Source organism: Pomacea canaliculata, linkage group LG10, assembly GCF_003073045.1.
Source record: "Pomacea canaliculata isolate SZHN2017 linkage group LG10, ASM307304v1, whole genome shotgun sequence".
Lineage (NCBI taxonomy): Eukaryota > Metazoa > Mollusca > Gastropoda > Architaenioglossa > Ampullariidae > Pomacea > Pomacea canaliculata.
The window spans coordinates 20,609,297-20,737,535 of record NC_037599.1 but is presented as its reverse complement, the minus strand read 5'-3'; the positions used below and the strand labels follow the sequence as shown (position 1 = coordinate 20,737,535).

At 41.0% G+C, this 128,239-nt stretch overlaps 5 protein-coding genes across 15 annotated transcripts; 2 read left to right on the top strand and 3 right to left on the bottom strand.

Moving 5' to 3' along the window:
- The first annotated feature begins 10,737 nt into the window (after nucleotides 1-10,737).
- Nucleotides 10,738-29,459, top strand: LOC112573439 (DNA-binding protein RFX2-like). 9 transcript variants are annotated; one of them, XM_025253818.1, is made up of 17 exons: nucleotides 10,738-10,817; nucleotides 14,325-14,391; nucleotides 14,853-14,882; nucleotides 16,992-17,115; nucleotides 17,580-17,706; nucleotides 19,755-19,836; nucleotides 20,291-20,455; nucleotides 21,665-21,846; nucleotides 22,873-22,989; nucleotides 24,255-24,486; nucleotides 24,644-24,735; nucleotides 25,304-25,470; nucleotides 25,767-25,864; nucleotides 26,178-26,327; nucleotides 26,512-26,720; nucleotides 27,362-27,524; nucleotides 27,847-29,459. In XM_025253818.1, the coding sequence occupies exons 2-17, from the start codon at nucleotides 14,335-14,337 to the stop codon at nucleotides 28,306-28,308; spliced, it is 2,457 nt and encodes an 818-aa protein (XP_025109603.1). In that variant the 5' UTR covers nucleotides 10,738-10,817; nucleotides 14,325-14,334; the 3' UTR covers nucleotides 28,309-29,459. The 9 variants fall into 9 exon arrangements, with proteins under 9 accessions (XP_025109603.1, XP_025109604.1, XP_025109607.1 ...); XM_025253819.1 differs by having other exon boundaries at nucleotides 14,832-14,882; nucleotides 17,580-17,661; XM_025253822.1 differs by having other exon boundaries at nucleotides 14,832-14,882; nucleotides 20,291-20,446; nucleotides 25,319-25,470.
- A 927-nt stretch (nucleotides 29,460-30,386) lies between these two features.
- LOC112573441 (nucleoporin NDC1-like) lies at nucleotides 30,387-42,863 on the bottom strand. Its single transcript, XM_025253823.1, has 15 exons — nucleotides 42,746-42,863; nucleotides 42,493-42,613; nucleotides 42,025-42,120; nucleotides 41,473-41,647; nucleotides 40,093-40,216; nucleotides 38,092-38,200; nucleotides 37,519-37,567; nucleotides 37,092-37,227; nucleotides 36,585-36,674; nucleotides 36,127-36,355; nucleotides 35,621-35,688; nucleotides 34,489-34,603; nucleotides 33,965-34,065; nucleotides 33,558-33,712; nucleotides 30,387-33,173 (listed from the first exon to the last, which is right to left on the bottom strand). Exons 1-15 carry the CDS (start codon nucleotides 42,776-42,778, stop codon nucleotides 33,110-33,112), a joined length of 1,665 nt encoding a protein of 554 aa, XP_025109608.1. The 5' UTR covers nucleotides 42,779-42,863; the 3' UTR covers nucleotides 30,387-33,109.
- Nucleotides 42,864-43,021: 158 nt separating this feature from the next.
- On the top strand, nucleotides 43,022-53,863 carry LOC112573262 (uncharacterized protein C45G9.7-like). The gene is given in 5 exon segments (XM_025253466.1): nucleotides 43,022-43,072; nucleotides 43,739-43,891; nucleotides 44,543-44,558; nucleotides 44,561-44,619; nucleotides 44,993-53,863. Coding segments are annotated over 5 exon segments (465 nt in total). The 5' UTR covers nucleotides 43,022-43,030; the 3' UTR covers nucleotides 45,188-53,863.
- Nucleotides 53,864-54,408: 545 nt separating this feature from the next.
- On the bottom strand, nucleotides 54,409-110,714 carry LOC112573261. 3 transcript variants are annotated; one of them, XM_025253462.1, is made up of 10 exons: nucleotides 109,812-110,714; nucleotides 78,053-78,435; nucleotides 70,861-72,656; nucleotides 67,999-68,160; nucleotides 65,763-65,870; nucleotides 62,241-62,403; nucleotides 60,793-60,937; nucleotides 60,351-60,496; nucleotides 59,939-60,130; nucleotides 54,409-59,582 (listed from the first exon to the last, which is right to left on the bottom strand). In XM_025253462.1, exons 1-10 carry the CDS (start codon nucleotides 109,874-109,876, stop codon nucleotides 59,443-59,445), a joined length of 3,300 nt encoding a protein of 1,099 aa, XP_025109247.1. In that variant the 5' UTR covers nucleotides 109,877-110,714; the 3' UTR covers nucleotides 54,409-59,442. The 3 variants fall into 3 exon arrangements, with proteins under 3 accessions (XP_025109247.1, XP_025109248.1, XP_025109250.1); XM_025253463.1 differs by lacking the exon at nucleotides 109,812-110,714 and adding an exon at nucleotides 93,075-93,231; XM_025253465.1 differs by lacking the exon at nucleotides 109,812-110,714 and adding an exon at nucleotides 88,695-89,533.
- Nucleotides 110,715-115,988: 5,274 nt separating this feature from the next.
- Nucleotides 115,989-119,111, bottom strand: LOC112574404 (intraflagellar transport protein 25 homolog). Its single transcript, XM_025255458.1, has 4 exons — nucleotides 118,953-119,111; nucleotides 118,708-118,814; nucleotides 118,069-118,137; nucleotides 115,989-117,027 (listed from the first exon to the last, which is right to left on the bottom strand). Exons 1-4 carry the CDS (start codon nucleotides 119,042-119,044, stop codon nucleotides 116,882-116,884), a joined length of 414 nt encoding a protein of 137 aa, XP_025111243.1. The 5' UTR covers nucleotides 119,045-119,111; the 3' UTR covers nucleotides 115,989-116,881.
- Nucleotides 119,112-128,239: the final 9,128 nt, after the last annotated feature.

Sequence of the window (128,239 nt, the reverse complement as noted above, 5' to 3'; positions counted from 1 at the left end):
TTCGTTGCCAAAGAAGTTCATCTTATATAGACCACCACCCAGCACCATAAACAAATTGACTGACAACATGTTTCTGTCAGAACTTCATGATCTGTTTGATCGCTGCAACACGCTCAGTGTCGTACCTGTAATCGTAGGTGAATTTAATGTCTTTTTGATGTATACAAAAAGGATTACGGACCAGCTGCTTTGATATCTTCCAGCTCACCCAGTCACCGAGCCCACTCACGTAAAAAATCTTATGTTCGATTGGGTGGTGCACAGACCTATTGATCATGTCATACGTATGGTTACTGTCTCAAATGTGCTGTCTTCAGATCATTATTGTTTGCGGTTGGATCTGTCAGCCACTGGCGCAGCACTGACACCAGTGTTGCGCACTCTGCGCCGTCTTCGTGACATGGACACGTCTATGTTTCGTGATGACTTGGAAACGGAACTGGCCATCTGCCTCTCAACCTCTGCTTACAGGCTTACTGCTGTTCTCCGCTCCATACTGGAAGCCCATGTTCCTTCTGTGTGTACCCAAGTTCATCACGCGCCATGGTACCCCAGCATTCGCGTTGAGCTGCGGAGAGCTAAGGCGAAGCGTCGACGAGCTGAGAGGTTGTGGTGTAGTAGGTCTGGGTTGACTGTCCATAAACAGATGCTAATAAAGGCTGCCAAGCCTGAAGTCATCCACCTTGTTTATTTGGCCAAAACTGAAATTCCTCCGTGCTCACATTAGCACTTGTTTGTCGAGTAGGAGCCTATATTTAGGACATGCAACCACCTATTGGACCTCACGATCAGGCCGCAAACTGTCTGCGGTCATTGCACCTGCTTTACTGCCTGAGGACTTCAGCCAGTTTTTTTTTCCCACAAAATGTTTTACAACCAGGCTAAACTTGATCAACTGCTTGTGCACACTTCAGCTCTTGCTAACCACGTCGACGATCTGGCAATGCCAAAGTGCTCCTTTGGTTCCTTTCAGCCGATCTCGGAAAGTGAGCTTAGGACCATCTTACTTCAGTCAAAACTCACAACTTGACTACTGGACCCAATTCCCACCCCATTACTGGTAAACTGTCTCGACATCCTACTCCCTGCTCTCACAGAAATAATAAATGATAACTTGTCCTCTGGCATCTTCCCCACTACATTCCAAACAGCCTATAAGTGAAACTGCTGTTAAAAAACCTTACCCTTGACATCAACGTGCTAAACAGTTACCGCCCAGTCTCAAACTTGCCATTTCTTTCCCAAATCCTTGAGAATGTAGTTCTCAAACAACTTCTGTCCTATCTTAACTCTGAAAATTTGATTTCTCCATCACAGTCTGCTTATCGCCCTTTTTCACAGCACTGAGACCATCCTGATGAAGATGACAAACGACATTGTTCGCTCTGGATATAGGTGACATCTCATTTCTTTCCATGTTAGACCTGTCTGATGCTGTTGATATTATAGAGTATAGACCAAACTAATCACATTCATAGACTCAGTACTCTCTATGGCATCTCGACAGGCCTCCCCCTTCACTTGTTTCACTCATATTTCTCAGGCAGGATTCAGTTATAGTGGATGCTGTGTGTCTCCACCAGTCTTTATTTGGCGTCCCCGAAGGTTCTGTACTTGGTTCTATCCTCTTGATCGTCAGAGGATACTGCATTTTAAATGCATTGACTTTCATTCTCCCATCCATGCTTCTATCCTTTGTCCCGTAAGTCCACGGGGGCTGCAGTCTCGCGTGGTCACCGGTCACTTCGGCCCACAAACACAATCGACCCAGCCATATCGACCTCGAACCAAGAGTCACATCAAACTCGGCCAAGACCGAATTGAACAACTCGCATGTTTCTTTTGACAATATTTGATGTGAATAGCTACTAATGTCATCAACGATCAAATCTTAGGAAGTCTTAGTTCGACGACTTTCGGCGTTAGTTGTTTTTTTTTTCTCTTATTCCTAATCACCCCATTGGAGCATAGGGCCGCAAGTCGTTAGTTTTACATAGGTCGATTTGGTCTTGGCGAGGGTCGATATAGTTTTGTGGTCTCTCTTGTTTGAAGAGCAGACCAGGCAGTGGTCTCTAAGCGGATAGGACTAACAGAGGTGCATGGTGCTATTCGCTTCTCCACATGGGCTGAGTTCTTTAGGGCGATCTTCTTGATGCGGCTATCGACACTGCAAGGACCCCGGTCCTCAGGCGAAAGATCGACGTAGCAACTGCTGTGTCTTTCATTTTGGTGCAAAACTGGATCTTCATTTGTGATTATAACAATGAGATATAATCTTGTTGAGACTCAGAAAACGAAAAACCACTTATTCAGTCACATTATGAACAGCGCTCTCTCTCTCACACACACTCACACACACTGATTAAAGAGCGCACAGCAAACGATCGATTTGGAAATGAAGACATGTTGGGATGTTACGGTAATAATTGCCTTGTGGAAATACAAAACCCTTCCCCTACTCCAAATACAAACCTTGACAGACGACACAGGACAAAAGACAGGCTGAAGGAAGACAATTGTAGGAAGGAAACATTTCATGGTTGCACTCCATTAATGGCAAAAAGCTCTGTAAGCAGACTCCAACCTCACTCAATGTAGACGTCATCAGAGACATCCCTGGCGCTTTCTTCGGTGCTACCTTAGAAACAATAGGTCACGACGACGTACAACGATGACGTTATAGGCGGTAGACGCGCACCTGTTGGCGTGCCATCGGTCGAGCCAACCCCCCATCCCACACACACACACCTTTCAGGCAAAAAAAAAAAAATTGAGTTGGACTGGTTTTCCCACACAGACTGCAAAGCCCTAACGACGCTATCAGCATTGTTGTGTGGTCAAGGCCAGCTCCCTGTGGTCGTCAAGGGAGCGAAAGGAACTCACGCTGACTTCAGTTTGAGAAAGGCAACAAAACCGCAGTACGACTCGACCAAAGCGACTCGACTGTTGTTATCACTGACAAGAGGTGATTCGATGGTCACCGCTCCATTGGACCAAGTTGATTGGTCCACTCACTATAGTCGATTTGACCACGACCCTGAGTCGATTCGATCACATCCCTGAGTCAATTCAATCACAGAGTACAGACGTTATTATTCAATGTAATGACGCATTCATTCCTCTTTGTGTGTAAAGACTATGTTGTAAACACAACACGATATTTTTTCTAGATAAATTATTCTCGAGATAATAGGTCAGCCACTATTGTTATCACAGGAAAAATAGACACTGAAGTAATGTGGTGCATGGATATATACCTGTGTCTGTTCTTCCTCTAATCTGTATTCTCCACATCCTGATCCTCCCCTAATGCAAACTCGTCTTTCGATGGAAGCACATTCTCAACAGCAACTTGGTCTGTGTGTCCTCTCTCCTAGGGTGTTGCGTGAACCCGACTTATAAGTCTTAAGGAGAAAATATTTTATCACTGATGATGTTGTCGGTAGATTCGTGTAGTAACTTTAAGTGCTACAAGCAAATCTCTCACAGATTAGACTATAGAGACAACGCGTCTGCAGCCTGGAGAGGGCTTGAGTCATTAAAAGCCATTGTGTACAAATTTTAGAGGGACAGAGAAAAGTCAAAGCGAGAACACCGGCGATGAAACCGCCGGAATGGCGCCTGGCGCTAGAGGACAGGTGTGAACGTTAGCTGGAAGCCCCACCACCTTCAGGCACAGAGAAAGAGAGAGGGATAAAGCCAAGACGTTTGGAGTATAACGCAAATGGCTGATAAACATTTGATCCAAATACGTGCAGTCATATTTTATAAGAACCACCTAGAGAAATAATAATAATAGCACTTTAGACAGCTGACAGCTAGATTAGTGCTTAGCGCCGTACTATGGCTCATGGACTTAAGCCTCTTAATTGCTGTACAGTGCGAAAGTTCCTGGCACTTTGCTGATGAAATACTGAAAGTTAAGATTAAGGAAGCAGACATTTAGCATAACATCACCGCAACCAAGAACTAGCACTTAGACGCCAAAATTCTCGACGTGACCCACGCGAGACTTGGCGAGGAAGTGTCACAAACCGCTGAAGGACAAGCGAGGCGATACCAGGGTGCATGTGCGAGAGGGGTGGGGAGTAGAGAGGGGAAGAAGGAAGAGTTGTCAGTACTCGCTAGTCTTCTCTAACGAGCCCTTTCACATCTGAAGGGAGCAGCGACCCTTCTCCCACACCTCCCCTCTCCCTATACTTGCCCCTCCCATCCTCCGCTCCCTCAGACCCCCCACCCCATTTTACACACACAGTACGAAATTCCTTTAATTTATTTTTTCTTTCCCTCTCAAAATAAACATCTGGCAGTCCATTGGTCGTTGCTGAGGGTGAACCTAACCACTACCCTTTTTTTTACCCCACCCGCCAAAAACTCAAGCAAAATGAACAAACTCAACAATTACATATTCTAAACATTAAATTAAAGATTAAAATTTTTTATTCTTTGCTTCTTGCTATGGGGAGAAATCTCATTTGGGTCTGTCCATTCCACTACCCCTTGCGCCACAGACAACTGCCTCGTTCGCCTCATGGTAGAACGACCCCATATCTTCTTGCAAAAAGATGTTTGTAATTTTGTACTTCTTTCAAACAAATGTATCACAAGGAAACTAATTACAAGGAATAAAACTATTTTTTTACGTGAATCGTGAATTTGCGCGTAATTGTTTTCAAAGATTTCATTCGAGACAATAATTTCTTCCTGACACTTATACCGTTCATGGCACCTTTCTTAACACATTCCCTCTAAGCACACAGAAAAAGCAAAGAAAGAGGAACAATTAAAATACGCGGAAAAGGTGAGAGAAACAAACGAAAAAAAAAAAAAAAAAAAAAAAGGCGAGAAACGAAGAGTTTCCATCTTTGATGACATCAGCTGTCTTTATCGCAGTATTTCAAAAGGAGATATAGATGAAGACAGGAGTTCTCATCGCTAATGGCACGATCTGTCTTTATAGCCGTAGTTCACTATAGTCCGAGAAGCAATGATCGACTAATTGCTCATTGTGTATCTTTCCTGGTAAAGGCCCCATCAGTGACATCTAAGTGACACCTGTGGCTGAACTAGATCATCGTGATATCATCTCAGCAGGGACATTGTCTTGTCTGTGGCTTCAGGTGTTCATTCGCAGTGTAGTGTAAAAAGGCCGACAGTCGTGTAGTCTCCGCTCAAGTTTATAGAGATATAGCGTGCTGTATGTATATTTTGGCGGTGATCTTGAAGGGCAAGGGTTGCCATCTGACGATCACATCATACTTTGTCACCGCAGGTTGGCCGATGGTACTCTGAAGATCATCTTTATCCCTTCTCATCCTTCCCTTTTCCATCTCATCCGCTCAATGATAAGGTGCTGGATAACCTGCATAAGATTTTTGAAAAAAAAAAAAAAAGTAGAACGAGTTCAGCACTACACTGAAACTAAGTGAACACCCCCTATCTCCTGCCCTCCTTCATTTCCGAGACATAAGGTTTCAAACGGCGGAGACAGGCATCACAAGCCCGTGGATATAATTATCTGAGCAGTCATATACGGCAAGCTATTTACCGTGTTTTGTACAGTCATTTGTCGTTTCCCTCTCGTAGGTCTTTATGATGGCATGGTAATAAAAACCTTTACCACCACTACTGACCTCGATTTCTCATGAAACCGCTGTTTCACGCCTGGTACATTTCTAAAGGTAAAGGTCTTAAAAATAATTTTAAAAAACCAACTCTGTTTGGGGTCATTGGAGAGTGAGGTATTAGAGATACTTTTCTCGGGACCAGCTTCCAGGTTTTTAGTGCCTCTCGTTGCTTTATTTCCCCAACCATCTAGGAGCTAGGTACCCATTCCCGACATCTTGGTCCACTGGGGCAAACACGCTAATTAGCGTAAAGATCATCTATGACTGGCTACCACGTGGGTATCGAACCTGCTAACCTCCGGGTTTGGATGTTCTAACCACTCGGCTATCCACTTTTCAATTCTTAATAAAAGAACAGCCTCAATTAACTAGGTAGCAGCACTTTAAGAAGGCACTGATGATGTAATGTTTCTTTTTCAATTAAAAAAAACAACCTGAGTAGACCCGAGAACGGCGGAGAAAGAGAGAGGGAGCACTTCTTCAAGTCACAGTGGCCATCTCTGACCACACAGCTGACACATTATTGACTCTGCATGAGTTTTCCCCAATGTCTGCCTTTCTTTCTTTTCTCTTCATCTCCACTTTCTTTTTATGACAAAGCTCAGACTACAAAACGTTTGGTACATATGCACTCGCTGTCCACTTGATCGGCAGACGTAGGTTTTTTTTTTATTGCATGTAACAAAAGGCCATTGTTAGAGGATTTGAGAAATGGAGGAAATCGATGAGGGCAGACAATCCTAGCGCGTGAGCTTAAGTGCAGGTGAGTTCAGATGCAGAGATGGCTGGCCAGGATAAGCAGCATATGGTAGACTGCCCGTTAAACTCTCTCTCTTTCTGCGTGCACGAGATCATCGATCTCCTAGTTTAACTAACACCGGAAGTGGGATACAAATGAGATGAGTTGAGCTCATTGCGAGCTTCGCGAGTGTGAACGCTGTAACAGTTATTAAACCAGTCAGCTATATACAGTGATCCCTATCGCCGGGGTTACTCTTTTTCTCTCTCTTTTTATTTCAATTTAATATTCTTTTAATTTGCTTGAATTAACTTTTGTTATGTTTTAAAATTTGAAGGCAAAAATAATCAAAATTATAAATACTTTAAGTTTATAAATACCGATATACCGCAGTACTCCGCAATACAGAGTTAGGTGAGGTAAAGGTCATCCCCTAACCTTTTCAGGTCGCTGCTGCTGCTGCGGCTGAGAGCACGGCAGTGTCCTCGCGACTAGCTACCCCTCGACAACCAGTGGTGGACAGTCTCAGAATTGCCTTGGCACTCTACTGCCACTGCTGGCGGAGATCCATGGGTCGCACACCGTTGCCGCAGGCAAAGGAACAAGGGCGACGATGAGGACGATCTCAGGCGACAGTGGTCTGGCATCTGCTCCAGACGACCAAGACCCCAGTGACACCCAGGCACAGTATTGCTACCCCGGCGGTGTTCCCAGGAAGCAGGTGGCAGAGTTGCTGTTGCCGGTTCGTCGGTGTATCCCCTTCTCATTGTCTGCGAGAACGGAGACCCCTTCCTCACTCTTCACGGTCCCAGACTGCAAGTGCCAACAAGTAGAGCTATGCGTTCACGTAGAACAGGCCTCCCTCAGACTTGCTGGCTAACAGATAGGACGATGCTCAGAGACGTTAGTCCCTGCTGAATGTATTGGGAAAAGGCCTCGACTACAACTCTGTCCTAGCCTATATACTATCAGATCACGTGACCCCTTTCAACTACATCTAACTTGCCCTGAAGCTACATGTATCGACCTTTGACAAAAGTGACCACATCCCCTTGCGCTATACTCGACCCCTATATCTATCGTTCATCTTTCCCACGGTCGGCCACATCAACCTCTAGCTCCCTCATTCAGCTACATTGTACTGTGCCCAGTCGGTGGGAACGAGAACAAACTCGATCTGTTGTCCGGGGCTATACCACTGAAGCGATGATTGTGGCGCCCCTTACGTAATCGGCCGCGATTACCAGGCTCAGTTAATGCAGGAGGAGATAAACATTCTTACCCCTTTTGTCCAACTCACAGTCGGGTATCGCCCCAGGGCGACCGCTGCCCTCACCAGAGTTTTATCACCGGCTTCGGCCTTGAACCAGGCTGGTTCATGACACACCCCTTGCTGGTCAAATAAAAATTGTCAGCCAAGATATATACCCCGTTTCCAGCTTCTGACCAACGCACAATATCAGTGTTCTTATAATTATTCTCTTTAATCCTCATCACAGGCAACAGAACTTCCCTCGAATCATAGAAGTCTTCAGGAATTCCCATTGATTTTAGTTTTTTTCTGCGGCTCACAGTTTAAGTTTTTTAAAGTCTATATTTAGTAGAGCCTTTTGTTTTCGAGTCCAGGTTGTACTAGTTTAGTATGATTATGAGTTATAACGACTCAGTACAAATCTTTCACGCACTGAGCAAGCTTGGCAACGTTCATTTTCATTTCCTAGACATAAGAGTTCTTTAACGCCGAACAAACTTCTTGTAGCTGCAACTGTTTGAGATCGCTGACAAATATCTTCCTGCTAGGTCCAGCGTAGGATTTGTACTCGCGGTTATTCAGTGCAGTGCTCTCCGACTGAGGTCCCCGAGGCTTAAGTTGTCAGGCAGAACAGCAGAAAGTTCCTCTATGTACACCACTTGTGTTAGCAAGTGACCTCAATGCTTAGCAACTTGTAAGAGTTATCACCAGGAGACCATCGCTGCACTCCCTTGGCAGCTGAATCAAGTAGTTTATCCACCAACTAATATCCTAAGTCCATGGTTTATCTACATCGAACATTTGAGTCTAAATCGTGAACATGTAACACTCAGCTAATGCAATTTATTCAAAGAACACATTTAATGAAACACGTTTTGTTTTGTTGCTCTTGCTTAAACAATAACACTTTTTTTTCACATTATTAGTATTCATTTTATTTTGACCGATCATGCTTCATTTTTTGTGATTTGTGATCATTGACATGTGGATTTCACAACAGATTATTTGACTGATTGGATTCATGTATCTCTCCCCCAACCCGCCCCTCTCAAATCTTTGGGTAACATTTTTCGATACAGAATTAATTACATCACAGTCAATTTTGTTAATACTTTCCACTGCAGTTCATAAGCAATTGGACATTTAAAAATGTGTTGCAGTTAAGGATTTAGTTTTCAAGAACATATCCGGTCAGCAATGGTCTTTCACCAAGATGACAACTGGCTTTCACATAATTTCATATTGATTTTTTGCTTACTCTTTGTAAGCCTTTACATTTTAACGTTTGTGAATTTCATTTCTAAGCTATATTACATTTTTTTTAACTAGAGCAAACAATGTTTTAAATTCTTGAGTATTGTGCCGTTGTTTGCTGTTAAATGTCAAAGCAATAGAGGGCGATAGGCGAGTCTCTTCCGCCAGTTACTGGCAGGATTGAAGCTCATTTTTTTCTTAGTGTTTATGTTTATACTTAAATTATAATGTTTAAAAAATTCCACCATTTTGCTTCAGTTTCCTGGCTGTTTTGTTCTTGTCCTCCCTTATGTGGGTTATCAAGGAAGCTCATGTCCAATAAGTCTAGAATGACAGATGTCTGCACATAAAGAGCGGAAATCTCATAAAGCAGTATAGCAGTTTTTAAAAAGCCATTACAATATGTCCAGTCTGCTACAGAAAAGAACTCAAAAAACAAGTCTTTAGCGAGGGGATTTTATAGGAAATTAAATACACAGTATTGTTGTTTTATTTAAATTATATCAGAATTATTATGAATACATGAAACTATAGATGCTTTTGAATTAGATTTAAAGCATATTCTGAGATGGATAGAACTGTATGCCAGATCATTATCTGATACTTTGAGTCTGTGCTCTCAATCATACATACAGATGTACACTTACTGACAATTTGATTATCATCAGAAAATATCCAGTTGTCCAATAATAATCTTCTAAATTGGAAGCAGGTTATTTATAAAACAGATATACAAGAAAGCAGAAATCTTTTTTAACGTCGTGATGAAGCACAATAAATAACTAGCCATATGCTGGGATTCAGAAGCCAGCTGCTTGGGATCATAAATACACACAAGATAATGGGTGCTAGATTTGTAAGCATCTTTAAAAAAAACAACTGAGTCAATATGTTGTACACCATTAAGGATTTGCATTTGTTTAAGCACCTGTAGAATTCAATCTGTTGAGAAATGTCTAAAAATACAATTACGTAAAAAAAATGAATGGCTTTCTTTTATTATATTGTATTAAATTACGAATGCTTTTAATTGGCAATATAAAGTCACCAACGCAGAAGTAGTAAAATACCTGTCATGCCACAAAGCCACACGAATAATGCATTCGATTGTGTTAATCCATTAACGTGGACCACAGTTTTTTTTTTTCATATGTGCTTACATTATATACCTGGTTATCTCGATACTTGACGATACCTATCTTCCAACTACTACGTATTATTTTAAGAGTCGCGCACCCAAGGTTAACAATATTTAATTGTTTGTACTTTCTGCCTTTATGCTTTCTGTGTGCGCGCAAAAATGTCGGACAGGCCTCGACAGATTGGTGCTGTGCCCAGACGAGATCGCGTGCCTCCTTTCTTGCAAACCTCTATGCACGTTGCTCGGTGACCGAATCGCATTTCCAGCTTTCTTCAAGCGTAACGCTCCATATGCTTAGCCGGATATTAATTTTTTATGAAACAGAAGAAATCAAACAAAATCATCTAATTTAAACGTTAAATTTGCATGGTGCACGAATATTATTCTCTGATCATTTGCTGCATATCAATGTACTTCGAGAGTTGTCAAGCACGCTGCCTAGAAAATCGAGGTCGCCATCTTGAACTTATCGAGCACGAGCTGACGTCGTTACTCACTTCCTTACATGTCAACGCGCATTCCGCTCAAAAAGTAGTACCAAAATAAAATAAAAGTTTCTTTAAATAAGCAATAAAATCAACAACAAAATAAACAGTGTTTAATTTTTAGACGTTTTAAAAGGTTGCACAAACCAGAAAGGCTTAAAAGTATGCAATATTTTAAACATAAGACCTCAAAAACGTCCCGGATGGGAGCGTATGTAGATAGCTTGTGCTGACGCGAAGAGTCTGGCAACTGTTGCCCTAGGAATAAACGCCATAGCCACGGTAGCTGTGACGACTGTTACCCACCAACAAATCTAAGGTGATATTTCTGTATCTTCTGACTACCTGTCCATGTTGTTTACGTAACAAGTTTTCTTTTGCAGTCAATGGTATATTTTTAAAAGATGAAAAAGAAAACATTCTACTTATTTGATCGTTTTTATTATCGTGCATGTTGATGGTCGTTGTGTAAAAATGGCGAATGAGTGGAAAGCGTTGATGTTGAATACTGTGCATATGAAAAAGGCGGCATTTTCAAACTTGAACGGTTGTACATTTGTTGAATGACACTTTGTAAAGGGCATAATTCCATTTTGTGGAACTCAGAATAACTTTAAATTCATCGTACTTTTTGATCACGAAATTACTTGAAGTGGGTCATGTGATGGCGGCGTGCTGGGATACAAGGGCAGGTGGAAACACGCGTTTCTGGACTGCCACTATGGCCACATTCAAGTTGCTTAGTAACATTGAAGCGCGGGTTCCCCTTCAGAGGGGGACAAAGATAAGACTAACCCAAATAAATGTTGATAGCATACAAGCAATCCTTCACTCTTTTATTTCGTTTAAATAAAGTTGTGCGTTTATTTGTTGTATTTACGCTACATAAAATGTACGTTTAAGTATGTGTCAATTGTAACAGAGACTGTTGAAGCTCATAAAGCTCATGTTAATTTTTACACAGCAATAGTTAGCAGATTTTATGTGGTACATTTTATTTAAAATGTTAAACACGCAACATTTATATCTGAATTTGTTAAATTAAGATTTTGTTCCACAATTGGAAACACAATTTTAAAACATTGTATATTTGGTATTTGGCAGCATGACTAGGACTGTGTACAGAAATTCCTCACCTGTTGTGGTGGTTATGTTTCAGAGACCCCCCATCAATAGGTAAAAATCCATGAAGTAGCAGCATTATATTTATTTCATTATTTATATGTATTTTAAGGTTTAAAAACCCAACCCCCACTCCTATAAACCTTTCTCAATCTCTTATGAGCACTTTATATGCTCTTAAATACTTCTTATATAAATACCTTTATACTGCATAATCCCACAATATAACATAATTTCTGCAATATAGAATTAGATATATTTATAAAAAACAACATGCAATACAGTGTAGCCACAATTAGTAATAAATAAAGTAATCAGTAAAGTGAGGGATTATCGTAATACAGGCAGTCCTTGACTTACGACATTGTTCTGTTCCTACGTCGCGTCGTAAGCCGATTTTCATTGTAAGTTGGAACATACGTACATACTGTATGTAAATAACATACTGTAAGCACTTATCCTATTCTAACACAGTAATTATTAAAAAACATATAAAATACATTAATTTTTCACCGCGCACAGCAAGCACGAAGTTCGCATTATGAAGTTTACGACCAAAACCAATTAAGTCGAAACAAGGCTCTATACAGTAAATAGGAGATGTGTCGTAACCACGAAACATCGTAACTCGAGGCTGACCTAACCCGAGGACCGCCTGTATAATAATTTTGTATAAAGTTTGTCGTAACTAGCTCTTGCCTTGCCATAATTTGTTTGTATAAATATTTTGTTTAGTGTTTATAACTTTAAGTGCGGTTTGCTTCTAAGCCAGAACATTGAGATTTGGCATCTGCATTTCAGGAAAGCCATCATTTAGTTAAGATATTTTGTTTGTTTGTTTTTTCTTTTTTTTTTAAAATTTGCTGATTTTTTTTCAGTTAATTTTAAGTCATATTTAAGACCAGACTGACAGATACTGAGAAGGTTGGTGAGGTGGGAAAGAAAAGAATTAATAACCGCATTGAGTAAATAAAGAATTTCACTTTGAATGATGTTTAATTGTGTAATAGAACCTGATGGCCAGAGATTTTTTTCTAGATATCTATATGACTGTTTGATAGTTATATCACCTTTGTAAAAACTTTAAAAGGAGTGTTCCCATCTCCCCCAAGCGTTTTTCTCTTTAAAGAAATAACTGTAACTGTCACTTTTCTCTGTTTGCATAACTGTTGTTCTTGTTTATTTGAATTTATCATTGAAGGGATTTGGTAGGATTCAAAGAAAGAAATATAAATCTGTCTCCTATAATATCTTTTTCCGTAGAAGATTTCAGCAGTATTTCAACAAATCATAAAACACAAGTCTTCATATGCAGGAAGCCCTGATTGGATTATCGTCACAAAAGCTTGTGCTAATTCGGATGCAGGGCCTCCTGATAGCTGGGTATCGTGCAATACATTGCTTCAATGGTGGGGGGTGGGGCCTCTGCATCTGAATTATCACTCATTATCATGACGATAGTCTGCCTCGGGCATTCTGCATGTAAGGCCTGAATAAAACAATATGGAAGCAAATGGAGGATAATGAAAAATTGAATGTCTTAAAAATAATATATGGTGGAATTGCGCTTTTTCTCCTCTGATGGCTTTTAGCTGTATGATCCATTTTTGATTATAACAGTGGTGTGGATAGGGACATTTATAGTTTTAATTAACATTTACATTTTTTTGAATGAATTGAGCATGCTGGGAGCAACTGCTGGGTACTTATCTTTTATCTTCCCATATGGCATTCCTTAGACCCGCGGTTCTCAAACGCTGTTATATGTACCCCTAGGTATTATGCAGGGGTACGTAGTGACATAAATAAGCACACACCATTATGAAAATAATTTTATGTGTAAACTTATGCGCAAGAGGTACCCCTGGATATTCTTTCAACCTTTGGGAGTACAGTTGCGAAAAAGGTTGCAAATCTCAGCCTTAGACAACATGTTTGCACGTTATGTTACATGCACCCATGTGCGCATGCTGAGTGCCTGTGGATGTTCTTTCACCCTTTGGGAGTACAGTTGCAAAAAAAAATTGCAAATCTCAGCCTTAGACAACATGTTTGCACGTTATGTTACATGCACCCATGTGCGCGCACGTGTCATTTTTTGTAAAGCGCCATGAGTTTGTCTATAGAGCTGGGATATGGCACTAAGTTAACGTTATTATTTTTAAATTCTATATCACACCATAATTGGGTGCATGTTTGTTCAAAATAAATTTATTTTAGCAGATTTACAGAAATAGCTGAATTTTGTCTTAGAGGAGCTTCTAAAAGTAGAGAGATATCTAAATAAACAAGCCGACCATTGTATGGTTATTTTTGGGGTGGTTTAGTTTTATTTAGGGAACCGTTTAAACCCTAGAAATGTGATGTAGTCACCGAGAGTTCAGGTTGAATTCTTTCTGGTAGAGATAATCCAGCAGGCATTTTGTGTATAACCTTTCTGTATTGGTTCAGCCCACAACGAGAAGGTAATTTGTATTAAAATAGTTGAAATCCAAATGTACCAGCATCATGGTTATGAAATCTGTAACAGCATTAACCATCATGACTGTATTTTAGCACATATAACAGAATTTTTTTTACATGCTTTTGCCTCTTGTTAAGCGAGATTAGTTGTGCAATACGGGCAGTATTATTAGTGTATATATATTACTGCCATAGCCTGATTCAAGTTTTTAACTTTCTATTTTTCCTTTTTTTTTTCAAGGCAACATCCGATGGCAACCCAAACTTATGTAACAGATCTTCAGGCAATGAATCCAAATGCTGTACAGGTGAGTAGATGATTTTCCACTATATTCAGGTATCTTCAAGACTTAAAGAGGGAAAGAGTAATAAAGACAGTTTTGCTAGAAGGTAGAACCAAAAAGATCAATATACATGGTAGAAGACAAACAGCATCAGGTGTGTTATGAGGCTGCTTTTATTTGACTTGTTTTAACTCCCAGAGTTGAAAATAATGATAAAACTGGGCTCATTGGCATATAGAGCAACTGCAACAGGTGAGCATGTCTTCACTCACACTGATTGCACTTTCAGATTCCATACATAACCTAGGTGTGTATTTAGATTCCAACGAAATCCTGCCATCATCTTCCAAAAACAAACTAATAAAGCAAGCAAATATAGATGTATTTGAAGATAGTTAACATGCAAATGAAAAGTGCTGAGCATAACACGAGGGATGAGAGGGGTAGAATCTTGTGTAACACAGATGATGACCTTTCCTTGCCAGGCTTTTGGATTAGATCTTACTGCTGATGGGGTAAGTGTTCATGTTGGTTTGGTGTGGCTTTATTTACCAGCTCATATTTGACAACATTTTTCCTGCTTTATTCGTTGATTCTTTATTAGAATTTTTGTTCTCATTCTAAAAAACCCAATTATTTTGCATTTCTTAAATAGAATTAATGTCCCTTAAGGAGATGTTTGATGCTGATTTTAAAAGTTCTTGTAAAAAAGAGCAACACTAACCTAGGATCAGGTGCACTGTAACCTTTGGAATGCTTATATACTTTATACAGAATTGTTTTGAACAGAAACATGTTTTATTAATTTTTTGTTAGTTCTCTGTCTTGTATACAGATGCCGACAACACTGAACAAAACAAAAGCATTTCCAATATCAAAACAAGATATAACTGTGGTTCATACTAAAAGTTTTCTTTGGATGTGTTAGTAAATTACAACAGTCAGTCTTCCAATTTTCTAAGATTTTACAGGCATGGTGGACCATTTGCACCATTCAGATTTAATGGCTTAGGGACCTCTTTAAATTTTAGTATCTATTAGCTGTTAAGCTCCTTTATAACCCAGGAAATAATGTAATATATAGCTTTGATAACAACTTTTAATTTATATATTGAAAGATAGGAATAGTGTACACCTTACATTAAATTTTGGATCTCGTGTCCATATTTGCAGATATTAAATGTTTCATAACATTGGGTAATTTAGATAGTAAGAGGGCATAAAGAAGAGGATGTAAGAGTTATTAAAGGTTTCACTTTGTATGATGTTGAAACCAGTATTTATAAAAATTGTATTAGCTATAGGTCAAACTCATGTTTTCATAGTTCAACAAAACTAATAAACCATTCTTATTATTATTTTTGTAGAACTTAGTAAGTTGGACATCAGATGTCATGTAGGTCATGCCATTCTAAGCCCAATTTCATGAAATTAAAGAAAAAAATGCAGAAACATGTCGCTGTGTGGGTTTTGATGATAAGTGAGCAGAAATCTCTTGACTTTTATGTTGAGCTCAAGCGAGTGCACATTTTGTGGACACAGTATCATATGTAATGTTCTAGCACTTTTGCAGTGAAGCTTGCTACAGCATTTTGATGCTTCATTTGTCTTACCATTGTATATGGTCACTGGATTTGCTTTTTGTTTACTAGCATTGCCATCAAAGATTATTGGTCAATTAGTGATTGATTCATATTGAAAAGTAATGTTTTATAATTAAAATGTCAGAGAACCTAGAAATTAATAACATAATACCAACAAAACTAGGAGTCTGACAGGTACGTTTTTTTTTTTTAACCTGAAAAAAATAAGAAATGCTAGAGGTCATCATGCTACGGCAGATATTTAACGATCAACATTAGTTTGAAGTTGGATATGCTTGATACAGCTCTGCTTACGGGTTAGACATACCTATATTTAGTTATCATGATAATAAATATAAAGAACCAGGTTTCACATGACATTCCGGCGCATTGAGCGTTTCTCAAGGATTCGGATTTTGCGCGTTATAAGACTCCTTCATTCATTCATTCTGGAAACCAGATTTGATTTGATATGGTGTATTTCAGTTTAATCAGAACATGCTGCTTGTGTTGATTTTTGTTGATCTATGTTAATTGTTAAAGATTATGTTCACAGATCTTGTTATTCACAGCACAACTGCATTGCAATCTTTGTAGATTGAAATGATTTTTTTGTGTGGAAAAAGTACAATGTAATGTTAATGCATACTTGTGAGATGAATTGAAGGCATGCAATGGAGATATGATGAGCAAGTTTTTCTTTTGTAAGTTATAAACAGTTAAAAATGGTGAATTTTTATTCAAGATTAGCCAGGTCAAACCAAATTATTTGTGTACATGAAAATGTATGTAACAGTTAAATAAATGGCATCTAGACACTGACAACAGGGCAGTTGGATGACAGACTTTCATATTTTAATGGTTTTGAAAAGTTTTTGTATAACTTTAAAATTATGTACACTTTCTGTAGATTGGAGGGGAGAGAGAAAGTACTTAGCTTAAAAAACAAATACAGGTGAACCAATAAGTTTTCATGCTTGCCTTTTTAGCAGCACCATGGGAATCTGAGAATCACCGGTAACACCTTTTTGCCCATTGCAGAATGGCTCTGTGGTGAAAACTACCACCAACCAAGGTACAGTAGGTAGCGCCCAAAAGATTGGCCAGACAACAACCATCATTCAGCCAGCTCAGGCCCACACTGGACAGCAGTTTATTGTGGCCTGTAAGTATATCTGTCGGTGGCTTGAAAGGAGTCCTAATTGAAATATGTCATAACTAGCATCTCCCATGCCATCGTTCGTTATGTGCCTTTTTTTCACTTTCTTTCATCTCATAACCCACTTTTACTATTGCTAAATTATTGTGAATAGGACATAAAAAAACCCCACTTAAAATAGATCAGTTTGTGTGTAAATTTAGGTTGCTCATTTATTTTATGATAAAGAATCATGCGTATTAACATTTTTCTGCTAGTGTTTAAATGAAAGCAGATTAATTCAATCCTGACACGTTTGATGACCAGCAGATTCAATTTAAATTTAGGTAATAAATTCATTAATGTAGACGTTTAGAGGCTGTCTTATAATGTAAGAACAGGGATTTTCACAAAAACATGAAAGATATATTTAAAAGTTGATAACAGCCTACTTGGTGCTTGTGCTGACTTACACATTGCCATCTGTGCAGCATCAACAGTGGAGCAGCTGGAGACTGGGGCAGGAGACACTATCACTCTTCAGGCAGGAGGTCAGACCGTCTACCCTGTTCAGTACGTAGAGAGCAATGATGCCGCTATCTACGCCAATGGGCAAATGTACGCCACGTGAGATCCGACAAATTTAGATGTGCCTGTGTTCCTGTTCTTTCTCACTTTGCCTGCATGCAGTTGTTATGCTGATGGCATTCTCAGCCCCCTTCTTTTCGTGTGTGCAGAACTTACACATTGTGTTTTATTGTTGATTTGGGTTGCGTCTGCATTGCTTGGAAGTTGCTCTTTGCTTTCATGTTCCATTTGCGTCACAAAGACAAAATATTAAGTTCGCTGGTGTTTTGCTGGTATCTGGAGAGGGGAAACGGAACAATAAAAGATTGATTCCTTCCCAAAGTCCACTGCACATTTGTGGTCCTATGACAGTGCTTGGGTTAGGCATATATTGTCTTAATGCACTGGTTCAGCTAGATATTTTAGCATCTGTAGGGATCATTGTGTGATAAAAGCTTTTGTAGTGCAGGCCAGGATGGCACACTAACACTTGCACTAACACTTTCTTCAAGACAAAATTGAGCAGTGTTTGGAAGTGGTTTGTCTCAAATAGAGGATTCATAATTCTTTTTTAAACTTCAGAAATGTCAGTAATTTTTATTGATTTCTTTAAAAAAATACTTTTGAAAATGTCGTCTTGCTCATGTTATTTTGCGATATCATCTTTATTTTTATATTTATTGGGTGAGTGGCAGTAGGCTGTTTTTCATGCAGTAAGAATACTTGGTGTGTATTAGTAGGCAGTAGATGTGGATAATGTATGATATATCCACAGTCCCATGTACATGCACACATAAAGGTGTTAAGCAGATGATGTGAAAATAATTTTCTTTTTCCACATTTGCTTCTGGTTTTGCATCAGCTGATGGCTTGTATTTCCTGACTAGCCAAATAAAATCTGCATGTGTGTGCAACAACTATAATTTTTTTTGTGCTCAGATAATTTAATTCATTTAAGATTAATGGTACATTTTTTTATGTACTGGTTTAGTATTTAGGATTTATTTATGGATACAAATTTGAGCCTTAATTTAGTAATATAACATTAATATAACATTATTATGACTAGATTGCAAAAATACTGCTGTTGTTGCTTTGAGTTGTTTTTTTCAACATAACCTATGTTTAAAAAATGTTTGGTCATAATCGAGGACACCGCAGCTCACAATTAAAGTTAAGAAGATAGGTTGCTCTAAATATGTCTTTAAACTTTCCTTATCTGATGAGCAGACAAAACTGTGGTTTTTATTGGCATCAACATCTTTTCGTTATATACTGCATCAGTCTCAATAGGTTTCCATGGCTGGTGATTGTTTTGTTTGAAAAAGGACTGGACCTCATCTTTTAAGTTGTCTGTAGTGTTCTTATCCCAGACTTTTCTTGCCAGGGTTCTACTTCTTTAAAGAATTCTTTGTAAACCTACAATCATTTACATTACATTTCATTTTGCCTGTCTTGTGTTTTGCACTTGTCTGCACCATTTTCAGTCATGTATGGAAAGAGAAATTGTACAGTTTTGTTTTTGAAAGTAGAATTTATCAGAAAAATGATAAGGATTTAGTTAAGCTTACTAATTGCTCTTGGTAGGCAGAACTGCTAGGTCTTGAAAGTAGTTTTAGTTCTTTGTTAAAAAATTACAAGGGTTATTCTTAATTGTCAAAATCTTGCACAAATTTTGCAGTACAAAGGATTTAGGTGAGGTTTTAGCAGTTGTAGAATTTACACTCTTCAAAGCACAACAGATTAAAAAAACTGAATTATGCCATCATTTTCATGATTGAACAACTTTTTTTTCTTCTCTTTTTTCAGCTTTGACTCGGATTTGGTTTTTGCATTGCACATATTTTTTTGTAAAAGGAAAAAAAACCCCGAATCTCCAAGTTCATGTTTGTGCATTGTAACAGTTTTTGTTCCTGAGTTCTTGACATCATTTCCATTGCTTTATTTTTATTTCTATGTTGTCATTTACTTAACACTTATCATGTACAGTGGTTGTTGTCCCATATTAGTGGTTCTGCAATGTATAAATGTATTATTACATTGGTAGTTTGTCCCAGGTTAGAGGCTAAACTGACAAGAGGGGCAATTGTATCTTGCAGGCAGAACTACCAGGAGTATGGGCAGAGCACAATGTACACTCCTGTGTCTGGAACGTATTACCAGACTGCAGGTGGCACTCAAGTAAGCTGCCTTTGGTTTGAGAAGTTTTGAGAAGTTTAATTTCTAGGGTGCTGAGAAAACAAAAGACTTACTGGGCTAATGCCAAAATGTCAAACGTCTAAAGTCTAAAGAAGTCCCATTGTGTTGGCAAATACACTGGCAATGTGTCATCAAACACATTTAGATTTAGCATGTTGACCAAAGTTCCAGTGTCCTGAACATTTGTCCCAAGACCATTGGTTTCTTGTGACCATCACATGCAGCTTTACCCAAATTGGTAAAGTGTTCAGCGCTGTTTGCCAGTTAAGAAGATCCTTTAGGAAGAATGTAAGCTCCTCACATTTAATACAGACTTGCAAAACTGATTGCAATTGGTTAGATTTGGAGAAGTGACCCATCCTGGTTAAGCTAATTTTTTAATGTTTAGTTTTCTTTGGTGTCAAAAACTTGTCACAGATCCTGAATGTTTGTGTAGGTCACAACAGGCTTGGTCCCAGTGGGAAGTTCAGTGCAGACAATTCAAGGGCAGCTCATTCAGCAGCCTGGGGGAGGCACCTACTTGATACAAGGGGGTACAATGGATGGTGAGGGGACACCACTGACACATACAACACGTGCCTCCCCGGCCACAGTAAGAGAGGTTTATCAGCATTTTCAAAACTCTGAATGTTTTCAGTTTTGTGGTATTTCTGTAGAGTGCTTTGTATTTGTGACTTATTTGCAAAAATGTAGCAGTTTGTCATCTTTTACCTGTCGTCTTAAAACTACAAAGAAAAAGTCCAAATTTAAGGAGAGTGCTAGGAAAGATGAAGGGGAAATGCTTACTTGTGATTGTAAACAAACTCTAGATATCTGTGGGATAGATGCATATATTTTTTCAACAGTATTTTATTCAAAATAAAATTTCTGTTGAAAATAGATGTCCATATTGAGCCAATGCTTTACATGGGCATTGTGTATGCGGGGAAAATTTTTTAATGTTTTTTTAGCATTTGCCACATGCTTAAGATGCGACTATTTTTTTCCTACTCATTTTTGCCATGCATGTGTATACCATCTTTTAATTTTTATTTTTTATGGTGTGTAATAAAAATACAGTACTTGGGGTAGCTTATCACTGAAGCTGCTACAGCATAGTGGGTAAAACAGTTTTCATTGAAAGCATTGCAGATTTAACATTTTTTCCCAATTTTTTTTACCTTTATTTTGTTTGTTTGGTATTTATATTTTGGTTGGGCAGTTATTTTGGAAAGCTGCATATAATAGGGTTGTTATTTGGGTTAGGTTTTTTCATTTTGTTAATTTGATTATGCAGACAAAAAGCTTGGTTGAGTCCATTACACTGTATCCAACAGATCCATGGCAGAAATGAGTGGAAACAGTATAGTTTCACCTGTCCCAGCTGTGATTTGTTTGGATAGCATCAGAAGAATAATTAGTCTGTACCATGTATATTTAGGGTTAGGGTTAGATTTTACTACTTGGAACATTGGAATGTTTATTTTGCCATTGTCAGTCATGTGTGTCTCAATTTTTCAAAAGATGTCTCAATTTTTCAAAAGATGCATTATTTGACATGAATGGAGTTGAAGTAATGTACACATTGTATTTGCAGCACTGTAAAAAGTGAAAAATTCAAGGAAACTAATTGTAAACTTTACAACGTTTAACATCATGTCATTGAATTTGACAGTATACAAAGATTGATCTATTATTGATCTATTTAGTCTTGATTTTTCCCATCATTTAGTTTTGAAATAAGGAAATCTCAGTTATGCTTCCTTAGTAACTTACTCTCTTCCATAAGAGAGATTGGTTAAGTAGGGAGTGTTGTGGGCTATCTCTGCAGGTTCAGTGGTTGCTTGACAACTATGAGACAGCTGAAGGTGTCAGCTTGCCCCGCAGCACGCTCTACTTTCATTACCTGCGTCACTGTCAGGAGCAAAACCTTGATCCCATGAACCCAGCCTCCTTTGGCAAACTCATCCGCTCAGTGTTTCTGGGACTTCGCACTCGGCGTCTTGGAACCAGGTACGTTATTCCCATCCAGTTTCGACACCAGCTCTGGAGTTTAAAAAGTTCCTGTCTGAGAGGGTGATGAAGGGAATGAAAATGTTGGCTTATTATGAGTACTTCATAATCTTCTCCACCATTTCCCAGTTATTTTATTTATGTGATGATGAAAGGTCAATAACTAATGGCAGTGTAAAAAGTAATTGGCTTTTATACATGGTCAGTAAAAACAATAATTTTAAACTTTGTGGTGTTTAAGCAAAAAATCCTCACATTATGATGAGGGGGTGTATATAGGGATATGATTACTCCCAACTTCTCTCTCTCTCATGCACGCGCATACACCGAGAATTGAGCATGTTCAAACATGTTGATATGCACACACACTTTAACAACACAGCAGTTGTGCATTGTTTCAAGAAACCAGATCATGGTCTGAAATGCAGCTTAAAGCTGGTTACAATGTGGGCTTTATGTGTACAAGTTAGTGTGTGACCCATTGAAATGCAGAACACTGAATGTGTGTGCATATGAATTGTGTTTGGTGCATGCAGCAAGCTTGTTAGACACCAGCCAATACCTATGTGTGTGCACAGCTGGTTGTTGTTGGGTTTGTTGTGTGGCATGGCATGCTTAATTTCACTTATCAGTCAATCTGTCATTTTTTTTCACAGTGTTGTGGAATTCATGCTCTAAACAAGTTTTTAACCTGGAGGATTGTTTGGGTTATAATTTTATGTAAAACTGTTTAACCCTAAGTATTGCTGGGGTTTTGAGTTTTATGTAAAAACATTTAGCACCAAGCATCGCTTAGAGTATCATGGTTTTTACCCTAAATGTAATGTTCAGCACAAGTACCACTTGAGGCTAACTACATAAAACTCTTAGCGCATGTAATACTTGGGGTTAACTCATTAATATATTTTTGATTTTCAGAGTTCTTTGGACAGTGTTATGGAGGGTAGATATCTAAAAGATTAGCAAGGAACCAGTTGTCAAGCATTTTTACATTGACCACAACAAGTTGGTTTTTTGTTGTTGCAGAGGAAATTCTAAGTACCACTATTATGGAATTCGCATCAAAGCCAACTCTCCTCTGAACCAGTTCACAGATGACCAGACAATGGCCATGCGACAACAGCCTATGTATGCCACAAAAAAGTGAATATCATTTCGTTGTGTATTGAATGACAGCATATTGTCATCTCAAAACTGTTTTCCTTTCCAGCATAAGCAACCAGAAAATGAACGAAAATTATGTTAGGAAACTTGCAGCCATTTTTATTTGAAATATTTTCTGCTATACTCAAAAGAGCACATTTAGTTTTGGGAATAAAAGAAGTTTTTAAAAAAGATTTTTAAATTTTGAGTCGCAAATAAGAAACTTTTTCGTTATGGTAATTTATAACTTCATGTCTGTCCAAGGAAAGGAATCATGAACTGAAGATTGTTAACCATTATATACCTTTAAGATTAAATTTTAAGGGTAAATATTCAACGAGTTACTTGAATCTATCCTTATTCTTTCATAATTTACGCATGTTTCTGTCCATTGGGGAAAACATTATTCACTGTTTATCTTTAAGTATGCTGTAAAGTAGGATTCTTTATATTTAAAAAAGTTGTTTAAACAGTTTTAATTTGGCAGTAATCTCATGCAGAAAATATGTATAGTAATTTATTTTGAAAGCAGATGTGTTTTTCACAGAAGAAAGAAGTATTTATCTTCATTTATAAAGATAACATAATTTATAGTGTGTATGTGTAGATGGAATAACAACAACAATAACAACAGACTTTATTAATCCCAACGGGCAATTTAAACATGGGAGCTGTGCCCTGCGTCCAAAGTATATGTATATGGAAAAAGACAAAAAAAAAATAAAAACACACACACACACGCACACCTACCCATGGAATTGTTGGGTATGTAAGTATTTACAAATATAGGGTATCGTGAGACCTTGAAATATAACGGATGTGATGTATAAAAGCCAACTTCAACCAAATACATAGACACAGTAGAGTGATGTCCCTTCATTTAACTACCGTACTAGTGTCAGCTCTTCGGCACAATTTGTCTTTGTTGTTTATCTGCGTCAGATTTTGTGTACCAATGCTCAGTGACTCTGTGATATCATTATCTATCTTTCTGGATTGGTTGCTGTGTCTTCGTGACTTCTATCATTTATCTGGAGCATTTTATTTCAACTTTTTCTGCTTGAGTCAAAATATTTTTCCCATAACATGCAGGGAAGATAGTAGGGCTTTAAGTAACATATCTTTCTCTTACGGTTTAATATCAGAAAATACTTTGTGACATTTGCAAGCATGGAACAAAATGGGTTTATTACAAAGCACTTTTAGATTGTTATTTCTGCAGTTTTTCCATGGAAAAGAACGCATTAAAGTTTTCATGTCTGCAGACCAGCAAGCAGCAAGACAGATATGGGGGAGGCAGAAGGAGGCCAGGGAGGGGCTACAGGTCCCACATCTGAGGCTTCACAGGTACACCAGCAGCACCAACAGTTTTTGGGAGATACTTCAATGGCACTACCCTCATTTGGCTCCATCGACATCAGTGCAACCCCACTGCCTGAAGGAATAACAGTCAATGACCTGCGGATATTTGAAAAGTTATACAAAGAGCATGCTGAGGTAATGATTATAGTTGACAACTTTGAATCATAAGACTGTAATATACCATGCATAAAGTTTCAAATATACCTTTCCCCCATTATTTTGTACAGTAACTGACATTAGTGTCAAGCATGCAGAAAAATGAAGAGACATCTGTGTGCACTTTATGTTACAGGCAGTTGTAGATGTTGTGGTCAATCTCCAGTTCAGTCTTATAGAATCGCTGTGGCAGGCATTTTGGCGTAACAACCCACCCGAGCAGCGCAGGTGAGAACATGTACTACTACAGCGATGATTTTGTCAGCTCTTATAGTTAAAAAAAAAAAAGGGACAATAAAATAATGGGATTTCCACCACGTAGGTAACTTTGTTGGAAGAGCACCCTTAATTTTTGCTGCATACTCTTTGCTTTTTAAGATTAAATAAACATTTAAAAACTTTCTGATATAAATACTTTGGGAAGTTTTGCTGCTGTATCAGATTCATTTTTTAGTGACTTTCAGATAAAACCATTTCTAATTTGTAACCTCCCCTACCGTTGTTTTTTTTTTTTTGGGTGTTGTGAAGTGATTTGGGCAGTTTATAACACTAAACCTATGTCACTGGTCCTTTAAAATGCTTACAAAATAGTTGAAAGCTGTTTCCCATGTTGCATTTTAAGTTGATATTGAGTGTGTATGCATATGCATGTGTGCATATCTGAGGGAGGAAAAGGTAATGAGAGCCAGGAGATTGTGGAACAGAAGAGTATGCCAGGTCATTTTAATGTTCTTTAATTAGTCTGATAGATGACTGATGAGTCTCTCTCTTGCATGTCACACCTGGTATGGTGTAGTTCTTTGCTTTACAGTGATTACGACTTTGAGAAGCGACTGCCCAAAGAAAAGCTTTTTGTGTTGTGTCGCTATGAACCAGTGCAGAAATATGTGCGGCGAGCTGACTATGCTTTTTACCAGGCTTTGGTGGAAGTTCTCATTCCTGATGTTCTGAGACCCATACCCAGTGAGTTTATCCATCATCATCATCAGTCATGTTGTACCTGGTTTGAGCTAGAAACTACTGACAATACACAACACCTGTACACACTCATGTGCATGCACACATGCACACATATGCATACACCTGCAAAGGGGACAATTAAAATTTTTTTGAAAAGATGTGCATAACCATCTTTTCCAATTTTAAGGCTATGCAACCTATATTCATTAGTTATTTTTGGATAAGAAAAGTTATTATTTTAGTGCTATCCTTTGTTGCTTGCATGAAATTTAGAGACCGCTGTTTTTTTCTGTGGACAGGCTCACTGACTCAAGCTATTCGTAACTTTGCCAAGAGTTTAGAAGGCTGGCTGAAGGCAGCCATGCAGGGGGTACCCGAGGAAATGATCAGAACAAAGGTAGTGTCCCCTGCGAATTTCTCCTTCTGTCTTAGCTGATCACTTCTCTCTTCATATGCCTTTACCAAAAGCTTCCATGTATTTCGCACGCAGCTTATATTCACCTATAGCCATTGTGGTCTAAATCTCTGCATATTTAAAAAAATAAAATGATGTGACTTGTGATTATTTGAGGTGTAGAGAATACTTTTGGTGCTTGAACTAAGCTTTTAAGTTCCTTTTACAACTTCTCTTGACTTAAGCATCTTGATTAGCATATGACAGACACTTTGAGATATGAAGCTAGTTGTCATGTTTGTCTTTAAAATATAAGGTTGGAGCAGTGAGTGCTTTTGCTCAAACCTTGAGGAGGTACACATCACTGAACCACCTGGCACAGGCAGCACGGGCAGTTCTTCAAAACACTTCTCAGATCAACCAGATGCTGACAGACTTAAACAGAGTTGACTTTGCTAATGTGCAGGTAAGCAGGAACTAACGCACTGCTGTACCACTTACTGAGCCTGCAAAGCTCATGCAGTGACATTGACTTCCACCCGCTCTTCTCTTTTCTTTGTCCTTCTCTTTTACTGCAGGAATACCATGTTTGATGAGTTGATGGGTTTTGAAAATGGACATAAAATGGACATGCTCATTGCCCTGTACAGGAGCAGGCATCGTGGGTGTGTCAGTGTGAGGACGCTGTTGTCCAGCAGCTGGAGCAGGACTTCAAGAAGACATTAAAGCAGGGCAATTCTTTGGAGCAGTGGGCCATGTGGCTGGAGACAGTGGTCAATCAGGTGCTGAAGCCACATGAAGGTTCACCATATTTTCCCAAAGCTGCCAGGCAGTTTCTTCTCAAGTGGTCCTTCTACAGGTAAGAGTTTACTTTGTCCCTACCTACTTGTTTAACTCACTTCATATCTACACACCATCTTATCTGCTCCTCTTCTGATCCCCTTCCTTTGCATTCCTTAGACCAGACTTTAAACAGGTTTCTCTTTTGTCTCTGGTCCACTTACCTGTAATAAACTGCCGCTTTATATTTCCTACTCTCTTTTTTTTCAAAATGTTTCCGAAATCTTATTTTTTTTCCTGCCATAGAGTATGTGTATGTGTGTTTTAGTTATGCAAGTGCATGTGTGCGTGAGTTCTTTTATGTGTGTGCACCAGGAATTGCTGTAGCAAGAGTGGTCACTTTATAAATACCTTAATTATTATTTCATATTACACTGGGAAGTTGTGGGAGGAATTTTCTAAGATCCTGAACATTTATGGGATTGTGAGAGTGGGAGAGTCTGTGGCTGTATATGCGTTATTAACTAATGGTTGTGGCTTGATTCACCAACCAGAATTGCAGTGCTTGTGTTTCTGAAAAACTCAGTCTTGCTATATTAGCTTAATGCATATGAGAAAGCATGAATAACGTCCACAAACTATTAACAAATAGCTAGAGACAAAAATCTGAGTCACTATTCTTGCATCTCACTGTTGAGCATGTCCTCGGGTCATGTGCAGCTCAATGGTGATCCGTGACCTGACACTGCGCAGTGCTGCTAGCTTTGGATCTTTTCACCTGATCCGTCTTCTGTACGATGAGTTTATGTTCTACTTGGTGGAACATAAGGTAGCCAATGCCACGGGTGAGACACCTATTGCTGTGATGGGTGAAGTACGACAGGTTAGTGACTAGTTATTGGCTACAAACCTTTAAATTTGTACTTGATTGTAAGAGATCTACTTGCATATTAAGACAGTTTTAGACCATTCTTACACTGTCGTTTTGCAACTGCAAAAAATCCATCTCTTTTGATCATAGTTCTTTGGGATGCAGACATTGTAACTGTACAAACCTAAGAAAAGAGAGAAAGTGAAGTAAACTGGCAAAAATCAATTTAAAGCCCTGAGTTTTTTCAGGCTTGGATTTTTTTTTTTCTTATTTTGAAAGAAGTGCTTCTATTTCTCACCTCTCATATACTTTGGTCATATTTGTGTCTTGGCAGTTTATTGACCTCAGCAGTGCTGTGGCTCTCAGTACACTGGAGTCTGACAAACCACCGGTATCTTCAGCTCCAGCGCTGGCTCGTTCTGCAGAGTCAGCTATCGTATCACCTGCCACTGTCCCTACCACACTGATGCTTATCACCTCAAACACGGGCACAGCAGCAGCCAACATGGGTACAACAATCACTGTCCGCCCCACAGCCAATGGCATTGTGAACACTACGTCAGGAACTGCTGGCAGCAATACTGTAGTGGTATTGTCAGGAGCTTCTTCTGCAACTACTGCACCTTCCCACACCATTTCTACAGCTCAAGGCTCGATATCCACCGCCGTGACAGTGCGCACAGCCACTGCAGGAGGACAGCCTGGCAAGACCCTCATGCTAATGCCAATCACTGCCACCCCTGCAACAGTTTCTGTCAGCGACATGCCAGCTGCCAAGCGGATGAAACCAGAATAAATTTGTCCTCTCCCAAACAATCACCCCTCCCCCATGCACATACTTTAGACACTCAGGCAGTGCTTCATTCCTTGATTTTTACTTGACACAAGGATGTCCTGGCATCCATGCCAGAGGCATTGATGAGGCATCTGTTTGGCCTTAAACCTCATTTCTGAGAAATGTTTCTGCAGACCCTGCATCTTGTTCTCGCTCCCACTTCTTTATTGGTGTAATATTTTTCGAATTTATTCCTGTGATGTATTTGATACATTTGGATGACAGTCTTTGAGGGCAACATTTACCCATAAGATGACAGTGGGTAAATAAAAGCTTCCCCTCCCATCCCCAACACCAGTGACATCTTGTGCAAGAGACTTCTATTTAGGAGGAGTAGAAGATGCATGTCAGCATCACCTGTTGTCCAGACTGGAAATTCTGCTGGTGAATTCAGGAGAAAGGTTGATTTGTGAATAGTTTTGCTCCAAGAAGAGTCTGTAAGGTTTTAATTATGGACTTGCTTTTTATTGCCTTTGTTGGAAGACTTGAATATGTTGGATGGATAAGGATGTAAGCCACATGCACACTGCATAAGTGAGGAATTTTGCTGACAGTTGACCGGGTTCCCTTTCACTCTTCCCACTGAAGCATAATTTTGATATGGCAGATAATGGAAATGTTTATTTTGTGTGAGAAATGCTGCTGTTATTGCACCTCTGTCAGTCATAAATATTTTTTCTTTTAGAATATGAACTGCTGGTAAGTAGCCATTGTAGATAGACATAGCCCTGCTCCTGAAATATTTTTGAAAAAAAATAGTGCAGGTCAATGAGAGCAGAATCAAGGGTTGATGTGAGTTACAGAATTGTAGACAAGTAGATGGACAGCAGATAGTGCTCATCAGCTTTCCATATTTGTGCTGCTTTGGGATATTGTAGCACAGATTGGGCCAGAGTGTTTCATGATGCCACACTGTGGAAGGGTGGGAGTAGGGTAGGAGCAGTAGATGTAGAGATGCGGTAACAAGACTGGAAAAAATGGCAAAAATTACTGAAAAGGATGTAGTGTTCACAGTAGAGATGGAGCAGGTATTCCAGAAAGATCCTAGAAGAGTGATAATTTGGATTTTCCTCCAGGATGAGGACAGCAGTTTTGATAACAAAAGAAAAAAACCAACAAAAAATGAGAACTAGCTGGGTTACTGGTCAACTTTTTAAAACAAAAATCTTTTGGGACATTCTAGCCCCTTATGTTTCAACTTGCATGCAGTGCTGACGTTTTGTTGAGACATTGCTTTTGCATCATTAGATACACTTATAAGTAACAAAAATTATACTTCACAAGAATGAGAACTATATCACAATGATGGCTCGAATGACTTGTATTGACTGAAGGCAGCTAGCTAGGAAACGTGCCTGCCCTAAGTTGAACCATGTGAGAATGTGTCATAAGGAGCCACAGGTACCTAGCCTGTTTTGACAGACTTTTCTTCTTTGAATGCATGTGGTCTGTGTGTGTGTGGCAGCGGAACCATGTTTCTGTTCAACCTTGTCATTTTTGAGTTTTGATCTTTTCTAGAATGCAGCAGACTGAGAGATTTTGTTGCAGATTGTCAGAGAGGAGCGTATATCAAGGTGTGAACATTCGTTCAAGTGGCATTCTTCATTTATATTATTTATTTGTAACCTCTGTTAGGAATAAACTCCTGTTCTAGTCAAGTAATTTCTGTTTTTGAATCTGTGTACAAAGTAGGAGGTGCAGCCCAGACCTTCATAGCGCAGCTGCACAGGGCAACAGATCTTCTTCATTTTCTTGATTAACTGCTCAGCTCTTCAACACTATTAGTAAGGCAGATATGCCATGTACATATAGCAACATTTAATACCCACATGAAATGCATTCTTTCTATACCCTTATTCCCTGCACCAAAGAAAATGCAACTTGTTTGCTAGTATTGCATCAGCATTTGAAAATAAGAGTGTATATATATTTGTTTCAAAGAGTGCAAGGGATAAGCTCAGAACTAGCAGCAAGGAATATGTATGCATGTGAATAAGAATGTTGCAAAGAATGGTAATTCAGAACAGATGACACTGAAAAACAATAATTTTGTTTTATTCTGGCAGATGTAATATGTTAAAACACATTAGGCCATCTGCATGAATCTTGCTTTAAGGTGAATAACTGGTTTTGGATTATGTTTCTTTTTCTTCGTAATTTATAGATACAAGACGTTGATAGGGTCTCACCTTGATTCACTGAGCTTGCATGTGAAGCTTTAAAACAGATTACCTGAGCAGAAATTGGGGCTTCTTGCTGATGACACTGGGGGCAAAAAAGCAAAGCAGGAGGAAACAAGGTGCTACAACCCTAGCTTTGTATAACTAAACCGTCCTTTCACAAGTTGACAATTTTTGTGTTTGATAAAGTGATTCAGCTGAGAAAACAGTATAGTAGATTTGATTGATAAGATCAGTGCACATTTCTCTACTGGCAGGATGTCAGTTTTTCCCGTGTCATTTAACTGCATGGATTACCAGAAGTATTTCGTTCTGTTACGTTGTGATTTGTCTGGGAGTATGGATTTGTCTGCTTGGTCACGTATGTTTTTATTTTTTGGTCAGTTGAAATGTGTAAGGTTGGATCAACATGCCTATCGGTAAATGAATGTAGTGTTTCCTTTAGAAAGTGTGTCGGAGGTCTTCTCCAATATGCATTTGAACTTTCATCTAATTTTTGCTTGGTGTGATGAAATAAACTGTCTGAAGTCACTTATGCAGATTGAATTTACAATACTTTCTTGAACCTTTACAATGTGGCTATCATGGTCACTAAAAATTAGATAAAAGTGAACTCCTTGCCAGTTGCAGGTAGTAATTGTCTTGAAAATTTTTTATTATCAAAGCAGCTTCAGTAAACATTTTTTATCAACAAAGGCCAGAACCTGTCATGGTCACATATTTGAATTTTTGGATGAATGACACTGTAGTCCTCCCTCCTGAATTCTTTCGTCGATCACACTATAGTTTTTTCACAAGATTCAGCCTGTGACATTTTTAAGATGCATGAGAAATGCATGCAAAATATGATTCAGCATTTGTGTGTTTCATCGCTTATCTCAAGATGGACTATCCTGCTGCAATTTAAATCAGACAAAAGAGATTGGAGTGTTATTTTTCTAACAAATTCCTTTGTGTGTTGGGGTTCTTAAAACTGCTGTGAGATAGATGGTCTCAAGTGATAAAATTTCTCCATGTCTTATGCAAATGATCTGTATGTAGTACGACACAATGCATGGTTGCAGTTCTCCAGGTTTTACAGTCTACATTGAAGTGGCTTTAGTGATGAATACTTGGGCTGCACAAGCAGCTAAGCTATTTTCATCTGCACGTTATTGGTATTGTACAGAAAAAGTGATGCATATGTTGTTGATATATTGCCATTTTTAAAATTCATCGACATATGCCTTCATCACCACCATTCCATTTACCCTCCATTGCAGTCAGTAGGCTAGGATGGTCTCTAAACAACAGCATTTTTCCTTCTCAGTATTTCTAGATTAATTAAAAATGTATTAGCCAGGTCTAATGACTCATGTTTCATTAAAACTACATAAAATTTCTGTGTAAATCATGTGCACATACCTAGGCACATGCATTGTGGAACCAGAATTTTTACCCAGCATCCCTTCACCCACTCTTTGTAGACTTCATCAGAGGAAGTGTTGCAGGTTTATGGACGACAAAAAATTTGATTTGTTTAAAAGGGTACCATGTTCACAGTACAGTTCTTGCATATTTCTATATTGACTACTATTTCTTTAGGATATTGTTGCATAAAATTGTAGTGATTATTTTTGTAAATATCTGAGCGGAAATGAAAGTTATTATGCTTAAATTAAAATACATAAATGATGCATGCATGCCATTCTTTGTGTGTCTGCATGCATGTGGGTATGCGTACTGCATGAACATTAAGTACTTCAGAAGGGGTTAAGGAGTGCACACTGTACAGTTTTGATGCACCAGAAGATGACGGTTTACTCCTTAAGTCCACAGACTCTACTGCAGTCTGGTTAAAAACTCATACACTAGACATGTTAAAAGGGTAACTGCTCATGTTGTTTTGATGACTGAGAGCAGTAGCAAAAATTCTGCTATAACTTGTCAGGGGAAACAACTGGACAGGTGGCAGCTCTTGAGTCGTGAGCAGGTCCTGCATGGAATAATCAGTGTTCAACATCAGTGCAGTCAGATCCTCTTGTTGGGGGATACCACAAAGCTAGCAGTGTGGCTGAGGTTATATCTGAAGCCCGCTCCCCAAGAGTTGGGTGTGAAGAAAGACCCCCTTTGGCCACAGCTCTTAGTGCTTTGCCTCACAGGTAGGACACTGTTGCAGTCTGCCGTGAGTGGCTACACACACACACGTGGAGCCTGCAATGCATATCTTCTTGATCATAGGTTTGACATTTTTCCACAGATCCTTTTCGATCATTTCATTTGTAGAATATAGTAGTTGGTCACTGAGAACCACTGCTGAACAGATGTTTGTGGTATTTTTATTTTCACCCTAGAGACTAGCCTTTTTCCATCTCCAGGTTCACATCGACAATGACCTTATCATCCATGACACCCTAGCCCACGCTCCTTTTCGCAAGCTGAAATGATCCATGTATGGCTATATTTACAATCACATTCAGCAACTATAGGTATTCAAATTTAAAAAAATTTTGCTTTCTCTCTCTCTTCATAAACACATGTAAAAAAGGACACTTAGTTTCCATATTTTCTGCATTAAGTTTTTCAAAATGTCTTGCTGATCATCACTCCTTATAGTCAAGAAATAGACGCACTCGTTTTAAGCAGTCGGCACTCAGTTGTAAATCTCTGCAACAAAATAGACTGATTCACTGACAAATGGCAAGAACTCCTGTCAAGAGATCAACATGACAGGTAAAAGATGAACTGATGATCTAACTCTGAATCCTGTGAGAGCAAAAAAGATAAACAGTACTACCACCTACTCCAGTGAGGTCAATTTAAATCGCCGTGTACACATGATGCCAATTTCTTATTCACTAAAATATGATTCTTCAGAAACAATAATTCAGATAACAAAGGCTTGACAAAAAACAGAGTGAATTCTGAACACATCGTTGAAACTATATAGAATGCTAGTCACAGAAAAAAACATCCCTAGTTATTCAACTAGTTCCTCCTTAGGCATAGTATATCAGAACCAGTGCCATTATCTGAAAATATACAGCTTACCCTAAATGAGAGGAAAAGGTGTCAGTCAGGCGATAGATGGACGTCTTGAGAGTTTCTCTTAGCTGCTGGCTTAGCAATAGACGAGGAGCTACTGGAGTTTCGCGGCCATACCTTCTTAATGCTGGAGGCTGGAGCTTGAAATATTTCTCAACATTCTGGATTATAGAAGGGAAACACACAGTAAAACCAGAATTACCTTCCGTAATATTTTCTGTCATGAATCCATATGGCATGATCATGTAATAATTACATTATTATTACCTTAAGAGTTATGTCATAGTTTTAAGCTCCACTGCCTAGCTGAAAAGTAGTTACCGGGCATTCACCTTTGCAGACACTTTACTTTAAAGGTTAACATCTTACATCCTGACAAATCTCAAGCAATATAGCAGAGGTCTTGAACTTACATCATGAAGAGTAACAAGCGAGGTGATAATGGTGGGCAAGGACTGCTGCACAACACCATATTTGTCTTCCCTATATGATGCTGCTGCCAAATGAGACAGGGCTGTGACAAAAATGTAAGCGGCTTCAGATAGGCATTTCTACAAAACACCTTTCATCTCATGATATTGCTGTTTTGTAAATGTGATCTGTTTTAGAGCACCCAATGCTACACTCATCACTATAGGTCATAGATAAATATATCCACCATTGTTTTCACATCTGGATAAAATAGAATCAACCTAAACTTTACATACAACTCCACATAAAAAGAAAGAAGCAATGAAAAAAAAAAGAAGAAGAAGTAGAGATGTCTTTCTTAAAAATACTCATAAGAAAGGCTAGGTATGTATGCTAAAAAGTGTACATGGATTGGAAAAAGTCAATGAGCTTTTTGACCTCCATGTTGCCAAGAATTGCAATTTTTTTTATGACAGCACCTGGTTTAAAACATGTTAAATGCATTACCGAGTATTTTAAATTGTACCTTCTATGGCCCAGATTGGAATTTGACAGGTGGCAAAGAGTTGTCTGCTCTTGGCATCGGGCAGCTCCATGAGAAAATAACTCAAGACTGGCTTGGTCATAAGAATTGCACGCACCTGCAATGATATATGTACTACCTTAGCAATACCTATACTAGGATCCTACTCTTGCCTATAATAGAAAAGTCAGGACTATCAGTTAAGCCTGTGGCTGATACATCGTCTGTTTTTGCATTACTTTTATTGGTCAAGTCTAGGCCAAGACATGATCGTACTAGCAAGTCCTTAAAATTATGGTGTCATCTAGGTTTTAAAATGCGTTAACAGATGTATTAGATAAAATTTCTATGTGTTCATAAAGGTAAACCCAGAAAGGGGTTTCCCTGTTTGGAAAAACACATCAGTTGTGTTCTTTGTTCTAAAAATCCCATTAAACTTGAAGAATTTGTTAGTATCATCCTCATTAATCTTGTTAATTATCTTATATGTTTTGAGATCACTTCTGATATGCCTTGCCTTTAGAGAAGGTAACTGTTGAACAGCTAGTCTTTCTTGTACAACAAAATCCTGAAAACAATAATGTAGCTACCTCTGTCTGCACCCTTTCTATTGGTAGTCTTCTTAGGGCTGGTAACCATACAACCTCCCCACGTTCCAAGATATGCCAAACAAAAGTGAACTTCTCTAGCAGCTGGAAAACCCTATGTACTTAACCCACGAACCTGGTCTGGCTCATTCTAAAAACAAGACAGTGTAAGAGAAATAGTTTACTTCTGGTTTCTCTTCATAGACTAGTGGGTGCACTAGTTCTGATGATCTGCTAGAGTGGACAGAATTCTTATTAAAAAGTAAAATCATTAAAAAAAAAAAAAGGTATTCCGTACTTTTTTTTGGTCATCTGGGGAATGAAGGACTAGAGACCACAATGCGAGGGTGATGACATTTTTATTCTCCCTTGCTGGTTTACCTTCCCTAACCCACTGTGGAGTCAGGTACCTACTCCCGACACCATGAGAGTATTACACCACCTCTCCACCATTCGGTCATTTGCTTACTCTTCAATTTGTAAAGCATTTCTCAGAGGTTCTTGGGAAAGTCAACTGGATTCTATCCCTTTACCCTTCTGGCACTTACCCTTGACAGGAGTGAAGGTTTTTGTGATGAAGTCTTTAGGACATCTTTAAGCAGTTCATCGTCTGAAACTAACCATGAACGTGGTTATGAGCATTATGCTACTAAAAATCTCTTTCAAACCATTGCTAGATTTCATAAATATGACACTGACAAATAATACTTGAATATTTCAATTTACAAATAAAACAGGTAATTCTGCTGCTGCATGTGCAAACTGACATAGTAAAGAAGGCCAGTACCCTTCTTAGCTTTACGATTCTTATTTACATAACTGACCTTTTGTACTACCCCTATCATGAACAGATAATATACCACAATTAAGCTAGATCGTCTTAAGAAATCTATAAAATTTTGAAAAAAATGCCTTAATCACAATTCACAAAAAGACAGTCGACATCTGGAAAAAGTTTAAAATATCCTATTATACTACATCTTAGAGAAAATGAACAACTACAGGTGATGGCTGCAGCAAGTGTATGTCCCCAGGTAGGTTGCCAGGTTCATACCTGTGGTATGGAAAATCTTTTCTGGATGTTGCTGCAAGGGCACACTGGCAAGTTTTGCAGCATTAGCAATGTGGACCTTTGTCACCAGCATGTCCACTTGCTGCAGACAGGTGCTGGCAATAGCTCGCCAGGTGTACGGGTGACCCCCTGGTTGGCTTAGGCTGAAAACCTCCTGACGACGAGCCATGTTGGTGCTGGATAGGTGGGACAAGTCTAAGAAAGCCAGATGCTGCGGGAGGCAAAGACATTTATTCTAGACTGTTGAGCTTGAAGCACGTTGGCAGGTTACAGCTGTTATGTCTCAGCAACATTGGTAATATGTTATTTCACTGTAACACTGCTGACAGAGCTATCAGAATAGCAAAGACACAGTTAACACTGTAAAGATTATACAAAGAATTTAAGATAAATATGCTTAATTTAAAAAGTGTGTACTTTTTTTTTCCAAAACAACATACCTGGAGTAGGGCATCATTACAGATCAGAGCCTCATTCAGACAGTATTTAGAAGGGGAATTAAAACCAGGCAGTACTGGGAACTCAAGGCGCTGTTACACATAGGTTAAACAAGCAAAATTAAAAAAAAACAAAAAACAAACACCATTTTTCAAATAAAATGCACATGATCTCACAAAATGATGACAAAGTTGCTTCTCAAAAAATCATGAAAAAAAGTCAAAGACAGTTTATGATAATATGCCATATATCAACAAGAATGCAGATACAAGTTTTGTGGGTTGAAGAAACGTGATAGCCATTTTACAGCATTCCAGTAACTGAATGGTTGATTTATATTCATTAAAAAAAAATTGTCTTGCCCTCTGCAAGAATGTTAAGAGTCAACAGCAAATATATGCAGATGATTCAGCAACTACAATCACACCAGACTGTGATAAAGCTATAAAACTTAATTTTCACATACCTGATCACCTTCCATTCTACACCCACATACGACCTGCACTCACCTGTGTGTGATAGACGCAGTACAGAATGGTGGTCAATGTCCAACTATAACAGGTGAACAAGGAGCAGAGAAAAGTCTGCCACAAGACAGAGAAGTCCAGCAGGCCAGGAAGCGAATCTAGACGCTGGTTTGCAGGGCTGAAAAAGACCAATATGACTCTGTCCATATCTGACATGATTATGTGCTTCAGCCATTTCTTTAAATACACTTGGCATCAAACCACAAATGTTTACAAAAATGTGGATGGAGAAAACTAGGAAAAAAAGTAAGGACCTCTTGAAAGGAATAAATAATTGAACAGAACTGTTTATTGCCCCTTTAGAGGTAAAGGAATAAATAAGTATATAAATAAGCAAATAACTAGGGATTGACGATAACAGTGCACAAGTAATCTTGTCTTGTGAAATAAGATTTTAAAAAATACTTACACATCATCCACATTTAGAGCTTCCACTATCCACACTCTTATTCGTCCACCTTAAACCAGACCAGATAATTGGTGTCACAGAGATTAAACACACCAAGCCCTAGAAAATTATCTGATAATTTTTTTCCCCCACTTAAAAATGAATGGCATCATGAAAAACATGCATCTCCCTTCAATGATATATCCAATGTTTGATTCATCTATATTTCTTCTTCTAGAATCTGCTCTCAAGGAAGATGATGGTGCTGTAACCACCAAAATAGACAAGATCTGCTTATGAGGCCAGGTTTGAAGCAATTAAGATATGCCTTTTTTTTTTTTTAACACAATGTATCCACCAATACCAACAAATGTTACACGATACAAGTTGCTTCTCACAAAATCATATGTACTTGTACAAATACATGTGCACAAAGTTTTCAATTAAATGATGTGGGTGGTTGAGTTCTTACAAAATGATAAAAAATAAAAATTATTAAAAGTAAGAAACGAAGCTGGCAAATGTGTACGCATGCATGCAAACACACACTAAACCTGATCATGTTTTATTGAATAGTGATTCATCAACACTTACCGAAAAGAAAGTAAAATATGAAGAAACTTTTTACAGCTGTACAAGCCAACCAGATACATTTCCATGCGTGCTCGACCATTTCACTTCGCACACGGAAATATTTCTCTCTCTTAAAAAAAGAGGGAGAGAGATTCATCTTTGCATTAAAAAAAAAAAAATTAATGTCCGCCAACTGAGTATAATAATAATAAATGCAATATTTGTAAAGCACGTATTCACACTCCTAAGGAGCATGCTCTTAGCACCTTAGAACAAGAAATGGACAATATATGAGGGACAGGAAAAAAAAAAAAACAACAACAAAAAAACCATATGAACTATGAAATAAGCAACAGTACTAATGAAGAATAAAATAAAATACAGAAAATGCAAAGAGGAACCAAATAACAAGAACTGAGAGTATCATGGTATTGCAAAAGGAAGACAAGCAGGGAAGAGTGTAAAAAAGGACTAGCATTGTGGGAAAGGGTGCTAGGAGTCATGTTTCTGGAAGAGGTGCGTTTTCAGAGCACGCTTAAAGGAGTCAATAGTGGGTAGGTGGCCGATATGGAAAGGGAGAGAATTCCGTTGCTTCACTGCATAATATCTAAAAATCCTGTGGCGATGTTATTGTTCTGGTGACAGAAGAGTAAGGAGACGATCATCAGGTAAGGAGTACAGTTGTCTAGCTGGGACGTAAGGGTGTGTGTGTGTGTGTGTGTTGGTGTTTTATGCCGTGTCAGCAACTTAGGCTATATTACGGCAAGGCAGCCAGCCCTGTAAACAGATGCCACATGCAGAGAAAGAACAGTATGCCCGAGACGAGAAATGAGCTGGGACGTAAGGGAAGAAAAGTTCAGAAAAACAGTCACAGCAGGAACCAGCAAAGAAATTAAAACAGCACGGACAGTTTGTAATGGACGCGAGAATGGATGGGAAGTCAATGCAGAAAATGAAGAAGAGTGGCATGGTTCCATTTCTTAGCTCTGGGCACCAGAGTTCTGTACTTTCTGGAGTTTGTGAAGAAGGTATTTAGGGCAGCCAGCAAGCAAGGAGTTACAGTAATCAAGCCAGGATAGAATATGCACAGACAAGAGTGTTGTTAGCGTGTGTAGACAGAATGTGACAGATGGCACTGATTTTGAGTACCTCATAACAGGCAGACTGAACAGACAGCTGAATCTCGCTTAGCAAGAGTCATGTTTGCAGTGACAATGAATCCCAGATTCCTGACGGAGGACGCAAAGGTGATGCTGTTTTGCTCACCTTAATGTGATTTGGTGGACAAAAGAGTGAAGATGGATTTTTTTTCTCAAACATAGGAGGGCTTCTGTTTTATCATTGTTGAGTATAAGTTAGTTTGTTACCATCCAGTCCCTGACATCGCCAATACAGGCTTCTGTGGTGCTGGTAGCAAAGTGAGACTCAGCTGATGGAGTGGAGCAGTAAAGTTGCGTGTCATCAGCATATGATTAAAGAGAAACCTTGTGCACCTGGATGCAAGATGAAAGTGGCTTCATATACAGAATTGAACAGAACTGGGCCAAGTACCAAGCCTTGGGGGACACCACAAGACAGTGGAGCAGGGTGAGATGTTTGACCATCAACAAACACAGTCTGCGTCTTATCAGTGAGATAGGAGTTCAACCATCTAGTGAAGGTCCAGAAATCCTGTACAGGGTGTGCAGTCTATGAAGGAACAGAGAGTGGTCGATGGTGTCAAATGCAGCAGACAGATCCAGAAGAGTTACGGCAGAAACATCACGACTGTCAAGGCCAGATAATATGTCAATGGTCACTTTAATTAAAGTAGTTTTGGTACTGTGAAAAGGTCTATAAGCTGACTGAGCATGTGGGATAAGCTGGCGCTCTTGTAGGTAAGCCCAGAACTAAGTAAAAACTACTCTCTCTATGATCTCTGAGAAAAGTTGGAAACTGAGTAATAATAGTTCCCCCCTTGTTCAACACTTGAAGGAAAAAAAGCACTAGCATATTAATCCGATCATCTTCCCAAATGCTCACCTGCAGTATTGGAAAGGCCAGGTAATTCTGCTGCTGCATGTGAAAATTGATATAGTAAAGAAGGCCGGTAGCAGCACCTGACATCACAAGGAACAGGTGAGCCTCGTTCATCACCAGTGTCTCCCTGTCAGCAATCATTATAGAAACATCTGAAAATTTGCTGAAGAGGAATGAGATACAATAGTAAATAATAATCATTTAAGAAGATGCATAAAAATGTCAAGGCAAAAGGGTCCCACATCCCAGAGATCATAGTAAAAATGAATGGTTCATCACTTCAAGGACATGGCATATTGAAGGTGAAGCCCCACTCTCTTTCCATAGTCTTTACCTCCCCTGATAAGTCTGGTGCCTATTCTGGGTGGGCAGGGGAAATTTTCCAACCACATATCTGAGCAGACGTAAAGTCAGTGATCTTCTCATACAGTTGTACCCTAACCACCAGTCTTCCCAAGAAGCTGTGCAAAAGACTGCAAACAAATTGTATATTTCTGAGTCCTTGTAAAGACATTTGTAACACTTCAAAACTGTTACACAACTTCAAAACTGATTGAGAGTGGCATCCCTTTACCTAACAGGCTAGAGGGGGCCAGCTCTCCGCATTTTCGTTTTCTTCTTGGATTTGTTGTGCTTGTAGTACCTATTGTACCAATCTGCACTTTTTCCTAATGTCACAGGCATTATGTTTGACTGTTTACTTGCTTGTGGCTTACATTTATTTCTCTTCTAATATCCCCGTTAATTCTCTCTGGCTAACATCATCACAGTTTCTTCATTTTTACTAGACGTCCCTGCGATAGACTTTACATCATAGCCAAATAGATCATGAATTTCAACATTGTACCATAATTTCTTCTTTGTGATCACCTGGACACTCTGATCTATGTGTTTGATTTTTATCTATTCCGCTCCAGTCCAATGAATGTAGATCTGTTTCACTGACATCTTGATCTATGAATGTCATCCAGCAGAACGAACTGGTGTTTCAATTACCTTAACAAAACCACAGGAATTTTGTCTGTCTTGTATTTTTGTGTTTGTAATGCGTGAAAAGACTGGTTTTGGCTGAGATACTGCACTATAAAAGCTCACATCATTATTATTATTATTACACCTGACAAGCGATATAATTTTCAACAGGACAGAGCTCACAGCAACTCGCAGATCCATAAACTCATATCACAATTGTGTTCAATCTAAAAGACATGACACAAACCTGATGGTGATCGAGTCTCATAAATGTTCTATAATAAATTATTATTCTTAATTAAAAAAGAATAAAAACCTGATGGTGATCGAGTCTCATGGATCTGTCTATGGGATGATCATAATCAATTACTAATGACATGATTATTTTATTAATCCCACATAAGTACTTACTTTTCTGGGGTAACTTGCTGAATGGTGAGGCCATAGAAGCGTTGACCTATAAATAGTGTGCAACACCATGCCACACAAGCTCCACCCATGACACAGGCAAAGATGTGTGGCAAGCATGACCATCTGAAGAGGTACAAGTAATTCTGTAGGCGTGTCTCTGGCACCCTGGGAGTTACTGCAATGGTGGACAAAATCTTGTAATAAACTCATATCACAATTGTGTTCAATCTAAAAGACATGACACAAACCTGATGGTGATCGAGTCTCATAAATGTTCTATAATAAATTATTATTCTTAATTAAAAAAGTACCAATTATAAATCAATCATTTTGGTCAAACTTACCTCAATCACGCCCAGGGAAAAAAGTCTACAGAACATTAAGTACAATTTATGATGGGTACAATTTTACTTTAGAACAGCTTGAAACTTTTTACAATTCTGAAAAAGAGGCTAGAATTAGAATTATTCTTCATGATGATCTTTAACATCAGTATAAAAGAAATGTCACTATTCATAACTACTACAACTAATGTACTCTCTTCTCTCTCACCTGAGTATGAAACAGAATATGCCACTCCCAGCAAGACAGCTGTCAGCACCAAGTATACCAATGGGAAGAAAATCGATGCTAAATCTGTCACAAACCCTGTGACAGAGAAGACAGGCCAAGGCACAATGGGTTACAAATACATCATGCTGGAGTTTAACTTAAGTAAATTCATTTATCTTTTTAACTGAACCAGTTGACGATTAAGCTGGTCTGCCAGGACTGGTTGTCGGTGGTGGGGATGACACTGGATAGACACAGCAGCTGACAAAGTTCGCTACTTAGGCCTATCATTTCACCCTGATCATATCGTCCCACAGCCTGAGTCAAATTGCCCCAGCTAAGTCCATATGGCCGGTGACCGTCGAACCTACTGGTTCACAATTCAGTTTTTTCCTAGTTAACCCTAAAGGTTTTATAGTAAGACTCATAGCAAGAAAGAATTTATAAAATTGAGAAAAAGAGTTTTACCAGATATGCTTTGCCAAGGATGAAGTAAACTAAGATGGCATATGAACAGATACACTGTTGTTAGAGGCAGTAAGCACACGACACTCCAGAAAAGACTTCCAGCAGTTCGCCAGAAATGAATCTGCAGGGGAAAAGATCAAAATCGTATGAAAAAAAAGTCATTTTCTCGACGAGCTAAATGACAGAAACAACAAACATCTAAGACCCTCTTGATACAGTAACTATCCTGAGAACATTATAAAATTGTATCCACCTCTTTTCTATACCAGTAAACAACAGACTCCATCTCTGCGACCACAAACACAGTTCATCGAAAGCATTAGTTGTCCATCACTTCGAAGACAGCGCCATTCGGTCATACAAAATTAGAGATCGGAGTTTATGTTTAGCAAAAAAATGTTAAAAATGATATCTATCTATAATTATAGAATATTTAACAGTAATATATTTAAAATATTTAAAGAAGATCCAAACGAAAATTAAAAATTATCATTAAACAACGACACTAATATTCACACTTCCGGTATCGATAAGCAAGATGGCTGGTCATACAGCAGGCGAACCGCTGGAATGTTATAGTGTAAGTGGTTTTCTTGTCAGCATAGATATTAATCAATTTATATTGAATGCAAAGCACTCTTATGGAAAGTTTTGGTTTTAAAACTTTTGCCAACTAAGCTGCTTTGAATGATTAGCCATATAGAGTTTTAATGCGCTCTAAAGTTAATAGCTAACCATCGGGAAGAGACAAGTCCAAACCTCAAGGTCCACACCCTATAAGAATTAATCTGCAGTAGACCTGACCCCTCGATTTTAGGCCATTAGAAAAGCATTACAGTGTTGTAAATGCGCGATCTTAAAGCAGCAAATTTACCGAAATAACTGAATTGAACATTGTAATGCGAATATGGCAATGGTAAGCGTAATGTGGGCAACGTTGTCTTATTCTAATGTTTATAGACAGGATCAGACAGTAACTGCCTTTGAGTTTCATACTAGACTTTGATCTCTACTGTCAGGTCTTCAAATTTTCTTCTGGTCAGGTTTTCCTCCTTTGTTTTTTGCGATATTTGCTTTTTTGTTTTTGGTTAGGAGTGGGTAGGTAAGTGCATGCATGCTGATTACCTTTTAAACATATATTCATTCAGATGAGCTCATATGCTAAGGGTACCTTCGTCTCATACCAGAATAAAAAAGATTTGATTTGAAAAAAATTGGCTGTGCAGACTCAACATGGTGCTTTCAGATTCCCATAGTGCTAGAGAAAGAACCAGACATAGATATACAAGGTAATCCAGTATATGAACCAGATGGAAAACAGCGCTACAGGTGTGGTTTCCGCATTGGAGGAGGTATTGATCAAGACCCTTCCCAGAGCCCCCAGGGATATCCAGACAAGGTGCTCACTTTGTTGTTTTTATATGATCTGTTTTAGTATCATAATGAAATAGAATCATAGTAATTAAGTAAACCCATGTTAGTTGTTTGCTTTGTGTATACTTTGAGGAGTAAAAACAAAAATAGTGTTACCCTGTAATGATCACCGATGTCTAGGCATTTGTCACCGACTTGGTATAGTCTACAAATGTATAGGTTTTAAAGGTCGAATTTAAAGCTTATGGCAGGGAAGGACCAAGGCAGGGAGGTGAAGAGCACACATTGCTGGTAACCCTAGAATTCTTTCTTCATCAGTTACTTTTATCTAGCCTGATGAGTACCTTGACCTTCCTCGGTAAGGTCTAATCCATTCTTTCCCACCATACAAGGAAAATTCAGCTTTTAAGCCACATATATATAGATGGTCATTCATATGATAAAGAATTAACAGATTTCTTTGTATTAATGATTGTTTATAGTCAGTTAGGAATGCCCAGATGTCTGTGACTATTACACTCCTATCTCCCATTCTTTAGCAGTGACCTGTTTATTTTAGAATGGCATCTGCATGACCTGTATTTTCTCACAGGGCATCTGTGTGATGTCTTCTGTCACAGGCATCTGTGTGATGTCTTCTTTCACAGGGTATCTGCATGACCTGATTTCTTTGCAGGGTATCTATGTGACCTATATCATGAAGGGAGCCCAGCAGCAAGGTGTGGGCTTCAGCTCCATGACAAAATCTTACAGGTACATGAGGGCTGTGTGTGGGTAGTGTGTGTACTTGTACATGTGCATGTACCAATTGTCATAAACAGACCAGACACTGCTATGGTGCTAAAGGAGTAAACAAGAACTTGAATAATTGTCATCAATGACAGCAGCCAGCCTCCAATAAAATATTGATATGTTTGTATCTTTTAGCTGCTTTCTTGCTCTGGCCTTTTACAATTTTTGGTCTGTCAGTATTCTTTTTTTCTGCTGTTTTTTTTTTTTTCTTCCTCCCTTCCTCCGTGTGTGAATATGTTTGCATGTGTTTTCATGCACCCATGCTTGTGTGTATGAGAGAGTGAGTGATAGACAATTTTTGTGTCCGATTTTATAATAATACTTTTATTTCCAGCTGAATGGCAAGGATTTCACAGTTGTGACTCACAAGCAAGCAGTAGAGAATATCCGCAAGAAGCCAGTGTTAAAAATGCTAGTGTACCGCAAGGGAATGCCACAGCTGCAGAAGGGGCCTGGCCACCTACAGACACAGTTCCAGGCATATGCCCCACAGCACTACCAGCAGCCCCAGTATCAGCAGCAGTACTGATGGGTCATTAGCTGATCAATAGCAGGTAGAGGAATGTACTGCCACATGGGAATGCAATTCACTTAAATTGGCCATTGACTGTTGAGGATGAAAACTGCATAAGATTACAATCTGTCCTTTCGCCTAGGTCTTTAGTTGGTGTGATTTGAGTGAGGTTTCTGAAGCATTTTACCATCAGATTTCATGGAAAGGGAGTCATGAAAAGAAGACTCAAGTCTTATTACTGTTTACTTTAGGATAGTTATATAGGATTGCATATAAACATCTGTTAAGAGACCAGTATAGTAAGAATACAGTAGAAACTGATGCTGATTAAAAGTGGGGCCTGTACAGGGAAGTTTCTGCATTGAAGCAGTCTTACCTCGTATTTTTTGTACATCAGGCATCATAGGAGCTTAGGGTTTACTCCCAGAAACGATTCTGGACATTAACTTGCATAGATATATGTTGAGTGCATTTTTCAGCAGATGCTCACTTAGACACATAAATACAAATGAGAGAAAAATATGCTTGATGAAATAGAGGCAGTGTGATTTATCATTTCCTATAAGGGGCATTTCTTGCGTTTGGCTATTTTTGTGCTTTTTACCCCCTCAGAATTTAACTTCTTTTTTCTGTTTCATTTTTTCCTTCCTTTTAGTTTGTGAAGATGAAAATATGAGGAGAGGCCAAGTTAGCCATTCTGTTTTTTACTTGTTTCATTTTGCCCCTATTTTTTCACTTGGGATGACCTCATTTCTTAACCTACCGATAGTTCTTGCTTGGAGCATTCCACACACTTCTGCGTAAATTGATTTTATCTATGTAACGCAGTTTTTACATAAAATGTTACATACATTTGCTTCTATCTATCCACTTCACTTACACTATACATTAAAGACATTTTTAAACACCTTTGATCAAGTCATAAAATGTGGTAAAATGCAGACATTTATACTGCTGTAATCAACAGATTTGTTAAATGAAATTATCTGCTTTGCACACAGAATTTTTATAATATTTCGAATGCATATTTCTTTCAGAATTTTTGCATATAGTCAAATTTTCATAATCCAAATTTATGCGAAGGGAGAACTGTCTTACATTGACCTGTTGGCTGTTCAAAATTCTTTTGAGTTCGCTACTATCAGTATCAGGATACTGTGTAGCTGTACTGACAAAACTTCAGTTTGCACAGAATACAGACAAGCACACTGGCTCTTACAAACAAGACATCCAAGCTTTTCAAAACCCCTCTCCTGTGCATGTTTTTATGGTGTATTTTCATGGTTCTTGAGTACACAATTTCTCAAATTTGGTACCAGGGAAAAATTTTCCTCTGAATGTAGTTTGATGGAACTTTTATCATAGATGCCCTTGTAAAAGTGATAAAAAAAATGATGAGTAAAAGTTATTTACAATATCATCAAATTCTTTTAAAAAGTATTAGTCATTTAAGCTCTGTGTATGTAAACTGTAGCTATTACATAAAAAGAGAAAAATTGTGGTGAGAATTTAACATTGGTACCTAAGTCTTTCAGATATCATCTGTGTGTTTTTCAAATAGATATATTACTTGTAATGAACCCCATTGTAGACCTCTCCTTGTTCTGTACCACCCATCTTCAGCTTGGTGTCAGGACAAAGTATCTTAATCTTAGCAGTCATTTATTAGCCTACTACTGGTCTCACATTCCAGGCTTTTGCATCTTCACAGAGCAGTAGGTGTACGGATGGAAAAAAATCAAACTTTCCTCATCACCCTTTGTGAAGCAATGCTGCTTGATTTTCAGCGACTGGTGCTTTGACATAGGTACCAGTTCTGTCGGTCTTTCCTCGCCAAAAGTAACTACAAGCTTCAGTGTGTTATGTGCCTTTTATCATTCTGAAATGCTGAAGTGAGAGGTTTTGAGTGATTTTTTTTTTTTTTGGTGGGGGAACAGTTGGCAAATAGTATATTTACTAAAATAGTATTAATTCAGCTAATAATAAACATTGGTGTAGTTTGTTGTGGCACACTGACATATCTTGAGATAAAAAACCAGAATAGCTTAAACAGGTCTTTGTTTTGATGTGAAACAAAGCATCTTTTATGTTGTACTTTTATTAAAAAAGAGCTATTTAGGCAAAATTTAAAAGCTGCAAGAGTTTTAACTTGCTGGGTATAGTGACTGTCAATTCTTCTAACAATTCATGTTGACACTATGTGTTTGCCAATGTGAGCAATGGAGGTGCTCTTTGTGCATGGATGATGCGATTTTTTGTAAGTGCATCCTATTTTGTCAGTGCTTTTTCTTCTTCTAGTCAAGACCCCATAACCTGATGTAGGGCTATTTATTGAAATGCTTTTAGTTTGTTACAGGGTTTCGTTCTCTTCTTTGATTTTTTTAAAACTTAAGTAAGAGGGCTTCTTCTTTTGTCTTAACAAGTTAACTTTTTCTACCATTTGTTTTTAAATAAACACTCTCAATCCTCCTTTTCTGTGTACACAGACTTCCCGTAATACATGTCAAATTTAAGCAACAGGGTTTTCCCAAAAAATGTGATTTTCTTATTGGGAACATGGAAAATGTACAGTTTTTCTTTTGGTATTAATCTTTTGCAGATGGTGCTAGAATTTTAGGGAGAAACTGAAGACTCAAAAATTTGTATTTGTTACTTTATGATAATCAGAATCTCATTTAACATTGATGAAAAACAATTTTCACTTGTTTTATTTTTTATTTTCTTATTGTAGTTTTCTACAATGAATATTTTCATGTTTTCTTCAGTTTTTCCCCTGTAATTAGGATAAGTGATCTTACCAGAATTTACTTGCCCATTTACTTTATTAAAAACAATTTGCCTTTTTTTTTTTTTTTGGTTAAGAGTACATACTGGTTGTCTAGTTGTCTTTCGTTTTCTGCAAAGATGATTAGGTTATGGTTGTGATGTGCTGAAATTGCAGAAAGTTCCCAGGAGGTGACTTGTCAAAAACTCTTTACTGTTCACTTGAGTATGTAAAATTGAAAACCATTGCAAATGAACAAGAAATTGTGAAGCACAACCTATTTTGTGCTCACGTGATTGTGAAAAGTTAAATAGTATCATGTGCTGTTAGTCAAAAGTTTTAAACAAGCTGATTCTAAAAAGAATTTCTTAGCTGGTTAGCCAGCAGGGTTGACCCTTGGTGAAATATTGTGACATTTTTTTGTTTTTTGTAAAGAGTATGATAGGTGATTAAATATTTTTCTGTCAGGTAGTGAGTGAAATGACTTGACAAGTTTTGTGACCTGTAACTGGTCTGGTGTGTTGGCAGTTATTCTGAGCCCATGTTCCATGTGATTGTCTTTTGATTCACATCTTTGTCTCCACCCCCTCCATTGGTCAGTTGCATGTTTTAGAGATCATGGAGCATACCATTGCAGAAACACTTTTAACGAAAATGCTTCACGGGCAAAAGGACCTCATTTTTTTGTGAAAGTCAGCTTAGGCCTACATTCCTTCTGATCATCTTCATTTTTCAAAGTCCTAATTGATTTTTTTCTTTGTAATGATGTTTCAGTGTATGTCGCATATGACTGGTGTTTATGCTTGTTTTTCAACCTGTCACAATGAGTAGCAGATTTATTACTGTATATATCTCTATGTATTATATATACACTTTTTTCCCTAGCATTCCTTGCAAGAACAACAAAAGGAAGAGAATGATAGCAATGGGAGATAACTGATGTTTAGAATTTAGGCTTTCAGTCAAATGAGGATATAGCATAAATATTTTTGCAACTCTAAGGCAACGTTCTTTAGATAATTTTCCCCAGGTAAGAAAGCCATTTTGTTAAAAAAAAAATACACTTACAGATATGTGGATGTAGGCAAGAAGGCTATCAGAAGGGCTTTAAATTCATAATCGAAGACATTTTCACACCTTTAAATTTAAACAAGGAGGCTGGTGTTTTGTACATGTTTTGCTATAATAAAGCCTTTGCAGCATGCATCTTTTGTAGTCATGTGAAAATGCTTTGATTTCTGCACATCATACGTTTTTTACTTTTTTATTACTTTTTTTACGTCAGTAATATATTTTTGCATCTCATGTATTTTATTGACACTCAGTCTACCACTATAAAAGATCATCTTATTTTTAACTTTTCCTCAGAATTGTTAAAAGCAACATTGCTTCACAGGTTGCATCCAGTTTCTTTAACAACTTCATTTCAAGAGAGCCATATCTTTGAGTAATTATTGGTAGGACACTTGAAGGACTTACTGCTGTTGACAATAAAGGGCAGAATCTGACTTCTGCAGACCTAATCCATTTTCTGGCTAGCTATGTGCAGGATCAGATATTGTATGATTTAGAGACTGAAAGCTTGGACTTTTTCTTCTTGCCTATGTTAGATTTAATTATTTGTTGATTTATTCAATAACTTTAAGGTTACTTTGTTGCATTCTTGTTTATTCATTTGTTTATTTATTCATTCTTAACTGTGAAACATAGTACAGTATTCTTGTTCATGAAAAATACTTAATGCATAATTAGGTTAAAGGAGTGTTCTGTGAGTTCAGTGCTGCTTGGTACCTTTGCTAAATTTCAACGTCACATAATTATTTATGAGTGTTTAAACAAAGTCATTTTAACAGTTCATTTCACAAGGTCATTTTAACATTGTATATTGTGTATCCATCTAGCCTTTGTAACAGCAAACTGTCGGAGACATTAGAAACACTTTTGGATGAAACACTCATTGACCTTGATTTTCTGCTCTGGAATGATCTCTTTACATGAGCCACATTGAGCACTCTTTGATGAAAAATTTGTTATCAGTTTTCTGGTCTTTTATTTCTAGAACTTTCTTTTGTTAGACATTACTACTTTTGGGGAATACCAGTTGCACACTTTAGGCTTGAGCTTCTGTCATGGATTTTTATAGCGACTTTCATGAAGAATGTCCTGTTCAGTAGAGGTTTCAAAAATAGTTATTTGAATCCTCTACTTTTCCTGATTAATGTATTTCCGTTTGATGCTAGATTAAGAGCAAGGAGAAGATGCTGTCAATGTATATAGTTAAGTAATATTTACATGCAGACCAGAACAGCTCATGGTTATGTACTGTTTACTATCAACTGTCATGGCCATCGTATATTTTTGACACAGTGACTATTTTGAATGTGCAGGCACAAATTGTGTAATTTTTTTGTGTGCTTAATTTCGTTGTATTTTTTTTTCATAGATGATCCATACCGATGGTTTTGTAATTTGAGGTGAGCTGTATGAACAACAACAACAAAAATATATAAACTGGTTTACACAACATCAGGGAAAGTTTTTTTTTTTTTTTTTTTAAGGCTGGGTTTTAGTGCGGTATTGAGTGAACAACGAGCAAAGATCTTTCAAAACTAGCCACAGGAGTGAGAGGTATTTGAAAATCTAGTTTCTGCCTTCAGGTGTCTCAGCGTATTTTGAAAGGAAAGGAGGTCTGGTTTTACTTCTGGTTACTGTCAAAATCAGGCTGTGGATATACCAGAGCTAATACTTTTCCATGTTCAAAAGAGTGCTGGCTGTGATGACTTGTATATGTGGCCAGCCTACTTTGTGCTGGTAGGGTTGTGTGACAGTTCACAACTACTTTGTACATATCTGTACATTGCGGACTGTTTGGTGTTTTACCTCCTTTTGTTTTGATTAGTTTTCATTTTTTTCTTATTCTCATTTCAGCATAATCTATGTGCATAGTCTCTCAGTGACTGATCAATGTCATTTTGCTCTGATGCAGGTCCTGCTTCACCTGCTGCTGACATCGTGCCATTCTTGTTTATTCCCCAAACCTTCTCCCTCTGCTGTGTTCTACCTTTCTTCTAATTGTAAACCTTTTCTCAGCAAGCTCCTCCTTGTCCTTTTTTTAGAATTTCTTTCCACAGCATTTTAGGTTATGGACTTTTGAGAAAGGCTTGAGTAAACTGGTAGTGGAACTCATTTGACAAAACCCAATTGTTGTGAATGAACTGGTACAACATTTTCGCAAAGCGGCCAGTGGTTACAGTTAAATGGTTTCTTTAGTGAAGATCTGGATGGCATGGCAGTCTACAAATAACTGAGCTGTTATAACTTTCTCAGCTTGCCTGAATAATGGAGCCGTAATGCTTACCATGGCTCATTTCCTATGAAATTGTTATGACTTCATTTTTACAGGCCGTTCTGGGGATTCTTAATTTTGTCGTACCCTAGCTTAATAACTAGAGTTTTAGGAGACAAATCACTAAAGTTGACCTAATGTAGCTTAAGAAGAATCACTAACACTGATAGTAATATGGCTAGGAAGTACAGCAAACAATCTTCTTGCCATATATATAATGGAGACAGATCTTTTTTGAGGATAAAATTGTTGGCATTTCAAGAGGGGGATTTGCTGTATGCTTTCTTATTTGAATGTACATATATAGAATTATTTTTGGAGGTGCACATGATAATTATTTCAGTTTACTGATTCATACTTTCTAGGTTGATAAGAGTTGTTTTTCCTTTTCTTCAAGATGAGTGCCACTGAAGTATTTTCTTGTTTGATACTCTGCTAGTACCAAGCAGATTGGTTATGAGTGCCAAGAACTGAAAGATGTTAGGGTGTGTGCTGATCTATCACAGTGTCTTGAGGCATTTTCAGTGCAGACCTGGGTTGTATGGCCATTCAAATCTCTTTCCCCCCAAAACATAAAAGTGCATAAATTTCAGAGAGTGAGTGAACCATGTGTGTACTTTTATGCATGGAAAATGTATGTGTATGCAAACTCTGATGCACAAAACCTGTGAGTGGAGCAGAAAGGAAAAAGAAGATATTACAGAATGTTTTGCTAACTGCATAGCAGAATGTTAGCAAAATGTGCACTGAAGCACACAACATTATGGGAGAGTGCATTTTACAGTATTCTAAGCCCTTTTAAATGACAGGGGACCACTATATACCTAACAGAAGGACACCTTAGGGTGTACATAACTACACAGGCATGCTGCCCTTACTATGGCTTTGTGCTGCAAGAACAATGTGCTGTGTAGTGATGCCCAGTGTGTATGCACACTGCCAGGCTGGCTAGATTATTTGGTTTTGATGTTGAATGTTGTTTATGTATGATTGTTGTATTTTATTTGTTAATTCGTTGAATATATATTAGTTTTTTTAATAATCGTTTAAGCCAGTTCTTTTCTAATAGAGATTTTAAAAATTGTTAATTTCCTTGTGCGAGCGTAATTATATTTTTGGAGAAAAATAGATAAATTAGTTTTAAGGTACATGGATAAGTACATTAATATGCTTTGATGAGTAAAATGACTTTTTCTGACAAATTTATTATTGGATGTCAGTTTTGGGGCTTTTGCAGCATAATATGTACCAAGATGTAGATTCACAACTGCTTGTGCATATTCAAAGCTGATTCAATTTGAGCAGGTCATGTTGTCCTGACCATTGTATGCATTATGCATGCCATTAGCAGTGACCAGTTTGTGTTAAAGACTATATGACAAAGGTAACGAAATATAGTAGAGTTTATAGATCATCATGTAAGATTTTTGTAAGTTGTACAATGCACATGGCATATGTGCATAACCTCTGAAGTACAATTAATAACATGCTCATTGCTGCAGGATGTTTGTGTCCAAAGCATAGTATATCAGACTTGCTGGAGAGGTTCTGTGGTAAGGTATTCTCGATTGTAAAACAGCAAGTCACTGATTTGAGGCCTGCTTGGGCCTGCTGCCAGAAAACTATCCTGGTCCACCCAGCAGCTGTCTAGCAGAAATGGCACCTGCTTTATCACAGCTATAACTTCGATCGTGTTAAAAGCTGCTTACTGGCTAATTCTGAGGCTCAGGGTTAGCATTGAAACAGTGGCCTTAAAGCATATTGCTGGCAGGTAAACAGATGCTGCTGATTATTAGGCCTCCAGGCTTAAACTTTCTCGTAAATATGCTGTCCTTTGGAATTGGGTCATAATATCGACCATGCGTCCTAATTGTAGTGTCTTTTTATTGTAATTCATAAGAGTTGAAAATTGGTCATATGCTGGTGTCTGCAAGTAACAGACTAATTTCTAAAGTCCTGAACTGCCAGCAACAGCAGTATGTATGGAATGAAATTTTTTTAAAACAGAAAGATTGATTGTTCTGGTTCACTTGAGTGCATGCAGTTTGCGGGTTGGCATGGTAAAAGCATTCATATCATTAGACTTTTTTTTAAGCCAGCTTCATGTAGTTGCTATTGTCACTGTCTTCACTTTCTCGGAATTTATTACGTTTGTCAATAACCATGAATGTACATGTGTCTGGCAGTTTCCAGAGAATGTCAGCTTTCCAAAACCTTATCTCAGCTTAAATGACATTTTCTCAAGGCAGTTACAGAAACTGAGGATTCAAGGGTGAATTAGAAAGATGACTTCCCTGTTAGCTTTTTGTCAGCATTATTTTGTACAGAGCTGGAAATGGCTTGCCAATCTGAGACATTTGAATGACTGGGATTTGAGCTTGTTATGTATGCTGGTGTTGATCACCACATTATAGGTCTTTTCAAAAGACTAATTTTACTGTAAATTCCAGTTAATTTTTTGGGTGGCGCTTTTGATGACTTATTCAGAAAAATGTAGATTTTTTTCATTGGTAGGAGACTGGATGATCAGATACAGAGAAACATTTGACTGTTTGAGCACAGTGTCTTTCATTTGTGAAAAGTGTATTTTGTGAATATTGTTCTTTTGCGGTAGAAAGGCAGCAAGCAAATGAGAATGTGCAAATGAAAAAGACAGTTGTCACTCTAATATTCTAAAACTTTGCAATTCTCGCTTTACTAGTTCAAATCCTACAGCTCAGCTACAACATTCCTCTGAAATCCATCATCTCTCTGTGCAGTAGGCGTGTGTGCATGTGCAATCATTTACATTCACATAAACGGATATTTTGACTGACAGTACCATGTCCCAAAGTGCACCAAAGATGACAGTTTCCACAATGGCAAGATATTGCTTCATTCTGTCCTTTGTGGAACTAAAATGGTGCTATTCAATTGATTTAACCTTAGCATTGCAATTCCCCCCTCCCGCTGGAAAAAACATGCAAAACATGTTGCCACTAGATGGCAGCAGAATACTGCATTTAGAATGAAGTTACCCTGAGTAACACACATTTACTATTTTTTACACATAAGATTTTGAATCCAGATAATGCTTAATTCTAGTGCAGGCCTAGAGGAAGAGGCACAACACTGAAATACTCATCATGACTATTTGAAGATGTCTTTATTGATCAATGAAAGAAAATAAAAATAGGCCAGTAGAATAGGTCCTAATATGAGCTTATGATGAAAGAACTGGATGGTTTCAATACTACATGAGGGTGCAACCACCAACTCCTGTTGCTGTATGATGGGAATCAAATGACCAAGATGACACACAGGAAGATGGTAATCTAATGATCGAGATGACACACAGGAAGGCATGTATGCTATAAAAGTACAACCTGATAACATGAAAATAATCTTACACGAAAAATTACTGTTCTTTGGGGATACCAACAACACTTGTGAAATCCAGCTGATGATGATTAAAGTTCAAAAGCATTTATCCACTGAATATCACAGAATCATTATTGCTCTTATGTAACATTTTATATTCACAATCTTTTTTAAGCTACAGGCAAAAGTGGAAGTTGGTAACTTAAAAAAAGTCTTGCCTTCGTACCATGTGTTAACTTCAGGTCAGAGAAGAAATATACTGCAGACGGATCAGCTGTGGCAACAAATATCTGAATAAAAACGTTTTACTGGCAAATACAACAAAGTATAACAAACATGGAATGTCCTTGCAGAAGGCAATGGTTGTGAAGAGAGATTTATCAATGCATTATTTTGTAAGTAGCCTTTGTTAACATTCCTTGTTTCCATCACAGTTTGGGTAACATAAAAAATAAGAGAAAAAGGACGCGAACTTCAGGGTAGAAAATTCAAACTACAACTTGTCTGACAACTTGCTTGAATCTTTTTTGTCAGCTGAACAACTAAACTTGAATTGTCAGAGTTTTTACACAAAAAAATACAAATGAAGCAACTACACATTTTAAATGCTACATCTGACGTGTCCTTTACCAGTCTGAAATGACTTGGTTGCCTCCAGATGAAGTTTTCAAATGACAAAAATGATTTTGAAGACATATTTCACAATAATATGTACACCTCTCTCTCACCATCACAGTTTGATGCAAGACTATTTCTACATCACATGATAGTTGGACTTAATAGCTAAACTCTTTATCTGGCAAGGTATCTGACATCCCACCATGTAAAATAATACGTTTATGCAAATAATATTTCTGCTCATGCAAAGGGTGTCGCAACATAATAAATGTATATATTTACATATTAATTTTTTGTAAAGTGTAGCTGACAGAAACAATTTATTTTTATGAGGAAGGCAATTCTAATACAAAATTTGTGACCTGAGGGATGCTTTGACAATCCTACAAATTCTATTTAATGATACTACAACCACTAGTTCACTAATTTGCTAGAAACTTGAGACTCCATGACACTGGCTTTAGAGTAAGATTCCATAACTGCTACATGGACATGGTGGGGAATGAATTTGAAAAAAAGGCTAACAGATGTATTAAAGACCAAGTTTTTTGTCCTCTCTGTAAGTGCATCTAGCTGCTCTTTGCAGATCGGCCTCTGTCACTGTAAATGAGAACTTGAAACTCATGCTTCTGGAACACCGGGATTGAAATCAATGAACACAATGTGGGCACTCTAAAACACTGAGGGAATTGTGTGTATGCCCATTCATATGCTTTAGGGTTTTGAGTGGATCATCTTCATTTTGTTAAGATGGACCAGATAACTCCCATGCATGGGTGCACTACACTATTTTAAAACAATAGTAAAAGCATCAATTTAGATCCCTGCAAGTTATTTTGAAAAAAGTTTTAAGACATGTCTGAGTGGAACTTTCTGCAAATAAATCAACAAAAAAAAGGTATTTAACTATTTTATAGGCTTTTTGTGGTTGGGGAAAGGGAGCGCCCAGGTAATCTGAAGAAAGATAACACTTATTCTTTTGCAACTGTACAAATATTTTCTAAGCTCAACACATATGAGCTTCAATATGTGCACCATTTCAATTAATATGACAATGCATTCTCTAGATGGGACCTGCATGTATTTACACTATGATGTCGGAGGAATGGAGACTAAAGTGCACAGTTTATCCAAGTAAAGAATATTGCAAAGCAAATTATTAGTTATAAATATGCACAAAAAAATAAAGAGTAAAAGGAAGGTGACAGTATCATATGACAAGAGGCACCAGAAGCTGTTTAAGTATGACACTTGTTAATAAATGTTGATCAAAGAATCTTTGGTACTTGTAGGATTTTTTCTGCCTTTAATTTTTTGTACAGTCTGCCAAAATTTTCCTGTTACAACTTACAGTGAGTCAGATTGAAAACTCTTCTATAAGATGTATCATACTATATCTGATTAATTTTGATATCTTCATAAATTTATCGGAAACAAACTTCCAACATAATTAAAGTCCATTTACCTTCTTTTTGAAATTCCTAAAAACAAACACTACAAAATTATTTTTAAAGACCCATTAAAATAATAAAAATAAGTTACATTTGTATTTGGATTGATAAATAAACTGCTTAATCACTGGTTATTTTAAAAGTTACAATAATTTAAGTAGCATGATGCAGTTACAAAATAATTTGCAGAATGATAGGCAATGCACTGCTACACAACACAAGAAACTGGGCTGGCTGCAAGTATGTATTGCAGTCCTCAACCCCACCCATGTCAAGAGGCAGATATAACAGGTGGAGTGTTAAATACAATAGGAAATTGACCAATCATCTCTGATGCATACAACTCTAATAATAACCAATTCAATAGGGATCAATCAACTGTGTGCATGCAACTGTATAATGGTCTACAGCATTTACTTCAACTTAACAAAAATGTGCTCAGAATAACAACATGGCAACTATAAACAATCTATAAAAGTGCTAACACTGTAACAACATGAAAACCATAGTTTTGGAATGGGTTTGGAAATTTTATATGAATACACATATAGTTTGTAAACTCTAACAGCTAAATGGAGGGACATGAGGAATGAAAAAATAATAGAGAACTTGGCAGACCTGATTAATAGGTCTCCAAAACAACAAAAAATAATTAGGATTGAGGTTTGTACATTGTAGGTAAAGGAAACTCTCTTACACCATAACAGCTCCAACATTATCACAAAGATCTTGGCCTTCGACTGGTAACTTAGAAACAAAAATTACCAAAAATATAACCACTCTAGAATCTAGAATCATTCTAGAATTCCTGCAAGTTCATTTGGACGGGCAAGCAGCACAAGTCTGTAGACATGGCTAATTTGAAAGCAGCAGCTTGACACCACTTGTATATTTCTCAGGCACACTTATTAACATCTCAATATACTTCAAGGCATTGGATCCATGCGTCAGCAGATCCTAAATTTATGACAAAAAGCTGCAGGTCATGAAAGATGTAAACTTAAAAATCAATGTTTGCATCAATGTAACCTGCAAGTCAGTACCCTGTGACTGACAGTTTCTTTGTTGAATGAGTTATGTCAGCTAGACTGAAATTAGGAATTTAAGATGAAATGACCAGACAAATAATTATAAACTGCTTTCCTGGAATGCTGGAAAAATATGTTCAGTTGATTACAAAAGTGCATGATCAAATCTTGTTTTGCATTTTTTTTCTTTGTAAGTGTCCAAAATATTCTTCACATTTTCTCCTTAAAGAGATCAAGCACCAAAAACACCTGCACTGGCTCCCAGTTTGGAAAAACAAGTCAAAATTCTAGATCTGTTCCTCTAGAGACATAAACCAGGCATGCATGAAACACCAGTTCTACATGCTGCCATCATTCTTCACAAGATAAAACTCTCATCTCATCCTGAGAAAAGTGATGAAGGACAAATACTTCGCACAGCAAGTTGTAGGAAGAAGCAAGCTTAATTTCATGGCTTGTGAAAAGATGGCAGTTTTGGAACAATGACTTAAGTACATGGTGAGCAAGATCGTGCCTTTAAAAGGCAAACCAACTTGCATTAAATGCAGAATTTCACTGCATTTCAAAAATGACCTTTGAAGTTTTATGGTTGTGTCTGGCAACGTGTGGAAAACTATCACAACTCTTCAGGTGGACGGAGATTGCCAAAATGGACGGTGTGGCCACAAGAATGTGGTATAACCCTGACTACTTTTAAACTGGCAGAGATGGCAGGCAAATCTGATAAAATGAATGCTGATTAAGACATCATATAAATGAAAATACTTTTGGCTATTTCCAACAACATTAATTTCTAAAACATTGTCAAATACCTGAAAGCTTCTAAAATCACAATTCTTAACGGTTTAGAAACCCCCAAAAGTTCTTGTACAAATTTGATTTAGCATAAGGCAAGTATAAACAGCTGACAGTAACTTAAAACATAAGCTACACCCAGTAGAAAGACTTTGGTCTTTCTGGAATCACACAAATATTCTCCATTCCTTCCTCTCTCACACACATATTCTATCCCCACACACACCAAGAACATGAACATATACTGACAATGCTGAAATACTATAGAAAGACCCATGTCAACAACACTCCCCATGAAACAAACTTTCCCTGCTTTTAGCAGAATAACATGTCTGGCACCAGAATCTAGACAACCAAGGAAGCCAAAATAATGGGACATAGTTGTGACAGTCCCCACACTCTTGTCCTCCTCGACACATGAACCACTCACACACTCCTTTTCATGTACTCCTGTGCACACCAGCACATAAATGTCTGCATGTGGATGCATCACTCTTCTTTTGAACAATGAACATTCACATCAAAATTGTTCATCTGTGTAAAGAGATCACCACCTCTATGAAACATGATCCTCAAAGGACAGAAAAACAGTGATGCCTCTTAGTTTTTGCAGACTCCCTGATCTACAAGGGGAGCCACTTAATGTCGTCTTTTCACTTAGTGTATTTGGATCTAGTTCTCACGCACACTTCATGCCCAGGTAATGAGCCAATAACAAGAAGCACAGCCACCTGTCACATGCCTGCATGCTGAAAAGTCTCACTTAGTTCTAACATCTCCGATTTGTTTGAAAAAGAAACACCACTGTCAACATCAGTCCTTGAAGTAATTGTTAGGTCTCTTGAAGTCTGTGCTTCTAAAATCTTCCTCTTCTTCTTCTTCAAATCCAAAACAAAGGTTACACAGTCTCAAGTGGATCCATCTGCATACACTGCAGACAATCGACTGTTACAGCGGTTGACTGCAGTGAGCTGAAGATATTGCTGCACACTAGGCTCTGGGGGAACTTGTATAGATTCAACCGTAGGGACCATGTCTGAATCCATTCCTGTGAAGAGATATTAATCTTCTGGTAAGATTTGAATTAAGCAACTTGATTAGCAACTTAAAAGCTTGTTTAAGACATACATGCCTCCAGAAACTGCTCAGATACATGTGATGTACATGTGCAGATCCTGCTGACTTGGGAGGGATCATTAATAAAAGTGGAGGTTGATGCTACTTTTAAATTATGGCCTACCTGGATGTACACCCCTTAACCTTTTAATTAGCTGTGCAAAGAGATTTGAAAGGTGATATACAGCTCTGAAGTAGTCTTTATATGCGATCTTTTTCCAACTACACCCACTCCCACATCCACCAATAACTACCCACAAACAACCACTTCCCCCAACACACACACACCTGGTTGGGGAAATGATGTATGAACTCCATCTGGAGGGATGTTTAACAGTTGCTCATCAAAGTTCTGAGAGTACATCATCCGCTGAGCCTGCATGGCACCCATGCGACAGCTGTTGGTGCTAGTGTATGGACCAGCATTAGGCAGGTAAGTCTGTCTAGGCATGGACTGGGGATAACTAGCCATCATACCACCTGCAGGAAAGATAATGTTGTGTTTCTAGATGAGTTATCCTTAGCTGTCAAGAGATGATGCACTACAAAGCAGAATCAGTAAAAGTTGAGCATTAAAAGTACCAAGCTAAACATCTCAAATACTCCTAACACAAAAATACAAGCCATGAACTGTATGACGTATGACACAAATTTAACTGCATTTCAGGAAAATGAGTGAAAATAACCATCAAGTCCTTACCTTGAAGATGATGTCCATAATGATAGGTGTTCTGTCCATAAGCACCCTGCATACCTGGCATTCCAACCATATGAGAGCGTGTAGGTATAGGGGGCAGAGGTCGTGGGCTAAGCATGCTCTGCGAAGCTGGTGAGTAGCCTCCCATGCTGAATATAGATGGATGGAAGAAAAGAAAAAGAAAACAATATGGAGGAATATAACTGTAACATGGGCATATGGTGTTAAATGCCCTGCACATTAATTAACTCAGTTTTTGGTCTGGTAGTCTGCATTAAAAGATAAAATGGTAAAAATACAAAAATGTCTGGCCACATTAGGTATTGCTTTAGGTAAGAAATACTTTGTTCAGCCATTTTTTTTTCAACATGCTTAGTTTCATATCCATCCACAATGATTCTCAGAATCATCCCCAGCACATTCATAAACATATTACTAGACTGACCTTTCATTGCTTTCCTCCAAGATACCTAGTGTACTGGTGTTCATGGGCGAGCCCTGCATGCTTGCAGGAGACTGCTGAGTGTTCAATGAACCTCCACCACTGGCTGTGCCACAACGACTGGAATGTGTGCTTGAAAAATTTATACCTGCACATAGTAACAATATAGAAAAGTAGTAACAGGAAGGTAAAGCAACTTTAAGGCCTTAGGAGCAGTGAATGTGGTTCAGTGTGTCTAAAGCATAGTATGTGACTGGCACAGCTCAACTCTCTCCTTCTCTTTACTTTCCCTGATTGCAGGAATGGATAACAATTTTGTTTAACTTATTACAATTGCTGTAATATGCTATATGAATGTACATTTTGTTCATTTGGGGCACAAGAAGTGCAACTCTTTTGGACTAGCAGTCTAATTTATTATTATGAATTTATACTTAGTCTTTGGCAATGTTTTGTGTATCACATGCTCCCCTGTAAGATTTTGTGAAATCCAGATCATATTGAAATCTTTCAAATTTCACTTCCTTGCAATATTAACAAAATGCTTGCCTTGCTTATACTTTAAAATATAGCATTTGATTGACTTATCTAAGTGAAAGTGTCCTGGGTGAGAAAGAACATCCAAATTAAAGAACTAGCAATAAAGAGATGCATTGGGTGTAGCAAATGACAATTTATGTACCTAACATAATAATTCGTGTATCGACACTGTAGTCATGACTGAATCATGCATCTAACCATGTTAACTTAGAATAGGAAATTAAAAAAGAATGAAACAAAAAAATGTTTTGCCTTGCTGTGGGAGCTATATACCTGCTGCGAGTTTATCAGCAGATTGTGTTCAGCCCTCATCTGAGCTGATACCCAGCTGCTATCTAAATATCACTCTCTTACTTTCTGCATTTTGCATACCAGTGCAAATGTACCCATTTGTTTTAAAGTAATGGAGGGCCTGATGGTGTCTTGTTGACATATGATGCGAACTTCGCTAAGGTATTATGACAATCAAAAGCTGTTCAGTTGCCTCCTGCTTTGAGTACATTTCCTAGCGACCTTATCTCTATGCAAACATGCATTTTGCACAGGAAGTAAATTCGCAAATGCCTCAGTCTCATAGATGTGGAGTTATTTGCTTGTAGCTTTCACTGGCAACAGAGTTCATGGATTTAACACTTTATAAAGGTCTGGTTTTGTGATGTATTATGGAAAGTATGCTGAGATCACCCCTATTTGCTAAATAAGACCTGAGGGTGATGTGGAAAGGAAATTTGATAAAAGCCAAACCAACATACTAACCAAATCAGTAAGCCAAGTAAACAGCACAAGCGACAATTTATGCACTTGCATGCACACACACACATACACATCCTATTCTCTGTGCTGAACTATTTTGTGCTAAGCCTTGGAGTGGTGTTGAGTGGAACATGCTGTCCTGCTTATAGCACACTCACTGGGGTAAATGTCCGATGAAGTACCAGGTACAGAACTATGAGGAGAGCGGCCTAATCCACTGTCAGTATGATCCATAGGCGAACCTTCTGGACGCAGTTGGTGGATAGTCAGGCAATCATTCAAAATATCTCCACCCAGAGACAGTTCTCCATCTTTCTTCATCTAAAACAGAAAAGGAAAAAAAAATCTTATTGTGAAAAGATATGTTAGCTAAACATCCAATCATTTTCTTACCTATTTCCTCCATGATGTACACAAAAAAAAAAAAAAAAAAAGGAAAGTTCTGTTGAACTAGTTCTTTGTCAAACTTTCTCTTTAATTTTCATGTTAACAATCTGAAACTGACAATAATTGGATTTTCTTTTTCATGTCTTTATTTCACTTCACAGTTTTAAATACAAAAATGTATTTCTTCCTTTCAGTTCTATTTTAGTGATTTCTTGAAAGACTGAATTAAGCTACAGGATAACCAATGTGAAAAGATGAAGTCTGACTTCAGACCTTTCAAAAAAAAACAACCACCTAAAACCCCCCCAAAAAAACAAAACAAACAACAGCGATGAATTATTCTTTTAAAGGTTTGTGGTGTTAGTGGCAATCAGCAGCTTTGTAAAAATCCTCCAATTGTTTTTGGCATGGTATATTTATACAAGCACACTCTGGCAGTGGCAGATATGAAGGATATCAGTAAGCTCTCAACTTGCACAACAACATCTGGGCCTGTTAGCCGAAGCTGTTGACTGAATGCCCAGAGAAAAGAAACGGGTAGCGCGCAAGTATGACAAGTGACATAACTCACCAACTGCGGAACAAATGGCTGATAAGCGGGTAGTGTGCACAAAAGTGTACACTGGCTGACCTGAAAATCATTTCCCGCTTCCTACATCTGGCAGTGGCGTAGGAACCAGGGGGGCAGCGGGGGCAGCCGCCCCCCCAAGGAAAATACAGGGGGGGCAGGAATATCCTTTTGCCCCCCCAATATGAAGAAAGGTAGGGGAACGTAGAGAGGAGACGGTCATCACCGTCACAAAAGCGGGCCCTGAGGCAAGTGGAGGCTCTAACACCTCTGACGATCAGATCGGGGACAGTCCGTTGGTATTGTTTGCCATGCTAATTGCAGGCTGTGTTGAAGCCTCAGCGAAGAAAGCAGCCGGACAGTACATCGGTACATCGAGTGTGGTCTCCCTCCCCAGTGCGGCGCCTTTTCTTTGGCGGTTTTCGTTTGACCAACATAAAACATTCCCCACCCACTCGCTGTCACCCTAAAATTATCTGCTATCGCTTACAACCAAAGTGGCCGCACTGGCCATCGGGAACACAGAAAGCCAGTAACGAATTAGTTGCATACCAATACCGCAGTCTTGCCAGGAACCCTTACACTTTGTGAAAAGCTAGCGAAGCATGAGGACTTCCATCTTGCTAGACACCAACGGTTTAGTGTGAATTGACGGCTTTGACTTCACCTAAGTAAGGCAAAGACTCTGAGTCCCTATATTGGTAGTTTTCTTTAGAGACAGAGAGACTGGTATTATTGCTATCTACGACTCAGGGGGAAGTGCATAAGTAACATTTCTAAAACTACACAAGGGCACTCTTTTATCATCAACGACTGTGGCTGGTACTCAACATAAGTTATCTGTGTTATACTGTTTGGTTTGTATATATGTGTCCGTGTTTTGGTAGATGGCCATAGAACGTGTCGCATCGCTGGCTCAGCACCGTCGGGTAGCGGAGCGAGGAAGGGGACGGCCCTGCGGCCATTCCCACCCTAGTTTCGTCCCCTGGCCAGTTTATGGCCCTTAATTATAGGGTAGCCTTGCGTCCCTTCCTCTCTTGTCTCTTTGGTTCTCTTTGGGGTGGATGGGGCTATTTTCCCACGGTGTGCTGACACCGAGTTCAGGTATGGGGCTGTGCCTCTTTGTAACGTGTATTATCTCGCGGACGCTGGGCCCTGTGGGTAGGGAAAGAGCCTATAGAAGAGTTTTTGCGTGGTGGAGAGACCTGTGCCCGTCTCTGGGAATAGTCGGGGGTTTGCCACGTGCTGTGTGTACTGTCGCTGGAACTGGCGTGGTGTCTAGAAGAGGGTTCCAGCAACCAGCGTATTTTCCCCGCGTTTGTTGTGAGATAGAACAAAGCGTGTCACGAGCCGTTGGGTGAGTAGGCTTAATTAATCTTTACCTTTGTTTTACCACCCGATCGATGGCTACCCTGGCCAGTATGCAGAACGCAGTTTTTTCTGCCTTAAAACGAACAAAAACATACCTGAGAAGCTCCATGACACAAACGCGCTTGAATAACTGTCTCATTATGCATGTATTTAAAGAGAGGGTTGATCTGCAATGGAGTTCATTAATAGAAATCACCGAAGACGCAGTTTTTTGGGAACACTGACTTTGCCAACCTTGATTAATATGATTATAACGTTTATCACATTTCTTGTGAATGCGTTAGCCGGGGAGTCATTCTTTAATTTGTTTTTTCTTATTTAATGCTGCTTTGCCTTTTAACAATAAAGCAGCGTGTTGTGATGCTACCACTGTGTACGTGCGTGCGTGCAGTACCCCCCCCCCCATACTTTTTTACGTAATGTGCGAGCGCGAACGCCGTTCACTGTCAGCAGGGAGTTTGCCCCCCCAACGCCGAACATCTTCCTACGCCACTGTCTGGTGCTGTGTATCCGAAAAAACAGGAAAAAAAAACCAAGTCATGATTGTGCACATGCTTCGGTTTATTAAAACAAGTTTTGCCGCTGGAAACTTTCTTCCGGGTACATGTGAAGGAGATGGATTAAGACGCATGATGTCATCAAAAGAATAGGATTTCGGGGAAAACTTAGGCGCGCCGGCATTGATCGAGTCGTTGGAGCAAATCAATGTCAATGATTAAAGTTGGTTAACCGAAACATCGAACGTCTGCTTCGACTATAGTGGGGCTGTAGTGACATGACCTTATGACACTGATTGTTGTTATGGCGTCTTGGCTACGGCTGTTCTTTACTAGAGGTGCAGACAGACGAAAAGTTGTCACAGGAGTGTATTCATGGGTCAAAGTGTTGCAGCTTGATTTTGTAAGAGATCCTGGCACTCAACAAAGCTGCCGATAATGTGGAAAACTGCAATGTTCCCTGAAATAGGGAGTGAGTAGTCTTCAAACGCTCCGCCAATCTTCTTGTACGCATGCGCAGCTGATCTGTCTGTACAAAGCAGGCTTCGATGCTAAACGGGAAATAATGTTCACAGGTCGTCAAAGAGAAAGAGAAAGATGTGTAACAATCTCAAAGCCATACCCTTGCAAGACAGTTCAACAAGAGGCAGGGGTAAAGGAAAAGAGATCATTAGTGTTTTTTTGAAGACGTAAAAAAAGACGGACCGTAAAATAGTTCTCCTTCCCTCACACACGCATGCAAAAAATAGTAGCGTATGGTACAATCCCACTTAGCCTCCTCACCCCTGAGCTGAGAAAGAATCCGAAGAGATGGCGGGATCTATAGATATGTAATAAATATACAAAAAAAGTCTTACTCGTTTTTTCTGCTGCTGTTCCCGGCTATGGTTCTTGAAGTGTTTCCGGAGAGAGCTGGGGTCTGTGTAACGCTTACTGCAGCCTGGGACGCTACACGCGTATGGCTTCTGAAAAAGGCGGAAAATAACGTCAACTGAGTTTGTTGTTAGCTGTGGGCACGGTCTCCGGACATCACCAGAGAATCCCCACAAACGTTTCCGCTGGTAAACCAGCAGTCGGGGCTTGTAGACCTCTAACTGTCGCCAGTAAAATAGGACTAACGCAGGGAATTCAGTTTTAATTCAATGCAAGCCACAAGACAGAAATAAGAAAATTGCACTTCCTCCCCTAAAAAATAAATAGAATCAGGGCTAACCCTGATGTGAAGGAAGCTTTTAAAATGCTGTCACGTGATTTTAAACAAAAGGGACTGATAATGGGTTAGATGGTCACAGATGACAATCGGTGCATAACAACAGGGGTTTATAGTTGGAAGAAAAATCCTCCTCGTCTTCTCTCTGCTCGTCTCATCTCTCCTCCCTCCACCTCCTGACTCCCCTTCTTCACGCAGGTGACACTCAAATGTGATTGACGAAGACACAAACATACATGGAAACACAAAAAATGAATATACACAAACGGATACACAAACACAATGCAGCACGACCTTACAGTGATTAGGGATGATATGTTAAGAGTGAGAAAAGATGTGTTAAGAGTGAGAAAAGAGGTGCGAGAAACCCTCGAGTCCAGCTTTTTATGAGGGTGACACCCGTCTTCTCTCTCGCTGCTATTACTTCCCACCCTCGTGCCCGTACCCGACAGCTGGTCAACTGCTTGGTGGGAAAGCATGCTGCGTTAGGCTGGTGTGCACGTCTTGCGGTTCGAACCCCGTTGTCCTAGCCCGCTTCTGTCCCCAACACTTTCAGACACACGTGAACACAATCATACACGCACGCACGCAGCAGACACCAGGGGCAGGGCTTGCACAGCCACCCACGTGCACGTCCGTCCGTGGCTGCGCAAAAGCCACTTTGCCGTAATTGTGGCGCGATGGCTTGCAGGCAGTGGTCAGGTGCTCGTCCACCGCCATGCTGTTGATGTAAGGAGAGCTGGGGACGGGGAGGTGTGTGTGGCAGGGGGAAGGAACAGTCTAGAAACTGGTCCACTTCCATCGATTTCACGTCTCCTCTAAACTGGCGTTCTTTGTGCGGACTTCCCCAACACACCCACCCACCCATTCCACAAAAAAAAAAAAAAAAAAACAAGAAAGAAAACAAATACTGCCGAAAGACGACGAGAAAGAGTTTTCAGAATTTTGCCTTGCTCTGAAACTATAGAAGGTGGGGTGGGACGTAAATTCTCTTTCGTCCAAATGAATAATTCTGTGCAACGCCTTGACAGCAGCAGCTGCAGCGCTTACATCTGCAAAACGATGGCCGTGTCACCGAGAACGAGCCCCACCATTTCTTTGAACACCGCCTTCCCATCATTGTCAGATAAGGTCACCTAAATCTCAATAAACTCTTTAGACACAAACACAGAGTCTGGAATCGATGGACGCTGTGAACTCTTTGCTGTGGTTGGGTAGAAAGAAGCTGGCAACTCCCAGACATTCTGTCACTGCATTACTCTTTCTCTTGTAGTCCTGTTCCTTGTCCTTCATACAGCTGACCGAGCCAAGAGATGCGAGATGACATAAGACTGTTGCACATCTCTGTCCAGCTCTTTCTGTTTGATGCCTTGTTATCCTGTGGGGCCATACTGCTGGTGATGTGTAAGATTAGCAGACCTTCAACTGCTTCACCAAACGAATCAAACACGACAATAGATCAGAAACACGGAGGGAGCAAGATGCAGGATGACACGAAACAGCAAGAAACAGACAAAGTAGCAAACCAACTCACATGGCAAGTAGCAAACCAGCTAACATGGTATGTAACAAACATGGCAAGTAACATACCAACTCACAAGGCAAGTAGAAAACCAATTGATAAGAAAAGTAACAAACCAGCCAACACGGCAAGTAACGGACAAACATGGCGAGTAACAAACCAAATCATAAGGCAAGAAAAAAACATAAAAAGACAAGTAACAAATCAAGAACACGGTGAATAATTCTTCACCCGCTCTCCCACCCCATCTAACTCTTACAATGACGGACAATATTAATGATATAAATATCATCAAAATAATAATAATCAACATCATTATTTTCATTATCACCAGCGTGGTCTCTGCGCTAGCGATACTGACCGTGTCCTGATGTGTGCGCTGGTGTTTAGCACGGTCGGAGGAGTTGGAGAAGGACTTGTTGCACCCGTCGTGTTGACATAGGTACGGCCGCTCACCTGTGTGTGACCGCAGGTGAATCTTTAAGTTCTCCAACCGGGAGAAAGCCTTGTTGCAGCCCTCGAACTGGAACAAGCAACATCATCTGTTGAAATCATGAGATGGAGAAAGGCTAAAAGCTGACAGCAAAAAAGAGAGTGAATGGAAGAAAAAGAGTGTGTGTGTGTGTGCGCGAGCGCTGATATTTTTCCAGTAGGCGTTACTCCCCACACTATAACACATATTTCCTATTAATTTCTCGATACTTTACACTCGGTTTCACCCTAAAGGTTCGATCGTAAACATTGCCTTCAGAAAGCAAATTATTTTGTTTTCATAAAACAGGGCACACCCGGACAAACCACCCAAACTTTTAGTAAAGCCCAGTTAAAGAAGAGAGGAAAAACATACCCAGCATTATGTAAACACACAGTAAGCGACATTCGAAACAGATCCGCGAAACAAAACCTCGACTCGTACGAATCACTGGAGCATTTCTTAGAAAACGCATTTAAGCTTGCATCTATTTCTGACACCCGGCACAGACTTTAAACTGTCTGCATTTGTTCTCTTTTTCCAGGTCAAAGATCTTATCTTTACATGAATTAGTTTTGTAAACAGATGTCAGTTCTAATCGCTCTTTTCTTACAGACATAAGCCCGTAAAGCCAGACTATTCGATCTCATGTGCCAGGGCTTACGGTAGTTTGAAGAGATCCGGCGACTGTTTGTGAGCACAGGACAACCAAGGTAGACATGCATATTGTAAAATGTAATGTAAGGTAGCTCTGTGCACATGCATCATGTTCGGGGTAACCTGACTTACAGGTAACTTTGGAAAATGCGAAGCAAACATTATCATCACAGGTGAGGTGGAGGGAAAGAGTATTTACAAAACAATAGAAGGAATTTCTAAGAGGCGTAAAGAGTATGCTACACAATGTCAAGGAACAGGCAAGCAAGGCTTAGATTTTGGTCACAAACTGTCATTAACGGTGCATTTGTTAAGTTGATGAAAGTTGTTCGCATTCGAATATTCGACATTGCCTCCAGAAAAACAACAACACCTCAGAAGTCAAAACCTGTTCCAAGCCACTGTACTAACCTACAAAGTATTGTTTCGCTCTGCCAACAGTGACACTCCTGAACATCCTTGTTTTTCTTTCGCGCCAATAATTTATCTTAACTTCCTTCTTATAAATACCTCTTCGTCTCAAAATATAGTTAACAGCCAAAACAAGTCTGTCAAAGATTAAATTTCTACCCCAGCAGAACTACTGATAATCTTTTTCTAAAGGTCGTTCTTAACGAGGCAAAGTGCCGAAGCGTCACACCTTGAGAGTGCACTGTCCCATTATACTGACAAAAATATTTGCAACCAGTTTGGACTTAGCTTAATTAACAAGCTGACTGAAGTCCCAATGTCCTGTGTGTTCATTCCAAAATTGCCGGTTTCCTGCAACACAACTTTGCTATGCTTGGACAAATGTCCTAGTTAGGAAGGACCCTAAACGGCTAAAATGATTTTTTTAAAATCAAGATTTCACTGACCATGTCTACACAAAAAATATATGCAGAGTTCATTGCATGAGCCTTCAACCTCTCATAGGCTGCGACCTACTGTAACATCAGAAGCTGGAATTTAGATCAAGTAATGTGCTTTACCACAAAAAAATTAAGGAAACCCACAATACATCTTTGTGAAAAACTAATGACAGTGTTATATAAACCTGTTATGTCAACCTGCTGTCAGCTTTGAGTTTAACTTCATGTTTAGTTTTCCAAGAAGCAGAGCTAACTGTCCTGAAAAACATGGAGAGATCCCAGACGGCAAAAAAACAAACATGTCCGCACAAAGCATAAAAAAATGTTTTACCCGGGTTTCACTCGCTTAAACTATAGTATCAGAAAGCACATAACAGGTTGGAAAAGTCACACATGATTATAAAGTTGGCAAAAAGTCAGTTTAAAAACAGTCTAACAAGGATGACTCTTTGTGGTGACAGTGGCGGCTCTGTGACCTTAGCATGACGTCATGTTCGCTGTGGTAGGGGAAGAAACTGTGGTTGAAATCTCTCATACAAAGTGACAAGTAATTAGTGGCTCAGGTAAGCAGCAGCCTGGGTGTCGTGGTCTCTGGACAGGACTTATAATGTTAAGTGCAGTCGTGACTGGTAATCTTGACATGCAGTAAAAAAAGAAAAGTATAGAGTATAATCTCCTGCAGTCCACATTCCACTTTCTTCTATGTTTCTGCTACACAAATGTGAGATGACCCTTCCCCACTTAAATATAATGAAAAAATAAATAAATTCAAGAAACTTGTGACACACGAGGCATTGTGGCTATTGCTATGCAGGTGCAGAACGTCTGCAGTCGTGAACGGAAGAGTCCGTTTCGGACTGATGTAGTTACATTGTCTATAAAATCTCCGGGCTATTTTTTTTTCATGAAAAAAAGTTTTCTTTTTGAAATGACAGATAAAATTAAATTCTTAATAAAAACTACGAAAAAATACAAACTTATTGAAATTGGATATACGGTTTGCATATATTTTGCACCTGAAATCATGGACGGAAGAATATTGTTTATTTTAACGGCCAACTGGAATTTAAAATTTAATGTCAGTTCACACGTGCGCCGGAATCTCAAAGTGCTGCAAAGGAAGGCAATCAGTACACACACACTCTCTCTCACACAGAGCTTGGACAAAGGTTGCTTCCTTTGATCAGCCTGTAAGCAGGTCCATGCCCAGGTCAGAAAAGGTAAAAAAAAGGCGTCAACTCACCGTGCACTTGTTGGGCTTTTCGCCGGAGTGCACGCGCATGTGGATGAGAAGCTTGTAGCGTGCGTTGAAGGAGCGGCCGTGGCGCTGGCAGCCGGCCCAGTAGCACGTGAAGTCCTCGCCCTTGCGCTGGTCTATGTGCGCCTTCTCGATGTGACGCACCAGCTCGTCCTGCTCTCGGAACTTGAGACGGCACTCGTACCACTGACACGTCATAGTCCCTCCATCATCCTCACCCACTAGCTCTTCCTCCCCGACCTCAGGCTGATTCAAGAAATGGGACAAGGCCGTCACTGAGTCTTGCTTCACCTGAGGCTGTTGTTGCTGCTGCTGAGGCTGGGGATGTGGATGAGAAGGTGGGTGTTGTGGTTGTTGATGCTGAACCGCTGCCATGGACATAGGCAACTGCTGCTGGTGGTGATGCGGGTGCTGGTGCTGGTGCTGGTGTGGGTGTTGGTGTTGGTGGTGGTGCTGCTGCTGTTCGACGGCCTCAATGTAGGATGGAGGGGGCCGCATGGACAGGCCGTTGCCTAAGAGATTGCTGCCCACGGAGGACATGACCGACATGCCGGGCACCGAGGCGACAGCCGCAGCCTGGCCCGTGTCCATGCCCAGCCCCAGATTCGGTGCAAAGGTGCTGTGCGGCACGCCTGTCGCCATGTTCTGCAGCGGCGGTTGCTGCTGTTGCAAGCCTGATGTCTGACCCAGCGTCGGCATGTAACCGTTGGCGTAAGAGTTCTCAATGTAAGGCATCTCACTGAACCGCGCCACACAGGCATTGGTGGACATAAAATCCGAAAGGTAGCTCCCAGCGCACTCTGGCGGTCCCATGCTGAAGAAGCTGTCCCCATCAGGCTTGAGGCTTGGCCCCAAGGATGCACTGTGTTGCGGGGTGAAGGCCCCCAGGAACCTTTGACCTCCGCAGTGCGTCAGCGGGTACGGGGAGCTGTTGCGTACCATGTGCGAAAAAGAGCCCGGCTGGCCCGGCTGGGGGCTTCCGGAGGAGGAGGACCCTTGCGAGTTATTCAACAAGGTCAAGGACGTGGGCGAGATGCGAATCAGCTGGCTGAGGTCAAGGCCGTCCGAAAGAGAAGGCGAGATGGAGAGGGCGCGCTTGTGAGAGGTGCGTGAGTGTCCGTTGGCGGAGTGACGGGGGGTGGTGAAGCGGGAGGGGAAGGGCGAGGTGTCGAAACCCTGATTGGGCGACAGGGTGCAGCTGCCCGGGTAGTGCGACACCGCGCTGCCGCTGCTGCCGCCGCCTCCGACGCCGCCCAGGTGCAGGCTTTGCTCCATCTCGCTGCCGCTCGCGACAGAACCAGCGCCATGCGGCGTCGCCACGGACGGCAAGGTCTTGAAGTGCTGCCACTCCTGCTGCTTCGGCAGCGGCTCTAGGAACACGTGTCTGTCCGCACCGCCTCCACCCGCCGTGCCGCTGTTGCTGAAGGTACCCGGGGTGGACAGGGAGGCGCGGTCGGAGGTCAGGGACAGCGGGGTGTTGATGGTCTGACGGGGTGAGGAGACAGAGCGCGCCGTGATGCTGGATATTTCGCTCGGGGTCGGGGTGTGCGTCTGTAGCCTCTGGGTGGGCAGGTGGAGATGCTCGGCGACCATGCTGCCGCTCGCTGCCAGATCAATCATGGCCGACCGAAGATGTGAGGGCTGCTGGGCGCCGCCCATCTGTCGGACGCCGTGGTTGTAGTTGTGGTGCTGGTTGTGATGCTGGTGGTTGTGGATTTGGCCATTAGCCTGGCGCGGGTTGAGAGGGATGATCTGAGGCCCGTACATACCATTGCTCACCTCTGAACAGACAGCACGCAGGCGTAACATGGGCAGGTGATCAACAGGTGATACAGGTAGATACCCAACAAAAACTAATAATCAGCAAAAACTGTAGACAAGAGATGCAGACAGATAACACGAAAAATAAATAAGAAGTGAAAGTAGACAATCAACGAGTGATGTACATATTTAACAAACGTTTTAGACAGATGCTCAACAAGAGACAAATAATCAATAAGGTATGTAGATAGATACTCATAAAATGGTATATAGACAATTAGGAAGTGATGTAGATAGATACCCAAAAAGTGATGCAGACACTTAAGACGTGATGTCGATAGATATTCAAGAAGTGATGTAGACAATTAAGAAGTGATATAGATAGATACTCAGAGTTTCAACTGCCCAGGAAAATAACTTAAATAGCATTCAACGAAACAAAATGAGAACAAGAAGATTTGTACTGCAATCACTGCTATACGTCTGTATGTTTGGTTCCTCCCTCACAGCCCCAACACGAAACCCTGCACACAAACACACAGACACACACGACAGCCGTTCACACATATTTTGCACAAATCAACACTATGTCACGAACTGCAAAGGAGGGAATAATAAGGGAAGGTGTTGTGCCAGTCCCAGTGGCGGTCGTCGAATGTTTGTGTACACTTGGCCAAAGGCGGCGCGTGTGAAGAAAAGTGCGGAGGAAATCACGCCGTGTTTCCCCCACACCCTCTCTCTCTCATTACCTTCCAATTACCCCCAATTACCTTCACTGCATCTAAGAAAACCCAGCGACTCTACGAACCCTTGTGATGAGTGTTTCAGCTAAATATCTTTCCTTTTCTCGGAATTAAACGTCACATTCGTCAGTCATGGGTGAAATCGGGAAGAAACCAAGAAATGTGTGAGAACAAACCAAGACTCAAAGAGTAAAGTGATAAACCACTTTATAAAGACACTTGGGAACACAGCTTATACTGTGAAGCTAGCATGTCCCCGGCATTGTTGTTGTTATTGTTCCTCTAGAATTTTTTTAACGGGCGTCTTTGTCTATCGCTGCTGACTATGGTTCGTGCCTGTGCATGTCGGGTGGCGGTGTGTACCCGACGGCGCCATATCCTTTTCCGTTGCTGCCATCTCCTGCTCGTTACCTCTTGAGACGCCTTCACGATAGCCTTGTAAACACACTGCTTTCCCTCGTGACTGCGACATTCTCGTGTGCAGCCTGCCTTCCTGTCCGTACGCATGGCTGGTCATAACCGTCTCATGCTCTCTCTCTCCCTCCACCACTCTCTCTCTACCCCACCCCTCCCAATGTATTAGAACGACTGGTATACAGTCTCTGACATGCCATACATGCCTGACAATGCACGGTAAATAAGGCATGCCATGTGTGTCATATCAATGATGACAATGAACTGCACTTTATCATCTTTTCCACAGGTCTCGTAAATCTATGAACAATTTGATACTAAGTACTTCAGAAGAACACTTGTGATACTGATGTCTACATACCAAGAAAATACTGTAGAACACTTGTAGTATTGATGTCTGCATAAAAAAGTAAAAATAACTTTATTTGCAATTATTATTATTATTTATATTATTATTAGTAGTAGAGCGCCTTTCCTATGCTGGTGCCAGCTCATTGCGATATGTATGAAAGACTTATTATTGGTCTGTCACATAAAGTATTTTGAATTCGTATTTTCTCTCGATTACCCACCAAATAAAATTCAAAGTTGTCGTCAACTTCCTCTCTCTTCCCCACCTCTCTCTTCACCTCCTCTTCTCGCTTCCTTTTCAAAGCCGCTCTCTGCCCAATGCGTGCGTGCGTGTTGTCAATACACAGTGTAAATGTAACCGTGAGTTCTCGGCCCTTTTGTACGCCTCTCCTTTGTCGAAGAAGAAAAGAGAAGACTTCCGGTTTGCAGGCAATCAAGGTGCTGGTAACACGACCTCGGACATTCCGACAGAGCCGATAGACAAGCGATTCGTGGCTGCAGCCTGACGTCGTCACAACTAAGCTACACTCACTCCTGTATATGTCACGTGCTCGGACGTAAAGCACGTCACTACTGCCCGCAGACGATTGACGACTCAGGGACAATCGTTAAACATGGCTCTGGAAACCAAGCAGAATTATTGAAAGCGGGTGTAAGCTTTCTGGACCGATGTGACGTCACTGAAATAAGCGGGCATTGCTCTTCTTGACTCCATGTGACGTCACACAACAGACTGCTTGTACTTTTTTCCCTCGCTCGTGATGAGTTACAAACCAAACAACGGAAAGAAGTGAAAGAGAGGCTAATCTTTATGATAACTGGGAAGTTGAAAAATACACTGATTTGCTAAATGAATAAGAGTGTTACCAGCAGGACAAATGCAATGATTTGCTACATGACACAAACTCTAAAAATATTCATGACAATAATTTACTACATGAATAATGGTGACATAAGCTATACGAATACTTTGCTAATCGAATGAGACTGATACAAGCTGAACCAATAACAATGCTTTTTTATATGAATAAGAAAGATACGAGCTGAATCGGATCGTCCGAGAAAGATATTAAAATAACTTGCGATCTTAGCAAAGCATATGATGTCTCCAGGCGATAGAAATACGCCGTATCTGATCGTTTACACATTTTACGCAGCTGATAGGCAGTTAATTGTAAGTCCATAAGTCTTCAGTTTAGACAGTGTTTACAATACTATCAATAGCTCTAATGAGAGTCCAAAAATCAGTTATTTGTGTTCTGATACCCTGGAGTAGACCTTATCTGGCAAAGAGTGAAAACTTAAAGGTGACAGACTCCGATGTGAAGTAAATTCACGAGTCTGCCACTCGATCAGTTTAAACATTTTAGATACGTCTACCTATTCTCAAATCGGATCGTCCGTGACAGATATTAAAGCAACTGGTAATCTTAGCAAAGCATTCGATGTCTCCAGGTGACATAAATACGCCTCTATCTGATCATTTAATCCTTTTACGCAACAGGCAGGCAGTTCATTGTAACTCTATAAATGTCTTCAGTGGAGACAGTGTTTACAAAACTATCAAAATGCTTTAATGTGACTCCAAAACTCAATTTGTATTCTGATACACTGAAAAGGACCTTATCTAGCGAAGAGTGAAAACTCAAAGGTGAGAGATTCTGATCTGAACTAAATTCACGGCGCTAACGTCCATCTATCCTTAAAAGCCTTCATCATGAGTTCCACACCAATATATCACTGGCTATCAATGTAGGCAAGAGGTTGCCTGTGGTAAACCCAAGAACACATTCTTGACTCTTTGTATACTGGGTCTCTCGCTCCAATTAGAAATATCAATTCCTCTGAGGTCAGACATCGGATTTGGCTACGATTGTAACCAAGAAGGTGCAATCAGCTGGTGGAAATAACATTAAGGCTGATAACAGCAATCGAGGCTTCTCCAAGCCAAATTAGTTCGCATGGCTTGACAGGAACACGGACTGGCAGCGCAAATGTAGCAAGCGGCAGTCCTTGATGATATAGTCAGGTAGGGAAAGGGGTGAGCATCACGAGACAGTGAAAATGATAGCTCTTTATTAGCGACTGTGAAATGATAAGGCGTGGGGAGGGAGGAATAATGCCAAATCATCAACTACCACATGAAGAGATAAAATAGCGTGCCTGAGACGAGATTTGAACTCAGGGCAAGCGCTAAACTGTCATGTGGATGGGTGACAGGACAAGAATCGGTCCTCGCAATAGAAGGACAAGTTTGTTCAACTAGCAGCCTAAGAAGCCGGTCCTTTATTCTTAGCTCCTGGACATCAGTTGAAACAGAGGGTTATAAAACAAGGCATGCCAATTCTCCACATAGTCAAAATTGGAAGATATGTGTAAGTAAGCTATCCTGGGAGACAGAGACTGTGGGAAACTGAGAAGTGTACAATAGTCGGCTGTGAGAGAAAATACATTTCAGTCAAGGTCTAAAGGAAAAGACAAATCAGTCAAGGGAATGAAAAGACAACCCGGTCAAGGTGTAAATGAAAAGAAGATGAAGACGGGAAAGGAATCAGATGTGTCTTCAACCGCACCTTGCTGCCCGTTAGGGCCCGCTGTCATAAGAGAAAGGTAGCGTTACCTCAGGGTTAGCGAATATACTTTTGCGAGGTTCCATAACTAGATAAAGGCGCAAACCAGTGATCAGCTGATGCTAGAAAGGTCGTTGTTTTGTGCACGGCACCACAGCTACAAAGGGCATTGAGCGAGTAGGTATTGAGTGAAGGGTACACATTACCCATTACCACTACTCCAGGCGCACAACACAGCGCCGTGCTGTGGCAAAATACAAACATGCAGGTCCGCTGCAAACTCCGTCAAGATAAATGGCTGTGTCGATATGTGTGTCTAACAAGGTTTACCTTTCATGAAAGCTTTGATGGTAAAGCGGTCTAAGCCAATATTGAAGGCCGGTGATATTGTGCCATTTGCATGCCATGAGGGGAAAATCAAGAAACGGTCACAACAAGGCAAGAGTTACTGCGCTAAAAATGATTTGAAAACAAACTTCCGCGTTAACCGTGTTTGCCTTTCCGTACCCCGGGTGCTGTCATACTGAAGGTGAATGACAGTTATGAAGAAAAAGACTCAGCCATGCTGCTGAGTGCCGAAAGAAAGTTCAGACGGGGATGTGAAGCGCCCTGGTGGTGGTTGGAGGAGAGGGGCAATGAGCGCCAGGGTTCATTCATTGGTTATCTTCTCTTTGACTGGACCAGAGGGAACTGGGGGGCGGGGACCTGGGGGGACATAAATTCAGAGAAAAGAGTTCTGCCTACCCGTCTCCATTGACTGTGAACAGGGCTGCACATGGTGAATTGAATGGCAATGATGATGTAGGCGGTAACCGTTGAACCGTCACAGCAAGCAATACGCGAATATAAATAGAAAGAAAGTAAGAGAGAGACAGAAAGAATGACTGAGAGACAGTGAGAGAGAAAAAGAAAGTTTTTAGTCGTACAATCCACGACGACAATGTATTGAATTTCTCAATGAATAGATGAATTGTTTAAAAAAAAATCCGTGTGTGCGAGTGTGTGACTGCGTGAAGAGAAAGTGAGAGAGCGTGTTCATTAGTCACGGTTACGGTTTAGGGTTCTGGTGTACAATGGTTGGCGACAATGTAGTGTCGTATAAATGTTAAATTGTTGCATTAAACTCTTTCCTTCTTGCTCTCTCTCTCTGTATGTGTGTGTTTGTTCATTTGGTCTCTCTCTAGGTTAAAAGGTTCATCTTCATAGAAAAAATATGGACGAAGGTTTCCCTGTGTTTACGGTTATATAAAAACTTTGTTTAAAACTTGGTCACACGTTCGTCCAATATTTTCCGCGTCAAGACTGGCTTTTCTGTGGAGAACTCTTCGTAACACTCACCTGTTCTAGCGGGTTTGCCCGCAAAACCCGGATGTACACGTGTAAAGTGAGCCCCGGCGGTGCGGTGGAAACCATTGCTGGCCGGCACCTGCTTCTGTTCGAATCCCGGGCCAGCAGCCTGTCCAAAGCGGGGGGAGGCCTGCGGCGAGGGCACCCCTCCGTTGATGAGGGAACGAGCACTCGACAGGGCTGGCAGGTTCTCCGCGCCTCCCCCTAGCCCCATGGTTTTCAGAGAGCCGGGGGTTTGGGTTGAGTTGGGCACCGGCGTCTCGGACTGGATGCACAGCATGGGCACAGAACTGTGGTCATGCTGCAGCTTGCCTCCCTTGGCACCACCTGCCCCGCCAGCCAGTCCACGCCCGGGTCCGTGTCCATTCATTCTTCTGGAACAAGCAGATGACACAACGTCAGCAAAGTGCTATGCACTATGCACAATCTAACAGAAACGTCAGCATTGTACAAATCTGGGAAAGTAAAGTGTCAAAGGCGTCAGGTCCTCTAACATCAACGTCAGTTCAGGTCTGTGGAAGAAAGCTTTTGCATCAGAACTTCTTAATTTCTTGCCCAGAAGCTACAAACTACAAACAGGTTTGCTGAAGTCCACCCTCGAGGCACGTTTTGGTAATAAGCTACCAAATCTTTTCTTGTGTTGCAGTCACTTTATGAATTGCAGAATTGCTTAAATTCAGAACAAATAGACTGTTCTTGCGTTGATTACTATTTTTTAAATATACACTCCAAAAACATATATTCTGCTGACGCCAAGGACCTTCATTTATTCGTTTGTGCGTGCTCGCGCGTTTTGTTTTCTTTCTCTGTGATATAAATGTAAAGTTTGTACTAAAAGCACCATGGTTGCACACATATAACAGTGTAATATTTTCAAACCATTTACAACTACCAAGTTACCACTGTAGACCTGTAGTAAGTAATGTCTAAAGGAGTTAGCTGTTACATCAGCAGAATATCAGAAAATCTCACATAGTGACATATACTGCTGGGCTATACCTCTGTCATCACACAAGTTAGTAACACACTGTCTCTACCGCTATCATCACCACCACCACTCGCTCTGTGTGTGTGTGTGTTTTATTTATTGAAAAACTGGTGTTTTTACTAAACAAAAAAAAAAAAAACAAACAAAAAACAAAACAAAACAAAAACAAACAAAAACAAAAACGAATAAATGAGCATTTTAGACAATAAAGTGTAAGAAAAATATACATCAACTGTTTAAAACAAAGAAACAATGGAAGCGAAGACTGACAAGGCTATACAGTTCGCCCTCAGCCATTATGTTCTATTCTTGACACAGAATGTATTTCGAGCTTCTCGTCAATCATATCTGAAGGGGTTAATAAATAACGGAAGTTATGTGTAACGTTGAAACTAACAGGCAGACGACATCGATGGTCTTAGACAAAACCAACGCACCGCACGCACGCACGCATGAACGCACACACATACACACACACTGTTATGCTCTGACTTCGTCAAGGTGAGCACAGTTCACGCAGACCATGTTTCCAATCACTAATCCAGGTGCGACGATATTTTAAGATCTGATCCTGGCTATCGATTAACGAGGTCTTCCCAGTCCCTCCCACTCTTAACGGGGCTCGCTTCTAAATTTAGCAGCGTTAATATGTCTTTATAAAACACCTGGGGTGTCTAGACTTGTCCACCTGTGTACAGACCCACAGCAAAACACATTCCACGCAGCTCATTTAGGGGCCACAAGGCATGGACAAGGGTCTGTCGAGCTGTCGATACCCACTCATCATTTTTTAAGGATAATTGGTTGTTGAATGTTTTGCGCAAAGCCAACAATAAGACCAGGTTGGGGCAAGCTAGTCCAGCTATGTAAATAGTTGCCACATTCAGGACTTTTTAAAGAAATATTTTTGACAAAGAGATAATGAAAATCGTTAAATTAATAAGTATATAGTCTGTGTGAAGGACAAAAACAACAGAAGTACGGACTGTATATTTTTGGTATTGTGCTAGTTGTTCTAAATGCTCCCAATGGATTATATATAAACTTAATTATTATCTTTTTGACTTTATTAATCTTGAGAGTGTAATATAATAACTTTACAAAAATTGGTAACATGAACTGAGATGTTCTTGATGCAATAATTACTGTAGATTTCGCCTATACGTAAAGCTTAGCATCAATAGTTTCAAACAGAAGTGACTTCTGCATGCCAAGTTTGTATGAATGTATAGAAATACGAGCTTGATCTCTTTCTTCTGGCCAAATCTGAATTTCTGCATCTTTCTATCGTGCTAAAAAATCTTTTTACTCTGTCGAAATCTCGCTACCGTCTTTTTACTCTTGTCTTGTCGAAATCTGGATTTGGATTCACTGCTATGAAATCTGAACTCAATGTTTTCTACTGGGACTAAATCTAACTTCTCTGTCTCCGCACTCTGACAAAAATCCAACTTTTCCCAAGAGGAAGCAGGAATGAATTATCACAGAGAAAAAGTGGGTTAGGATCGATGTTATCAACTAAGAGGACGACAACACGAAGTAGTGTGGCTGATTGCGTTGCTCAAGAAAACGATATCGCTCCCCTGGTAACACCTCATACCGAAGATCTGGCGACCTCTGACCTTATGGCTCTGAACTGAGCACTTCACGTGACGTTTTTGCATTTAATAATTCAATTTTACGTTACATTTGCCCTTGTGTCGTTTTATTTTTGTATGATGACAGCTTACACGTGTGGGTTCTGTGATGTGTAGGTTACAGCTGGCGATTTCTTGGTGGGATTTCAAGGTACAAACACCGGCTCTTACACTATGGAGACAAAAAGTAACGTGTATACGTTTCCTGCCTTTAACAACTGGAGAGTTCTTGGTGAACAAACACGATTCTCTCCCTTTCCCACCACTTCACCAGAAGGATCTGGGAGGAAAAGAGAACGCAAATATTTCCTCCTCTTTACAGTTAGTCGACATTGTTGTGCATGCATGGCCAGCCCGCTTTTGGTGTCCAAAGGCAAGAACGATATGGTGAAGGACTCTGGAAGCATAACTCTGTGCTGACGAGGTGAGTCAGCTAGCGCGAGTGACGTGCCCTTGCTTGTCGTCGTGCCACACTCTACCCACTCGAGATACCCGAGCTGTCACTAATCTCACCCGCTAAAGAAGAAGACAACTTCCGTCACGGATACCGCTGCTGCGACTGGCCTGGCGCAGTACTGCTTGGGAGCTGTTCGTATCTTCACCCCACACCTCCATCTTTCGTTGTTACAATGAAGTAGCTTTCACGTATTATGTATAGCAATGCTACAGCGTAGCGCTCCCTGGTAATATACAGTATTGCTGTACCTTAATATATTGCTGTACTGAGTGACGTGCCTGACCTTTGTTAATATATTGCTGTACTGGATGACGTGCGTGACCTTTTTTCGCTCTCATGTTGATTTTTTTCCACTAATTTTTAAAATAATAAATTCAATGTTAGGATCCATTTAATCCGTAATCTTCGCTTCACTTGTTTTGCTTTTTATCCAGATCAAGTATTGTTATTGTTACTTGTGTCACTTGTAGACTATGTGTGATGCTACGCTGAAGGAATCGTCGTCGTTGTCGTCAAAACTGTACAAACTTATAAAAAAAAATACAACGCCGTGTTACCTCAGCAGAACGTACGCGACGTGGAAAAAAGTGAGTTAGCGTAGGGCAAACATAAAAGTTTCCTATGAAGATCACGACGTAAAATTATTTGTTGCCGTCTAAGAACGTAAACGTGAAAAAAATTGTTACTATCGAAGGACATTCCTTGTTACTCCTCGAGGAGCATAAGGCCGCAACAATACCTCGACAGGGCACCCAGTTTTGGGCAGCCCCCCTCATTTGGGTCCATGTGGTTCTGACGTCCTTTCTACGTCCTTTCTGACCGCCTCGCTTTCTACTGTTCTTTTCCAAGTCTGCTTTAGTCTCCCAACTCTCCTCCTCCCCCGAGAGCTCCAGTCAAGTGCCTGCTTGGCAATGGTGTCAGATGGTTTGCCCAGGTGTGTCCTATCCACCCTCATTTGGGCTTGTTTATGTCTTGGCTTGTGGCATTCTTGTTGGTTCTTTTTCACAGGTTACTGTTGGAGATCTTTTCAGGCCATCTTATTCCCAGAATATGGTGTCGGCATCAGTTGGTAAAGGTCTGGAGCTTGTTGTTGATGGTGTTTGTCCCTCTTCAGGTTTCAGAACCATACAGTATGACTGCCTTCACATTGGTGTTGAGGATGCGGGTCTTACTGCGGAAGAAAAATTTTCGGGAGTTTCAGATGGGGCGAAGACTGTTGAAAGCATGCCTGGCCTTGTTGATGCGGCTTTTGATGTCATCGTCCGCTCCACAGTTTTTGTTGACAATGCTCCCCAGATACACAAAGCGACCTGTTTCCAGGATGTTCTCTCCTTGAAGTTCCTGCTTGTTGTGGAATCTCATTACTTCGGTCTTCTTTCTATTGACCTTTTAGCCAATCTTCTCTGCTTCCTCTGCTAGCTTAGTTTGGCTTGTGCATGCCGCTGCCGATGAGATAAGAGGACATCTGCAAAGTCCATGTCCTCTAGCTGTTTGGTGAATATCCACTGGATACCGGTGTTGTTGTCTTGGGTTATCTTACGCACAATCCAGCCATAGAGGACTGACAAATTTGGAGAGGATCGGACATGGTGTTATAACAACCGCCACTCGTCTGCCCGCCGCGAACATGGCCACGCTTAGCTTTACTTAAAGATTGGAATCAAACATTTTATGCAACCACAGGGAATCAATTACACCTGAAAAATCATGCAATTTTTTTTTTGCCTAACACCACGTGACAGAACGTGATCAGGTATACCCGCGAATGTAGCAGGTGACCTGCAAAGGGGGTGGCGAGCAGCTGGTGAAGATAGGGGGGAGATGATGAGGAAAGTGGGGTACTCGTTCTGCACAGGTCCTTCTGTAAACTTTCCTTACAGCCCCCTTCCGAAAAAAAACGAAAGACAAAAAAATACATAAAAGACCCGTTAGTCATGACGTCATTGCATGCACGTTTTGCCCCCTACCCCAAACCTACCCGTTAATAACATTCAAAGACCGAGCACTCCACGCCAACACGTTTCTAAATTGTCGGTCCCAGCGGCGCGTGACAATTACAAGTTTTGGTTCGAGGAGTCAGGTTAAACCTAGACTTGGAAATTCTCGTGAGAGTTGTGTTTAGCATGTTTACTGCACAATCATGGACAGTGGTTCTTTTGTAAAGGATAAAAATAACTGCAGCTCCAGATCGAACGACCCGGATGATTCACTAACCACTCTTTGGAAGGGTAATCAGGGTTAGAGGTCAACGTTGTTGCGGGGAGGGGTTAGGAGGAAGGATTCCTCGAGCACTGCCGATTCCTCAAAAACAGTAAAGTCAATGTCTACATCAGAAACACTCGTGCACTACCATACTGAGATATTAAATGTTAATTTTGCTCCTAGAAAGTGTGTGAATGCCGCTCATCAAAGCAAAGTCGGCCAACAACAAACACCTACAAACACACATGAAAAGAATAAGTTGGCACTTCACCTTCAGTACTCTAATTCTGCGTCCGTTAAAAACGGTTTCTTATAAAAGAAGACTGGCTGACAAAGGCACTAAAAGTGGTTTATACGCCGTATAAAAAATAAAAAGAGCGAGCGATTGATGTCTCAAATGTTAACATGTCTGGGCTCTTCTATTCCGGACTTTAAGACTCGTTCCAATGCTCGATCGCTTCACCCTCATAAACATATGCACGCAGTCATTAAGGCTTCTCAGTGTCGGTCATCTGTGTTTGTGTCGGAATCAACAACCATCTGCTATGTTGTACTAGGAATTCATTCAAAATACAACTTCAAACCAAATGTTTTTTCCTCCAACTTACTTTGATTGTCAGATCTTCCTCTTATGCTCTGACTTTGTGTTCTTGTGTTTATGTATTTGTTGATATGTTGTAATGTATTTCTGTATGTATGCTACGTTTGAGTCTGTGTTTGTCTATTTATGTAGTTTACTTTTTTAAAAGTGCATTGCGCCTACTGTAAAATGGGAAATGGGCAAAAAATCTCAGTCTATCCTTCTCTCTGTAATGGGGTCGGCAAACATATCCCAAGGCTCTGTTACTCTCTCATAATGTCTTCTGGAGAAATTATGAAAAGCATTATCAAGGCTATTATTTTACAAAATGGATTTTAAGAAGTAATAAATATTCCGTACCACCACCATTGCAAGTATCCATCATCCTGGCGAGTACAGTGCTTTCCACCATCCTTGTAAATACTGCAATGTGGAGAATCTCTCATCAACAATTATAAAAAGGTCGTTTTCTTCGTGAATTTAACCGTCGCTATTACAGATCGAAAAACGAAACCTAGAATAATTCAAAATATTTATATGTAACGTCAAATCCAGGGTCCGAAAATATCGGGGTGGACCCATCGAAATACCCTGCTGGCACTTGCCCAGCACAAACCACGATGGAGCACCTAACTGTCAGCTGCTGGCTCTCTCACGTTCACCACCTCCACCTACCTACACACATACCCACCTCTCGACCCTCATAAGTCCACCTAAGTTGGAGGCTCGTCTGGCAGAATATGTTTCTGTGTGCATGGCTTTCTGACGCCAGCTACATGCATTGACTGTCATGACTAATTTTTTCTTCATTGTCACCACTCCTAACCAGGTGCTACCCGAGTTATCGGGCAGACGCAGCTCGGGTCTTTGTGCCCGGTAACATGGCGAACTCTCTCCACCCACAGAAGAACTGGGTAAATGGTGTCAGTCCAGAAAGAAGTGCAAAGCTAAAAAATGACCCTTAGTCTCTACATTGGTTATTAATATACCTGTTCTCTATTCTGTCCCTTTTATTCTGCGTCTAGAAACTAGAAACTCGAGCGTTGATAAATGGGGCTAGCAATGGTAGAAATATTTTCTTGAGCACACACGCGTGCACACGCGCACACAGGTAACCACGCAAACACGTTGGCTTGCGATAAGACATCAATACACCAAGATATTTTTTGTGTTAGCTCGGGAGAACCACAATATCCTGGAAAAAAAAACAATCGTCATCGTTATAAAAATAAGGGGAACGATAAAGTGCATTTGCACTAGTCATCCGAGAGGTTCAAGTGCTCCTGCACTCATAAATCCCGTTGGTAATTGAAGAATGATGTTTGTAGCTAGCATGAAGAAACTCTAAACCTGTATTTATTCGTTTGCAAGTATGTCGCAAGTTTGTCCGTCCGTCTGTTCTTTGTTCCTCTTTATTTCTCGCTGATTCTTTCTCTCTTACTTTAAACCATGCAGACACTCAGAAAGGTCCATACAGTAAAGTTAAAATAGAAAGAGTAGTATGGAATAATGACCATATTGTCTACTTCTAGAAGCTTTGTAAACTGGAAGCTACAGAGACATCCGTTGACGAAACAGTTGACAGATTGACAGCTAGCCTCCTTGCCTCAGAGTGTACAAAGTGTAAAGTATGTAAAGAATACAACAACAGCAGATGGATGCTGAGTGCTAACGACTAGATGAGCAGCTCAAAAATATCTCAAGAAGTTTTGTGTCTCATGACAGGAAAATATACTCAGAGAATAGAAAAAAATACAGAAGAATATTAAGAGATGAGCGTAGACAATGTGAGCTAAACACAATATCTCTGAAATGTCAAACACCCAACTCTCAAGCATTCTTGGGTGAGGCTCAAGTCGTTGCCAATGAAAACTTACCTCTGAACCCACTATCAATAAAGATCATTGATCGTGATATTTTCAACGAGTAGAGAGAGTTTATACCTCCATTTGTCCAGCCAGCGGAGACATTCCTCATGTTAACCGGTGTAGAGTGTCTTAATAAACCAATAACAGTCGAAGATATCCAAGGAGCAGTAAAGCACTTGAAAGAAGCCAAATGTTGCAGGTCCAGACGGCATATTAGCTGAGATTCTTAAGGTTGCCCTAGGCAATATCACCATTCCTTGTCCTACTTTTCAACAGAATATTTCACATAGTCCAGTCCACTGAGACCTGGAGAGGTTATTGTCATACCACTTCATAAAAGCGGTGACTGTGATAAACCCAGATAATGTTCGGGGTGTATCACTCTTAGCATTTTAGGTGAAATACTTGCCCATTTTTTAACAAAAGACTTACAGATTGAGCTCAAGAAAAGATTGTGGAAGAGTAAAGAGGCTTTTGTTCAGAACGTTCCACCATTGACAATATGCTTTACTTGTACATAAGTAACTGTTGAAAAAAGTCTGGGAAGATATACGTTTGCTCCGTTGATTTTAAAAAAAAGCTTTAGATACCGAAAATAGTATATTCTATGGCATACCCTCCGGGCTGCAGGAGTTAGTTGAAGATGTTACAAAACTTGTATATTTATATATCTAAAAAAAAGGTGTACAGATACTTAACGGGTTGGACTGAATGTCCTTTAGGGATTAGACAGGGTGGATCTTTTCACCGGCTCTCCTTCGTAAGCGAACTTGCTGTGGAAATATGTGGCAATGGTGATTATGTACCACTTACGTAAGTCTACAAAAGTGAAATAATAGAGAATTTGCTGTCAACTTCAAAATGTCCATTAAGCTACATAAAATCAAAGTTGTGGAATTAAGTGTAGTTTTCCGGGTGCGAAGGAACTTGATACAACCGAAGCCATGAAAGTCGTAAAACACAAATATCTAGGTTGATATTTCATTACAAAACTCTCCCAACAAGAGCACTCAACTGATTTAACAACTAAAGCAAAGACGAGGACTAACCATCTCTTGAGGTTCCTGTGAAAACTAAGTGACAGATGTCTAGATATTTACTTCTTAAAATAAGTGATATGCAGATTGCTCCTATTTTATTTCATGGGTCTGAAATCATAGGCTACCACGCTTTTGATGTACTAGAAAAAGCTCATTTAAGTGCTTGCAAAAGATTTCTAGGTGTTAGGCTGAATACAACAAATAAAATAATTTATGATTTATGGTGATTTCGGTAGGTTTATACTAAGTATACTATCCAAGGTAATGTGTATTAAATATTGGTTTAGACTTGTTAATTTGCCAGAGGATAGACTACCATGCTAATGCTATAACATGCTGTTACATAAGTAGGAATTGGGAAAGTGTAATTGAACACATTGCGTGAAAGAGCTGCTGTGTGTCAATGGTTTTGGACTTGTGTGGTTTTATGAGTGTTGAGGGAATGTTAACATATTTATACGTGTACTTCGACGACGACTGAAAATTTCTTTCATTAGAAATGGCAATCTATCTGCAAAATACCTCACGCATCTCAACCCGAACGATACATCGACCTCTACCAACCGAAATATTTTAAAACAGCTTATATCTATTTCAGATTTGAAATATTCGTTAAAATAACGTACTGGACAGCGCGTTTGCTATTGAACTGTTCTTCCCTTTCGTGCTTCACATAAACTGTTTACGTTGTTGAATATTTAGCATTTAATGTACATTATATAAGCTCGTGAAAAATTCTGTGGATTATTATACTTATCCATGTCCAAACCACAGATTACACATTTCCACTATCTTTCATGTTGAACGACCCAGTGCAACTTTTAATTACAGATGACTTGTCCTTTGATATGAACCCAATGGTGGAATAAATAAAACTGTCAATGGTTGCTTTCTCTATTTTTCTTGTTACGTATTCCTCCCCTTTTCCACCCCAACTCACACCTACCACGAAGCGGATATCGTAAACACAAACCAAACACACAACAAAGCGACGTACTAACCAACAAACGCACGTGTGGCGGGCCGAGATTGCGCCACAGCCGCCCATAAATGACTCACCGCCAGCCAGCCTCAAACACAAGGCGGAAAGCGAAGAGCAAATAAAGTACTTCACGTCAAACGACCCCGCTCACTTATTACACGATTTACTACTTACTTATCACCTGACTCGCACACTTCAAACTTTCTGCATTCACAGGTGCAAAATTAAGAGTGGGGTGGGAGAGGGAGGGTTGGATAACTGTAGGTATGTTCTCGCCGACAAAGGGGAATGAAAGTTCACGTAACGTTTGTGTTTGGTCATGTGACGTGGTTTCGTGTGACGTGCATGCCCCGGGTATTTGACAGATGGCGCTTAGATGTTAGTGTTTTGTGCTGTTGCAGACCTCGGCATCGAACTGTAGTGAGACGAAAGCCGAATAGCTGTCAAGGTGGGGAAACAGACGAAAGCCGAGGGTCTTAAGATTTCTTGGAGGAACGGAGACGACAATGGCTGAGGTCCGTACACATACACACACCAGATCTACTCACAAAGGAGAGCATGCGCGCACACACATAAACACAAACCAAACCTCATGCACATGCATGCAAAGTCTTTATAGTCAGTCAAATCCATATGCACCGATCTTTCTCCTATTCTTCCGCATTTTTTGTGTTTGTTTTTAGCACCTTCTCACGGTGTCAATACCAAAGAACAATTATTCGTTCTACAGTGACAACACTAATCAAATGCCAAGCTTGTACCTCTACCCAAACAAGCATAAAAAATACCAGCATAACTAATTACTCTTAATCTATTAAGTCCTCATCCGGGAAAAGCATTGTTAGGCACACGGTGGCACTGTCGCATCACGATACTTACATTATCCAGCGTCCCGTGCAATGCTGTCCTCCTAACGTTCATCACACTCTCCGGCGTCCCGTGACGTCGCCTGCTCCACGAAGCACGCACCGAGGCATTTCTCGCCGAGCGAACGTTGCTTCACAAACTCACGGCAACTCCAGTCACTCGTTAACTCGATCCAAACCTTAGGTTGTGGTGGTAGTGGGGGGAGAAACAGATGGGGAGGGGTCACTTCTACACACAGCTGACGACAGGCAGGAACAAAATATCCTTTTTTTGATTTTGTATTGTTGGTTGTAAGATCGCTATCCGTACCTCAAAAACAACTTTTTTTTTTTTTTTTTTTTTTCAACCGAAGCCTTCTCTCGTTCTTGTCAAAAATGTCAGGAAGGAGGTTTGCATCGTCCGCGCCTCCCCCCTACCTGCATTCCGTTGCCTCACCTGCGCACAAGTCGCGTCGGAGGCACGACACCGACTCGCGTTATCGCCGCACAGCCTCGCGTCACAGTCGTCACAGCTTTCCGCTCAAGGGCAGCCCTTGTATCGAGTATCGGCAGGTACACGCGTTGGACAATCACAAATCGCTAAACTATGCCACACTGGCAAAAATATATAAAAAGTCGTCTTGACGAGTGTGTGGAACGTAGGTTGGGGTTTTGTGGGGAAAGGGGGGCGCAGAAATGACAGGCCTGTTGGTGATTGACAAGGGGTTAAGGTGCGGTGTTTTATAACATTGAAGCGGGGTTCGTTGTTTAATGCCACGGGGCCAGTACCACGAATGAGCTTAGGTCTCCTAGCTCAACTAAACACTGTTATTAAATGAATAAAATGGGTGAACGTTTGGCAAGTTTTAAATAAGTTATACAAAACTGTGGCCAAAATAGAGGCTTATAGTCTGAACAGGGACCGACGTCTTTGAAACACTTTTAGATGTTTTGGCATGTTTAGTATTATATAACACAAAGACTGTGAAAAATCTAAGAAGAGATTCACTTCCTGGGAAGGTTATATCACTGTTATCATCAACATCTTCTGTTTTTGTTGTACAACCCAAGATTTTTGACAGTATGCATGATCTACTACTGAGACCGACTTCTTGGGAACATAATATCAACATTAACATCAGTATTTTCATCACATTTACTTTTTTGGCTTGTTATTGTATAATTAAACACAAGATTCTTGACTTTAACTACAGTTGACTGTAATTACTGTAAACCAGGTTTCTTTACTGATCATCGGTGCATTGCATTGATAGACCTGTTTAATCTGATACGACATTTGTAAACTTTAATGAATTTCAATTATCTCGATATCTCGATGATAAAACATACAAGAGTATGAATATTTGACACTCTTTTCTCTTTAAGATCTTTTACTGTTTTATTTTAGTGTCATGGTAGCATGTGCAATTAAAGAATGTCATTGATTTTTCGTATTCTGGTTTCATTCTATTTTGTTGTTACTTGTTTCTGAGCACTAACTGGAAGGAGGGGATATCTTGGAGAGTTATAGTAAAGAGGATGGGCTAAAGTGAGGAGAGTGTGTTACTGTGTGGAGAGTGGTGGGCTACAGTAAGGAGGGTGGGTTACAATGAGGATGGTCTGTTACCATGAAGAGAATGTTAGGAGCATGTGATATAGTGAGGATTGGAGGTTACAGCAAGGAGGGTAGGTTACAGTGACAAGGATGGCTTGTAGGTTTTATATCTCACCTGTGTCATGCATAATTTGTAAATGTAACATCTGTTTCTAAGAGGAAATAGCTTGCTGTGATATAGCTGTAACTGGTGTGAAATATGAACAACAAGCCAATCAGTGGCTTTTGTTTTGATCAGAAATGCTAAACCCAGCTGGAACACACAGAAGAAACGAAAATCTCTGAACCATTAACTATTTCATATCCACATGGCTGGCAGTTCTTCAGCATGAGTTGTATTGCTGTTGTCTAGATTTTCATTAGCTTGAGGAAGTTCTTCATATTTCTTGCTGCTTTATTTACTTGTGCAGAAAAGTGGAAGAAGCATTATATCTCACAGCAAGAAAACTGTTATTGATTCTTCCTAAGAATTGAGAGTGTTGGATATAATACAATCTCATTATCTCAGACTATTATATATTTATTAATGCACTGGGCCCAGGTCATGATCCTGTGTCATGATTCACACTTTTCTCATTCCATAGCAGTAAGAATCAGAATTATGCAGTAAATAGCCTGGGCTTAGTGAGGGTCTTTACACTGAATGAGTTTTTCCCATAACATTCACCAAGAAATCATATAGCTGCTGAAGCAAATCATCTAAACATGTCTAGTCAACCTAGGGGCACTTTTACCTGCACACCTGTTACAAGATATGAGATACGGTAATCTGATCTCCAACAAATCTTGAGGTATCCTCCAAACGTGTCAGGGTTAGTCCAAGATATTCCTGGCATGGCATGGCTGTGCTGCCATCAGATTAGTTTAAATCATCATAAAAAGAATTTTTTTAATTCTTTCTTTCATTGAGATTTTAAATTACTTGAGAATAAATCTTTACAAAGATCTTCTGTGATAAGAGCACCAAAAATAGGATTAGATTTTTGTTTTCTAGTTTAAGCAGTAGTAATCAGTCTCATCTTTTTGACATTAGAAATTTTCACTGCCTTATGTTATCAGAAAAACAGAGACAAGAAATTTGGTGATAAATTATGTCTATGTGTAGCTTTATCAAACAAAAACCATTTGAAAAACGAACAAGCACTGCCAAGTTGTGGTTTTAGCCATAGCCTCACATTAAGAAAAAAAAGTTTTTATGCAGGGATAAAGAAATTCACTCTTTATTTTAAAAAATAAAACATAGGTGAACTCTACAATAAACTTAAATACAAAAAGAATTTGCAAGAAAAAGTTGATACATCACTGACATCTTTTTATATAAATATTTAAGTCTCTTCCAACATTGGCCTTTGAAAAACAATGCTACTATTGGTGGAAAGCTAATACAGTTTGGTCATCAGTGTCTGACATCCCCAGGAAAGGGCAGGTGATACAGCAATCTTGTATTTCATGTTTTTCAGTCTGAAGCAAGACAGAATCCCACTCAGCCCTCCTCCCTTCCCTACCATCGCCTGCACTTCTGTTATCAAAACTGAGGTTCTCACAAGGACATCATTCACAGGCCCTATCAGATCAGTGTAAACACTAGCCAAGACTGACATTTCCTGCAAGGCCACCCAACAGCCTGTAAGCCAGCCAGGACAAAATCTGTTGCAGGTGACACTCTTATACTAACCATCCCAAATATGCCAGAAGGATAATTTTAAGGGGTGAATCAAGGTGGAGAATCAAGTCAAAAATTAAACTCACTGCAAAGAGTGCCTTGAAAATACATTCACAACCGAGCAATGAAGAGGACGGGTATAAACAAGTATTCTATTTGTGTTCATGCTTGTTTTGCATTCGTGTCTTCATATTTTTTCAAAAGCACTTGTATGAACATACATGCACTCTCTTTCTCAATAGCGCTTGCCCCTGCCTTGCTATCTCTATCTCATACACACACAAACTTGCAGGAAAATATGAACATGCAACACTTATTTAATACTTTTGGAGTTTAAAAGAAAAAAGTACAGCTATTAATAATCATTGTTCTAGAAATGACTATGAAGGGGGTCATGTATACATATATCAAAATGATAAAAATTTATATGAAATGTACATACTAATTCCTCAGATTTTAAAAATTATCTGTAGCCTTTTATATGAGGAGCATTTGCAAATACATTATTTGGAACTATTCAGTGTATATAAAAGCATATAAATATTAACTCTGTTTAAAGCAATAAATTACAATAATTTTATGAATAAAGGGGGATACAAGCTATCAACCTTAAAATATTTTTAGCAAAAAATAATTCGTTAAGCCTAGTATGCATTTCAGATACAGTAGGTATATGTTAGTTATAAAAAATAATTTTTAAACTACTTTTGGGGTTAGAATTTTCAGCATTAAACGTTTCAGTTTATCCGAGTTTTATAAATCATGCGCGCGCGCGCACACACACACTTACAAACATATGCGCACGAGCACAACATACTTGTGAAGTTAAGAGTTCTTGCCACCCTCGATACAGCATAGCAATTACCATGGAAACCGCTTCTCTACACTGCCAGAAAACAGTACAGTATTTGTCGTAAAACAGAATCGCCATGTCGCGTACGCAGCCCGCACAAACAAAACAAGTCTGTGTCGCTCCCTTCGCTTGTTCTATCCAGTTTACACCGATTATCTTTTGACACCCGCTTACAATCGCTTTCTTAACACAGCATTGTTCGCCTGAATCCTCACGCAATTTGTGACACACGTAAGGGTCAGAGTGCATTCACATGGTTAAAAAATACAGAAGATCTGCTTACCGTTTCAAAACTCCAGCAGCTAATCCAACCCCATCACTGTTTTGAAACTCTCACAATTTCCTGATAGCTGGATTGGCACAACATGTTCCAGGAAGCGAACTCCCGACTCAAGCGCACAGGCTCTCAAGCAAAATGGCGGCAGGCGGCAAGTCCGCTCACTGCCTCGCCCCGCCGCGGTTACGTCCCTTGAAAGGGAGCTGACAGTCGATGAGTTCGCCGTGTAAGGGTTTCACACGCTCCTTGCCAACAAACCATACGGCCGTTGTATCGTAGAGTGTAGGGACAGGCAAAAAGTCGAACACAAAACCTTTGTCCTCAAAATGTGTCAAAAGAGTACCCAGATCTCTCTCTTTCTCTTTCACACACACACAGAGTCTTTGATGCAACCCTTTGGAAATGAACTTTATGAATCTCAATGGGCAACGGTATGTGCTGGAATTTACTATTACCAACGTTTCTCAGCATAACCAATTTTTCGCAAACTGTACTACTATTGTATGTACTCGTCCTGCCGGTCACGTAATTTACTGCTACTAATTGCACACAATTCACTGCTTCTATATGTACACCTGCCGGTCACCCATTTCACTGCTGTTGTACACCTGTCGGTCACAAAGTATGCTGCTACTATCTGTACCCCTCTGTCGGTCACTGCCACTGTCTGTACCACTGATTGCACTTCCACCCGCCAACCGCCAACCACCCGTGGCGTGTGCGTTGCTGTTGTTGCAGCTAAAGTAACAGATGCCGTCAACATCTCCTCTATACCTAAATTGTCCTTAACTGACGTCACTGCCGACCATTAACAGTTGGTGCAGGGGACTTTCATACAATCCTCAAACCTTTCTACGAGGCCCAGCCTGGTGGCTATCACCCAGCCATTCACGAAATGTCAAGAATCGATAGCTGCACTGGTTAGTGCTGGTCAACGGGTAGCGTGTTACAGTTGATATCTTGTTTTTAGTGTTATTATTCTTGCTCATATTCTTACAAGGAGAGTAATTATGGTTACTATTGCTGCAAGTGCTTGGTGTTGTTGTTGTTGAGCTTTTGTTAATGGTATGAACTGCCCTTCATTTTGTGTACAAGTGTGTCTGATAAGAGGGAAAAAATTTTGGGTGTGTATGTAGAGAGAGAGAAGAGAAAGCTGATGAAGGATAGTTCTTTTTTTCTTGCGAAAATGGTTAGCTGGTCTTTGTAAAGCGTAGGTAAGTTGGGGTACAGCACCATATATATGTACTCCAGAGTGACGTCACCAGGGGACTCAAGGAGAAGTGTCTTGTTTCCGGTTATAAGGCAATGCCTGGAACCCGCTGGCACTATGTTTCTGTACCCCATGACACTTTTGCTACCGCTTTAGAACTGCATCTCTAGGGCTAAAACAACATCTACGGGATTTAGACATCGCCTTATAATTTTGGAAACACGACACTTGTTCTTAAGTTCCCCACTTCATAACTACACTGCCCACGAACACTTCGTCACCCACACAATAGAAATGCTTGAGAGCCGTTTCCATTTTTCGGGGGACTATGTTTCTGTCACTGGACTGAATAGCTGAATGTCAAACAGAATACGAGAGGAAAAGGTAGGCTGTTCACTCGAGAAAGAGAGACACCCTGGCAAAAAACTCAAACTGAGTTAAGGTAAAGTTAAAGATAAGCAAATTATTTTATCACACAAGCAGGCCTGACGAGAGGGAGGGGTTCTGGGGGATTCTCTACCCGGACCCGCGGCAGTAAAGGGGGGCCAGACCTTGGTCAGCAGATATTTTCCCCTTCATCTTGTCCTTTCTTTTTTCTTCTTAAAGAAATGTTTGAGGAAAGAACACTCAAGCATTACACATTCAGATGTTTAGTTTCATTTCTTCTGTGTATTATTTCCAAGCCTAAGGTAGGCGGGCCGTTGGGGTAGCAAGACTTCCTCACTCTGGGGATTTATTTCCATGGAGCCGGGTACTAGGTTTGATTCTTTATCATTATTTTCCCTCATTTACTGACCACTGACGTGTAAACAACTCTATGTTCAAGTAGTGATGAAGAGCGAGTTGTCCATATGGAGACCAGGACATTTCCGTATGTTTCAGGGCATATAAGTAAGCAGGGTGTGATCATAACCAATCAAAAAAGGTTTCTCGGTGTAAAACGCAATAGAACGATCAATCACGAGGGTTTCATCTTTCAGTTCATTCACAACCTCGCCCCTCAATCTGGCGCAGCAATTATGACGTCAATGCCAAGCCAAAAATAGCCCATGGTCGAAACTGACATGGCGTTACTTTACGGCCAAACAAGATTTTGTCAGCTACCACCTGAACGGGTGACTATTTTAGAAGTGACTGCACTTAATGATCAATCAAAGACACGCTGTGCCAGTCATAATATCAGCGAAATCATTCCCTCTAATGGCTTCGATTGCTTAACAGTTATTGATCCTCCTTCAGACCAATTTAGTCGCCGCCAGGAACTTTGTCTCTTGTCCCACTGGAAATATTGCAAAGTTTTAAAAATGAAATTGCTCCTGGGATTAAATGAGGTTTCAGTCCCCTAACTGCTGGGTTCCAGAACCATATGGACAGCTGAACATTAGGGATAAATGTCCAAGAACGACAGAAAAGTAAGAGCTGATGACAGCAGCAGGAGACAAAACCATGTTACCAGTGGCAATGGCGATGTTGCACAGAAGTACCTCTGGTGTCAGCAAGATATAGAGCCAGACATAAGCCACCTTCATCCAGTGGATTACATCGGCCTGTCGGAGCTGTCAGTGTCATGAACCACAAGTCAGATGGCTGTCGTGCATGGCCAAACTCATCCTGTGGCTTACGGCAACGATAAGGAAGAATCTTCGTAAACTGATTTATAATAATAAAAATATATTACCTTAATGTAGGCCACATTTCAAGAAATGGGTCTTCCAAAAGCCTTTTCCATCTTTAGAATACATTTTGCAGTTATCACACAAGCAGGCCAGACGAGATGGAGGGGGACAGGTGGATGCCCTACCCGGGTCCGAGGCGGTGAAGGGGGTGGAACGTATTTTTGTGTGTGAAGCTTTAAAGTAAGCGAAGACAGCAAGCATGAATGCTGATTGGAATTTATACACTGCTGTGTCTTAATTTTGGGGATATTTTCCTTGCAGTTTTATTTTATTGCTTAGCCATAACGTGTATGTGATGATGAGTTAGAGATACTTCGTGTTCAGAGGACGTTGATTTTACACACTTTGCAAACATTAGCATCATTAGTCAGTTTCACATTTTCGGCCAAATTACAGACTGTTGACTGTTGAAACATACAGACATGCATAAAATCACGAAAGGTTTGGTTTGATCTCAACTGATAATTTCCCACACGCCATACTGTCTGCTCTGTGTGTGTGTGTGTGTTTGTTCATATCTACCACCCTATGTATGTTACTAGCTATCTGTTTGTCTGTTCTAAGACTGTAGTAATGTAGTAAGTTCATGCAAGTTTTCCTGAAAACCATAGATTTTTGTCCAGAAACCGTGTCACGATGATGTCAGTCAAAGAAGACGAGACAAACGAGACGAATGACTCACCGACGACAGATGAAACCCACAATCGGAGCATAGTACATTGTATTGTTGTGGTTCCACCCGTTTTTTCTGGACTGTCTAGGGTACCATAATTAAGTCGAATGGAGAATTTACGCCTTTCTCCTACCCGTAAAAAAGCACACACCATAGCACAGACCCCCACAGAGTGCTAGTGAGTGCACGAGGGTACAGTTGAGCATATCGTACGAGATACGTTTGTTATATTTTAACTTCTAGCAACGATGAGAGTATTTTTAATTATTCAGCACATGCGCAGTACACTCGTACGTGGCTAAAGCGGAAGTAGGGGTCAGTTTGTTAGCCACTCAGCTGCCTTTACAAGACATAACTAACACAAAGAGATGGGCTGAAATATCAAGGCTGTGATATTAAACTGTCGCCACAGTAAATTAAATAATGGGAGGAGAAGAGTTAGAATTATTTACTCTTATTTACAAACTCGAAAAACAAAAATTGTGGTTGCAAGCGATACAAAGAGAGAACTTAGTGCCGACAGCAAACTCAACAGTGTGCCATCGACATTTCGTATCAGGATTTCAGATAAACGATCCGTGTTCAATCAGCTCGATCCCAATATTACATCGTGGATATGAATGAGTCAGTGAACACACACAAGTGTCACTGCGACCAGCTTACAGTGTAAGCCACAACATCTTTGCCAGGTTTGGAGAAAAGAAATGTAAAAGATACGCGTTAGAGCGACAGACATTGTTTACAAAATATGACGAAACAGCTAAAAAAAAAGAATTGAGTGGGACAAACATATGTGGAGCTTAAAGGGGACTTCATGCGAGTAACTAAACAGTCAATTTTGCATGAAGCTAAATGAGGAAGAAATAAGTATTACGTATCAAAATGTTACCTTTCAAGAAAGAAAGAAAAAAAAAATCATTATCAACAGTCAGTTGCAACTACAAAATAAAAATACTTTGCTTTGTTTCTGCTACTCGGTCTTTAAAATCATATCTTCGGCAAGAGCAGGCAACTGTGAAAACGACTTTGTCAGACAGAAACTTCACTTTGATTCAAGTCACTTTTTGTTCATGTCTACAAATCTGAAATCGTGAAGACGCTCACATTGAAATAATGTTTTAAGATAAGCCACGCGCATACACTCGCCCCCCTTTTCCTGTTTGCACACGACACTAAGAAAACTGCTAAATGCTGATTGGATGTTGCCATATGACATCAGCAAAAGACCCTCATTGTTAGATGTTTTTAAGCTTCAAGAAATATACGGTTTTACAATCTTTAGTTGTGTTTTTTATTAGGCTTTCAAGAAATAAGTCTGTACTTTAAACCTGGAGTTGTTGTTATGGTGGGTTGTTTTCTTTTTTTTTTTTTTTTAGCCCCTCGAGAAATATATGTTTGTACTTTAACCTGAAGTTGTAGGTATAACGTTTATTAGTCCATCATGTTTCTGCTTCAACCTCGAGCTGTTCTTATCTCGCAGATTACTCTTAAGAGCTGTTCTGCCGGGCTAATCATGCACCGGGATTCAGGATTGGAGAATATGACAAGGTTTCTCACCAAAGATGGCAGCGCGCCAAGGTCAGGCTAGGCCACGTCACCGCACGCATGCGCACAAGTATTTGTTATCAGCCGAATAATCTCCCGCTCGTGCGTGCGCCGAAGGTGGTGTTGTTAGTGCATGCAAACAAATTTGTGATCTTCTGATCCTCTTTTTCTCTTCTTGCCCGATCATTCAAGTCCCATAACTCTGCGGTCAAGTGTCTGAAACATTGGGTGCTGCTTCTTTAATCGATCGATCTTGTCGCTGACGTGTCCATCCAAGTATTTCTACGGTCGATATGTTCGATTGAAAGCTTTCTCGCGATCAGAGCTTAACGTGATCAAAAAAGATTTTTTTTCTTTGTAATAAAAAAAATAAGAAAGTAGTTATACATGGGGTAGATGGGGGAGGGGCAGGGCACAAGTGGTTTTAGAATGAATCATGAGGTAAAGCACGGCAATAAAACTTCGAGTCATACTTTGAAACCTTGTTCTACCTGACTTTTATATATAAGCCTGTGAGGACATAAGGAAGTCATATGCATGTCTAATCTTTGAATCAACAGAATGACCGAGATATTGCCGCACCCTGAAAATATTCCTTTTCTTCCTTGCTTTATTCATTCAGTAATTAATATGATAATTACAGTGCGGGTCTTTTCTGAATAATAGCTCATGGAACTGGTATAAATATTGGTTTTTTTTTTTTTTAAACGAGATAAAAGATGGCTTCAGATTCGTTTCCTTGTCTGAGAAACTGTGCAATATATTTTTTTAAGGAGCATCAGAGAAGCTGTGGACAATCTCTTAAGTTTGTCAAAATAGGAGATACTCATGAGTGTATCTTAGAAAGTTCAGGTTCCTACAAACAGCTTACAACGAAGCTCTGTAAGGTAAGGTGTGTCACACACAGTTCTATAAATGATCACGTGACCAGCAGCTTGTCTGAGATTTTGGAGATTCACTGAAGTGATAAGAGTGAGCAAAGTTCAGTATTTGGAGTGGCTTGCAGTAAACTCGTGGTCCTTGCACCTGCATTAAAGTGACCCTCACCCCCACCGTCACCACTATAAATCCCTCTTCCTGCACACCTGATCCTTCGGTATCATTTCCATGATTTCTATTCTAATGCACAAAGTACTGTTCATGAATGTGAACTTTCCTCTATTGCGCGATATCTGTTCAACAATATTTTTGAATTGAATTGAATTATTTATTCGATGGGTCGGAGACCCTTTCAAAGGAGGGCGTGATATACATTTCGTCATCGGCAGTAGAATATACACAAGTAGTATAAGTAAATTACATGAAATGCATACATATGATCGTATCGTTTCAATCACTCATTACCTAACACTTACACTCCTACCAACCATTTTTCATCTGCCCTCTCTCTCTCATCTTCCACACCAACACTTTCGTCCATGCGCACTCTCTCTCTCTCAACAATATTTTTCTCTTGCATAACATACGTCAGTTAAATGATATCTGTTCTGGGTTGCATGAGACGCCTTGAAAATAAATCGTAAGTTCAACTCGACTTCTCTCAGTTTTGTCTGAATAGTCGACTTGCCACAATTACAACTGGTGTTAAGATGGTGTTTGTTTTGTGTAATATATATATCAAGATGATGATGATAATAATAATTTGATCTATTTTACGTATTTCCTACCATCAGATGCAAGCTACAAAGTGCCTTATATATATATAAATGGAAGCCGGTCTCTATTTCTCTAGATGCATCTATTTCACGATGTGTATTTCGTAATGTCTCTTATATATTCTTCAAGGTGCTCAATGCTTGTCAGAGATCTAAAATGCGACGACCACCGACAGAACTCTCACCTCTGACCCTCAGCGACCCCGCTGTCCATGGCTGACCCACTTGACGAGAAGAACTATTTTGTTCTAATGAAATTCACTCATCCACCCACTTACCATAGCTGTTGTGCCGAGGACATCGACTAAGGTTTGTTAAACGAAAGCATTACTCAGGTTACTCTGAGATGCATCAGCTGTTGAAAACGTTCCCTCCTTCTCTGTCCCCAATGCCGGAACATCAAATACTACGATGAGCAACTTAAAGTTTTCTCAACTCGCATTTTTTGCATCAAAGGCATTCTTCGCATTTTTTTGCTTCCGGATGTTTCGCGCTGTCGAGTGATGTGAGCTGTTTGACAGATACTTCGAGTCTTTATTTGTTCGATATCAAAGTACATTCACGATTTAATAAAAACGGGGTTACAGGGAGCAGAAAGCACGCTGTTCTGTTTGTTATCTGTCACTTTGTAGGACCTGAAATAAAAGTTAACCGCCAGACAAGGCCACGTCACTGCACGCCTGCGCATGGGCAGAAACTGATTTCATCAGTTTCCTCTTTTATCGTCTGGCCACCTCTTTCGCACCCTCTGATCGTCAGAAAAGAAACCAGAACGGAAATAAAAGTTACGATAAATGCCAGATTAAACTTTTTCGTTTGTTTCTTCAGTCTGCTTTCAAAGTCGCACAAAATGTCACAATATAAACTTTCAATGGAAGTAAAGACGCTTCTTTAAGAACATTTTGAGAAAGAAGGATCTTTGTTTTTAATTCAGAAGAATTTATGTTCGAGTCGAGAGAGTACGAACATCTGGCCCCTTCTGCCAGGGACCGTATTCATAAATCCTTGATAAGTCTGTACCCATGGACAAAATGTGGAAATCAAAGGAAACGCTTCTTCACTTACGACGAACTGTCTTACAATTTTGTGACTTTACCCCAGGGAATTTTTACCACTGCTTTTTAATTACAATTCCAGTGGTAAAGCAACATCGTCGAAATCTAGACACCGTTTTATATCTATGGAAACTAGATGCTTGCCTTTTATTTCCCAGAGACAACTTCTTTCTTCAGTACTTAAACAATATAGTTGTTCGACTTATCTAAAAAAAGAAAAAAAAAAGAAAAAAAAATAGAAATGCTTCGGTATAAAGCTTATTAATCAATTATCAAGGAAAAAAGTGTGGCTAAGGCTTCTTTTCATGCCAGGAAACGGTCAACCTTGCTTTTTATAAACTGACTGGCCTCTAAATTTGTGATAAAATTGTTTCATAGGCGGGGCTCTGACCCCTGAAAAGGTTAGCAGGTCAATGTCATTTTGCCATCGGCTGTCATTTGTCTGCAAAACAGAGAATGTGCTGCAAATTTCAGCAAACGCTAACAAGACTTACAAAAGGGTTAGGGGTGAAAAAAAGAAAAGGAAGAAAACATCCTGCGTACGTGACAAATAACTCTTGTAAGCAGGCTTTTTCCCCAAGGGACATGACCCCAACCTCGCATGTCAATTGCACCCTCGCTTTCACTTCGTGTGCACGTGATCAGAATGGCTTATCCAATGGGAATCAAGAAACTGTCACCTTCAAAGTACATCAACAGGCCTTCATCTGTCGGGCAATTCAAATTTGTTATTGTCTTTCCTTTTGTACAGAAAGTCTATCTCCACTTCACATTTTTTAATCGACAGCATTATATCTGCGTTGTACAAATAAAAGTTTAAAGCTTCCTTCTTCGTTTTCAGCAATGTTTTATCTCTGACATGTCATGCGGCATGCATTCTTAGCCACAATAATCTTCCATTGTTCTAACCAGTTCATCACTAAAGAGATTTAAAAATTGTTGTGTCTAAGTTAAGAAGAACTTTGGGGACAATCAGAGACTTTAGGATCTTTGTTTCCATTGTTGCAATCTTGCTGCAGTATTAGACTTAGTAATAGCTAGTTGTTTAGTCCATCAAAATATTTATTAAAATCTTGAAATTTTTTTTTTCACAGAATTCCAGCAGTTTTGTGATAGTCCAGCAACAGTCTTGGTGTGTCTTGTAACACAGTCATTAACATCCTTGGAGCAGTATTTTAGCAGTCCAGTAGAAGCCCTGTAACAGTATTGTAATACTTTTCTATCCGTCTTGTAATAGTTCTGAACAATCTTGAACAAGAACAGTCTTGCCGTCGTGTTCTTCCAGGAACAGTTTCGGGATGTAGTGGTGAGCCAATGCTTGGGTAGCATAGTGCGTCCTTGGCTGACTTTAATGTAATTAACTGTCTTCACTAACCACTTCAGACCAGTGAGCAACAACTCAGCCAGAAAAAAGACGACTTTCAAAGCTTGCACGGGTGGATGGTGGGGTGAGCCATGCAAATTTCTGCAGTATTGTCTATGTGTCCATCAAAGACGAAATACTATCGGGGTGTGTGTTAAGCGGAACTATTAATCCGGGTGTGTTTATGTTGACGGCACAGAAGGTTCACGTCGAAATGCCTTCCCCCAGTTTTTGTATTGTTGTTATTGCTGGTGGTGGTGTGGTGGTTGTGTTGGTGGTAGTTGTAGATCCGCGTCGCTTGTTGACGTCATTCGATGATTATTGTCATTGTTGTTGGGAAGCCTAGTATCACTGTTCAGTACTTCACCCTGTACTTAGATACAGCACGTCAAACCTGTTGTATGCTCCAATAGCTCTGAACACAGGTAAGTGGCCTGTCTGGGGCTCGCAGCACGACGCTCCCACGCTTTGCCTCGCGCTCTCCACCTGTCGCACAGCCCCAAAGAAGGAAGTTGACAAGTTATCAGCCCTCGTCGAGACGGATTCGAGCCTCCGAGTGACGCACACAACTGTCCTGCACCTGTGACGTCAGCGTCTGTAGGCACGTGATCTTTGCATCTGGGGCCGCAACCACGGACCAGAGATAAAACTCCCCGAAGGTAGATAAGGACCAGCAGCAAGACTGGATTCTTCATAGGCGAAAACAAAAGCAGACTTCAAGAGTCTGTAGATAATAAAGGTTTCCCCAGAACTATACCTCGACATGTAAAGCACGTGCTGGCTATCCATCTAGCTCAGGGGTGGGCAATTAATTTTCCCAAGGGGCCGCATGAGAAATTGGGATGGTTTTAGAGGGCCGGACTTATATAGTTAACTCAGTTTTACCCAATACTGTATATATAGTATATATATATACTATCCCTTCGCCAGCGGGCGGGCCGGTCAGAGACAGGAGGCGGGCCGGCCTTTGCCCAGGTCTGATCTAGCTGCTCATCGCCGCTGTCACAGGTTAACGACACTGCCACGAGGTTAGCGCGATTAGCCCCATTGTCGTGGACGCTTCGTAGGCAAGGTGACTGAAAGAGGGGAGACTACTTACCTAATAATTCCTTGACCCCTCCATCTCTTTTCCCCCATCGCTATATTAAATAATCAGTAATATGTCAGAAAGAGAAAGAAGGCAACCGGAGTACCCTGAAAAAAACCCCGAGGTCCAGCCCTGTGAACAAGTGTCACTTACAGGGTATGTCCCGAGACGAGATCTTCTCACTGCAGTGGCGATAATTCACTAACAGGAATAAAACTGAACATGACTGACGGTTAGCAAGACCTAAATGGTCACACCTTTGACCGAGTTTTTCCTCCTTTGAGCTTCAGGGCCGCTCTTTGCACACAACGAAAAAAAAGGAAATACCGAGACTTTGAATGAAAGCATCAAGAAAAGACAGGTGGAAGAGATACAATACGACTGAAGAAAACATACACGATAAAAAAAAGATAAAAAGAACGGACAAGACAGACAAACACAGACTAGATAAATCGAAGGACGAATGTTGTAACAATACAATAAGTCAGTCTTTTCAGACTCGAAGTGTCTTTCAGAACGAGACGTTGTGGCTGACGAGAACCTCAAAGAACGACGGCTGCTCATCGATGATTCGCTACGATTTGTATGGCATAAATCTTTCCTATCAATACGCGGCGCCAATGGGTGACTATTACAAAGGCTGAAAGGACTTTTAAGGTGACAAAGGCGATTTATGACCACGAGCAACAAGTGGCTTTAAAGAGGATCGAACGTTTGGCGCGGTGCCCAAAAGTGTCTACAACCCACTCTCTTGACTTTCCTCCCGAAATCTGTGATCTACAGCAACACTTCTTGTAAGGGTATTGTAACCGTCATCGGTGCAATAATATGAGGGTAGGATATAAATGTGTTTCTATCTCTCACCATGGTGCAACGGTTCTAATAAATACCTGTGTCATGGCTGAATGGGTGCAATATTACCGAATACAAACCAATAAGCTGTCAAATGATGTCATTGTGTGCATGTTTCAGACAGGTGAGATATGCGAGGCAATTTGTCAGTTTGACTGATTTAGAACTCTGTACTGAGTTGTTTGGTCTTACCTGTGCATTCAAAGTCTGAAGTGAGTTTTTCTTGTGAGTTCTGGTTAACTCACAAGCGCCAGTGCATGTGTATCTGCTCGTACTTGCGTGTGAGCGTGTTCTGCGTGCAAGTGTGTGTGTTTGTTTACATACTCTCGCATGTTTTCATGTGTCTCTGCATGCACACTTTCACAAACGTTCCACCTTAATGTGCTTGTTACTTTCCCGTACTAATTTTGTGTAGACCAACTATACTAACTGAATAAAGAGTTGATCATATTATACTTTGCCTCATAGATAATTGAAGGTGCACGCACCCTTGCACACACGACCGACATATCTTGTACACGGCATCCTTTTCAATTTTAGTTGATGTCCGAAAACAACAACAGCTAAAACAACCACTAAAGCAATAAAAAAAAAATCAAAGCAACAACAAAAACAGCAACAGCTAAAAACTAAAACAATCACAAAAACAACTGACATTTCTAAATAAACAGACGTGGAGAGGGTTAAGATATCAATATTGACTCCCCTTTTCAATCAACTATTCCAACTCCCCGCCCACCCCAAGCCCACGCCGCAGCCTGCTGTCTCCTAAAAGTGAAGCATGCCATCTTAAAGCTGGCTTTACGATATATCCTTAGCAACCAGGCTGCCTAAGACCGGCGAAGCCCACTTTCATCCAAGCCTCTGCGAGCTTTGAGCGGGTGACACGAGCCTGCGATTAAAAGTCTCGGCTTGCCGCATGCTAATACGATGACATCACCACCTCGCCCTCCAGCGTGTGGTTGAAGTCGTCGTGTGAGGAGCGAATGGCTGGGTTAGGGGTAGAAGGAGGGGATAGGGAGGTACTGCAAGTGGTGAATTTTCTTCAGACTGTCAGGGGAGCGATGTTGGGACACATCATAGGCGAAAACAGGGACAGCTGCAAATCGACGATTTAGTCGACGCCATCTTGACGCCAAACGGTTATGGTTTGGCTCTCCGCGACACCTACTTCCTCCCATCACGGTTCGCCGAGAACGTTAGGAAGATCGACATGCAACCAAAGTTTGCGAAGACATGAACACAAAGGTACGCACCCTCTACATTTTCTCAAAGTCACACACACAAACAAAAACAAGATGGAAACTCGGATCAGAGATCATCAACAAGTGTACAGACTATAGCAGGCTTGGAAACACCGGGATTTACTGACCCTGAAGCAATAAACAGATAAATAATTGCAATGCAAAGCAACGGGAATAAACCGAACAAACAAAAACAAAAAATATTTAAAAAAGGTGAAAGTTTTTTTCGTGCTAAATAGTTTGTTTGTTTTGCGGCCTGATAGTACCTTTCTTTCGGATAAATTCTTGCTGACAAACAGCAGGCGTTCTGTCACGAAGGCTTATGGATAAAGCCGAGAATAAACAAACACTGCCGCGCACCCAGCGAGTGAGTGGAGGCACGCGCATGCGCAGACGTGCTTGTAGTCCGAAAGTCTTGCGCGCGTGCGTTTACGAGTGTGCAGCAGGTAACGCATGTTTGCGCGGTTCTTTGAGGATACCTTTGGCCATTAGCACAGCCATCCGTTGAAAACAGGGCTAAGATCGACGCCAGCCAAAATAAGGAGGAGTGCGAGCCAGTCCGCACTAAGGTGCTCCAATTACGAGCACGTCACAACGCGACAACTAATTATGAGGGCAATAAAATGGCCGGGCTTTGTGTGCAACGATACATCCATCGGCGATACACGCAAGGCTGTGTCAACCCAAAGTCTGGCTAGTCAGTGAGCCATCTTAATGAACTCAGTTAAGCCAGTGCTCGCAGTCGTATTCGTTAGCATATTCATATTTGGAATTGCTTGGAGAGAATCCACCTTTAGAGGTTATAGGGGTCACTCTGTTTTAATGCATGATTAATTAGGTTAATCGTTTTGTTTGTTGATTATTTTTATAATATTATTTGTATTTCTTAAATTCAGTTTCTTGTTTTTGTTTCAGATTTGTGTTCTTGTCCAAACATATCTCTAGAGCTGTAAGTGATAATATGTATTTACTTATCTGTCTATTGCTAGCATATGAGCACTACCTGTAATTGCCCTTGTGGATTAATAAAGTTTTATTGTATTGCATTCCAATTGTAAAAGACTAAGATTTGATGCTATTAAATTAACAGGGAAAATATGTTTTACCTTAAATAAAAAAACCGATACAGTATTACTTTTATACAAGTCATTTAGATGTTTCTGATGACAGATCATTGCATTATTTATATGTGAAGAAGTGTCACTGTTAATACCATTATATGTACCGTCATTTGTTGTGTATCGCAGCACCTAGACTTCAAGGTGTTTTACGACGAAGTGGAAAAAGGCACAGGGAAGAGCTAACCGAGTAATCCAGGTAAACTCCAGGTAAAACTCAGGTAAACACCAGCGCCCATTAGTCGCTAGGAAATCCTGACTATGGTGTTCGACGTTTTCCACCTGATAGAAGAAACTTGTCAAACAATTTTGCTCAAGCCGTTTAATCGCTTGTCGCACCTGAAAAAACTTGAAGAAAACAGATCGCCGGCCTACGGATAACAAGACAAACCCTCACAGGTATCTGCGCTACACTGAATGGAGGCTTCATGCCACCTTGTATTTTTTTTAATTTCCTCTGTTTTCTTCCACCCGCCTGAACATACCTGGCCTTCTTCCCTCTCCTTTCTCGACCCTCCAACCGGACCTAATCTCATCAACTTGCATATTTTCCCGAGCTTGAGCACGAAAGAGTACGGTTGGACAGGTGTGAGAGTATCATTTTAAGTACGGTACTTTCTCCGTGATAATTCCACGGAGAGTAGGAATTCTACTAACAATAAGGAGCCGGAAGATGGAGATCATCATCCTCGGCGTTGTCGTCATCATCTTCGTCATCATCATTATACAAAACTGCTCATAGGAAGCCATAATTCGCACGTGAAATTAAGTGGGTTTATATTTTAAACCCTCAGTGATTGTAAACCATGACTAAATATTATGAGTGAAACAAATGTGGCAATAAGAATAAACTTCATTAAGTTCCGTGACAGTGGGGACTAGATCAAATATTCTTCTTCTTATTATTATTATTCATATGATGTGCTCTCATGCCTATATGTAAACCGCCTTGATGCTGGAAAAAGGCGCTATACAAATGTTCTATTCATTTATTACACCGTTATTATTATGGCAGTTTGCATTCAACCATTCATCCTACATTGTGACGTCAGTGTCAGATCGTCTATTTCAGCCTGTGGCAGCTCGTGACGTCATTCTCGCGGTTAGGTTGTCACCGGTTGACTCCAGCGTGGAGGCCGCTGTCACAGTCATATAAACTAGTTTCTTTTGAGGGGTAAACACTGTCAACACAATCAAACCAACGAAAGGTTTCTTGAATAACTAACGCACCATAAAGTTTGAATGCCGTTGGTTAGTCCCAGACACATGGGTGAGTGCCAGGACTTTATTCTGACCATTCCGCCCATCCCACGCTGATGAAAGTCGCTGCTGTCATCAACAAAGCTTTTCAGCCAGCGGAACTCCATTTCCCAATTTCATTTTGTCGTGTGAATGGGACTGTGAAATTCTAAACGGCATTCACGCGAGAAAGTATAGTGGGTGACGAAAGAAGCCAGGTACTTTCAGTTATTTTTGTACAAAGCTTTTTATCTCACAGCATGTACACACACATACGCACACACGCAGTACTTAAATGCAAACAGTGTGCATGTACGCACGCACACCCTATCTATAAAAAATAGAAGACTTATATATATTTACAGACAGAAAATAAACATACACTAAACAAAACCCGCACACACACGTATACAACGATGCACACACAAAGGACAACAACAGCAAAATCCAAGGTAATTCGCAAGTAATGAAATGTGTGTATGCTTGGGGAAGGAATGAGGGAAGGTGGGGGTTAATTGTGATTTACATTCCTGCTCACCTTTGCCGTGATGGCGGAACGCGAGCTGTCACATTATCCACACTGTCTATGAGCCGCCAGGGTTCTAAACTATTTGCTCACAGTCTGAACCGTTACCCACAGGACTAACTCGCGTTCCGAGGTTAATGTAAGTCGGTCGAACTGGGCCTCGTACCTTTACATTCAGGACAAGCGCAAGTCCTTAGGGATTATTTAGAGCCCCGAGACTAGGGCTGTTGTATTACACACAAACTCAATGGGGGACCTGGGGTGTGCATCAGTCTCCATAGAAGGTATGAAGCTGACGTAGTTGACAACAAAGGCGATGTGATCAGTTTTCAGTGTCAGAGTTTTTGCTGTACAATCAAGGACTGATGCAAACACCTGCAAGCACATGCGCACCAACACACACAAACACAAGAAAGAAAAATAAATTTTTGAAGAAATGTAGATGAAAGAGGAGTAAAAAAATTCTTTGACTACATGCGTGAGTGATGAGTAAGAGCGAGTGAGTGCATAATGAGTTAATGAGTGAATAAGAGAGTGCGTGAGTAAGTTTGTGAGAGAACGAGAGAGTGTATAAGTGCGTGCGTAGTCCATGAGTGAGCATGTAAATGAGTAAGTGAATGAGAAAGTTTGTGAGCGAACAAGTGAGTTATTGAATGAGTAATTGCGTGAGAAAATAAGTATCTTTGTGGTGGACAGTAAACATATCAAAGGCAGGACATGTCTCACATAAACAAACAAAAATCGCCACAAGCTTACTGTTTTAGCCCAGTTATACGGGAGAGTAACTATGGGGATCAAAAGCTCACCGGCTCAGCTCAATTAATACTCTAAAGTACTTTTGGTGATCAACAGCTTTAATTACTGGCTCACCCCACATCATAGTGATCAAACGTGAAATGCCGACAGCACGTGAGTCCAGTGAAATAGCTAAGTTCGGCTGCACTGAGGCTCGTGCCTCCCTCGGAGAATGCAGGTGACGAATGGAGGAGGAGACAGCCCCAAACGTCAAGTAGACAAACAGCGGATGAAACCCGAGGCCAGAGCCGCAGGTCCTGACTCGGACAAGACAGTCGTAAACAACACAACGAATTGGTCTCTTGCGGTGCTGCTCTCCACAGGAGACAGGTTCCAGACCCTGGGCCCGCCTCGCGACCTTTGCGGCCAGGTGACCTTTACTTAGTGTTGACGATCAGAGACATTAAATAACTCAGGACTAGTCAATGTTTTTATTGTTTGTCTATTATCTATATGCCATGCCCCAGATCTCACACAACTGTTTTCACAACTTAAGATTGGTTTACGGGTTTATTGTATGGTTCTCAAGCTCGCACACACACACATGCAGTAAATTAATTCTGCAATTTGTAATGAAAGCAAAAACAGTTAGATGAACTGCTTGATTAGTTTAACAGTTGTTTGTGTTAGTCTTATTCAAAAAAAAAAAAAAAAAAACGAGCGGAAAGAAGACGTGAACAAACAAGACACACGGATTCAACTTACCCGGGTGAGGGATGACCTTCCTCCATTATCGTATGAAGTCTTCCAAATTTTCTTTTCTCGTCCATTTTGGCGTCTGCTTCGTTGTTGGTAATATGACCTCACGGGGTCTGCCCCGCCCACGGACGGGTGCAAAAAGGTCAGCGACGACGAGATGTGGGAATTATCTCCCCACAAACCACGCCGGTCCACTTTTTCTACTCACACTTTCTCTGTGTATCTCGCCGTACATTATGCGAGTTCGTCCACCCACAAAACAAAAGTCCGAAAAAATTATTGCTGGGCTTCGAAGAAAGTTCCTGATAATCGTTATCGGATGATGGTTTCTTCTTCTTCAGCGAGGTGGTGAAACGCCTGGAAGTGGTGCCCCCGACTCTGTGGCAGCCATAACTGTTGTGTGTGTTGGCGCTGCAGAATGCGACGGTCAGAACTGAAGTTTCTTAAGTCCTTCGGAGTCGACAGACAAGTGACAACCGACTCAGGTAACAATTGGTTTCGCTGCTCAAACAATCTCGTCACAAATCACAGGTGCGATTCGGTCGACAGCCAAGAGACAACTTTACCTGGCGTACCTGGTTGTTGGGCAACCCCGCCTTGGTCACAAGCTACATGCAAGGGCCCGCTGTGATAGCTGGGTCGTGCCGCCACACTATCTACTTACCTCAACACAGGTGAATACAGGTACCGCCGCAGACAACCGTCTGTACCTGAAGACACTCGTGTAATTTCTAGACAACATGATATTATTTTCCCCGCGGGGAGTGTTGCCAGACCAAACAGCACAGGCAGCAGTGCTTTGCCGGTTCTGGTGAACAGGATCGGCGACGGAAATGTTAATATCGAGGGTAAAGTGTCTCTCACCTGGCTAGTGGTATGCCATTTACCTAATTCTCCTGTAAGTCTCTCCGGGTGATCTGTCCTCGGCGCTGTTCCGCGAAGCGAGGCGAGTAGTGTACGTAGTTGCAGACTGAAGAAGCATAAAAGGGACGTGGGGCAGAGAGGGAGGAATAAAATCCCAGACCAAATGACCGTAAGTGTAGGAATACAGTCAAAACCTACGGATGCATCTTTGCTGTAAAAGTGAGTGCAGTACGATAAAGACATTCAGTTGTGAAGCTTCTTGTTTGTGTTCTTTTCCCTTGATCTTTCAACTGTTCTTCTAGAATTTAAATGATTTTTGTTCCTTTATGGGGATAGCGCTTTTTTATATATTACACACACACGTGACTGTACATATCAACACATAATATGGGGAGGAGGGTAAGGTGTGGTTGGTGGCGCAGTGGCTAAAAAGAGTCTGTTGCAGTGAGAATCGGAAGGTTTCGGCTCATTTCTCATTGATGCAATGATGTGGTTGGACATTGCTCATAGCCATCTTGATTGTTATCTCTAATTTATTTCACTAATCCAATTAACGACTCACCACTGATCACTTGAGTTCAAATCCTAACAATGACAGACACTTCCTGTCCCTCGCTGACGTCACACAGCACGCCGGAGCCTTATCACCGCCGTCACAGCCTTTTACACCCTAAAGTCGTCTTTATACCATGATTTGCATGACATATTCTGGTTCTCCTCAAGTTTAAGGTCAGAGTAATCAGACCAAGAGAGATTACGGTCTCGACAAAAGACGCCAACAGCGGTATTCAGGAAAATATAGAAAAAATATTTCTTTAAAAAATGTTTTCCAGTCACAGCTGGATACCTGCGCTTCATGGCGTCAACAGACGGTATTTGTGCATGCATAGCGCCCTGTACACAGCTAACAAATCTCAGGACAAAAGCCTATGGCACAAACAATGATGCTGGTCTTAAGGCTTTTGTGTTTCTTCCTAGTTCCATTTACTAGAGACTGGACCTGGGGCCGTAGTTACGGAGCGAAACTCAGTCGCTTACCCGGGCCAAAAGGGGAACTCAAGGTACGTCTTGTTTCCAAAATTATAAAGTCCACCCAGTGGACATTACTTCACGTTTGTTTACTCTAGGGCACCTTTCCCACCGCTTTATGATTACAGCTCCAAAACAACACTTAAGTCTGGACACAGCTTTAAAACTTAGGAAAAAGACGCTTGTCCGTGAGTTCCCATGGCAACGACTTACCTTCGCTTGATAACTACGGTCCCTGGGGAATGGATCAGGTTATAAAAGCCACAATCGCATACAGTTCCTGTTGTTGATGATGATGATGGTGCAGTCGGTGCACTTGCTGAGTAAGTAAGTGCATTTAAAAATGGAAAATTGGGATATCTCGTTTTCTTACCATAATTTCTTTTTTCTCTGTCTCCTCTTCTCTCATCAAACCTTCCTCTCGTTTTCTCATTGTTTCTGTCTAGTATCCTTATCTCTACTTTAATTATTTGAGTCAGTCTTCTGTTGTGTTATTTGAACAGTATAATGGTTATCGTTTCATTGTTGTATACAACTTTATATACTTACTTTTCCCTCCTTTCTTTCACTCCTTCATCTTCCTGTCACCCATGTTTGTTTGTTTGCTCACACGTCCCTAACCCTGAACACATACACGCACAAACAAGCACAAATATACGGACCCATATACCCACACACACACACATACAAACACGTCCCTTTTTTTCCTCATATCTCTCCCACATTAACCCCTTTACTACCGACATCCACGGCCGCCCCAACCACGGACCACTTATAATTTCCTTTATGGCCATTTCAATGTTTACTTGAGATGACTCATTTTGAATTTGACGAACTGACAATCAGGTAACTATGTCAAACAATTAAATCACTTTAATTTGCATGCGGCGCTCGACTGATCAGGGAGAACGAAGTAGGATCAAGAAGGATCGCTCGCAAAATGCCGGGAGATGATAGCCATCGCTGACAGGAACCCGCCGCCAACTTTGCTCATTTGGGATTCTATGGGCAGTCTTGCTGTTTCATGTTGGTGCAGTGATAGAAGCGCTTCTAACAAAAAGGAGACTATAAAAATGATTGTGCAGACACATTTGCGCTCGGGCAAAGGTAGGTGAGATCCGGGTTGGTTCAAGGAGTTTGGAAACCTGGTATGCGAGTTGGTTTTTTTTTCTAGTTTTCGTGGACACGCACTCTGTTGTCTCCGAGTTGGCCCACAGCCCTCCTCTTTCTCTTTCTTCCACCACCAACACCACTACCACCCTCCACACCGATCCCCTACAAAACTTTTTACGAACAGAGAGGTCTAGTGTGCCTAAGCGCTTTGCGGTGACCCCAAAATTGTATTACTAGAAAATCTTTCTTGTTAAGAGTTTTAAACCTGTATCAGGACATGTCTTCGAGGGTTCGGATGTTTTGAACATGAATTTCTCCATACAGTTGATACTGAAAGTACTCGTGAACCATCAGTTGTCATGAATCCAGGCGTTGCATCCGGTTCGCGAGTGGAATGGCGCGACTTAAAATTAAATGTCCTTTGATGTCTGTCAAACAAAAATAAATAAAAATAAAACAGCAAGGTGCGCTGTGCTCACTAGATAGTGTACATGCTCATCACACAAAGTCTGCGTCTGCACACGCCTTTCCGCCACGTCTTCCCTTAGGACGCTATTTTACATTATTCCAAGATGATCTTGGTAACAACAAGATGAAACCTCTCTCTCTCTCAGCTTACCCACGGTAGATACAGCCATGTTGACCCCCTTCCTACTGTTTGTTGACGATAATCCACAGGTTAGATGGTCGCGATAACAGACTTGATGGCCGTGTGTCGTCTTAGTTCTGCTTGAAGTGAGCCGCGCTCACCCCCTTCAAGAATGGGCGGCTGCAGAGCGGACAGGGGCCAAGCTGGCCCCACTTCACGCAAACCCGTCATTTTCCGTGGGCAACAACGCCTACTATAAGGTACAGACCTTATGTCATAAGTACGCCACAGCACGAGCCTCATGACCAACACTCGGTATAGAGCAAAGAAAGGGCATCATTAAAAATATCTTAGGAGTGAAACAATGATGTAGGTAGGTACAGGTGGGTAAGCTGCAGGTTGCATTTATGCTTCAAACATTCAGTCTAAAGCTAGACTGCATGTCTAAATCCGTGTTTAAATCTAGGTGAGTCTAGAATTTATTTAAGTAGGACACACTTCACTGGTTAGGCTTAACTGGGTCAGTTTTTGTGTGTGGTTTAACTGGGTCAGTCTCTTCTCGTTGTTTTGTTTAGCTTAGTTGGTCTGTTCTGACTAGTTGTGTGTTCAGCTCGGTCATTCTACCACTATAGTCAATCCTGCTTACGAAAACCCACTTGATTTATGCCACTCCACATAGTTTTAGTGCAGTTCATTGGCATTCATTTGCATTTTAATTAGCTTCCATGTTGTTACTTAAATTGTCTAGACCAGACCTGGGCAAAGGCCGGCCCGCGGGCCGGATCCGGCCCGCCTCCTGTCTCTGACCGGCCCGCTGGTCCGCCCGCCAGTATATATACTATATATACAGTATTGGATAAAACTGAGTTAACGATATTAGTCCGGCCCTCTAAAACCATCCCAATTTCTCATGCGGCCCCTTAGGAAAATTAATTGCCCACCCCTGGTCTAGAGGGTTTAGTCATTTTACTACGGTTAAACATATATTTTCGATTTTTTTCCCTAAATAATATTTATACATACTTTATTTAACATTTTCGTTACTCAAAATTTTAAAAAATCCTGTAGAAATAAAATATTAACTCCCATCTTTCTACGTATAGTACAGCATTCCTTCTTGTTTTATTGTAGTGATTTTTTTGTAACAATGTAGCTCATTTGTTTGTTTTTTTTAGAGCGAGGGCAAGATTAAAAAAACTTATGTTTATTTTATTGTCCTCATAAGTAAAGATTTTCCATCGTCCTCAAATATTTCTAAATCTTTTGTAGCTGCTGTATTTAGCTGCACCAGTATTCCTTCTTTGTTGAAAAACAACATACAACAGTAAATCTGTAGTTGTTGACCCAGAAATAATTACAGATCGTGCAGACAGGCTTTTTGACTGTCGCTGAGGATTGCTGTCAAGTTTCTTCTAACGATTTAATTGTAACCTTTCGTGCAACAAGTGGTGGAATGCGATCCGTGTACTGGTTTTGCATGATTAGTTCTGGGTATGCTTCGGTACGTCCTCGTCAGGCGGCACGCAGCCAGACGCTGAGGCCACGTGATCTGCTGACAGACGTCGGCAGTTTCAGCTGTGATAACCATTCTGCAAGCACCTTTAAAAGTCGCCACACAGCACATGGTTGTTTCAGTTTTACACCGTGCCAGCAACTAAGGCTATATCACGGCGAGAAGTTATGCTACGTTGAATGGGTAAGAAACAAGACCCTCAGGTCATACAATAAACAATATAAACCAACAAAAATAAAATGGTAATATGAAAAGGTAAGTATAATATCACCTTCGTCACAGCCTTTCTATACCCTTAAGTCGTCTTTATACTATGATTTCCATGACATTCTGGTTCTCCTCAAGCTTAAGGTCAGAGTAATCAGACCAAGATAGATTACGGTCTCGACAAAAGACGCCAACACCGGTACTCATGAAAATATAGAAAAAATATTTCTTTTAAAAATGTTTACCATATAATATGTTAAAAAGGGTCTTGTGGCCTAAAACGTCATCATGTAACCTGAAACCTAAAAAAACTTTAAATCTTTAAAAAAATAATAATAATAATAAAGCTGCTGGTAGACTGCAAGAACATAGAGCAAGCCGTAGAAAAATGCTGGCGGACATTCTGATGCCAGGACAAGTGATTAAAACATGTACGACAGTAAAGTAACGCTGACACTAAGGACACACACGTGGGGGTTCGCTTAGTAAAAGGTGGAACCAACGTCGATCCTCTTTGTTGAAACTGTGTGGTATATGTGTATCCCATCCTAAGTCTACTAAGTACTAGCTCCTGGGCGGTCAAGACAGGGAACGGTGGCCCGCAACTTATTCTTAGCATGAGGAAAGACAGTCGGATAATATCAGTGACTTCCAATGACCAGGAAATTGGCAAGCGGCTGTGGGTGCAATCACGAACTATATCTACGTCCAAAGGACCGCTTTCTGGTAAGGGAAGCAATGATGGAAACATTTCAAGCAGAACTGTCTCCCTTGTTACTTCTACGATTCTGCCCTATCCACAACTCTACAATGTCTCCTTGTATGCATCACCAGTACGGGGGGAAAAAAAAGACCCATCAAACAAATATCATGAAACAAAAGCTTAAAATATTTATTTCTTAAAGACAACTTTCAATAATTCCTATAAATAAACATTTTTTATAAATTTATTACAACTTGATGGAATGTTTAAAGGTCTTTGCAATTGTCCGTTACAGTACAGACCCATTGAAGCCTTTGTTATAACTGTCAGTAATCTATATTTATATCAGATAAACCTGTCTGCACATTTGTGCCTTCGACAAGCCATTGTATCACATATTTTGTGGACGGACTGAATAATAGCATATATATTACAGGAGACAAACATATAGAAGTCAATTGAAAATTTCTGTTTTAGAAAATCTACTCATAGATGGAGAAATAAAACTGATCTTTTATAAAAAATAAAATACATGCACGCTTGGAAATCATGCTGGTGTATGATCACTGCATTTATGTGAAACTGTGACTTTGAATCCGGGCCTTTCTTGACTGAAACAATACCACAATGTTTGAGTCACTGCCACTGTCACACACTCCAGGTCTTAATTTCATAGTTGGCTTTTACAAGTGTAAACTTTTGCTAAGCCAAAGACTAAACTTTCTGATATTTGTCAAGGGTGTGTAAAGTCTTCTCAGCATAAGAAAATCTCTGTTACTTCTCAAGTACAAAATGATATGCCAATGGTCCACATGTAAAAATGATGACAGCACTGCAAAGCCAAAATTTCATTCTACTGCAGCATCAATGACCACCCTCGAATATTAGCCAGTGAAGCCGATCTTCACATTTTGCCTTCCTTTTTGAAACATCATATATGTGACAAAAATAGCTCTGAATTATTTACAATGATGATGTGCTAGTGATAATCCAAAAATAGTTTTAAATTATTGCACATTTTTTCCAAAATATGCAAAAAAAAACATCTCCTGCAATGGTTAACCCCGTCCATTTACTTTAACATTGTAGACAGCCACAAAATGGTCATAACCAGAGGTGATGAGTAAGCGCAAGCAGTGAACTTGTTTGTTTCCTTCAACTCTTATCTCCTCATTCTGTTTGTGATGGTCATCCCTGTCAAACTCTGGAAACAGAAGTACATGCATACATTATGTGTATGTGTGCTCTGTTTATGTAAGTGTGCTATGTTCATCAACTTCCATCTTTGCTTTCATTCTCTTTTTTGACTTCTTCTTTTTCATTAAAAAAGCTAGAAGACTCAAAAGTTTGATTATATCAGGATTTGCACAATTTCCCCTCACACCCCACTTCTCCAAAAAACCAAACCAAACAGATATTGTATTGTGTGGTTAGACTCATGAAATGAATGTTCAGTAAACGTTGCTCAGCAAGATCCACATCACAGTTTTTTTTAATACTACAATGATAAAGAAAATAATTTTGCACTAAAATAAGTATTCAGAAAATTATGGCTTATAGTGTCCAAAGTTCAAGTGAAAATCAAAACCTGAAGCATTTCTAAGTATTTCAAATGAGCACTATGAAAAGATTATATTTATCTATTTAATCACAGCTCAAGCTCTTAGTCAATTTTATGGTACGTTCCCTCTTAGATGATTCACTGCAGCTGTTATCATGCTGTCACGGTTATACAAGCACTATCATGTCCACGTCCATCACAACCATCACAGATATTATCATGTCTATCACTGTCGCTGAAGACATTATTATGTTCATTGTGGCCCTTGTAACATCATCAATCCTGTCATGGTCAACATTTGTCAGACTAATTGCCAGTGCTTTTAAATTTGTCATATTTAAAAAATGAGTGAATTAACGAATTCGTATGATCACTTTCAAGAAATTACAACTGAGGTACAAAAGGCATCTGCATTGTTTTTATTTCTTTCTTAGCCATTATCAAAACTTATTTGATCCCCATCCCACCTTTCTTATCAACCGTTTGGATTTCAATTTTCAACCACAATTTCTCTGTGATATGACAAAAACATTAACATGTGCATACCACTTGTACTCTTTGAAAGCAGTATTTAAGGGAATAAAGACTTTAATGAAGTGATTCTCATCCATTTATAGTCCAGTTTCAATTAATCTCTCCTAAGTAGACGATATAGTTTGAAAAACTGCATGTTTATAACTCTACCTTGCTCTGACAGAAGCACAAACTTGTCTGAATTATCCTGTTCACTTCCTTCCAGCGCAATCTTTTGAACTGTAATAGAAGAAGTTATTTCATGCCAAAATGCAGTACAAGCAGCAAAATATTATACCACAAGGAAGGCAACCTTCCAAAACATGATGCACTTAAAATTCTATGTTTAAATGCTATGTATTCATTACACTTTTTCTCCCACATTGATATGTGTAATACCATACTATATACTAATAGATCCCAGAACAGGGTGTGATGTCATATATGGTGTAGTTACCGCCCTATATGCTCCCCTGGGGGTAATTAAGAACAAGAAGAATATATTAGTACATAAACATTTACAATGCCCCATTAAGCCTTAGTTATATTCCGATGGTTCAACACTAAATTAAAAAAAAAACAAACGAATAAGCTTCACTAATTGGTCTTTTCCTTTGACCCACAAAAAGGGATTTGGTTACAGCTGTTTTTTTTTTTAAAACATTTATTAAGGAAACAAAATTTTTTAATCTGTTTATCAATATTTCTACCCTTCTGCAAGTTATTGAGAGAAACACTAAATATTTATAGATGTATAATTATAGTGTGTGTGAATGTTTGGGGGATGGGGGCAAGAGAACAAATACAAACCATTGAAGCACGAAATCGCTACGCTTGAGATGTTAATGGGAGACTTGAAGCGAATGATCACTTCTTGTGGATACAAACCAGTTGTGGCCCAGAAAGTTTCGTCAAGTCTGAAAAATCAAACTTAACCTTAAATGACTAAATCAAACGACAAGTAGTTAGTTGCCCACAGACTTGAACATCTCTACCATTCTTTGAACGTAATCATTACGATAATGTTAAAACAGCAGATGGATTTTTTCTTTTACCCATCGATAATATTTTCTGGCGGATGATTTTCATCGCTGGACGTGGAAAGCACTATCTGTGCGCCTTCCTTGACAGAGGCATAATCAAGCATTTTCTTGTGAACGTCCGAGAAGGTGCACAACGTTTGTAGTCTGCTATGGAACGCTAGCGGATATCTCGCGCGCTCTCTCGAGACTGTAGAATTGTGGGATTGGACTTGGATTCCGAGTCGTCTGCTGTGACATGACTCAAATTCTAGAGTAATATTTTCAGCAAAGCCATCTAAGACCATTCAACACGCAATTGATCGAAAATGAATTGTTAATTTCCAAAAGGGGTCATGACGTTTTTACAAACTGGAAAAAAGGGTTAGAATTAGGGTTGTAAGGTGACCAGACGTTTCGGGAGCGAAAGCGGGACGCGTGCCGATGATGGTGTCGTCACCGACAATGAAAGCCGAAAAACTCTGACTGGCCGAGTGGTGATGCTTTCAATGGCAGATCTGTCCACGCCGATACAGTATTCCATTTTAAAAGGAAAAAAAAAAGAAAAAAAGAAAAACGGCTTTTAAAATTTCAAAAGAAATATTCCTACCTTATCTTCCGCTCAGCTAACTTTGCGGACGTGCGGGTGAGGTCTGTAACAAATGACCATGCCGACGATGGTCCGGCACCTTCATCGTCTTGCGTTCGCTGTCAAAATTGCACTTCACAATTAAAAGTCCTTTCAGTGTTTCCACCTTTAACTGTGTCTTTTCATTGGTCCACATGGCGTTCATTGCAGAGAATACTCTTTCAGTAACAGCGTTAGTTCCTGGTAGACACAAGACAAACTCAACAATCTTTTGTATTTGTCCATAGGGCACAAAATTCTTCTGAAAATTAAAAAAAAATTCAACCCATTGAGCATCGATGGTTGTCTTCTGGGAATTCCAATCCGAAATCTTGTCTGAGGAAGCGAACTTTGCCGCATAATTAATCTCGTCAAATAACTCATTATCGTTGATCTCTTTAGGAGGGAGTTTTGACCCAAATAATTGAAGGCTTTCTGAAACCTTTTCCCAGGATGGAACATCTTTCAGTGCGATCCAACCGAAAGCGTTGACATTGTCAAATTGGCCGCTTCTCTCTCTGAGATACTTAGCACAATTATCATAAAACTTTACAATTGTTGCAACTACATCAGTTCTTCTAACCGACCCGGCGTGCTCCAAATCAGTAAGTCGCACCCATACCATGGTGTTAATAATTGTTGAATTCTTTTGATCTGATCAGTCCTGCACCTTTGGCTACAGACAAATACTACGCAACCCCTTCTCTCTCCAAAAGTGAACTATTTATAAACAAAAATATTGCACGTTAAGCTCAGTTCTCTTTTTTAACTGAAACTTTAAAACACAAACTTAGGCAGGCTTACATATTACCAATAAATGTTTGTCGTGCTCTGCCTCTGGACGGACATTCCCCAGCACACATGCAGCCAAAACATTTAGCAGTCATACGGAAAGTCAGGCGACAATGCCAATCGATTTGTAAAGAAACTTTTTAATGACAAATTAACACGTACAGCGTGTGAAATTCCCTACTTTCACACTAAAGCAGATTTTTACCCTTGCCCTACCTACAGACCACACCTAGCGTCTCTGTCACGTGATAAAGACTAGCGGACTGTAACGGTTCATTTTGCGTAATGGAGTGTATGGCGGAAGGTCTTGTTTTTATATAACTTTAAGCATCTGGACCACCTGATTGCTGTGCCGAGCTTTCTAGTGCCACCTCTCCATCTCCTCTACTCAGGGAGTTCTACCTGACAGGTGGGCGAGCCTGTACGACGAAGATTCTTCATCGTGACGATAACAATACACACAGGAGTTGTACAGGTGTAAATCACTGTAGTCCAGGTGCTGCTGGCCGCACGAGACAGTGTGATAAAAACTATTCAACTGTGCAATACACTGTAGTTTCATTATAGAATACTTGATAACATCCCTGCAAGATAAAAAGCGTCTTTGGTTTATGGTCTTCACAGTTCTATCTAAACTTCGGTAGTTATGTTGTCTGCAATCAAAGGTTTTCTCGATACAGATGTAAACAATTAAATCTATAAAAAGAAGAAAAATATTGTAAGTCTCTTACTTTTAAATTAATTATTTTAATGTGTCTGTTTTGTTATCTTTAACAAGATGCATCAGGATGTAACTTTTACTACACAAATATATCACACAGTAAAGTTAAAGAATGGACGAGATGACTTTTCTGTTCATTTAGTCTTCTAGTCGTTTCGTTTTAATTCTGAAGCTTTTCTACTGAATGAAGAAGTAGCGTTTACACCAGATACAATAATGTCTTTATTCATAATTTTTTTCTATTTTCGATATCTAATCGATCACTAGCAATGATTGTGCAAGGGAAGACCGTCTCCGCCAACACTGGTTTTCAGTTGTAATACACAACCGCCGCACACGCACCGCTAACCCCTCCCGCAAATTGATAGCTCAGCAATGTCCACGCAGTGAATCGGCATGAGAAGGCGGGGTGGGTGGGTCGGGCTAGCTTTACCCACTGGGCAAGAGCACCACCCCGGCTGCGGGCTAAGGCAAGGGGGCTGCAAGGCGGGGTGGGTGGGTCGGGCTAGCTTTACCACTGGGCAAGAGCACCACCCCGGCTGCAAGGCGGGGTGGGTGGGTCGGGCTAGCTTTACACTGGGCAAGAGCACCACCCCGGCTGCAAGGCGGGGTGGGTGGGTCGGGCTAGCTTTACCACTGGGCAAGAGCACCACCCCGGCTGCAAGGCGGGTGGGTGGGTCGGGCTAGCTTTACCACTGGGCAAGAGCACCACCCCGGCTGCAAGGCGGGGTGGGTGGGTCGGGCTAGCTTTACCACTGGCAAGAGCACCACCCCGGCTGCAAGGCGGGGTGGGTGGGTCGGGCTAGCTTTACCACTGGGCAAGAGCACCACCCCGGCTGCAAGGCGGGTGGGTGGGTCGGGCTAGCTTTACCACTGGGCAAGAGCACCACCCCGGCTGCAAGGCGGGGTGGGTGGGTCGGGCTAGCTTTACCACTGGGCAAGAGCACCACCCCGGCTGCAAGGGGGTGGGTGGGTCGGGCTAGCTTTACCACTGGGCAAGAGCACCACCCCGGCTGCAAGGCGGGGTGGGTGGGTCGGCTAGCTTTACCACTGGGCAAGAGCACCACCCCGGCTGCAAGGCGGGGTGGGTGGGTCGGGCTAGCTTTACCACTGGGCAAGAGCACCACCCCGGCTGCAAGGCGGGGTGGGTGGGTCGGGCTAGCTTTACCACTGGGCAAGAGCACCACCCCGGCTGCAAGGCGGGGTGGGTGGGTCGGGCTAGCTTTACCACTGGGCAAGAGCACCACCCCGGCTGCAAGGCGGGGTGGGTGGGTCGGGCTAGCTTACCACTGGGCAAGAGCACCACCCCGGCTGCAAGGCGGGGTGGGTGGGTCGGGCTAGCTTTACCACTGGGCAAGAGCACCACCCGGCTGCAAGGCGGGGTGGGTGGGCTCGGGCTAGCTTTACCACTGGGCAAGAGCACCACCCCCGGCTGCAAGGCGGGGTGGGTGGGTCGGGCTAGCTTTACCACTGGGCAAGAGCACCACCCCGGCTGCAAGGCGGGGTGGGTGGGTCGGGCTAGCTTTACCACTGGGCAAGAGCACCACCCGGCTGCAAGGCGGGTGGGTGGGTCGGGCTAGCTTTACCACTGGGCAAGAGCACCACCCCGGCCTGCAAGGCGGGGTGGGTGGGTCGGGCTAGCTTTACCACTGGGCAAGAGCACCACCCGGCTGCAAGGCGGGGTGGGTGGGTCGGGCTAGCTTTACCACTGGCAAGAGCACCACCCCGGCTGCAAGGCGGGGTGGGTGGGTCGGGCTAGCTTTACCACTGGGCAAGAGCACCACCCCGGCTGCAAGGCGGGTGGGTGGGTCGGGCTAGCTTTACCACTGGGCAAGAGCACCACCCCGGCTGCAAGGCGGGGTGGGTGGGTCGGGCTAGCTTTACCACTGGGCAAGAGCACCACCCCGGCTGCAAGGCGGGGTGGGTGGGTCGGGCTAGCTTTACCACTGGGCAAGAGCACCACCCCGGCTGCAAGGCGGGGTGGGTGGGTCGGGCTAGCTTTACCACTGGGCAAGAGCACCACCCCGGCTGCAAGGCGGGGTGGGTGGGTCGGGCTAGCTTTACCACTGGGCAAGAGCACCACCCCGGCTGCAAGGCGGGGTGGGTGGTCGGGCTAGCTTTACCACTGGCAAGAGCACCACCCCGGCTGCAAGGCGGGGTGGGTGGGTCGGGCTAGCTTTACCACTGGGCAAGAGCACCACCCCGGCTGCAAGGCGGGGTGGGTGGGTCGGGCTAGCTTTACCACTGGGCAAGAGCACCACCCCGGCTGCAAGGCGGGGTGGGTGGGTCGGGCTAGCTTTACCACTGGGCAAGAGCACCACCCGGCTGCAAGGCGGGGTGGGTGGGTCGGGCTAGCTTTACCACTGGGCAAGAGCACCACCCCCGGCTGCAAGGCGGGGTGGGTGGGTCGGGCTAGCTTTACCACTGGGCAAGAGCACCACCCCGGCTGCAAGGCGGGGTGGGTGGGTCGGGCTAGCTTTACCACCTGGGCAAGAGCACCACCCCGGCTGCAAGGCGGGGTGGTGGGTCGGGCTAGCTTTAACCACTGGGCAAGAGCACCACCCCGGCTGCAAGGCGGGGTGGGTGGGTCGGGCTAGCTTTACCACTGGGCAAGAGCACCACCCCGGCTGCAAGGCGGGGTGGGTGGGTCGGCTAGCTTTACCACTGGGCAAGAGCACCACCCCGGCTGCAAGGCGGGGTGGGTGGGTCGGGCTAGCTTTACACTGGGCAAGAGCACCACCCCGGCTGCAAGGCGGGGTGGGTGGGTCGGGCTAGCTTTACCACTGGGCAAGAGCACCACCCCGGCTGCAAGGCGGGGTGGGTGGGTCGGGCTAGCTTACCACTGGGCAAGAGCACCACCCACCGGCTGCAAGGCGGGTGGGTGGGTCGGGCTAGCTTTACCACTGGGCAAGCGCACCACCCGCTGCAAGGCGGGGTGGGTGGGTCGGCTAGCTTTACCACTGGGCAAGAGCACCACCCCGGCTGCAAGGCGGGGTGGGTGGGTCGGGCTAGCTTTACACTGGGCAAGAGCACCACCCCGGCTGCAAGGCGGGGTGGGTGGGTCGGGCTAGCTTTACCACTGGGCAAGAGCACCACCCCGGCTGCAAGGCGGGTGGGTGGGTCGGCTAGCTTTACCCACTGGGCAAGAGCACCACCCCGGCTGCAAGGCGGGGTGGTGGGTCGGGCTAGCTTTACCACTGGCAAGAGCACCACCCGGCTGCAAGGCGGGGTGGGTGGGTCGGCTAGCTTTACACTGGGCAAGAGCACCACCCCGGCTGCAAGGCGGGGTGGGTGGGTCGGGCTAGCTTTACCACGGGCAAGAGCACCACCCCGGCTGCAAGGCGGGGTGGGTGGGTCGGGCTAGCTTTACCAGCTGGGCAAGAGCACCACCCCGGCTGCAAGGCGGGGTGGGTGGGTCGGGCTAGCTTTACCACTGGGCAAGAGCACCACCCGGCTGCAAGGCGGGGTGGGTGGGTCGGGCTAGCTTTTACCACTGGGCAAGCACCACCCCGGCTGCAAGCGGGGTGGGTGGGTCGGGCTAGCTTTACCACTGGGCAAGAGCACCACCCGGCTGCAAGGCGGGGTGGGTCGGGCTAGCTTTACCACTGGGCAAGACCTGTTGGCTGTTTGGCTGTTGGCACCTGTTGGCTGTTGCTGTTGGCTGGGTGGGCTGTGGTGGCTGTTGGCTGCTTGGGCTGTTGGCTGTTGGCTGTTGCTGTTGGCTGTTGGCTGTTGGCTGTTGGCTGTTGGCTGTTGGCTGTTGGCTGTTGCTGTTGGCTGTTGGCTGTTGGCTGTTGGCTGGTGGCTTGGCTGTGGCTGTTGCTGTGGCTGTTGGCTGTTGGCTGTTGGCTGTTGGCTGTTGGCTGTTGGCTGTTGGCTGTTGCTGTTGGCTGTTGGCTGTTGGCTGTTGGCTGTTGGCTGTTGGCTGTTGGCTGTTGGCTGTTGGCTGTTGGCTGTTGGCTGTTGGCTGTTGGCTGTTGGCTGTTGGTTGGCTGTTGGCTGTTGGCTGTGGCTGTTGGCTGTTGGCTGTTGGCTGTTGGCTGTTGGCTGTTGGCTGTTGGCTGTTGGCTGTTGGCTGTTGCTGTTGGCTGTTGGCTGTTGGCTGTTGGCTGTTGGTTGGCTGTTGGCTGTTGGCTGTTGGCTGTTGGCTGTTGGCTGTTGGGTTGGCTGTTGGCTGTTGCTGTTGGCTGTTGGCTGTTGGCTGTTGGCTGTTGGCTGTTGGCTGTTGGCTGTTGGCTGTTGGCTGTTGCTGTTGGCTGTTGGCTGTGGCTGTTGGCTGTTGGCTGTTGGCTGTTGGCTGTTGGCTGTTGGCTGTTGGCTGTTGGCTGTTGGCTGTTGGCTGTTGGCTGTTGGCTGTTGGCTGTTGGTGTTGCTGTTGGCTGTTGGCTGTTGGCTGTTGGCTGTTGGCTGTTGGCTGTTGGCTGTTGGCTGTTGGCTGTTGGCTGTTGGCTGTTGGCTGTTGGCTGTTGGCTGTTGGCTGTTGGCTGTTGGCTGTTGGCTGTTGGCTGTTGGCTGTTGCTTGGCTGTTGGCTGTTGGCTGTTGGCTGTTGGCTGTTGGCTGTTGGCTGTTGCTGTTGGCTGTTGGCTGTTGGCTGTTGGCTGTTGGCTGTTGCTGTGGCTGTTGGCTGTTGGCTGTTGGCTGTGGCTGTTGGCTGTTGGGCTGTTGGCTGTTGCTGTTGGCTGTTGGCTGTTGGCTGTTGGCTGTTGGCTGTTGGCTGTTGGCTGTTGCTGTTGGCTGTTGGCTGTTGGCTGTTGCTGTGTTGGCTGTTGCTGTTGGCTGTTGGCTGTTGCTGTTGGCTGTTTGGCTGTTGGCTGTTGGCTGTTGGCTGTTGCTGTTGGCTGTTGGCTGTTGGCTGTTTGCTGTTGGCTGTTGGCTGTTGGCTGTTGGCTGTTGGCTGTGTTGGCTGTTGGCTGTTGGCTGTTGGCTGTTGCTGTTGGCTGTTGCTGTTGGCTGCTGTTGGCTGTTGGCTGTTGGCTGTTGGCTGTTGGCTGTTGGCTGTTGGCTGTTGGCTGTTGGCTGTTGGCTGGGCTGTTGGCTGTTGGCTGTTGGTTGGCTGTTGGCTGTTTGGCTGTTGGTGTTGTTGCTGTTGGCTCATGTTGGCTGTGGTTGGCTGTTGGCTGTTGGCTGTTGGCTGTTGGCTGTTGTCTGTTGGCTGTTGGCTGTTGGCTGTTGCTGTTGGCTGTTGGCTGTTGGCTGTTGGCTGTTGGCTGTGGCTGTTGGCTGTCTGTTCTCGCTTGTTCGCTGTTCGCTGTTCGCTGTTCGCTGTTCGCTGTTCGCTGTTCGTCATCAATCATCAACAACCATCATCAACTATCAATAACCAGCATCAACAATAAACAACCACCACCACCACCATTAATCAACATCACTCACCAACCTCATGAACAACAATCATCATCATCATCATCGATCATCAACAATTATCAACAACAACCATCAACAACTTTTAATAACCACAAACAACCACCACTATCAATCAACAAGAACCATCAACAGCAACCATCAATCATCATCAATCATCATCATCCATCATCATCCATCATCATCCTTCATCATCCTTCATCATCATCCTTCATCATCCTTCATCATCATCCTTCATCATCCTCCTCCTCCTCCTCATCATCATCATCAACAGCAATCATCATCATCAATTATCAACAACAATTATCAACATCAACCATCAACAACAACCATCAACAACTCTCATCAACAACTATCAACAAATTACAACAATTGACAACGTTTATTAACAAGTAACAATTCTATTAGCTTCCGCTTTCTTGACAATGTCTAAGCTGTCTGCTTGTTTCTTTGCTATACTTTCCACATTTCTATCATAACGACCGACACTGTGCATTATGTATGTAGTCAAAGACACAGCTTTACCTTCTAATCCTATCATTTCGCCTTCTTTCCTACATGAGATCACATCACATACTAGTGGCGGTCCATGTTGCACACAAAGATAGCAAAAAATAATAAAATAAAATCATCTAAAATTATCTCACAAATACAGTCGGGACAGAAATGTATTCACAGCATCAAAACTTGCCTTCACAATGATTCGCAAAATAAAAGAAGGAATAAAATTATGTAAGTTAACTACAGTTGTAAACAGAGGTGTAAGCCCTAGTTCAATCAAGGCTAGCCACGAAACAACTACACTCAATCATCAATCAAAGCAGTGGGTGTACACACATCTCAAATCCAAATCTCAGTAAACACAAACAAGCCCACAATGGCAATTTCTCTCTAGAGATGCAATAAACATATAAGCAATCCTAACGAGCAAACAAAGATTTAAAGTTCAATATAGGTTTGAGGAACAGCCAACAATTTTTTTTCTTAAAACAATAAAATGGAGTAGCTAATGGGGAGATAATCACACGCTCAGACACTACCAAGCTTCTTCCAATAAAAGCAACACTCAGGGGTAAGGTGAAGCTAGCAGGGAAGAAAGACAGAATACCAGCAGAGACAGAGGCTATGCCCTTACTAGACCTCTGGAGCTGGAGACGGGGAATAAAATGCTTAAAAATTAACCATAAACATCAACAGCAAGACCACTAGACTCCTCAAAGGACAATCCTTCCACAAAACAACAACTGTTTACAAGACAGACAACCCCTCAATCTCTTCGGGGTCACCAATTTTCACGGACAATTCACAGAATGATGGCAGATAGATGATGACATATAGATGACAGCAGACAGATGATGGCAGATGATAGCACATGATGGTAGATGATGGTAAATAGATGATGGTAGATGATGGCAGATAGATGATAGCAGATAGATGATGGCACAGGATGATAGATGATGGTAGTTGATGGTAGACGATGGCAGATGGCAAATGTATTTTTTAAGCTGGTTCAGGTCACATCACAACAACACAAATCCTCTGCCCCAACACACGGTCAAACACCAAATAACTCTCGCACAGAGAAAACTCAATGCTAGCTCTACCATCTCGCAATTCTTAGCTCCTCGCCAAAAATGTAAAGTTCCTTATATTTGTCCTCACGTCTGTCTACTTGCTGATAAGAAGAATGGGATATGGTCATGGAACTACGTCCGATGACTAATGGTCAAATTAAATAATAAAAAAATAAAAAATCGAAAAATCGAAAAATTAGAGTAAGTCGAAGATAACACTTACAATTCCAGTCATCTGCAGTCCCG

Bases quoted from the DNA above. Each gene is read 5' to 3' on its own strand.
- LOC112573261 (XM_025253462.1), bottom strand. From the start codon at position 109,876: ATGGACGAGAAAAGAAAATTTGGAAGACTTCATACGATAATGGAGGAA. The intron at 78,436-109,811 runs GTAAGTTGAATC...TGCTTGTTCCAG, and splicing joins GAAGGTCATCCCTCACCCGG to AAGAATGAATGGACACGGAC. The intron at 68,161-70,860 runs GTGAGTTGACGC...TGCTTGTTCCAG, and splicing joins AAAAGCCCAACAAGTGCACG to TTCGAGGGCTGCAACAAGGC.
- LOC112573441 (XM_025253823.1), bottom strand. From the start codon at position 42,778: ATGGAGTCTGTTGTTTACTGGTATAGAAAAGAG. The intron at 41,648-42,024 runs GTGAGAGAGAAG...CCACCATTGCAG, and splicing joins ATATTCTGTTTCATACTCAG to TAACTCCCAGGGTGCCAGAG. The intron at 36,675-37,091 runs GTGAGTGCAGGT...TATGTGTAACAG, and splicing joins ACTGCGTCTATCACACACAG to CGCCTTGAGTTCCCAGTACT.
- LOC112573439 (XM_025253814.1), top strand. From the start codon at position 14,335: ATGGCAACCCAAACTTATGTAACAGATCTTCAGGCAATGAATCCAAAT. The intron at 19,837-20,290 runs GTAAGCTGCCTT...ATGTTTGTGTAG, and splicing joins AGACTGCAGGTGGCACTCAA to GTCACAACAGGCTTGGTCCC. The intron at 27,525-27,846 runs GTTAGTGACTAG...GTGTCTTGGCAG, and splicing joins TGATGGGTGAAGTACGACAG to TTTATTGACCTCAGCAGTGC.
- LOC112574404 (XM_025255458.1), bottom strand. From the start codon at position 119,044: ATGCTTGATTATGCCTCTGTCAAGGAAGGCGCACAGATAGTGCTTTCC. The intron at 118,815-118,952 runs GTAAAAGAAAAA...TTGATTTTTCAG, and splicing joins CCAGAAAATATTATCGATGG to ACTTGACGAAACTTTCTGGG. The intron at 118,138-118,707 runs GTTTGTATTTGT...CTTCTATTACAG, and splicing joins AGCGATTTCGTGCTTCAATG to TTCAAAAGATTGCGCTGGAA.